Here is a 112,285-nt window from a genome sequence, read left to right on the forward strand (position 1 = left end):
GCTAAGTTCCTTGTTCAGAACATATGAAAGCTGGTGGTTCCTTTTAACTTGAGTCTTCAATATTCCTAGTTAAGAAATTTTAGGTTGTAGTTATTATAGGAATTATAGGACTATTTCTCTCTATACCATTTGTATTTCATAGACCTTTGACTATTGGATGTTCTTATAGGCACTATAGTATTGCCAGCCTAATCTCGGGAGTTGATAGGTTTGAAGTCATAAACAGCGCAATGCTTGAAGCACAGCGAAGAGCTGCTGACAAATGCAGGAAAATGCTATTTGAATGAATGCTTTCGAGCCTGCTGCTGTCTACCACCACTCAGTCAGACTGCTCTATCAAATATCAAATCATAGGCTTAATTATAATATAATAAACATACAGAAATACGAGCCTTAGGTCATCAATATGGTCAAATCCGGAAACTATAATTTCGAAAAAACTAAACATTTATTCTTTCAGTAAAATACGGAACCGTTCCGTATTTTATCTAACGGGTGACATCCCTAAGTCTAAATATTGCTATTACATTGCACAACCTTCAATGTAATGTCATAATTATGTACAATTCTGGCAAATTAATTACGGTCTTTGTTAGAAAGAAATGGTCTTCACACAGTTCGCAACGAGCCAGGCGGCCCAAACTGCTGCATATACCTTGACTGCTTGCACGGAACACAAGAGAAGTAACAATTTCCCTAGTTAAAAGAAATTCATGTTAGCAGGCAATATTAACTAAATATGCAGGTTTAAAAAATATACACTTGTGTATTGATTTTAAGAAAGGCATTGATATTTATGGTTAGGTACACATTGGTGCAACAACAGTGCTTTTTTCGCGAATGCACTTGTTAAATCATCACCCGTTTGGCGAAGTAGGCTGTGATTCGATGATAAATTAACAGGCACCGCATTGATTATATGCAACACAGGACAAGCTAGATAAACTAGTAATATCATCAACCATGTGTAGTTAACTAGTGATTGTTAAGATTGATTGTTTTTTATAAGTTAAGTTTAATGCTAGCTAGCAACTTACCTTGGCTCTTTGCTGCACTCGCGTAACAGGTGGTCAGCCTGCCACGCAGTCTCCTCAAGGAGTGCAATGTAATCGGCCATAATCGGCATCTAAAAATGCCAATTACTGATTGTTATGAAAATGTGAAAATCGGCCATGCTGATTAATCGGTCGACCTCTACTTTAAACAGCTTGGAAAATTCCAGAAAAGGTCATGGCATTAGAAGCTTCTGATAAGCTAATTGACATCATTTGAGTCAATTGGAGGTGTACCTGTGGATGTATTTCAAGGCCTACCTTCAAACTCAGTGCCTCTTTGCTTGACATCATGGGGAAATCAAAAGAAATCAGCCAAGAATTCATAAAAATAATTGTAGACCTCCACAAGTCTGGTTCATCCTTGGGAGCAATTTCCAAATGCCTGTAGGTACCAAGTTCATCTGTACAAACAATAGTACGTAAGAATAAACACCATGGGACCACACAGCCGTCATACCGCTCAGGAAGGAGACGCGTTCTGTCTCCTAGAGATGAACGTACTTTGCTGCGAAAAGGGCAAATCAATCCCAGAACAGCAAAGGACCTTGTGAAGATGCTGGAGGAAACAGGTACCAAAGTATCTATATCCACAGTAAAACGAGTCCTCTATCGACATAACCTAAAAGGCACCTCAGCAAGGAAGAAGCCACTGCTCCAAAACCGCCATAAAAAAGCCAGACTACGGTTTGCAACTACACATGGGGTCAAAGATCGTACTTTTTGGAGAAATGTCCTCTGGTCTGATGAAACAAAAATAGAACTGTTTGGCCATAATGACCATCGTTATGTTTGGAGGAAAAAGGGGGAGGCTTGGAAGCCGAAGAACACCATCCCAACCGTGAAGCACGGGGGTGGCAGCATTATGTTGTGGGGGTGCTTTGTTGCAGGAGGGATTGGTGAACTTCACAAAATAGATGGCATCATGAGGCAGGAAAATGATGTGGATATATTGAAGCAACATCTCAAGACATCAGTCAGGAAGTTAAAGCTTGGTCGCAAATGGGTCTTCCAAATGGACTATGACCCCAAGCATACTTCCAAAGTTGTGGCAAAATGGCTTAAGGACAACAAAGTCAAGGTATTGGAGTGGCCATCACAAAGCCCTGACCATAATCCTATAAAAGATTTGTGGGCAGGACTGAAAAAGTGTGTGCGAGCAAGGAGGCCTACAAACCTGACTCAGTTACACAAGCTCTGTCAGGAGGAATGGGCCAAAATTCACCCAACTTATTGTGGGAAGCTTGTGGAAGGCTACCCAAAACGTTTGACCCAAGTTAAACAATTTAAAGGCAATGCTACCAAATACTAATTGAATGTATGTAAACTTCTGACCCACTGGGAATGTGATGAAATAAATAAAAGCTTAAATAAATCATTCTCTACTATTATTCTGACATTTCACATTCTTAAAATAAAGTGGTGATCCTAACTGACCTAAGACAGGTCATTTTCACTTAGATTAAATGTCAGGAATTGTGAAAAACTGAGTTGAAATGTATTTGGCTCAGGTGTATTTAAACTTCCGACTTCAACTGTACATTTCTCCTCAAAGTAGCTATCAGCAAAGTCAAAGCTAGTAAGGGGGGGTCAAATGTGAGTGTTAGTTCACAAAAGGCTTTTTTTCATCTCAAAGGCTGACATGATCTTTGAGGAAGATATGGAATTACGTGATAATAAATGTATTACTTGATTCATTTTTACAAAATGTCTTATTCATGATGACCAAACAGAACCTGCTAACTGCCAAAAATGCTCTAGGTTTACATTAGAAAAGTGCAGCAAGGAAAAGTGCAGCAAAGTACACATTTTTGTATAAAATGCTGGACATTTTTAAACTCATGTTAAGTCTGAGATTTTAGCAAACAAACTGCATCTTGATGGATGACTTGAGCATCTAACGAAAATGCAGATAGGCCTAGATTGAAGAAGGATCAGCTAGCTTCTGTCTCTTCCTGTTAGCGTTTTGTGGCTGTGCTGCTTGTATCGATCCATTGCGAGCATTAAAACAGCATCGACTCAATGTCTCCTTTTTACTGTTGTCTCGTGGAAGGACACTTTCCATCTCATTCTTCCTGTCTGAATATGCAGCTTTATGGCACATCAACACCTGGGCGATTGCCTGGGACTTTCATTTGCATTTTCAAGATCACTAATGTTTTTGTTTATCCTTCTGTATTTATGCCTTTAAAATGCACTGGGCAGCTAAAAGAGCTGGGTGGTGACGTTTATAAACCATATAACCGTATATACCATGGTAGTAGTATTAATGGTAGTATTACCCTTTTAGCTAGCCCCTTTCCTTTCTAGATTGTGAGAAAATATTGAAATTAGATACAGATATACAGTATACCAGGGAGGGATATAAGCAAACCAGGCTGTGTTTGTTTGTCGGTAGAGACACCAGTCTCCAAAGTAGACCACTATTGCACGCCTCTCCCCCTGGGGGCTATAGGGGTTTAACTGCTAACGTGTCCATTAGCAGGCATTATTGTCGTTAACTTTTAGGGATTTACGAGAATCGCCTATTTGCTGCTGCCAAGCATTTTAAACAAAGCTAGGCCTACTGTATTCAGTAAGCAGCATTACCAGTAGAGGCCATGTCTGGAGGGTGTTGGTAGTAATGACACATTTATGGGAATCCAAGTGCCAATCCAAGTGCCAATAAAGTATGGAGTTGTGAACAATATACTTGTAGCTGGCACAGTATTTTGAAAATAGACTTTATATAATTTTAATGTTTGAAACACAGCAATTTTTACCAATATCCCTCCCTGGGATTTTCCATTCCTTTTCCCCAATAGAAAACACCACCTCTGCCTCCATCAATCTTGAATCAAGACATGACTGATTTCTACAACATTTTGAAAATAAGAAAGTAAACTATTTTTCAAGCATTTATGTTTGACTGTTTCCCTTTCACTTGGAATGTAGAAACGCATTACACTGTAGGGTTTCTATGATTAACAAATGCCAGATTTAGAGGACAAAGCAACTTGTTTTCAACTTCTCAGCTTGCAAAAACGTGACCCACAGATATTAAAGTTGTGGAGTAAATCTCTCTTGAAGAGGGTGAATCTACAACAGCCTTTCTATTCCTAGCTGTTCAGGCAGCACCACACTACCCGGCTGAATGCGATTGTCAAGAGAAATAGTTCAGAAGCATAGATCCAAAGTAGTAGTTCCTTGAGCCATTGTCACACAAGTCAGGAAAGGTTACCGGTAGTTGAATCTATGAGCTCAAGACACACAAGAGGGAAAACATGATTCAATTTACATTTATTTTTAAGAACATCGTCTGAATTTGTCCATACACGTAAGTGTAATAACTTAAACTGCAGCAATAATATATCACAATATCTCAGTAAAAGAGCAAATTCCAAAGTATTCTTTTTAATCCAATAAATAACTAATCAATTTGGTCCAAATGCATTTACAGACTTATGCATGTATGCGTACCGATTTACAGACACTCAAATTCAAGGCTTACACACATTTCAGAAGGCACTGTGAATTCCTATGAAGAGGACCAGACTGTGCTAAAGTGTTTATATTAAAAGAAAATGAGGGACAGATTCCTAGCAAATGAAACAGGGTCACAACCATTTAAATGCCCAAATGAAAAAACAACGTAAAACAGTACTCAACGATCGTCCAACCAACACCTGTGAAGAATTCCACGTTATTGACATAGTCGGCCATTAACGCCACCAGTTGACTGCTGGTGTGTAAAGTGACTTAACAAAGCACAGTAAATCCTGCTCAAATAATCCACATCACCGCAGTAATCCACCTCTCAGGAAACGTCCTAAGCAGTGAAGAGTGGACACCTGCCAGAGGAGAGGGTCATAATCCAAGAGACCAGGAGCAGGCCAGGATGGCAGAAACTCTGTTGGCCATTTTGATATCTGTAATGGCAAGAGTGACTAGCAGCCTTTCTTGAATCAATGGCCATTGATCAAGGCACGCAGTAGCCTTTTGTTCAGTCAGATCCTATAATCTTACGATATTACGTGTAATTAACGTTTGAGTATCAAAGCTATAAACACAATGTCAGGTGATGTGGCACAATTATGGCCAGAGCAAGTCAAAGTGTTTAATTAGTAGTGCACTTAAACTTGCACTTAAACAGCTTGTCTTTGGGGCAGTGTGACAGTTCAATTGGAATTAGTTAGATGTATATTTATCTAGCACCTGTGGCAGTTGATACAAATAACCTAAGCAGATTGGAAGGCAGGATTTGGAAGGTCAGACCATCATTTACAGATACAATAACACCATTTTATTGAAACTGTCTGTACAGTATAATTCATTGTGAAAGGCAACTGCTATTGGATGAAATTCTTAACTCTTAACTGGTCCCCAAAAAAGTGCCATGGAAAAGTCATGAAAAGCACACAAAACTAGGTTCAAGTTGAAACAATGCTCCAGCCAGTGACAGACTGTATGACTTGTATTCAATACCATAATTAAATGCTCACATGAACAGCTAATTCAAAGTATTTGAACATAATGAAATTCTGTATCACGTAGTGTTAGATACATCCAGTGTTGTAGAAAATGAGTCCAAAAGATAACAAATAAGAGGCCTCTGTAGTATTAACGTGACAGTTTATGAACCGATAGGGTAGGATATCCTCTGTAGTCTTCCAAGTCCACTTTAATGCCACGCTCAGACTGAGTCGGTCTCTCCAGAGGAACTAGCATAGCTTTACAGTGTTGAAGTCAATGTGAGTAGATACCCTGGGTGCTTACGGGCATACGAACCAGGTGCGCTCTCTTTAAGTTCTGTTTCCCTTAAAAGTATTTTCCACTGCGCTTCCTGTCCAGGTTCTAAAGCCAGCTCGCATTAGCTGTTAGCATTTCAGTGAATGTCCAGGCGTTAAAGCCAGCTAGCATTAGCTGCTAGCGCTTTAGTGAGTGCTAGCCTAGTGCACCACATGGTCGATGTCGTACTTTTCGCAGAACTTGCTGGTGAAGGGCAGGCAGGTAAGGTGCTCCAGCCAGTGCCAGTTGATGGGGTAGATATAGAACCAGACGACCAGCGAGGAGAGCAGGCCCAGGTAGACCAGCAGCGACAGCAGGATCAGGACACGCTTTCGGTACTTGTCGAAGTCGCCGAACGTCACGTAGGGCAGGAAGGCGAAGGAGAGCAGCAGGCCGCTGAGGAAGCCGAAGATGTGGGCGATGTTGTCGATCCAGGGCAGCAAGCCACACAGGAACAGGAAGAAGACAATGCCCACCAGCTTGAGGAAGGCCTTCCATGGCTTCTCCAGCATCTGCCAGCCCTGGATGAGCTCCACAAACAGGCAGGCAAGCAGCCCGAACTGGGAGCCAGCTGGGCCAACCTGGATGATAACCAGAGAAAGACAGAGAGAGAGGGAAAAGAGAGAGTCAACCACCTGCTCTGACCAAACAAAATGGAGGGAGGGGTTGATGTTTCACTCAATGACGATGCCACCACTGGATGAATGGGTGACAAGACCAGCACGTGCATGAATGAATGTCACTGTTGACCATAGCATGGGGCATATCAGCGGAAGATGCCGGGATAAATGCATGCATCCTGTTCACTGGCATCTGTTGAAATTCATATCAAATGAAAGTACATTAGCATGAAGGAAGTGGTGGTAGCATTCGTGCTCCTTGCTAATGGACAGGCAGATGACTGAGGCTGAGTTGGTATAGTCCCTTATAGCAGAGGACAATAAGAACCGGGCAAAATGGGAAGCAGGTTCACCAGCATTAAATGTTGATGTCTGTGTGTAATAGTGAATTTGGTCGGTAGTCTACTGATCCAAATGCATGTTTGGAGAGGCTTAGATCTGCAATTGACTTCATCTCAGCAGGGTATTTATTTTTGGTATAATGTCCCCAAATAAATGCTGCGATCAATATATAATTACACCATCTGACATTTTAACCACTGTCACTTTTATGTTTACAGTGACGGTGGATGTTCCAAAAATGGGAATGTGTCATTGTTGGAGTAGTATAACAAAAGAGTATTACACTGTGCCTCCGTTCTGTTGAGGTACAACGGAAATGTAACTACTCAATAATTAGATCTAGACTGAAACCAAGAGCAATGGTTTTTTGGTCACTGGTTCTACAGCTGGCATCCTGATTAGACTGATGTCAGGGCTGTGATAGGCGTACAGGGCTAATCTGAGATTCTAACCTCCTACAAGGACAGGAGATGAGGAGTGAGGCTTTTCACACGCCCTAGGCATGCAGCCTACACGTTCAAGACACTCTATATGGGTGCTCTGAATCCAATCATTTCCCAGCCAGCGCTAGACAGTCTAAGCTTCATTGGCCATTGAACACTTCGTTTGACAGGCTGCGTTTCAGAACGTCTGAACTCTCTCTGACTTCTGAATTTCTGCACTCGCGCGTGACTCAGAAAGTCCTTTGAAGAAGAACTAGCGAATGTTACTGTTCTGACATCCAGTTGTTTCTTTAGAGAGAGGCTGAGTTGCAGAACAGCTCAACTTCTGACATCTGAATTTCTGCACTGAAGAGTGACTCAAAGTCCTTTGAAGAAGTACCAGCGACTGTTACTTTTGTATTATTAAGCATTTCTGAAACCGCCACCAGAACTGAATAAACTACTTTTAAACTTGAAATGAGAAATCCAAGAAATCTTGCAATTTCTATGAAGATCTTGAGATAACACTATAGGCCATCCAACCCTGACCCACCAAAGACTGCTGGTCATACTGCTCGCTGAGCGGAACAATGATATGCCGAACGGTAATCTGGTTTAGAGCGCATGGGAATCATCACACATCACCAGATGCTTTAGCCAGTAATAATAGACCATGACCTTAAGTCACGCATTGGGTTGCAAAATTCCTGGATCTTTCAATAAATTCCCTGGTTTTCCAAAAATCCTGCTTATTCCCTTCTGATTCCACGGAACCTCCAACCAGGAATTCAAGGAAAACCAGGGAAGCACATATTCTCAGGCATTCCCATGGGGCTCTCGGACCGATGCCTCTTTATGTTCATCTTACTTCTTCCACCACTTACACTTCCAGCTGCACTCACTGGTAAATTAACGCAGAAGGTGATTGGTTTTCAGTAGCCCAAGTTGTGACACTTGGGCTTAGTGCACTAGTGTGATCTTTGTAGTACTCTCACTTCATAACAACAACACGAGGGAGAGGGTTGAAGAGGAGGTCTTTGGTAGTTTATTCATCAAAAGCCAAGAAAACAAAATGGTTGCTAATATTTTAAGTCCAAGGTTTCAGATGAGTTAATTAACGCAAGGTGTCTAGTTCATTCAATTTACTCCAAGTATGAATGTAATTTCAAATGTTTTTTGTTTGCGTCAGAATGTTTCATATGTTTAAAACAGTAAATGTGTTATTGGTACAAGGGTGCAATCTCAGCCCTCTCCTGTACTCCCTGTTCACCCACGACTGCGTGGCCATGCACGCCTCCAACTCAATCATGACGTTTGCAGATGACTCCACAGTGGAAGGCTTGATTACCAACAACGACGAGACGGCCTACAGGGAGGAGGTGAGGGCCCTCGGAGTGTGGTGTCAGGAAAATAACCTCTCACTCAATGTCAGCAAAACAATAGATGATCGTGGACTTCAGGAAACAGCAAAAGGAGCACCCCCCTATCCACATCGACAGAACAGCAGTGGAGAAGGTGGAAAGTTTTAAGTTCCCCGGTGTACATATCACTGACAAACTGAAATGGTCCACGCCTCTTCAACCTCAGGAGACTGAAAAAATGTCACCAAAAACCCTCACTAACTTTTACAGGTGCACAATTGAGAGCATCCTGTCGGGCTGTGTCACCGCCTGGAACATCAACTGCACCGCCAACAACCGCAAGGCTCTCCATAGGGTGGTGCGGTCTGCACAACGCATCACCGGGGGCTACCTGCCCTCCAGGACACCTACAACACCTGATGTCACAGGAAGGCAAAAAAGATCATCAAGGACAACAACCACCCGAGCCACTGCCTGTTCACTCCGCTTCCATCCATTAGGAGAGGTCAGTACAGGTACATCAGAGCTGGGACAGAGAGATAGAAGCTGTTTTTCAATCTCAAGGCCATCAGATTGTTAAACAGCCACCACTAGCACAGAGAGGCGGCTGCCTACCTACAGACTTGATATCATTGGCCACTTTAATAAATGGAACACTAGTCACTTTAATAATTACATATCTCGCATTACTCATCTCATATGTATATACTGTATCCTTCACCATCTATACTTTTCTATCTATTGCATTGTCACTCCTCATACATATATTTTATACTTTTATATTCTCATCCCATTCCTTTACTAGATTGTGTGTATTAGGTTTTGTTATGGAATTGTTAGATATTACCTGTTAGATACTGCTGCACTGTTGGATCAAGAAGCATAAGCATTTCCCTACACTCGCAACAACATCTGCTAACCATGTGTATGTGACCACTTCGAAATGAGCTGTTTTGCTAGCTAGCTTTCTAGAAGGCTGCTCACTTGCACGAGGTGACTTGGTGATCAGAGTGTGCCCGAGAGAGACGGGTTAATGGGAAACTTTCGGGAAATGTGAATGTTGTTGCAATCTAAAGCAGAAAATATGAATTACTACAAGGTTCTACATGTTTTTGTTGTTATTAGGATGAGTTTGCATACTGATAGGAATTAATACATACAGTATGTAATAAATATAGGAACAGTATATACAAGGATAATTCATGGTGATAATAAATAGTGAGATGCATTTAAAAAGGTGTGTTATTGCATTTCAGTGTCAATTTAAAAGAGAGATTATAAAGGATTCATTGAGCCATTGAAATGTATAAATGAGACCTAAAACTAATCCTAACTTGTGATGTGTTTAACCACAGTGGCTAGAGAGTGGTTCGGACACAGCTTCGGGGTCTTGTTTACTCCACCAATGGGATAATCCCCTCTTACTGAAACTGGGCTCTAAGTGGCTTGAGATGAGGAGGTGTGCGTCGCCTCACGTCTCTGGAGCTATTCCTGTTGTGTGAAAGGCTGCGTCCTGCTGGTGCAGCAGCGGTGACATTTCGGAGTGCTAGCTCACAGTAACTTCACACTAGGACAGTGACAGATGCACGTAGTGCCAAATCATGTCAAAGAAGCACAGCTGCAGCCACATACCTGCAGATTTTTGTAATAGAGATTGAAAGAATGAAAAAAATAGATTTTTCCAGAAATAGGTACTCCTCGGGAGTTATAAACTCTGATCCATAATCTGTATGTAGAAGCACTGGAAGACTAGACCCTTTATTTTTTCAACAATTGAACAGACCAGGAATCTGGATTAGCGTAGCAGTGACCTTTGTTAACCCACACCATATCATTAGGGTCATCTGGAGCGAGCAAGAGAGTGCGTTCTACAGAGGCCAATTGTGAGAGGTTGGTTTGTGTCAATTAGGTCATTCACAGCAGCTCTCTTCTCCCACTTGGCAACGCCCACGTCACAAACAATGCTTCCTGTCCGTGATACTGAGCCTTGTCCTCGAGCACAAAACTGTAGAGCATGCCCTTCCTTCCAGTAACATTTGCAGTCTTCATTTCTACAACCTATCATACTACGAGTGAATCAAATTTGTAATCAATTAAGTTTACCATTGATGGGCTATTACAGTCTGGTCATACAGAAAGGAGGCTGAACACCAGAAGAAATAGAACAAGGGGAAAACATTTCAGTAACTTGTCCACTCTTCCTATGCTAAATGGTCAGTAATATCCCTATGGTAAACCTGTGACAGGAGATTACAAAGGAACAGGGTCTCCTGTCCAAAGACGCTCTGAAATCACTTCCTGTGCCCTTCACATTTACCCTACCGCTGACTCCGCAACCTGTACTGAGCTTCCCTGCCTCTCTCGCTCTCTCCTTAACACACAGGCACAATTAAGCCAGCTGCCTCGCCTCAAGGGGATTGGACTAACTTTCCATTAGCACATCACACACTGCAGAAGAAAAGGGCTTGGTTGGATTAGATCATGTCCAGATAACACAACAAGCACCACCGTGTCCCGGTCAGGGAGAGGAACACAGAGAGCTGGACATTGCCTCTGTAGGGAGGATAGGGCTACAATGGGAATGACAGTGAATGACAAAACGTGTAAGAGTGTGTTTGTGTGTGCGACCACACTTGAGAGACTCAGACATGGTCTGAGACAGAAAGAATGGGTCAACTGACTGGGTCAACACTAATTTGTGATAAAACATGAACATGAGACCCAGTTGTGTGTGTTGGGCAAAGGAATGCAAAAATGTATTGAATGCATGGAGCTTTACAGTTTACATGGAGTGAATTGATACCCATTTTCACCACTAGGGGGACCCTGGCACACCACATCTGGTTACAGCAGCCAAGGCTCTACTTCTCAGGCTGTCAGAACATCTCATTGACTGTGCCAACCCTAGCAATTCAGCCAGTTCCCACAATTGCAATACGTTTTTGTCAATGGCATTTCTTCCAATGCTTTGAGCATACAAATGAATACAGGATCTCTATGGCTTCCTCAAGCCATGTGTAATGGTTCTGTTCCAGCTTCAGGTGATATGGAGGCAGGACAGAGGCAGTTAAGTCCTGATCGTTTACCCTCCAGACAGGGTCACGTCCAGTCCAGTAATCTCCCTATCCAAAGCTCCTCCAGTAACCGAGCTAAGCTCAGTGGCTGCCCGGGCCTAGCTGAAATGTTAACGGTCTCTCTCTCACCAGCTTTCCTGGAAAACACCTCACCAGCTTAATGGAGATCAGCAGTGGCAGTTGTGTTAGCTGAGCAGGTGTGTGTACGTGTGTGTGAGCCTGTGTGTGTGTGTGTGTGTGTACCTCAGCTCTGTAGGGGAGGAAGAGGGCGCTGGCCAGGTTGCCGGTGATGCCAGAGAGGACGTAGACGATGGAGATGCGGACCCAGCCAGCCAGCTTCTCCAGGTCTCTCAGGATAGTCATCTGGAACACTACTGACACCAGGCAGTGGAGGAGGCTTCATAGGGAAAGGGAAGAGGCCAGTCAGAGGACAACGCATGGAAATGTACACGCATACTGTAGGATTATGCTATATTAACGCACACACACACACACACACACACACACACACACACAGCTGTAATCTCCTCACTAAGTAACGATATCTGAATCATGTGGGGGAATCCTCTCTACACAGTATTTGCTGTTAAGGCCATACTTAGGGACACAATGGGACATCCCTGAGCATTCACTGACCATGTAAACTGACAAGGAACAATCAGAGCCGTGTAGTAGGCTACAACTACAGTTAAACAAAGTATTAAAGGCCCAGTGCAATCAAAAACGTGGTTTTTCTGTGTTTTATATATATTTCCACACTGAGGTTGGAATAATACTGTGAAATTGTCAATAATGCCCTATTAGTGCAAGAACTGCTTGAAATTTGAGCCTGTTTTGGCAGGATGGACTTTTGGCAAGAATTTAGCTAAGACTATCTTGTAGTGCCTTTATTGGCAGAGGGGTTTGGAACTCTTTCTTATTGGTCTGTAAACAAATTTACTGCCTGGTGATGTCAAATATACTGCCTGGTGATGTCAAATATACTGCCTGGTGATGTCAAATATACTGCCTGGTGATGTCAAATATACTGCCTGGTGATGCCAAATATACTGCCTGGTGATGCCAAATATACTGCCTGGTGATGCCAAATATACTGCCTGGTGATGCCAAATATACTGCCTGGTGATGCCAATAAAAGCACTACAAGATAGTCTTAGCTAAATTCTTGCTTAAGAAATTGCTCTTTGCTAAGAAGCGATTTTTGACAATAAATATATTTTATCACAGTAAGATACTTAATTGTTACCCAGAAATGATTTGATATTGAGATAAAACAGCTACACTGGACCTTCAACAGAGTATTACAGAGATTTTCCTGGTCAGGTCAAGTGGTTGGCAAAAACCCATCACCCATTCTAAATCTTTATTTAACTAGGCAAGTAAATTAAGAACAAATTCTTATTTACAAGGACAGCCTAGGAACAGTGGGTTAACTGCCTTCTTCAGGGGCAGAACGACCAATTTTTACCTTGTCAGCTCAGGGATTCGATCTAGCAAACTTTTGGTTACTGGCCCAGCGCTCTAACCACTAGTCTACCTGCCGGCACCAAGTATTGATGTGACTACAGTGAGCTGACCTGAGGTCTACATAGTCTTACTGTCAAGCACTTTAGGGTAAAAACAATGTCATGTATAAAAAGTACTTTAGAAATACAGTGTATGATTACCCTGCGTGTAGGAACAAGGAGAGCCACAGCCTGTAGACCTGGTCAGGGACGTCAGGGTTGAGGAAGGGCAGGAGGCCACACACATCATCCAGACAGTGGATCTGTAAACAAAGAGCGACCACCGGATCAGATGGGGCGTTGGCTGTCATTAAACAAACCCTGTAAACAACGCCCACACAGGACAGACAGAGGGACAAACACCCACCTACCTGGGAACAGAGGGTGGCCTCCTCGTGGAAGTAACCGTGCATGAAGGAGCAGTACTCTCTCGTAGTGATCTCACACCGGCCCTTAGTTCCTATGCAGCAGGGTCGTCCCTTGAGGTTACAGTCCATGTGTCTGTAGCCTGTCAGGTTCGTCTTGCGTGGGGAGGTACAGATCTGGGATCAGATGGAGGGAAGGTGAGAAGAAGCTAGTGTTGGTTTCCACTGATCCAAGACCTGAGGTTTACGATGGTTCTGTAACCTCTCAGCCACTGCTGTATTTTAATACCAGGGGCTTATACTGTACAGTGAGGTGCAACATTCTGTAGAAATGGAATGTATAATGATGTCTGTTCACGCAATACATGTTAGCAGGGCTGTCAGACGGAGCATAACTCTGAATGATCCTCCTGTCACTCACCGGCCAATGTGTGATGTCATCGGGCCAGATGTGAGGCTCTGCTGAGGCGGGCTCTTCACAGGTCCTGTTCCCAGCATGCATCAGGAAAACAGATAGCAGGAAGAAACTTTATGATACCCTTGAGTTCGTTTTACCTTGTCAGGTCAGGACAGTGTGTGTGTGTGTGTGTGTGTGTGTGTGTGTGTGTGTGTGTGTGTGTGTTTACCACTGTAATCGTTATAGTAGAACAGTATCAAAGACCGTACCTGGGGTCCTGGTGACACACAGAGCCTGATGATCTCAGAATGTCCACATTCTCACCCCTCCATTTCATGAAGGTGGCCAATGACTCCTACACACAGACCAGAATAAACACAGCCAGACACAAGTTGATCATCTTGTTTCTAGTTTACAAGCATTCATCTCTCGGTGGCAAGAGAGAGTGTGTGTGAGTGTGAGACAGACAGACAGACAGACACAGAGACAGAGACAGAGACAGAGACAGAGACAGAGACAGAGACAGAGACAGACAAAGTGGGAGTACAATAGTGGTTTGTGTGTATGTGTGTGGGTCTACTACAGTGTTTGTGAGGGCCTACAATAATACATGAGCGTACTGCCTACGTGTCTGTTTGCGTACCGAGCAGTCGTTGCTGAGGGTCTGGACACAGCCCGAGTTGTCGTTCTGTACACAGCAGCCTGACTCTCTCTCCTGGTCCTTGGCTTTCTGGATGAGACTGACTATCTGGCTGTCCTTGCGGATACACGGGGAGAACTTGGCCCCAAGGTGGATTAGGTCATCCTGTGAGGGGTAACAGAATACAGGAATACATCGTTGATCTAGCAACCAGAAACATATTTGACGTAGCTACCAAAAATAGTTAACCTAACCTGGCAACCCCAGCACAGTTAACCTAACCTGGCAACCCCAGCACAGTTAACCTAACCTGGCAACCCCAGCACAGTTAACCTAACCTGGCAACCCCAGCACAGTTAACCTAACCTGGCAACCCCAGCACAGTTAACCTAACCTGGCAACCCCAGCACAGTTAACCTAACCTGGCAACCCCAGCACAGTTAACCTAACCTGGCAACCCCAGCACAGTTAACCTTACTTGGGAATCCAATAAAGTTAACCTAACCGGGCAACTCAGAACCAGGGCCAAAGAAGAGTTAGCATACTGGCCTAGCCTTTGTTTTAGCTGTTGTTAGACCTCTTTTCTGTATTGTAAGTAGTCAAGCAATCATATTTTGATAGTCAACCATACAAAAAGGTAGTAGTGCATCACAGTACAGAACAGACAAAGCTAGTTATCCACCAAAACCCCAGCTACAGTTATTTGAGCTATAGCCACCCGCTAGGCTAGTCGTGTGGGACCCTTTACACTCTTCATACTGTGGCCTATGTGGGATGATGTGGTGGAGCCATCGTCATACTTGATCAGAAAACACCCACTTTTTCACTTGACACCCTACATAGACCCTAAACTGTAACATGGGTGACTGACCGTCAGCCCACCACATTCTCTGAAATTAACATTCTGTATCACTCTACAAGTGGATATGAACCTGACAAGTGTGAAGTTTCTCAAGGCAAACTGAAGTCAGAAAGTCCTTCGGTACAGTCAGGAGGCACACTAGCAAGTACACTATAGTAAGTGAGTAAATAACTAGTTAATAAAAACTAGTGAGTGAGTCCAGAAATTCTTTAGCGTGTCCTGTTGAAGCCTAAGTGCGTCTCCCACCAACACCGCAGACGTAGCCCATCAAAACTAAAGCCCCACATGTAAGACTAGAAAGACATTCAGTATGTATGACATGTGCGATAGAAGAGCAGTGACTCACAGAGCCAGGGCCGATCCAGAAGTTCTCCTGCTGGATGAACTTGACGCTCTCATAGATGCCTTTGTTCTTCAACACCTGTGGAGGGAGACCAAGAAAACACAGTCAGGAGAAACAGCGCAATAGATCACCAAGGTAGCCATTGTGGATCAAAAGAGGTATGCCAGAAGCCACCACAGAAAACATTGGATTACAGAAGCCATTTTGAGATCCTATTAGGGGGTCCAGTTGCCTATCCCCTGTGGGACTCCTCACCAGTTCAGATGTGGAGTGTTGGGCGAACCCCACAGGGGCAAAGCCATAGGTAGCACAGGCCAGGATGGTGATGACCACGTGGACAAAGGTGATCCAATAGGTGAAGTACGGTCTGAGGGACACGACACAGCAGGGTTGTTTTCCTTATTTGATTGGATCGTTTGAAAATGTACACAACGCTATCGCTGCAGGGCGAAAATCACATGTATGTGGTTCTCACAGACGAATGAATGCCCACTAAATGTGAAGTACTGGGTGTGGATTGTGTGTGTGAAAGTACTGTACGTATTCATCTGCGTGTTTCCTTTCCCTCCTCACCTGTGGCTGCTGAAGTCGTCCAGCTGTTTCTGCACCTGGCTGCTGATGCTGCGGCGGTAGTGACGGTTGAGCCAGTTTCCCACCACGCCCATGCCGTACTGCCGCTTGGGCTTGTCAAAGGCAAAGTGCTTGACCTGGGAAGCAATACGGCGCCCCCGCTGCTGTGACCTGGCCTTCTCAATACGCATGGTGGGGGTTTTAGACACATCCCTACTGGGGGGGGGCAGAAAGAGAGACACAGGGAGAGAGAGAGGCAGGGAGAGAGAGAGAGAGAGAGAGAGAGAGAGAGAGAGACAGAGCGAGACGCACAGAGAGCGAGAGAAACAGAGACAGAAACATGAGGCAAAGGGAAGGGTTGAAAGAGGGGAGGAGAGAAAGACAAACTTAAAGTCAAAAACTGCAGAAGCCAATGAGACTTTATCAATCTATGTCTTTTAATCACTCTCCCCATCCCTCTGATGGAGGCTACTTACAGGCCCTGGTAGGGCTCATGGTGATCTCCATAGGAAGCTGACATAGGGGGAGAGTCGAACACATCATCAGCCATGGAGTACAACTCATCATGGGCATCCACCTGAGACAGAGAGTTGACGTGGGGAGAATGTTACTGAGAGGCCCACAGAAAACAAATCTCTTCTCAATTTTCTAATGTAGAAAATTCCATCCACCATTCTGCACTAATCATTCCATCTACTATCCTCCCCTACACACCATCATCCCCCTCAACCAGTCCATATACATCACTACATACTCCATCACACGTCTACTATCCTCCCCTAGAGACAGACAGAGACATATAGAGGAGACAGACAGAGACATATAGAGGAGACAGACAGAGACATATAGAGGAGACAGACAGAGACATATAGAGGAGACATATAAAAGAGACAGAGACATATAGAAGAGACAGAGAGAGAGACAGAGACATAAGAAGAGACAGAGACATATAGAGGAGACATATAAAAGAGACAGAGACATATAGAAGAGACAGAGAGAGAGAGACAGAGACATAAGAAGAGACAGAGACATATAGAGGAGACAGACAGAGACATATAGAGGAGACATATAAAAGAGACAGAGACATATAGAAGAGAAGAGAGAGAGACAGAGACATAAGAAGAGACAGAGACATATAGAGGAGACAGACAGAGACATATAGAGGAGACATATAGAAGAGACAGACAGACATATAGAGGAGACATATAGAAAAGACAGAGACATATAGAAGAGACAGACAGAGACATATAGAGGAGACAGACAGAGACATATAGAGGAGACAGACAGAGACATATAGAGGAGACATATAGAAGAGACAGAGACATATAGAAGAGACAGAGAGGGGAAAAGATAGACATATAGAAGAGCCAGAGAACTAATACAAACAAAAACATGCAGACGGAGGCAGCGAAAGAGGAGAGGGAGAGAAAGAGAGACGACTGAGGCACACGGAGAGATAGACAAACAGAAAGAGAGACAGAGAAAGCAAGAGGAGGACACAGAGAGAAAGGTAGATAAAGTATCATTACCTTGCTGAAGAAGACAGACTCGTGAGCGTCTGCTGAGTCCACAGTATCCTCATCCAGCAAGCTGGGCCGGGCGAAGCTCTGCCGGCGGAAACTACGACTTGTCTGGGAGCCCACTAGACCTGAACGACCCTGAACCACACACACAACCGGGACAACATCAAAGACTAGCATGTGGGGAGAAACAACTCAACTCAAATATGACTAAAGTACAGTACAACATACACAGATCAACATAGCAGTCTTTTAAGCAAAAAATCTGTATTTATGTCAAGCACGTACACACAAAACCATAAAATATTCATCTGTACTTCGCTCAATAGCAACAGACATGCACACGCACTCTTGAAAGTACACTCAAAGGTAGTCTAGTTTCCTCTAACAATCCCCAGTGATGATCAGGTTGGAGATGAAACCCCATCCACACACACACTTCCCCTAACGTTCCCCAGCGCCCGCTCACCCTGAGTAGGTTGGACGCTGCTCGTATACTCATGCGGGCGACAGACTCCCTCTTGCGTCGGGGCAGGTGGGCGTATCCCCCGGAGCGCTGGGACGAGAACCCCGGGGTGACGGGTCCCGTGTGGGGGGTACGGGGAGGTCGGTCCGTCTCATCCGGGTAGCGGAACGCTCGCCCCCGCGCTAGGGGGTCCACAATCTGGGGGGCGGACAGACCGGGAAAGTTCACGCTGATTAAACAGAAACAAACTAAATAATTAACTGTCACATCATTAGCTTCATCACAAAAAAAAGCTACATTGTAAAGCTGAAATCCTCAAGAGGTGACATTTAAACTCGCTGGAGGAAACGAAATCAGGAAAACGTTGCACTCTACAAGAGTTGACACAGAATTACACTGACAGCCCTACGTGAAAGTGTTAGATGTCACAGTGACATTCACACACCTAGAATCCATCTACTAGGAGTGTGTGTGTGTGTGTGCACGTCTGTGTGTGTGCACGTCTTTGTGTGTGTGTGTGTGTGTGTGTGTGTGCACACATCTGTGTGTGTGTGTGTGTGTGTGCGCGCGTGCACATCTCTGTGTGTGTGTGCGCGCGTCTGTGTGCAGAGGTATCAGTCAGCGTGAGTGTGTCAGAGAGAATGTAGAATCTTGTTATGCAGTCTTACCCGAGTCTTCATAGGAGTCGACAGAGAGCAAAAGAGAAAGATGAACAAAAAGAGATTGGGAGAGAGAGACAGAAATAAGGGGGCAGAGAGTGACAGACAGAAGGAGAGAGAAGGAGAGAGAGTCGTGGAGACGAACTAGCACCCAGGAGCGGGTGTGTTGGAGTCAGAGGAGAAGAGCAGAATGTGTGGGGACTAACAGAAACAATACGTCTAGCTGGGGCTCAGACGTAGCCAACCTCCTGTCACCACGGTGCCCCGCTCTGCATTATTTATGGCAGGCAGAGGGTGCACTTCACTTCCCCTTGAGTGGCACTACCGCCACCCTTCCTCCACCTACTCTCTGTGATCTCTCCATTCTGAGTAGAGGTCCAAAAGTCGGAGTCTAATCTGATGTCTGACACCGAGACGAGTGATGACGGTTGTTGATGATAGCGTCTTGTTAGGTAAAGTTGATTTGATTGTGCAACAAATACAGTGTCCCCGTCTACAAACAATCCCTATCCCTCACTCCCTGGGCACTTCATGTAGATCAGAAAATATGTGGATAGTAGTATCTTTCCTTGCCACTTACTTTATTGCTACTACGGTGCATTCAGAAAGTATTCAGACCCGTTGACGTATTTGTTACAGCCTTCTTCTAAAATGGATTAAATAAAAGTTTCCCCTCAATCAATCTGCACACAATACAGCATAATGACAAAGTCAAAACAGGCTTTTAGAAATGTTTGCAAATGTATTAAAAATAAAAACAGAAATAACTTATTCACATAAGTATTCAGACCATTTGCTATGAGATTTCGATATTGAGCTCAGGTGCATCCGGTTTCCATTGATCATCCTTGAGATGCTTCTACAACCTGATTCATATCCACCCGTGGTTAATTTAATAGATCGGACATGATTTGGAGAGGCACACACCTGTCTATATAAGGTCCCACAGTTGACAATGCATGTCAGAGCAAAAACCAAGCCATGAGGTTGGAAATGTCCGTAGAGCTCCGAGACTCGAGGCACAGATCTGGGGAAGGGTACCACAACATTTCTGCAATATTGAAGGTCCCGAGGAACACAGTGGCCTCCATCATTCTTAAATGGAAGAAGTTTGGAACCACCAAGACTCTTCCTAGAGCTGGTCCGCCCGGCCAAACTGTGCAATCAGGGGAGAAGGGCCTTGGACAGGGAGGTGACCAAGAACCTGATGGTCACTCTGACAGAGCTCTAGAGTTCCTCTGTGGAGATGGGAGAACCTTCCAGAAGAACAACTATCTGTGCAGCTCTCCACCAATCAGGCCTTTATGATAGAGTGGCTAGACAGAAGCCACTCCTCAGTAAAAGGCACATGATAGCTCACTTGGAGTTTGCCTAAAGGTACCTAAAGACGATCAGACCATGAGAAACAAGATTCTATGGTCTGATGAAACCAAGATTGAACTCATTGGCCTGAATGCCAAGCGTCAACTCTGGACGAAACCTGGCACCATCCCTACGGTGAAGTTTGGTGGTGGCAGCATCATGCTGTGGGGATGTTTTTCAGCGGCAGGGGCTGGGAGATTAGTCAGTATCGAAGGAAAGATGAACGGCACAAAGTACAGAGAGATCCTTGATGAAAACCTGCTCCAGAGCGTTCAGGACCTCAGACTGGGGCGAAGGTTCACCTTCCAACAGGACAACGACCCTAAGCACACACCCTAGACAACGCAGGAGTGGCTTCGGGACAAGTCTCTGAATGTCCTTGAGTGGCCGGGCCAGAGCCCGGATTTGAACGCGATCGGACATCTCTGGAAATAGCTGTGCAGCGACACTCCCCATCCAACCTGACAGAGCTTGAGAGGATCTGCAGAGAAGAATGAAATGAATGAAACTCCCCAAATACAGGTGTGTCAAGCTTGTAGCGTCATACCCAAGACGACTCCAGGCTATAATCGCTGCCAAAGGTGCTTCAACAAAGTACTGAGTAAAGGGTCTGAATACTTATGTAAATGTGATATTTCCATTTTTTTTATGTTTAATACATTTGCAAAAATGTCTAAAAATCAATTTTTTAATAAGGCTGTAACGTAACAAAATGTGGAAAAAGTCAAGGGGTCTGATTACTTCCCGAATGCACTATACCTACCCAGTTCTGTCAGACCTAGGGGCTAGGAGACTACCTTGGGCATCTTGTTTGCGGCGGGTGAGTCCAGGCCCTGGTCCATGCTGATGGGGAGCTCTGGCTCTCTGTACTGGGCCTTGAGCTTGCCGTAGCGCTGACTGCAGTGGCGCAGGCTCTTCCTCTGCCATAGCTGCTGCTTGGTCTCACAGTCCTCACCCACCCCGAACCAACCTGCTGCTTGGGCTGTAACTTGAGCTGTACTCCTAGAGGAGGGCGAGGGAGAGACAGGGTATTAGAAGGGGGAAAGAGGAGAGAAAGGAGGGAGGGAGGGAGTGAGGGAGGGAAAGGAAAGTTGGTGGGAGGAATACAGAAGAAAGAGGGAGAGCGACAGTGAGGTGTAAAAGAGAGAAGGGGGGGAGGAGAGAATGTCCAACATTCCAAACAGTCATAAAAGGAAATCCCTCACTATATGTCCCTCTCCTCTGACCTCCAATGGGGTTTGAGGAGGAGAGAGGATGCGAGGAGTATGCAATTGAGATTCTGCCACTGTCTTTTCTCTCCCTCTCTCTCCCTTCCGTTTCTCTCTCTCTTCTGCCATCTGTTAATCTACAGCCTCTTTCCACCCCGCCCAACCCCATCACATCTTCTCATACACTACCTTCCCTTTCTTTTTGCACTCATCTTCCTCCTTTCTCACCCTCACTGCCCCTGAAATCCTCCTATAACCCCTTTCAGCTTTTACTTCTGCCCTCCATTAGTTTCTTTCTCCCTTTATTTCTTCCCTCTCTCTTCCCACTTCTCCCTCTCTCCACCCCCACTTACTTGCGTATGCTCTGAGACAGGGAGGTCTGTCTGTGGAAGGCTGCCCTCCTGTCCCCAACAGAGTGACCTCCTCCACCATCAGCACCACTGTCAGACAGAGGACTGGCCTGCTGCTGGCTCTCACTCTTCTTCAGGGACGAACGCAGGGGCTGGACAGAGGGACAGGGGAAAGAGCAGAGGGTCAGTATACCGCTAGGCTTACTGAGTATTATCCTAGCTCAGAGGGTCAGTATACAGCTAGGCTTACTGAGTATTATCCTAGCTCAGAGGGTCAGTATACCGCTAGGCTTACTGAGTATTATCCTAGCTCAGAGAGTCAGTATACCGCTAGGCTTACTGAGTATTATCCTAGCTCAGAGGGTCAGTATACCGCTAGGCTTACTGAGTATTATCCTAGCTCAGAGAGTCAGTATACCGCTAGGCTTACTGAGTATTATCCTAGCTCAGAGGGTCAGTATACCGCTAGGCTTACTGAGTATTATCCTAGCTCAGAGGGTCAGTATACCGCTAGGCTTACTGAGTATTATCCTAGCTCAGAGGGTCAGTATACCGCTAGGCTTACTGAGTATTATCCTAGCTCAGAGAGTCAGTATACCGCTAGGCTTACTGAGTATTATCCTAGCTCAGAGAGTCAGTATACAGCTAGGCTTACTGAGTATTATCCTAGCTCAGAGAGTCAGTATACCGCTAGGCTTACTGAGTATTATCCTAGCTCAGAGAGTCAGTATACCGCTAGGCTTACTGAGTATTATCCTAGCTCAGAGAGTCAGTATACAGCTGGGCTTACTGAGTATTATCCTAGCTCAGAGGGTCAGTATACCGCTAGGCTTACTGAGTATTATCCTAGCTCAGAGAGTCAGTATACCGCTAGGCTTACTGAGTATTATCCTAGCTCAGAGGGTCAGTATACCGCTAGGCTTACTGAGTATTATCCTAGCTCAGAGGGTCAGTATACCGCTAGGCTTACTGAGTATTATCCTAGCTCAGAGGGTCAGTATACCGCTAGGCTTACTGAGTATTATCCTAGCTCAGAGAGTCAGTATACAGCTAGGCTTACTGAGTATTATCCTAGCTCAGAGAGTCAGTATACAGCTAGGCTTACTGAGTATTATCCTAGCTCAGAGAGTCAGTATACAGCTGGGCTTACTGAGTATTATCCTAGCTCAGAGAGTCAGTATACAGCTGGGCTGACTGAGTATTATCCTAGCTCAGAGTCAGTATACCACAGGCCATGGAAGTAAAGGGCACTTGAAATGGATTGGCTGAATATAAATGGAATTCACGCTATCACTGGTATGATACTGGGCTAAATCTTCCCTTGTGGTGTGTGAATAATTGGAAGATCGTGTAAATTATGCGTTGTTGTCAACGGAACATTTGGACAGAAATGCATGTTAAGTGCATGATTGTTTTGTTATGATTCAGTCAACAGCGTTCCATTGACTGTAGTAATTACAACTATCTGGTTTAGCTCAGATCAATCACCTTATTCCAGAACAGATGTCTGAGACTGCAGCAAAATGCATAAATAATTTTTTACAAACATACCAGTGATACTAGGGAAACACCAGAACATCCTCAAGCCTAATATTTTTTCCATTGTAATGTTATTTCATTTTGTATTGCATGTTCTTTCAAAGCCCATTCATGTCTTTAGCGGCGACTTGGCTAACGACTTGTGGAGTCACTGCGGAGTTAATAACGGAGTATTGTGAGAGCCATGTGAGCTGCCTGTGTCAGCCAGCAGGGGGTGTGCTTAGCTAGCCAGCCTGCCACCAGAGGCTCTTTGTTAGGGTAACCCACTGTGTAGTGACAGTGCTCACACACACACACACACACACAAAATAAATGACACACACACTTGTGTTGTCACACATGCACTCTCCCTCACACTCACCCACCGACCGTCCCCCACACACACCCTCCCTCATCCCTTTCCTACACACCCTCTCTGCAGGCAGACGTCTAACACTGATGACTTTTGACAAGTAATGGTGCAGGGAGTTCTTCATGCGTGATGGAGCAGATTGTTTTGGGCAAAATAATCACTTAATCTGAAGGAGTCTCCCGGGGTGCACCAATCCAGCCAGACGGAGACAGTGAAGAGATGCGAGTTAACCAGGAAAATGGATACATGTACCCAAAAACTAACTAATGTGACTACATTAGACCAGATTAGCTTTCAAATTGCTGTTTGGATTTTGGGGGCAATTTTGTCCAGTTCAGAAAAAACCCTGGCCCTATTTATAAAGCCCAAAATGTAAAGACAGGAATGTTAACAGGGCATATCTCGGCTTTGCTATAGAGTAGCTAGTCGTGAATGACCGTGCAACACTAGGATGAGTGGACTGGGAAGGGGGACTGGTTGGGATATGGCTGGCCCAGTTGCCAGACTTCCCCCAATGAAATGACATACTGTATACGAAGGCAAGGAAGATAGCATTCTCCTCTATAGTAAAAAGGTTTTCAGTTGGGGGCTGAAACTCCGACTATACTACCAACTGTAAAAGTTTGCTTGCCAATTCTTCCCTTTCCTATTGAAATGGCCTTCATCAGGGCATCAACTGCCATTTCCAAGTACAGACCATGTTTCCATAAAGAGGGGTCAAAATGGAAAGATCAGGTCAAAGGGGTACCTGCTTGACCGTTTCAGCTCCCTCTTCAACCCTCTCCTCTTCCTCTGGGGCAGGGATGGCTATGACCAGACTGGGCGGCTTCTTGCTCTTCAACCGGCTGTCTGATTGGCTGCCGTTAGGAGGCGGCTCCCCCCCTTCCTGTGACGCCATCCTTTCTGAGTTCTGAGGGCAAACGAAAGTCAAATTGATTAATGGCATGTTTGAGATGGAATCTTCAAACTTGCATTTCTGCTTTCTTTCTTCCACCTAAAAGAGATGTGAAACCAGCTGTGACCCTTTCTTCCTCACTCATATCACCTCTATTTCTCAGTAGCCTACAACTTCCACTTTCATTCTGAACATGCTCAAATTTGGTTCCATTTACAAAGACAAGACTGATCTACTCAGACATGTCCTACTGAAAAGACAAACAACACTGACAGGCACTTTGAACCATTCAGCAACTAACTGAAGTAGCTACTTTAACACAAACATATTAGCCAAATGACAAATTCCTAGAGGAACTCCTATCTGCAACAAGGAAGGACACATTCCCCTGCTGAAATAACCTTTCACATGTGTATAGGGAAGGGAAACCACTGGATTTGAATACCACCCTTTTTGTTGAAGCTTTGTTTTCCATGTAAAAGCCTATCAGCTAAACCATAAAAAACACAAAAGTATCCCACCATAGCACACTGGAATGCAGCTCACTCTGACTCCAGCGGTCCCAACACCATAAAACCCAATGCCTGGACATCTCCATCTAATTTTCCTCAGAACTCTACAGATGTAGGCTAAACAATATATACTGAAAGTGTGCATATGGCATGCTACTGTGTCTTAAATACACACGCTATATGTAGACTGGGTCAGTGGGTCAAGCTGGAAAGAAATCCTAATAGATAACTCCGTCACAACAGAGGCACAACCCGAGTCTCATTCCCCAGGTAGCGTTCATTAGACACCAAACAAAAGGAAACGTACTGAAACAGGGAGGGACTACCAGGTTTTGGCCAATAAGAAACGCTCATTCTTGTTCTCTGTTGCAAAGCGTTTAAGCGTTTTCCTTTTCCGTGCCCTAATGAACAAGACCCAGCAATGTGCGGGAATAGGAGCCTGGCCTCGCCCCACTCTTGGGTAACAGTCACTGACCCGCACAATGTAAACAATATCCATATCACTGGGGCCCAGTAGGTCCTGAGAGAGAAACCTGCCTTTTCCGTCACATACATAACAATATCTATTGAAGGAAAACATTGACTGCCTGCCCAAGCAGATATGCATTAGAAAAACAGCAGGTGTTTTTTCCCATGTTAGTTTGATGGGATCCTGGACGAGACCCCATAAATCAGTTACATTAGCAAACCTGTGTGTTCGCAATCCTTCTATGCCATTTAGTAACGTCACACAAAACACTTGTCGGTTTACTAGTACCATCATTCTTATTTGACATGCAATTACTTAAAGGGTTCTTGTGGGATGCTACACTGAATGAGTTAACAATAGGTTTTCTGTAGGGGCTGTGACCTCGTCTGTAGGACGCCAGCCAGTCATTGAGAGAAGCATGGTGGTAGGAGCTTGAATGAATGCACGGTGTCAGGTTCAGTTGAGACTGAGGTGACTGAGACAATAGCTTGTTACTTGGCAGTGCTAATGGGGGTGTAGGCTGAAACATGTCATTCATAGAAAGCTCCCGCTGGGACACTTTTTTTTGTTGAGAAAGAGCGAGAGAAAGAGAGATATCGCTAGCATTAAAATTCTATCTATATATACTCCCCTACGTTTACATACAGTAACACCATACAACAATTATCTCTGAAAGACACCCTGAGTCCCTCATCTTTAAATGAGATGTTACTTAAGGACCACAATGGAAATAAGTCAACTTTTGTGTTTACCCTCGATGATTCTTAAATCAAATGCATCATTTTGTAGGTGGACCTTTAAATGATCAAATAAACTAAAACTTAACTAAAAAGACATTCAATATCAGTACATAGGCCTACCTTCCTTATCTGCTCAAGGCCACAACCATAATCATGCCTTCCTGTCCCCAGCTTCAAGTCTCCATTAGAAATCATCATCAGCCTCTGGACCCACTCAGAGCTCAATTAATCCTCACTCTTCAGGCTTTTTGAATTGTGTCATTGTATATTTCCATAGGCAAGTGCAGGCAAGATGGCAATATTCCTATAGCGGTCTTCTCCCTGGCCATACGTGTCCATTATAGATCTAGTCAAGGTCTTGAAGTCTTGGAGTTGCTATATATCAATAGAAAAAAGGGCTTTGGTGTCAGCGTCAGGAACGGCGGCAGCAGGGAAATCTGACACCAGTCAAGTCAATGGCAATCAAGTCTGTGGCTGTGGGAGCAGAATAGTATGGAGAGTGGTTGGGGGGGATGGGAGAACTCTTATATGTTCCTATGGGACCGGGTCAGACTTATTAAGGAGTGAGTCAGTGTGTTGTTGTTTTGATAGAGTGGAGAAAGAGAGATCAGCCTCATTGTTGACATTGTCTCATTGGGAGTCTCATTCTACATGCATGGGCCAACGGAAATTATAATCTGCTGGGCTGTAATCTGCATACTTGATTGCCTATCTTCAATGTACATCTTTGTGATGTTAATCCTATATCTTCATCCATATCTCAACAATTATAAGTCAATCAATATCAATACCATCCATAACAGATCATGTAGTGTGGAGATGACAGATGAACGGAACCAGAATAGCCAAAACTCAAAGGGCTTCGAAATTGCTCACTGAGATTACGCTGTTGATGACAATGAGGGTTTAGCTCCATCTATTAGGCAGATACCTGTGTGACTGGTAGCATGAACAGTCAATACCTATTCTAAGCCAATAATATAACAATAGCCTGGTTGTCTTGCCAACAGATCCTAGATAGGATAACAATAGGTCAATGACCTGCGATGTGGGTTGGGTTTTCTATAAAATTGTGGCATCATAGTTTTCCCCTCCACAGCCAAAATACATTTCAGATTACCGAGCAACATAGAGGTGATTTTCAGGCAATACTGGAACATTGTGCATCATCATCTTCAGTCCCCCTGGGAAACAACAGCCCCAGGATTATGATTTCCTCACAGGGGGGAACTTTTGTGTTGTTGTACATTCAGATGTTGACTGAACATGTCCCCAATCGTTAGAGAGAGAGTGAAAAACATAGTAGCTACTAGCTGGTGGAATAAGGGTATGTTTCCATGATCAATAATGAACATTTCTGATAATTATTAACTTAGTCCAGAGCCCGGAGTCTAACTCACACGGTAGTCTGGGAACAGCAGACGTGACAACACAGCCCATTTCTTCCACACTAACTCCCAGCACACGGAGCACAGTACTGTAGATTGTTAGTTCCCAGTCTCTCACTCTCTCTCTGCCACTCAAATATCCTAAGTGCGTGGGAACTCAAACACAGCGTCACAGTAGTCTTGGAAGAGAAACTGTGACAACACAGCTCATGATGATATACATCGAGTGTACAAAACATTAAGAATACCTTCATAATATTGAGTTGCACCCCCACCCCTTTAGTCCTCAGAACAGCCTCAATTCATCGGGGCATGGACACCACAAGGATGCCGACCCATGTTAACTCCAATACTTCCCACAGTTGGGTGGTGGACCATTCTTGATACACACGGAAACTGTTGATCGTGAAAAACTCAGCAGCGTTGCTGTTCTTGGCACAAACCGGTGCGCCTGGCACCTACTACCATACCCCGCTAGAAATCTTTGTATTTCCCATTCACCCTCTGAATGACACATACACAATCCATGTCTCAAAGCTTTAAAATCATTTTTGGACCTGTTTCCTCCCCTTCATCTACACTGACTAAAGTGTATTTAACAAGTGACATCAATAAAGGATCATCGCTTTCACCTCGTCAGTCGGTCATGGAAAGAGCAGGTGTTCTTAATGTTTTGTACACACTAATTCCAAGTCCCAACCCAGTCACACATCCCAGTAGTGAGTCACAAACGTGTAGTGACATACCCAGGGTGACAACCATAGTGCTCCCGTCACATGACTTATATATCACTAGCTCCCACACTCCGTCTCTCTCTCTCTCCCACCCGCTCTCTCTGTGTACTTCAAGCCATTCAAGAAATCTAAACTATCTGTCCACTTCTTTACATTGGGGCCAGTGTTGAGAGTGGGGCTCTTGAAGATGTCATGACTGCGAGCAGGGTCCTTTTCATTGGGACACATACCGGAATACATTTAGCAACTGAAAACTAAAATGACAAGCACCAGGTAGTCCCTCCCTGTTTCAGTCTGGTTTCTTTTGTTTGGCGCCTACTGAACATGACCCTGGCCTTAAGTCATTAGCGTCAATGCTTCATTTCCATACTTGGTGTTTGGTGCCACTGTGTGTTCCTGTACAAGTGTGTGCGAGTGTGTGTCCTCTGTGAAAGTGCGTTACTGTCACCATGCCCCTATAGCCCACAGAGTGCTGCTGTTGCATGTTAGCGTGACACCAAGCACAACTGCCAGCTCACACCATAGCCCTGGACACAGGCAGACAGGAATGTGCTGGTTCAGAAATGTCTAGGTTTGGTTGCCCCTGGTGATAGCTAGTTACAGTTAGAAGTGGTAATGGCCTAGAGCCCAGTTCCCAAATATAGACAAAGGCAGTCGGTGTCATGTTTCACTTTCTGTCATAGGCTTCCATGTTGAACATGTCAGCCCAAGTACAGTACAGTACAGCCTGGGTGAGTTTAGCTACAGTACCAGTCAAAAGTTGACACACCTACTCATTCCAGGGTTTTTCTTTATTTGTACTATTTTCTACATTGTTGAAAAATAGCGAAGACATCAAAACTATGAAATAACACACATGGAATCATGTAGTATCCAAAAAAAACTGTCAAAATATATTTTAGATTCTTCCAAGTAGCCACTCTTTGCCTTGAAAACAACTTTGCAAACTCTTTGCATTCTCTCAACCAGCTTCATGAGGTAGTCACCTGGAATGCATTTCAATTAACAGGTGTGCCCTGTTAAAAGTTCATTTGTGGAATTTCTGTCCTTCTTAATCAGTTTCAGCCAATCAGTTGTGTTGTGACAAGATAGGGATATCTTCTGTATACCACCTCTATTTGGTAAAATAACAAGTCCAAATTATGGCAAGAACAGGTCAAATAAGCAAAGAGAAACAACAGTCCATCATTACTTTAAGCCATGAAGGTCAGTCACTGCTGAACATTTCAAGAACTTTGGAAGTTTCTTCAAGTGCAGTTGCAAAAACCATCAAGCACTATGATGAAACAGGTCTCATGAGGACAGCCACAGGAAAGGAAGACCAAGAGTTACCCAGAGTTACCAGCCTCAGATTCCAACCCAAATAAATGCTTCACAGAGCTCAAGTAACAGACATCTCAACATCAACTGTTCAGAGGAGACTGCTGGAATCAGGCCTTCATGGTCGAATTGCTGCAAAGAAACCACTACTAAAGGACACCAATAAGAAGAAGAGATTTGCTTGGGCCAAGAAACACAAGCAATGGACATTAGACCGGTGGAAATCTGTCCTTTGCTCTGATGAGTCCAAATGTGAGATTTTTGGCTCCAACCGCCGTGTCTTTGTGAGACGCAGTGTAGGTGAACGGATGATCTCAGCATGTGTGGTTCCCACCGTGAAACATGGAGAAGGAGGTGTGGAGGTGTGATGGTGCTTTGCTGGTGACACTGTCAGTGATTTATTTAGAATTCAAGGCACACTTAACCAGCATGGCTACCACAGCATTCTGCAGCGATACACCATCTCATCTGGTTTACACTTAGTGGGACTATCATTTGTTTTTCAACAGAACAATGACCCAAAACACACCTCCAGGCTGTGTAAGGGCTATTTGACCAAGGAGGAGAGTGATGGTGCTGCATCAGATGACCTGGCCTCCACAATCACCCCACATCAACCCAATTGAGGTGGTTTGGGATGAGTTGGACTGCAGAGTGAAGGAAAAGCAGCCAACAAGTGCTCAGCAACTCCTTCAAGACTGTTGGAAAAATATTCCTCATTAAGCTGGTTGAGAGAATGCCAAGAGTGTGCAAAGCTGTCATCAAGGCAAAGGGTGGCCACTTCGAAGAATCTCAAATATAAAATATATTTTGATTTAACACTTTTTTGGTTACTACATTATTCAATATGTGTTATTTCATCGTTTTGAGGTCTTCACTATTATTCTACCATGTAGAAATTTGTAAAAAATAAAGAAAAACCCTTGAATGAGTAAGTGTGTCCAAACCTTTGACTGGCACTGTACATGGCTACATGCTTTAGTGCGTTAACTGCCAATTAACCTTCCTTTGTGTTCTACGCTAAGACTCTCTAAGACTAGATACCTATGCAGAAGTTTCACTTGTTGCTGTGAAATACATGACAACATCCACTGAAGAATATACTGTAGCTTCAATGGTATCTTGTGCAGAGCTGTACAGTACAGATGCTAAGCATTCTCAGCTGTACAACGCATCCAATATTCTACATCACTGCTTCAATGTGAACACGAACTCCTGACACACACAATGTATACATTTCAAAGTGCACAGCTGTTTCAAACAAATGACATAAATGAAACCAGTTAAATACTTTATCACCACATATTTTCTCAATTGACATAATTGTCACACATTTGGAGCTGTGGAACAGTATTCACACTGACTGCTCGACTCGCCTCCAGAAATGGGCGTTGCCTGACGATCCGTGTCTGTTATCTCCAACCACCCGCAGCAGGGTGAAAGAGTAGCCGTCCTTCAGACGACTGCCTCATCCCCACATCCTGTGACCAGCAACATCTCGACCACCCTGATTAACGCAACCTGAAAGAGCATTTCAACCACAAGTCAGAACATAAACAATAAACGTCCTCTCACTGTAAACCGCGTTTATTTTCAGCAAACTTACCATGTGTAAATATTTGTATGAACATAAGATTCAACAACTGAGACAAACTGAACAAGTTCCATAGACATGTGACTAACAGAAATTGAATAATGTGTCCCTGAACAAAGGGGGGGGGGGGTCAAAATCAAAAGTAAGATCCTGGACATTTTTGGGGGGGAATGGCCCTAGCCCTCGCCCTCCGATTCAACAGGTCCCAGACGTGCTCAATGGGATTGAGATCCGGGCTCTTTACTGGCCATGGCAGAACACTGACATTCCTGTCTTGCAGGAAATCACACACAGAACGAGCAGTATGGCTGGTGGCATTGTCATGCTGTCGGGTCATGTCAAGATGAGCCTGCAGGAAGGGTACCACATGAGGGAGGAGGGTGTCTTCCCTGTAACGCACAATGTTGAGATTGCCTGCAATGACAACAAGCTCAGTCCGATGATGCTGTGACACACAGCCCCAGACCACGACGGACCCTCCACCTCCAAATCGATCCCGCTCCAGAGTACAGGCCTCGGTGTAATGCTCATTCCTTCGACGATAAACACGAATCCGACCATCACCCCTGGTGAGACAAAACCGCGACTCGTCAGAGAAGAGCACTTTTTGCCAGTCCTGTCTGGTCCAGCGACGGTGGGTTTGTGCCCATAGGCGACGTTGTTGCCGGTGATGTCTGGTGAGGACCTGCCTTACAACAGGCCTACAAGCCCTCAGTCCAGCCTGTTACACGTGGTCTGCCACTGCGAGGATGATCAGCTGTCCGTCGTGTCTCCCTGTAGCTCTGTCTTAAGACGTCTCACAGTATGGACATTGCAATTTATTGCCCTGGCCACATCTGCAGTCCTCATGCCTCCTTGCAGCATGCCTAAGGCATGTTCGCGCAGATGAGCAGGGACCCTGGGCATCTTTCTTTTTGGTGTTTTTCAAAGTCAGTAGAAAGGCCTCTTTAGTGTCCTAAGTTTTCAGAACTGTGACCTTAATTGCCTACCGTCTGTAAGCTGTTAGTGTCTTAACGACCGTTCCACAGGTGCATGTTTATTAATTGTTTATGTTTCATTGAACAAGCATGGGAAACAGTGTTTAAACCCTTTACAATGAAGATCTGGGAAGTTATTTGTATGTTTACGAATTATCTTTGATAGACAGGGTCCTGAAAAAGGGACGTTTCTTTTTTTTTTTTGCTGAGTTTAGTAGATAAATACCCACCAAGAACTTTGAGAGACTTGCGAGAGACTCGAGATCTTGACAAATGTCAGACTTCAATAGATTTCAAAAGGACTTGTGTGAATTGTGCAATATGTCAATAGCATTCAAGATGTAACGTGCATGTGCATGGATGAACGAGCAAAAACAGTCATCTCTTCATACCAGGGGGTGAATCAATCGAATTGTAACTGCAGAATGCGTCGATACATCAGTGTAACAACTGAAATCACCCCTTACTCTTGTCTACCTAAACACAATGTGTGTGATAATGACTAGAGGTCGACTGATTAATCGGCATAGCCGATTAATTTAGGGACGATTTCATTACAAATCGGTAATCGGCCTTTTTGGACGCCGATTATGGCCGACTACATTGCAATCATCGAGGATACTGCGTGGTAGGCTGACCACCTGTTACGCGAGTGCAGCATCAAAAGGACCTTGTGGCTGCAAGGAGCCAAGGTAAGTTGCTAGCTAGCATTAAACTTATCTTATAAAAAACAATCAATCTTCACTAGTTAACTACACATGGTTGATGATATTACTAGGTTAATTAGCTTGTTCTGCGTTGCATATAATCAAAGCCTGTTAATGTATCATCGAATCACAGCCTACTTCAACTTCGCCAAACGGGTGATGATTTAACAAAAGAACATTTGCAAAAAAGCACAATCGTTGCACAAATGTAGCAAATCATAAATATCAATGCCTTTCTTAAAATCAATACACAGAAGTATATTTTTTTAAACCTGCATATTCAGTTAAAAGAAATGCATGTTAGCAGGCAATATTAACTAGAGAAATTGTGTCACTTCTCTTGGGTTCATTGCAAGCAGAGTCAGGGTATATTAAGCAGTTTGGGCCGCCTGACTCGTTGCGAATTGTGTGAAGACCATTTCTTCCTAAGAAAGACCATAACTAAGTTGCCAGAATTTTACATAATTATGACATAACATTGAAAGTTGTGCAATGTAACAGCAATATTTAGACTTAGGGATGCCATCCGTCAGATAAAATACGTAACGGTTCCATATTTCACTGAAAGAATAAACGTTTTGTTTTCGAAATTATAGTTTCCGGATTTGACCATATTAATGACCAACGGCTCGTATTTCTGTGTGTTTATTAAAATTATTTCTATGATTTGATATTTGACAGAGCAGTCTGACTGAGCGGTGGTAGGCAGCAGCACGCTCGTAAGCATTCATTCAAACAGCACTTTACTGAGTTTGCCAGCAGCTCTTAGCAATGCTTGAGGCACAGCGCTGTTTATGACTTCAAACCTATCAACTCCTGAGATTAGGCTGGCAATACTAAAATGCCTATAAGAACATCCAATAGTCAAAGGTATATGAAATACAAACGGTATAGAGAGAGAAATAGTCGACGCGTCATAATTCCTATAATAACTACAACCTAAAACTTCTTAACTGGGAGTATTGAAGTGTCATATTAAAAGGAACCACCAGCTTTCATATGTTCTGAGCAAGGAATTTAAACGTTAGCTTTTTTACATGGCACATATTTCACTTTTACTTTCTTCTCCAACACTGTGTTTTTGTATTATGTAAACCAAATTGAACATGTTTCATTATTTATTTGAGACTAAATTGATTTTATTGATGTATTATATTAAGTTAAAATAAAAATGTTCATTGTTCATTCAGTATTGTGGTAATTGTCATTATTACACACACACACACTTTTTTTTTTTTTTTTTTTAAATCACCCAATTAATCGGTATCAACTTTTGGTCATCTGAACTCAAAGCTATGAGACACTCTTTGTCAATATGAGCAATTGAAAGCTTCTCAGAGAAACTAGAGAATTCTTGTGAGCGATTCGTCACAGTATTCTTGGTTTGTGTTCTAATGTAGCTGGAGGGGAAATGTGTATTCCATAACAACCCGAATCTGCACTTCCCAGAGCATGCATGCAGGTCCAAACATGCATGGCAGAAAGCTTACCACAAGTATCACAACTCCAACACCCCTACCGAGACCCCTAGCTGCCTTCAAGGGCCGTGAATGTCTTGAATACAGACACCAAACTCAACAGGGCTACCTTTCAAACTAGATCCAACATGGACGGTGCTGATATTTTCCAGTTACACGGCATGTCATGCTTTTTGGCTTGTCGTGGGTGTAACCGCATTAGAGAGCAGTACAGCACAAGAAGGAAGTCAGCCAGCTAGACAGCCAGCCTCCAGCCTGTGGAATGAATCTATGGCTCACTCAGAGGATGAGAGCGATCTGAAGAAGACACAGCGGGATACTCTGAATCTGTGACACACATTCCACCAATATTCGCAGACATGTAAGTCAGATCCCTTCCTGGATCAGCACGCATCGATTAGAAAATGGATGAAGCTTTGAATTTCCGATGCTCTGATGTTTATGAGAATCAAAGTTAATATGTCGAAGTGACACTAACAGAGCAGCCTTGCGTCCTTTCAGGTTGAGGTTTAGGTCCTTTTCCTGTGTCGTGTCGAAGCAAAGGTTGATGTGTCAGACAGTATGGAAGCTGAATTTACATAAATTGGCATTACCATGACGTAGCAGGAAAAAAAATCCCAATGAGCCCACAGATACAACTGGAAAGAGGCGTGTCACTAGGAGAGACTCAAGGCTCTGCTTTCTGGCAGGCATGTTGTGGCACAATAGCTGAGAACTGGAGCTGAAATCAAGAAGGGGCAGGGGGATTGCAAGCATGACTCAATAGAATCCAGGGGGAGGAAAGACAGAGTGGACGACTGTAGGCCTGAATGGTCATTATCCAGTTTCCATCCAACCATTTCATGCGGATGAATTACCTGACACATGGGAAAAAAAGTCATAACCGGGGTGACGGAAACAGGAAATGGCAGGACAATTTTATAAATGTCGACAAACAATTTGTTCGTTCGACATGGTCTAGGATCTTTTTGTGTCTGTAAAATGTATTATGCTAGCAATGGCTGTGGAAACACCTTCATGATCAAATATTATATAAATTACAAGGTAGGGGTGGTATACAGAAGATAGTCCTATTTGGTAAAAGACCAAGTCCAAACAATGGCAAGAACAGCTCAAATAAGCAGAGAGAAATGACAGGCCATCATTACTTTAAGACATGAAGGTCAGTCAATCCGGAATATTTCAAGAACATTCAAAGTTTCTTCAAGTGCAGTCGCAAAAACCATCAAGCGCTATGATGAAACTGGCTCTCATGTGGACTGCCACAGGAAAGGAAGACACAGAGTTACCTCTGCTACAGAGGATAAATTCATTAGATAGTTACCGGCCTCAGAAATTGCAGCTCAAATAAATGCTTCGCAGAGCTCAAGTGACAGACACATCTCAACATCAACTGTTCAGAGGAGACTGTGTGAATCAGGCCTTCATGGATGAATTGCTGCAAAGAAACCACTACTAAAGGACACCAATAATAAGAAAGAGACTTGCTTGGGCCAAGAAACACAAGCAATGGACATTAGACCGGTGAAAATCTGTCCTTTGGTTTGATGAGTCCAAATGTGAGATTTTTAGTTCCAACCGCCATGTCTTTGTGAGACGCAAAGTAGGTGAACGGATGATCTCAGCATGTGTGGTTCCCACCGTGAAGCATGGAGGAGGAGGTGTGATGGTGCTTTGCTGGTGACACTGCCAGTGATTTATTTAGAATTCAAGGCACACTTAACCAGCATGGCTACCAGAGCATTCTGCAGCGATACGCCATCCCATCTGGTTTGCTCTTAGTGGGACTATCATATGCTTATCAACAGGACAATGACCCAAAACACATCTCCAGGCTGCGTAAGGGCTATTTGACCAAGGAGAGTGATGGAGTAGTGCATCAGAAGACTTGGCCTCCACAATCACCCGACCTCGACCAAATTGAGATGGTTTGGGATGAGTGAAGGAAAGGCAGCCAACAAGTGCTCAGCATATGTGGGAACTCCTTCAAGACTGTTGGAAAAGCATTCCTCATGAAGCTGGTTGAGAGAGGCTGCTGCCTATATACATAGACTTGAAATCACTGGCCACTCTATACCGCTCGTCCATATATTTATATATTCTTAATTACATTCTTTGATTTGTGTATATGTTGTAAAATTTGTTGATATTACTTGTTAGATATTACTGCACTGTCAGAGATAGAAATACAAGCATTTGAGAATGCCAAGAGTGTGCAAAGCTGTCATCAAGGCAAAGGGTGGCTACTTTGAAGAATATAAAATATATTTTGATTTGTTTAACACTTTTTTGGTTACCACATGATTCCATATGTGTTATTTCATAGTTTTGATGTCTTCACTATTATTCTACAATGTAGAAAATAGTCAAAATAAAGAAAAATCCTTCAATGAGTAGTATTTAGACACTTTTACCTTTTCCACATTTTGTTCCAACATTCTAAAATGGATTAAATAGTGTTTTTCCCTAATTAAGCTACACACAATACCCCATAATGATAAAGCAAAGAGAGGTTTTTAGAATTTATTAAAAAGAAGAAACTGAAAAATCACAATTACATAAGTATTCAGACCCTTTACTCAGTATTTTGTGGAAGCAACTTTGGCAGCGTATAGCCTTGAGTCTTCTTGGGTATGACCCTAACAGCTTGGCACACCTGTGTTTGGGGAGTTTCTCCCATTCTTCTCTGCAGATCCTCTCAGCTCTGTCAGTTTGGATGGGAGCGTCACTGCACTGCTACTGGTCTCTCCAGAGATGTTTGATCAGGTTCAAGTTCGGGCTCTGGCTGGGTCACGCGAGGACTTGTCCCAAAGCCACTCCTGCGCTGTCTTGGCTGTGTGCTTAGGGTCGTTGTCCTGTTGGAAGGTGAACCTTTACCCCAGTCCGAGGTCCTAAGCTCTCTGGAGCAGGTTTTCATCAAAGATCTCTCTGTTCTTTACTCTGTTCTTTGCCTCAATCCTGACTAGTCTCCCAGTCCCCGCCGCTGAAAAACATCCCCACAGCATGATACTGCCACCACCATGCTTCACCGTAGGGATGGTGCCAGGTTTCTTCCAGACGAAACGCTTGGCATTCAGGCCAAAGAGTTCAATCTTGGTTTCATCAGACCAGAGAATCTTGTTTCTCATGGTCTGAGAGGCTTTAGGTGCCTTTTGGCAAACTCAAAGTGGGCTGACATGTGCCTTTTACTGAGGAGTGATTGGCCTGATTAGTGGAGTGCTGCAGAGATGGTAGTCCTTCTGGGAGGTTCTCCCATCTTCACAGATGAACCCTGGAGCTCTGTCAGATTCACCATTGGGTTCCTGGTCACCTCCCTGTCCAAGGCCCTTCTCCCCCGCTCAGTTTGGCCGGCCAGCCAGCTCTTGGAAGAGTCTTGGTGGTTCCAAAGTTCTTCCATTTAAGAATGATGGAGGCCACTGTGTTCTTGGGGACCTTCGATGCTGCAAAAAAAATTTGGTACCCTTCCCCAGATCTGTGCCTCAACACAATCTTGTCTCGGAGCTCTACAGACAATTCATTCAACCTCATGGCTTGGTTTTTGCTCTGACATGCACTGTCAACTGTGTGACCTTATATAGACAGGTGTGTGCCTTTCCAAATCATGTCCAATCAATTGAATTTACCACAGGTGAACTCCAATCAAGTTGTAGAAACATCAAGGATGATCAATGAAACAGGATGCACCTGATCTCAATTTTGAGTCTCATAGCAAAGGGTCTGAATACTTATGTAAATAAGGTATTTATGTTTTTTTAATACATTTGCAAAAGTTTCTAAAAACCTGTTTTTGCTTTGTCATTATGGGGTATTGTGTGTAGATTGTCCTCATCAATGTTTTATTTAATCAATTTCAGAATAAGACTAACATAACAAAATGTGGAAAAAGTCAAGGGGTCTGCATACTTTCCGAATGCTCTGTATTTAAATAACCATCATATCGAAGTAAACTTGGAATTACACAATAATATGTTGTGTGGTCCTCCCACTACGACTCGGGAAAGCACGCAGTTTATTAGGCTACCGATTAAATACTGTAAATTACTGAACTTCACAGGGTGGTGAAAGTGCACGGTGATGAGCTCGATGCTCCTTTTAAATAAATATCAACGGTCTTATTTTGATGACAAGATGATCGATGCTTGGCTGCCGTTTAACAGATAAAAATGATCTTGCTCTTATCCATAATAATCTCATCATGTAGGTAGCCTACCTGCACTGTATGTGCAAGCTGTTGGCTAGAGCACACATGCCAAGACCAGAGTGGGCACATTTGCAACAGAACGCAACAGTTTGTGACAAAACCATCAGTAGAGTCAAATATGCGATGGTCTTTTTATTTCAGCACATGGGAATAAGTCCGTTTGATGGAAACATCTCTGGTGGGAAAACAAGCATATTTTTATGCAGATTTTAGAATATTTGCATTAAAATCTGTCACCAATTGGATGAAAACCTAGCTATTGTAAATGTTTGCTCATCTGGAAGACCAACCTTGTTTTTGATTCCCAGTCCAGTCAAACATGACCATTTTACTTTTTCTGTTTTCCTACTGTGTCAACCTGCAACCTTGGCATTTGCATAGGTTCCACTTCGCTCTACTAGCCTTGTTATCTTGACAGCAGGTGCACTGTGGCGTCACAGAACTTACAGTTCAAGACTACTGATGCAGCTGTTGTGGGTGTGGTTGCTTACCCACATTCTATTCTTTGTTCCCAGTGAAATGCACTGCAGTAGCATAATTCAAAGGAAGAGATCTGTAAGGTTGCATTGTTTGAAACCTGAATGAATAAAAGAGCACTAATGATACAAACATTTCAAAGAAAGCCTGCCTTACTGGGGAATGGATTGTATATTGTAGACCTATCTTGAAGTACTTATCTGCAGATTTCTACCAGTTTCTCAGCCCTTCAACAATGGTTGTTATAAACTAATAGTATACCAATCATTTCAGACTGGATCAAAATTATATTTTAGCCTTTACATAAAGATATAATACTCATATCACACATTACTTTCTCACTATTTAACCCTATAAAGAAATGTTAACTCGTGTACATTAATCTAACAGTTCAGTCAATGACTGTGGCAAACATCTATCAAACGGCATGTTTGCGTATTCATATCATAACTTCGGCAACAAGTAAATTATGTAGCAACTATTTCACAATGTTGACCTGCGTACTTACAGTGAGAGCCTGAATAATTGAGCAACTTGTTGCCAAGTCCAGCACAGAGTGGGTTTGAACAACTAGCATACACTACTAGGCTACATGTACATGAACTAAAGCTTTGTGACATTTCATGTATCCATTATTATTATTATTTTTTTTTTTTAAACAGGTCAACAAAATTCTTTCCTTTCCGAATAAACAAAAAAAAACGATAATGTATCCTGTCCTGTCCTGTCAACAAACCGAACACTCCCACATTTTCTGGGAAAATGGGAGACCAACGGGAATTCTAACGTGAGGCCAGTTAGCGGGCGTTTTAACGAAGTTGAACGAAGGTTGTGTGAAAATGGAATTGACACATTTTACTTCAGTGAATTATTTTTCCCGGGCAGCGCAACAATGGAATATGAATACGCAAGTTGTCACATTTTAACCGCGCGCGGGCCATGATGTCGTTTGCGGTCCTTTTGAGATTTCCAATGTTGAAATAGTTAAATTACTTTATAATTCATTTGAATGTGACTTCCTCACGCCTACACTTCTATTGTTCTCGCTGTCTGAAACTCCGATAAGAGGACTGGATAAACCACACATTGTGCTCACATTCGATCATAAACACATTTTGAAAAAACGATTAAATATTGCAAGAGAAAATAGGATACTCACCTTTATGGAAAAATATATACGTTACTTTCATCAGTGTTGCTCAGAATAAAATAGGAGTTATGTTCCTACATTTTATAGAATGTAGCACCAACGTGTTACTTTCCTTCTCTCCAAATATCCTGATTTCGACGAAGGTGGGCGGAGTTAATACTAGACAGGCTCGAACCAATCTGATAAATGACAGATACACATAGAAGTTAAGAATGGGTTTGTAATAATATTAATAAAGTTCAGTTATGTCCGCAGTTGATGGACTTGTAATAGTTTTGTATATTTTGGTTATGTTTGCATGATTGTTGTTTGTGAAAGGGAATATTTATAACTTGATAATATTGCTCTTTGAGTCCCGAAGCTTGACACGCCTACCACAATGTCCCTGAATGACGACGCAATGAGGGGGACATGAGACTTTCCCAGCAAAAGCAATATCTCCCCCAAAAAACTAAAGCAAACTAACATGAAAGTAATCTGTGTTGCTATAGTAATATATGGAAAGGAAAAGTGTGAGAGCACTTCATTTGACATTTCCACCCACGCAAGAGTTAACACAATTCCAGAAGAATAATCTACTCAAGAGAAACACTGTCCAAAGGTTTTAAATAGAATGCATTGATTTATTGTAAAAGTACATGTTCATTTCCTAAAAGGTAAAATTTTCTGAATCAGATGCATTGCAGTGTTATAATCTAATGTGCTCCTTATAATCTTTAATATAGTCTCTTCATAATCTTATGAATGATTACACTCAATCCTTTATCCTCCATCCATTTGTAGAATTGGTTCTCCTAAATCTATTCCACTGAAATAAAATGTAAAAATGTTATGAAAAAACATGACTCTGATTTAGGAAAAAAAGTCTGATTTCATAACACCATCTAGTGGTTGCTTCTGGCAGTCTATGAAACGATGTTGAACGAAACCATGAACATCATTTGATAGTTTTTAATATTTCCATTTTTTTTTTTTTTTACTAAGATCATTAAGCATGACAAATTATTCACTTTTAAAACAATCAGTCTGAATGGATTTCCTATACGATCACAAAAATGTGTTAAAACAAAAATTCAGTAGCTACAATGAAATAATAATCATACATCCTTCTATTGCAACGAAAATCCACAAAATAAATTGATAAAGCATATTCTAAAATATACACATGGACCATGTGTGATAATACTACCATGTCAGCTTCATTAAAGTAGAACATATTCCAATGGCACATCATTTCCCCACAAACAGTAATTACTGCTTCGGTCCATTTGAAACTGTATCAATCATGTATCAATCTGCAACATACTGTAAAAGTCAACAGCAGTAATCGAGTATAAAAATACTTATTTCATTGTACTGAAGAATGTACTTGTTCCAAATGCAACATCAGGGTTGTATTCAACAGGCACCAAATGAAAGAAAACTGACTGAAACAGATGGGGGGACTATCTGGACTTGTCCTATAAGAACCTCTTTTTTTCTAGCCATTTGCAAGACGTTTTACCACAGTGTGCCCTAATGAATACGACCTTGTTCTTCAAGCTAGTTTGATTTTCATGTCATTTCTTGGTAATTAAGCCCCACATGGTAGAAAAGATCCTCAGGCATATATACACTAGTGGTTTGTATTAAGTGCAAGAATTGAAAGGCCCGTTTTCTCAAATCACTAGTATCAGAATCACACACTGGTATAGCTTACTCATCAACTCGTTATTCACTAATCATATTCATTACCCCACAACCACAAACTCTCTCACACCGAGACAAGAAACACGCACACCTTGGTTCATTGCAAACCACAACTGACCAGTCACCCACCACTAAAGACAAACCATCCACAGTACATTAGCTAATACTGTGACATGCATGATTAGAAATGATCCCGATTAAAAATGGGATTCAACAAATCGAGAGATTTGCAATGTACATGATCCAAAGAGCTTGATTAGATCACAAGGATCAGTCATTAAAACCCCTTCATCTTTAGGCCACCTTGCATGCCAACTACAGTTTTGCTTCCTCGCCATCTTATGTTTTCTTAGACCTTTCGATTAAATCCATTAACTAGGCACAGGGTATATCAAACTCATAAACTAAAGTACTAGTTTAATACGTCCAGTGGAATGATTGATTCATTAGCAGCACATCAGTAGAGGTGGAGTAAGGAGGCTGGTCTCCAATGGTTCCCCTTTAAAAATGTTCCACCACCTGTGGTTGGTTAAACACAGAAGGGGCGGGTGGAATGAGCCCCTTCCGATTGGTGGACGGGCGGCGGCGGCCATGTTGTGGTCCCACTTTTGGATTAGTGTTGTTAGTGTGCTTCCTGTCCCTGTAGTGGAGGGGTCAGGTGAGAAGGCTCAGGGGTCATTTTACAGCTTGGCCTGCAGAGGTTTCAGGTACTTGTGGTAGGACTCGTGGACCTAGAGGAGAAGGAAGGAGGGTCAATTTGAGTACTCTGCAGGTAGTCTCTTCCACCCACCAGCTCCCCCTCTCTGTCAGTAGCAATAGCCTTGGGACAAGGTTACTCTGCAGGAGACTTACTACTACAGCAAATCATTCATTAGATTGCCATCTTTATGTAGGCAAACTACACAATGAACAGAGATAATTTGTCTCTTGATCATAATCTGAAACAAATCCTTGTAAATGGTTCTCAAATGGCATATTCTTGTTCTTAATAATGAACTATGGTAAAAAAGAAAATGCATAAAATTAACAGTAAATTCATTTTCTTCATCTCAGTTTCTCTTTTTGATGGCCCTCTCAATGAACTCTGACCTCTGTCTTGTTGAGAGGTGAGCAGCGGGCCCACTCGAACATGTGCTCATAGACGTTGCCGTCGTAGCGTCCCAGGACGGAATTGAGCATTTCGTCGCAGTAGTCGAAGGCGTCCACAAGGGCCACGGCGTTGGGCCTCAGCTGGGCCAGAAGCTCCTTCAGACGCTGGGACACCTGGGAGAGCTGGGGCACACTCAGGAGACCAGTCTGGAGTGAGGAAGGAATTGTCAGGTCGTTGTTGTTAAAGAGAATGTGTTCTCAATAAATAAGCAATAATAGGCTAAAATGTTCAAATGTCATGACAAACGAGTCTTTATATGTAGGATCAAATCAAACAAATCGGAAAGTTAGAATAAGAAAACTGATTGCAGCATTACCACAAAAATGGAAGAGAGGCAAGTGGAAAAGGGAGAAGATAGGGAACTTGTTTGCCTGCCATATATTAAAGATTTAAATTGGCTGAAAGGAATTAGCATAAATAGACAGTTTCATAAATACCAGTTTCATTTGAGGACAAAAAAGTTGACAGCTGTGCCATAAAGGTTGCAAAATAAATGGGAAGAGATTTTCGATGTACCGATTCCATGGCACATGGTTTATGAACTGGTATAAAAAAACCAAAAAACAATACTTGATTCAACAGTTTTTCAATTTAAATTATATAAAATTCTTGCCACCAACAGAATGCTATATATATGGGGCATAAAAACAATCTCAGCTCTGTAGATTTTTCTGCGAAGAGACAGAATCAATAGATCATTTATTATGGCATTGCTCCTATGTAGCTTGTTTCTGGTCACAGGTTCAGGAATGATAAAAAAAAAAATCAAGACATGAACTTAAAATGAACCTTAACAGCAGTGTTGGGCGATTTGGAAAGCCATAGTCAGTCAATAAATAATATAACACTCATAGGAAAGGTTTTCATCTTTAACTCACAATCTGTGGATACTAAACGATTAGAAAGGTTAAAAAATGATGTAAAACATCACACAGCACAATTTAAACATATATGGCACATAGAAACCAAACGAGGATGGTCTATGGTGTTGAATTCTGGGTAAACTTTGAACACTGAGCTATTAAAGACATGATAGATCAGACGCATAGTATATAAAGGAGTGAGATCTGTAGAAAGACAAGAGTGGCTGTGGAATGTGCTGGGTGTACGGGAGAGAGTCACGGGAGTGCGAAAGGTGAGACGAGAGGACATCTGTGGATTAGGTCAGGAGGTCAGATTCCCTGAAGGGAGAACTAATGGTTATATTATCCTGTTACCCTCTTCCTGTCAAACCATAAGATGTAAGGATTGGAGAGAAGGAGGGGTGTCTAAAGTGGAGTAGATATACTTGCGATGGTGAGAAATGTTTTTTTTTTGTCTGAATACAGCGGTGTCAGCCCTTTGGGAAGAATTAAACTTCGTTAAGCTTCTCTAGTGTCCGTGAGTTATTTACTCTGAAAAATTAGAACCTAACAATGGTGATAGGTGGGATGGGCTGAGAGTGGCTGAGGGGTGGGGTTAAAGAGTTTATGTTTGGTAATGTATTACTGTTATGTGACTGCTTTATATAAAAGTACCATGTATGTAAAAGGCGAATGCAAAAGCTGTTAAAAAACAACAACATTTGTCCTAAATGTCAAAACACCTCCATTAGACTCCTGCTGCTTAAAACAGATGAAACATTTCAAGACTATTTTCAGTAAGTGCAGTGTTATCCCATTTTTCCTGGTCAGGTCACAAATAAGATAATCTTCCTTTAATAAGTGATACAAGTACGAGTGTAATACCATGTCTTGCTTAAAACATCATATATTACGTTATAAAAATGAATATAGACTTTAGTACGGGACCCACTTTAGGTCACATTGAAATTCACATCTTTTTTTTTAAGTACTAGAGTATGTATGTAGTCCCTGTATTTTCCACTGGGAGATAGTCTGTGATTGCCAGTTGCCATGGTGGTGGTTACCTGGAGGAAGTCTCCGCTGTGCTGTTGGATGCCCTGGAGGGCATAGAGCAGGGCCAGGGTACTGAGGACAGAGTGAACACCCGTGTCTCCTATCTCCCCCAGCTTAGCTGCAAACAGCTTCACCACCACATAGTGACAGTGGGCCTGGAGATGGAACGGGAGGAGGAGAAGAGATGGATGAGAGTTAAATAAGGACCAGAGAGAGAGGAGGAGGAATGAGACAGGAAAAGGAAATTGAAAGAAGGAAGCAGAGGGGAAGAGATAAGAGGGATGGGGTGGGGCTCCCTCCCCAAAAACAACACATTCCATATCCCAGGTTGGTAAGGTAACTTACATCAGAGGCTCTGACCAGGTCTATAGCGCTGTTGTTCCAGGCATCCTCCTGACTGACTCTCTTCTGTAGCTCCTGCTGAATACTCTTAGCTGCCAACTCAACCAGCCTAAAGACACACAGAGAGGCATTGACATAGGAAGCCTTTAAACAAAAACTGATGCATGGCTGTCCATAGAGTACAAGTACATTTTGTTGTGTGCTGGTTTGCTGGACTGGTGGACCATTTTAGCTCAACCCATTGCATTGCCTGGCACCAAATAACACATTGCTCTGATTAAAAAAAGTATCTGCCATACAATGAACAGCCCTTTGGGACTTAACGAATATCAAATATCTAAATGTGATTTATTACCATTACATTTTGGTTAGTTTGTAGGCCCACTTACTTGGCAGCTCGCAGTTTGTAAGCCTCCACAAGGCTGGCCAGGTCATTGACGTTGACTACAGTGGGTCGGGAGGACACAGACTGGGGCTGCAGCCTACGCTCTGACTCGTTCAGGTAGGACACGATGCCACTCAGCTGGTGGCCTGCCGACGCCTGCCGGTAGCTCTTTATCAAGAACCTGGGGAGTGAGGGATGCAAACACGTGAGCAAGACAGTGGATGGGCACGAAGGTCACACACAGACAAGAACACACACAAAGTAGAGATGGGCGATGTGGCCAAAATATAGTATCACTATATGTTTCTAATTTTTGACGGTAATTGAGGGTATTTTATGTTTTGGTATAATAAAAAGGGTGGCAACAAATACATTCTAAGTGGTTTTAAATGGGGCTTTCTCTTCTGATTGATTGTATAAAACAAATAATTTCAGCCTTTTCATCAATTTCCTTCACTCATTTGTTAGAATTTCCACACTGTAAAATATTTGTATGCCTCTATTGTGACAAAGTAACTTTTCGTTTATGAAAGTACTAATTCTCCTCTGACCATGTCTTTTCAATGAATTCCAATGGCAGTTCTTACTTTCGCCACAAAGGGCATTGTGCTGATATCTATGGTGCTTTTGGAACCCCCACTGCCTCACAGGTCTTAGCCTATTCATACCACAAAATGACATGTGCGCACCTAGCGGTCTGCAGCATCATGACGGTGTTCTCTCCCTCGTAGGTGCACGTGGGCACGAAGTTAACATAGATGTCTGGGAGGGCGCTGCAGCGGGAGTAGCCGTGCCCGCCACACGCCATGCGACACACCTCGATGCCCTCGCTGGCCGTCCATGTGGTGAAGGCCTTCAGGCCCGCGGACAGGGCATGGAGCTGGGCACAGGTCAGACGATGGCACAGGGTTATACAGTTATATTGACACAGGATGGTAGAGGATGGGCACAGGGTACAGTTATATTGGCACAGAAAAGGAGCAAATTAAAAATGACGTCATTTGTTAATATGAATGAGGATCTTTAGTTTAACCCCCCCTAGAGAGTTGATTGACGCACCGGTGCGCCAATCTAAGTTACATAACAACAAAAAATCCCCATAAAAATCAGTCAGTTTAAGCTAGAGATATCGGTTTCTTGCATTGGATGTGTCTCAATCAGCCGCATACGCCAGTGTCGCACTTCTGCTTCTGCAGTGAAAGGTGGCAGAGCTAAAACGGCGTTTGTTAGACCATGAGACATCCCGAAAAATCGGTCTTCTCACGAAAACCTCTGTAGTGTCCGAACCACTCTATGGAAAGGCGAGACTCTCACGAACACGTTCTCAGTTTTGCTCTAAAACCCCCACAAGTGTCAGAAGACTCGTCTGAAGACGGTACCGTCGATATGTGAACTTCTGTTTGGTAGCGTCCGAACCGTTTGGGCTACAAACCCGTGTGAAGGTAACCGGTACCGGTTTTAAAAAAACTAATTGAAGTTTGAAGGACCTTTTCTGCCGACCCAAAAAAGGGGTTAAATATGTAAAAAAAAGACAACTCGTTTCTATGATACATTTTTTGACTGTCCTTTTTGACAATATGAATGTGTTATTCTATATGTTTCTATGGGTTTTAGTAGTAAAGGCCAAATAAAATATTTTATCAAATAATTGTTTAAAATTAAAAATCAAATAGCTAAATGGTCCATAGTATGACCATCTTAAAACAATTCCATATGTTAGCTTAGCACCCCCCCCCCCAACGTCTTAGACTAAAGAATTAACACCAACAAAGCCTGTTGTCAAAACACCTCCATTAGACTCCTGCTGCTTAAAACAGATGAAACATTTCAAGACTATTTTCAGTAAGTGCAGTGTTATCCCATTTTTCCTGGTCAGGTCACGTGGTTAGGAAAAAAACTCAGGGCCATAGCCAGCCTTCTTTCATCATGTACTATATCAAGAGGAGGTATTTACTTAATCTGGGTACCAGTCTGTTCAGCCATCATTCCACTCCTTGAATAGCATGACACGGAGTACAAGGCTTGGATGTTAGCAAAACAGGTTCTGGATTTCTGGCTAGTATTTACTACAAGTACCTCTGGTAGTTCACTGAAGTCTCCCTGGCTGATGTCTCCAGTGATGCGGTGGTAGACCTGGTTCATGTACTGACCCACAAATTTGTAGGCATATGCTGTAGCCAGCAGGGGGAACAGCTTGTACTGTTGGGTCTGGTAGTCCATGATCTGGGGCTCCGGCTCTCTGGAGGAACCACAAAATAAGAATATAGACTTAGACACAAATGTTAATGGTTCGCTATCTTTTATATGTAAGTCTTTGAAGAACATTGAGATACAAATATATTATATATGAGTAAGGCTTCCTAATATCTACCCAAAATCTATGTAACATCTATCTACATCAGCTCTCACACAATTATAAGAGTATAGATTTTGTTAAATGGTAAGGGTTCTAGTACTTTGCTTTCTATTCTTGTTCGTGTCTATGAGTGTGTTACTTGTGTATGGATGTGTGTAAGTATATGTGTGAGTATTTTTGTATTCCTTTGACTATTTATGTATGTTTCAGTAAATGTGTGTATCCAGGGTCATGTTCATTAGGCAACAAACGGATGAAAACGCACGGAAACATAACACAGGAAAGTAGTATCTGTACAATAACAATTTAGATTTCTATCTCAAAATATTTTGCTAGTGTGACCTACTGAACATGACCCTGGTGTGTCCAGAGCTACAACTGACCCTGGGCGTATCTCAGACTGGTGCCGTACGGAACTGTAGCGAATGGCGATGGTGCAGGACTTGGCGAGGGCGCGGCCCGCTTCCCCTACGATCATGGACCTGATGAACACCATGGTGCCGTAGGTCAGCTTGGCACTGGGAGGCTTCACGTACGTACCGTCTGCCTCCACCTGGTGGGGAGAATACATACTGTCTGTGGCGGCTCCTCAGAGGAGGAAGGGGCGGAGCATCCTCCTTAGTGAATTTCAGAATGTAATTTTTTTTAATGAAACTACAATAAATATCTTCACGTCACCAACTAATTGATTAAAACACACTTTTTTGCAATGTAGGTCAGTAGCCGCAACAGCACTATGTAGGGTAGCACCATGGTGTAACTAGAGGACAGATAGTTTCTGTCCTACTCTGGGAACATTGACTTCAATACAAAGCCTAGGAGGCTCATGGTTCTCACCCCCTTCCATAGACTTACACAGTAATTATGTCAACTTCAGAGCTCTTGCAGCATGAACTGACGTTGTCCACCCAATCACAGGATCAAAGAATGAATCTGGTACTGAAAGCATAACTGACAGCTAGGAAGCAGTGCATAAAATGTGGTGAGTAGTTGACTCAAAGAAAGAGAAAGAATAGTTGAACAGCTTTGAACAAATTTGTTTTTTTAAGAGAGTGAGGGAGAGATAGAGAGCTAGCTATATGTCGTTGTATTTTTTTCACTTAGCTAGCGAATGCAGTTAGCTAGTTAGCCAACTCAAACACCCGCCTCAAACAGAAACATATTCTATGTTAGCTAGCTGGCTATCCAACACTGGAACTCTTCAAAGTCCAGGTAAGCTTTTGGTTTTATTAATTTATTGCCACCGGAGCCCAATGGTGTAACTGCTAAACTGCTTTCTGACTGTACACTGTACTGCATGATTGTAGCGGGTTTACTAACACGTTAGTTCTAGTAGCTATGTAGACTAATATGCGAGAAGGAATACAATAAACAAAGTGATCATGCTTTTTGTATGTGACTGCTATAAAAGTGAACTCTGTTTACGTGTGATCAGTGGTGTATTCATTCTGCTGATTCTGTTGAAAAAAAAATCTTAAAATGAAGCAAACAAAACGGGAATAAAATACCTGAATTTGTCCAATATAAACTCTTGTTTGCCACTGTTGGACTAATGATTACATCTTAGATCATCTAGTTGCAGGCAGAGTGTGCAAGGAAATATTGAATGTCACTGTCACCTTGATTACAAAAATGTATCTCTACCTGTGTGCACTTATGTTGTAATCTTTCATTCATAGGCTAGGTTGTAGCAACCTCATGATGGGTATAGGAAAAAGTCGAGTATCGTGTAGTAGCCTAAATATATCGATATTACATTGAGCTGGTTGAATAGAATATAAATGACAGTCATCCAATATGCTGTAATAGAAATAAGGCTCATAAATCTTTCTTTTTTTAAAACGCCCTCCCTCATCTTAGACAACACCAACCGCCACTGGTCTGTGCATACAGTTCTAGGACAATCAGGTAGTAAGTAGACACTCTCTGTGAGGAATATGCATACAATATACCTTCAAATCAAAGCTTTGTGACAGCATTAGAATCAAGCAACAGAAACAAAGAACAGTGTCTCCTTGAAATGTGCTTAACTTCCCAGTCGCTCACCTTTGCATATTTCATCAGCATGTGGTCGCGAGGAATTCGTACGTTCTCCAATTTCAGGTAACCATTGTCAACCTCATCAAAGCCAAACTTGGGTCCTATGTCCCCTACCACCACACCTGAGAGAGAAAGAGAATGAGTTCACTAGACAGTAGGCTACCACCACACCTGAGCGAGAAAGAGAGAGAGTTCACTAGACAGTAGGCTACCACCAAAGCTACATACAGAGACACAGACCTACACTCACAAACACTCTCTTTTTGACACACACACACACACACACACACACGCAGTATGTACAGTACCTGGCAGTGGTATGTGTGTGTTCATACTGCGGAGAGGTACAATGAAGGCGTGCAGGCCGTGACACTTCCCCTGGGTGTGGAGCTGGGCCAGAACTATGGCGTGGTTAGATGTCTTACCCACTGGAGAGAGAGCGAGAAGAGAGAGAGACGGACAGGGAAAGCGAGAGAGTCCATTACACTCCAATGGATTCATAACATTAGTTATGTCAGTTCTCACTATTCAAATAACTTGATTGAAATAATTTGGCAGTCATTTAAGTCTCTGGTCCACACTACAATGAGAATCAGCAGTAAATGGTCTGATCTTGTTCAGCAATGTTGTGGAATGTGTTTTCTTCAGAAGCTAAGTTCACATCATTTACTGGGGATTGGTTTGATTATACTCAGACCCCTTGACCTTTTCCATATGTTGTTACATTACAGTCATTCTAAAATGGATTAAAAAATTATACTCCTCACCAAATCTACACACAATACTCCATAATGACAAAGCAAAAACAGAAATACCTTATTTACACAAGTATTCAGACCCTTTCCTATGAGGCTCGATATTGAGCTCATGTGCATCCAGTTTCCATTGATCATCCTTGAGATGTTTCTACAACTTGATTCATATCCACCTGTGGTCAATTAAATTGATTGGACATGATTTGGAAAGGCACACCTGTCTATATACGGTCCCACAGATGACAGTGCATGTCAGAGCAAAACCAAGCCATGAGGTCAAAGGAATTGCCATAGAGCTCCGAGACAGGATTGTGTTGAGGCACAGATCTGGGGAAGTGTACCAAAATATTTCTGCAGCATTGAAGGTCCCTAAGAACACAGTGGCCTCCATCATTCTTAAATGGATGAAGTTTGGAACCACCAAGACTCTTCCAAGAGCTGGCCGCCCAGCCAAACTGTGCAATCGGGGGAGAAGGGCCTTGGACAGGGAGGTGACAAAGAACCTGATGGTCACTAACAGAGCTCTAGAGTTCCTCTGTGGAGATGGGAGAACCTTCCAGAGGGACAACCATCTCTGCAGAACTCCATCAAATCAGGCCTTTATGGTACAGTGGCCAGACGGAAGCCACTCCTCAGTAAAAGGCACATGATAGCCCACTTGGAGTTCGCCAAAAGGTACCTAAAGACTCGCAGACCATGAGAAACAAGATTCTCTGGTCTGATGAAACCAAGATTGAACTCTTTGGCCTGAATGCCAAGTGTTACGTCTGGAGGAAACCTGGCACCATCCCAACAGTGAAGCATGGTGGTGGCAGCATCATGCTGTGGGGATGTTTTTCAGCGGCGGGGACTGGGAGACTAGTCAGGATCAAGGGAAAGATGAACGTAGCAGAGAGAGATCATTGATGAAAACAGAGAGATCATTGATGAAAACCTGCTCCAGAGCGCTCTGAACCTCAGACTGGGGCGAAGGTTCACCCTAAGCACACAGACAAGACAAAGTAGGAGTGTCTTCGGAACAAGTCTCTGAATGTCCTTGAGTGGCCCAGGCAGAGCCCGGACTTGAACCGGATCAAACATCTCTGGAGAGACCTGAAAATAGTTGTGCAGCAACTAGCCACCTGATACTCGATGCTGTAATCGCTGCCAAAGATGCTTCAGCAAAGTACTGAGTAAAGGGTCTGAATACTTATGTAAATGTAATAGTTTTATTTTTTAATAAATTAGCTAAAATTTCTAAACCTGTTTTTGCTTTGTCATTATGGGTATTGTGTGTAGATTGAAAGCTCTGACTAAGGCCATGAGGCCGATACGTAAGCTTATTAAATACCAGCGATACCATCAAGAGCAGTGTGCGGTTTCCTTTTTCCTTCATCTTGTTCAACTGTTGCCATGCACCTGCTAAAAGATTGCTCAGATGTGCGAGTCACTTTTGAATTGTGTAGATTGAAGGGGAAAAAACCTATTTAATCAATTTTATAATAAGGCTGTAACGTAACAAAATGTGGAAAAAGTGTATGTGTATATGCCCTGAAGCTAAAGTGTATCCGTGTACTCACGTCCCCCAGGCCACCACTTGATGGAGGTGATGGTCGGGCTGTTCAGGACAAACTCCTGGGTGGCCGGGTCATATGTTGCCGTGGTTTCAAGCCCCCTGAGGTGGGTGCCTAGGCAACGAGAAAGACACCAAGGCCCCCAAACAAACAACACGTAAAACGAGTTATCACTAAGTTATGGCAGGAGTACATTGATGTTTTCAAATATTATGCAGTGAAAATTTACACAAGACTAGCCATCAATCTCAACTAATAATGCAACTTCAAACTTTTTTTTAACCACCAGTTCCCTTATGGGGAAAAAAAGTTATTCTATAGTGGAAAAACCTTTGTAGGTTTTTGACAGATCAAAACCAAATCTATTTCTTACAATTTGCATAGGTGTACGGTTTAGGACTGTCAAAGTTAACCCGTCATTTTTTTTATGCTGTTAATTTTGCTTCTGTTTTAGTTCTCAGGTCAAAATATTTAAGAAAATGATCCCAGTTCTAGTAGCAGCTGCTTGTGACTAGTTCATGAAGAACATGGATCAGTAGCCTAGGCTAGATCTAATAGCTGTATTATATTTTACATCAACTCAGACCTGGCTGAGCTGTTGTTAGTTTTCTGTGGAACTCATAACATTGTCAGACAGGTTTAAATGCTCTTTGTATCCATAGAGCCAGTTCTTTTTTTCCCCCTATAGTCAACCCTCCAATTAGAAATTGGAATGAATGAAGCGTTAACAGTACTTGAGTCTGTACGTGGGCAACTGTTACACTTGAAGAACACTGATAAGAGGGAGTAGGCCTACTTAAACATTGAGACCGTTAATAGCCAGCTGTATGTTCCAGTGAGTTTTGTGTTATGGTGAAACATTTTGATACAGAATATTTTGTGTTTCTTTCCTTAACAATCAAAACATAGTATGCCTATAACTAAACGCCACTAACGCAATTCATTATTTTAATTGTTTGACAGCCCTATTACGTTTATACAGTGAAGTTACATGTTATGAAGGACATAGGTTGTCTTTAAACTCAATATACTTCCAAACACAGTAAGGGGGACAAAAGGGACAGAGGTGGTGGAGGGTACCTGTTTTGGAAAGGAAGTCACTGAGGATGCTTTACAAGTGGGCATGCACGTTCACCGTGGCTGGCAACAAGACTGTGTGAGAACCAGGGGCAGAGCACATTGCAAAGGGAAGCCACGCGAAGTTGTACGGCCCACAACATGCATTCTCCAAGCCAGCCAGTATTAATGGTTTTAGACAGAGTCAAGGCCAGAGTGAAATGTCCTTTAATTTTTTTAAATAGCATTTAAAAAAAGGCCCAGTGCAGTCAAAAATATGATTCCTGTGTTTTATTTATAATTCCACACTATAAGGTTGGAATAATACTGTGAAATTGTGAAAATGATAATGCCCTTTTAGTGCAAGAGTTGTTTGAAAAGACAGCCTAAAATGTCGGCTTCTTTTGGTGGAATGGAGTTTTGGAATGCCTGGTGACATCATCAGGCAGTAAATTAGTACCAAACATCTCTGCCAATAACAGCTAGTTTTGAGAATCCCCCTCCATACTCAGACCACTCCCAGAAGGTGCTAGCAAAATTCTTGTTTGATAAATTGCTCTTTGCTAAGAGGCCATTTTTGTTTCTTTTTGACCATTTTAATTGAAAACAATCACACTAAGGTAATTAATTGTTACCCAGAAACAATTTGATATTGAGATAAAAACGACTGCATTGGACCTTTAACAACACAAACGTTTTGTCGGTGGAGACGTTTTTACACAAAATTCCCTAACGAGTATGGGAGAGTTCTCTGGTGGCTCGACTCAAATGTTTAAGAGGGTGGGCATGCATCTCTTGTCCACGCCACAGAGCATGTGGGTGACGGGAGGTTGGTGACCAGGTATAGTTTGTTCAGCATTTTACCGTGGCCCATCTCTGTCTGTGCGTAGGTGCCGATGATCTCCAGGTTCCAGGCGGGTATGAAGAATGTCTCCATCTGCTCAGGACTGGCCTGGTTCAGCAAGGTGGGCAGGAACATTGCCAGGTGGAGGTCCAGCGGCTCCGACCGCCCACGGTGCACACAGCTGGGGCAGCGCCAAGGGGCAAGGAGGGTAAGGAGTAGGGGATAGGAGGGTAGTTTGAAGGGAGAGGATGGTAAAGGAAGGATAGGACATTGTGGGGGCATGCAAAATAAGGTATAGCCAAGGGAAAAACAAAATCCTTTTAGTCATAGAATAATAGACCATATAATGGGACATGACAATGGAGAGATGGTTGGAAAAGATGGGAGATTGGAAGTGTTAGTAAATAACATTTTGGGGGCAGAGAGGATGGATGAATAGATGGAGGGATGGATGAAGGGATGGGGGAGTGCAAGAACTCATAAAAAATGTAAAACAACTGTGAGCTAGTCATGCAAACTGACTGCGGAGAACTGAATAGAATCATCTGCATTTAGACCTGGCTTGAATCAAGAAAAGGTTGATTAAGTTCATTCATTCAAAATAACTTTCTCATGCATGATTGTTGCAACCTTTCATTTATTTGCCTGAAATGTTAATTTCCAATGTTCATTTCACTGAAAAAAACATTTTAAATTCCAAATTAACTGGCAAACTCTGGGCTGTGTTCATTAGGCACCCAACGGAAGAAAACTGACACAAGAAGGGACTAACTGGACTTGGTCCATTAAGAAATGGCCAATTTAGTTTTACATTGGAAAAAAAGTCATTGCATGGCCTAATGAACACAACCCTTAGGCAGTAAAATGTCAAATGTGTGACAACCAATAAATCAACATTATACTCTATGCTAATGGTACCAACTAGTGCAGTGCAACTAGCAGTTTTAAAGCAGACTCTTTAGTCCAGGGGTAGGCAACCCAGTTCCTGGAGGGCCACAGGTACTGCAGAATTTTGTTCCAAGTGTGCACCACACCTGACCAATTGCGCTAATTCAGTGATTTCCTAAATTCACACACCTGGTCTTCCAGGTTGGTTAAATCCAAAATATAAAGTGCCTGCAAAACTCCAGGATCACAGTTGCCTACCCCTGCTTTAGTTTATAAGGAAGGGTGAAGCAGTTGTTAGGGCATTTAAGGTTAAGACAATAGGCAGTTTTCCATTGACCCAAGATTATTAGACAAATGCAATGACGGCAAAAAAATCTGAGCGATATGCGTTACGGAAACGGCAGGTCGCCTAGTGGTTAAGACTGTTGGGTCAATAACCGAAAGGTCCTTGGTTCAAATCCCCAAGCAGACTAGGTGAAACAAATCTGCCCTTGAGCAAGGCACTTTTGCTCCAGGGTCGCTGTGAATAATGGCTGATCCCTGGACGTGACCCCACTCTCTGAGGGTGTCAGAGGGAGTGGGAAATCAAAAATAAACAAACTCATTTCCAATTCACACATACTTACACACTTTCACATGTGCGAAATAGGACAAATGTAAGCACCTACCTAATTATTATTAATAGATATAGGAGACATTTTCTACCGATCGGCAACATTTTTATAAGTTCGACAGGTGGACATTTCTTTTGTCGAACTTTCTTCATTGCGACAGATGATGATGGAACCAGTGTTTTTCGAATAAATGCTGATTGCCACAAATTTGAAGGTACACGGGCATGTGACGTTGTCACGCAACTATACAAATAATGTTTCTTTGCAGGAAAAGGATTATCCTGACTTTCAAGAGAGCCTGAATTATTTACACCTTGCTTTTCTAGTTGGCTGGCAAGTTTCACCATCCAATTATTTCCCATCTACAGGAGTGCAAGTTTCACCATGGTAGACAGTGGCGATACGTTGGCACATGCAAATTATTATAATATGGAAAATATGAGTACATTATTGCATTCTTTCCATGCTGGCTTTCGCGGGCTACCTGCGACATGAAACAGACAGGTGAGAGGGCATACAGGGTGTTGCCAATTTATTAATGTACAATTTTCCTAATTGGGTAATGGAAACACTTTGACCACTACATTTTTAGGATTTTGCGAAAAACAATGTGAACGTGCGAGGTCATTAAATCCAGCAGTTTTTATTGACAATTAAATAATTAAAATGGAAACGCACAACAGCAGGCAATTGTATCCATTTTCTATGCAAACTTTTTAAATGTTGGTACAAAAAAAAAATCACTTGAAAAGTTCATGGAAACCTAGCTAGTGAGTTGCTGAGAAGTGAACCAGAACAGAACTCTAAAAAAGAAGGCCTTCAGAATATTCTGAACAGCCAGTCCTGGACATTCCCTGGAGTAGTATTGTCATGGAAATGCCATGGTTACGTGATCGTGAATAATGTCCACTTCGCAGAGTCATAGAAGTGAAACATTGGCAATCTGGCATGGCCAAAACTATTTTACATCGCACAGATTTCTCTGCTTTCAGATTATTCAGGGAACTCAAACTCAACCCACACTGCATGTTCATTGGCAGGACACCGTGTGCCTTCCCTATGAGTTCAGACTTCGACAGACAAGAACAAAGGCCTATATTCATTCATCCAAGCCATTCATTCACAAACAGCCAAACAATTAGGCCTACATCCATCCACTCAAATGCACAATTCAGAATGTTAGGTCATTTGCTTAAAAAAGGTCCAAATTCTACAGTGTTAGGGTTAATCATTTGTAATGAGTAGACTAGATTCAGAGAAAATGGGGAGTAGGGGGAAAAAAATCAAGACTTAATAGCAATCAGAGTTAAATGACATAAGCTTGGAAACATCTCATTAGGCTAATAGGCCACTACTAGCAGGAGGAGAGGAAATAAAAGGGGTTTGAGGAATGGAATGAAACTAAAAACGAGACGGGAGACATTTGGGTTCTTCGGGAAAGGATTTTTTTATATTGTTTAAGCGCAATGTTAGGGATTTTTTTTGTCCTTCCAATTGTTTCTTTTGTCACCTTTTCCAAGGTATTGGGCAGGTTATGAGGACTCTAAAAACAGACTGGCAATCATGACATTTTGAATCCGGCATATTAGTTTTGGCTATTCAAGTTTAGCTAATAACTATTGAGTTATGCCTACTGTTTAGGCACATTTTGTCTACACAAACAACTACAGTGATCTGTCAAACACCTACAAATAATCACTTTCAATCAAAATGTCCACCCCATGATTTGAAAACAATATTAAAAGAAAATCCTACGTCAAAGATCGACAACAGTCCATCCCTAAGCATCCCTGTGATCCTTTCCATAATTCAAACATAACTAGCTAGCTAAATATAAAACAATTGCACAAGCACTTTGTTGTATAAATTGTGCTATTACGTTATCATTATTATAAATTCTCTGTATGGGACTGACCGTGCCCCAACTCTGTCTGGGCGTAGGTGCCCAGGGCCTTGAAGGACTCGGCCAGGGGGACCCACTTCTCGAACTGCTCCTTGTTACACTGGGTGTACAGGGTGGGAAGGAACATGGTGAAGTGGAGCCCCAGAGCCTCGTGATGGTTGCCCCGAAACACGCTGAGGGAGGGGGACAGACACAGGTTGACAGATGGACAGACTGGACCACTCAGCAGGTTTGTGGTCATTTTACTCGTTAAAAAAAAAAAAAAAGGGGGAGGTTCTACCTAAACTTGTCCAATAAGAATGTGCATTTTAGTTTTCCATTTCAAAGTGTTTCGCGCCTACTTAAAAGGACCCAGGTTTAGGGTTGACACTAGTGTCAACATGACCTCACTGTAAAAGCAATACTTTTTATTTTGTTTAAAGGGATTCTGCAAGATTCTGGTAATTAATCATGGAAGTCTATATGTATGCTAGCATAAGCTACTGTACCTATAGACTTCTAGTTTTGCGCTAACGGTAGTTAGCGTTCGCTCGCAAAACTACCTCTAATGTCCTTCATACTGCACGCAGAGACATAAAAATAGTACCCACGAGTTTCTGACTCTGGGTAAGTAGAAAACTGCTGAATTGACAGAATCTTGCAGAATCCCTTTAAAGACATGCTCTGGGTCTTAGACCACCACTGAGTATTTTTTTTAAACTCCCCTTTTGGGCTAGATGTGTCAATGTGTAGTTCATACATGCATAATCTATGAGTAGAATTATGGTCTTACCTCAATTAGCCACGAAATCCCTAGTTTGAAAGCAACTGTCTACATGAAGCTGTGCAGTGCCATTTTACCCCACATGGGCCAGCCCCCTAGCAATTAGAGTCCTAGACAATGAGCTTCAGCTCCTCACCATTTGAGTGACAGCTAGCAAGACGCGTGCCTACACACAGTAGAGTGACAGAGAGCAATGATGAGGTGCACATATGTGACATAGTACTCCATTTTTGGGGGCTAACTTTCTAACACGTTAGAAAAAATATTGACATTGGACAAACCCAATCCCTTTAGTTTCACTATAAATTATGCTCTGATTTGCCTCGTCATTGTCATATTGAGAAATAGATGTTTTAAAAGAGACTTACAAAGAGAAAATATAGGCTCCTGGCTGGGGCCTTTAATATGTAACTAACATCTGACTTTTATACTTGACTTGGGATCAGGCAAATATGCCGTTTAAACAAGTGAAAGGGTAGGACATAGCGTAGCCTGTGACCTAGTTTTCATCTTGATGTGACCTTTGCTCTGCCTAGAGAGATGGTGCTGGCCTGCAGCAGTACTCCATGACTCTCACATACTAGGGATTGGGTTTTGAAATAATTTCACTATTCGAATAGTATGATGAATTTTTTTGATATCCAGATATTCGATATACATGTATTTTTTTTATATTTTATTTTAAGCTGAGCACTGCTACGTGAGGGAGAGAGTCAGGCGCTCTACTGATGCAGTTGCGGAGGGGCCTTGTGTGTGATCAGAATGGAGGGAGCAGACGGAGGAAGATGGCTAATAAAAATATTGCCTAGTCAGACCATTATTCTGGTGATAGTCTTTATTATACAATAAAAGTCTACTACTTCTCATTTTGCTAACTTTTAATGCCGTCATTGTACTACATCTTACATTGCATTAGTGAGTTCTCTCTCTCTTCACTTGCTACAGATCGAGTCTCTTTGACGCTTTGATTGGCCAACATAAAGCAATTTACACATACATGAAGGCTACCGGAGGTCACACGTCATTAAAACTACATTGAGAAGTTTGTTTTATTAAATTAATAATTTGAAATGTTATGGTATATCCTTGTATGTAACAATGTCACATTCTAATTTCATTTAGAGAAAAAAAACTTTTCAGTGTTAAAACTTCCAGACGGGTTGACCCCAAGTGGTAAGAGTAGGCAACACCTCCGCCACGCTGACCCTCAACACAGGGCCCTCCCAGACGTGTGTGCTTACCCCTGTGTGGCCACGCACGACTCAAACTCCATCATCAAGTTTACTGACGACACGACTGTGGTCGAGGAGTTCAGAGACCTGGTAGTGTGGTGCCAGGGCAACAACCTCTCCCTCAACGTCAGCAAGACCAATGAGCTGATCTTGGACTTCAGAAAACCGGCACAGGTGCACACCCCCATCCACATTGATGGGCCGTAGTGGAGCTTGTCAAGAGCGTCAAGTTTCTCTGTATCCTATTCACTGAGGAGTTAACATGGTCCCCTAACACCAGAACAGTCGTGAGGAAGGCACAGCAACGCTTCTTGGCCCCTCAGATCTTCAGCAACTTTTACAGCTGCACTATTGAGAGCATTCTGACTGGTTGTATCGTCTGGTATGGCAACTGCACCGCTCGTGACCGGAAGGCCCTGCAGAGGGTGGTGCGGATGGCCCAGTGCAAACCTGGGGGCGAGCTCCCAGCCATCCACGATGTACATGCCAGGCGGTGTCTGAGAAAGGCCCAAAGAATTGTCAGAGACTCCAGCCACCCGAGGCATGGACTGTTCTCCATGCTCCCGTCCAATAGGCTGGACCAGTGCATCAAGGCTCAGACAAACAAACTCCTAAACAACTTCTATCCCCTAGCCATAACTGTTAAATGGCGAACAACTACTGCTCTCCCTCTCCTACAGACTATCCACACTGACTATGACCATCCACAATCTCTAACCACTCAGACAACTTACGCTGCTGCAAAAATGATTATTGATCAGATTACTCCATTACACTGCTGTCCATTGATTATGTATTGCCATTACCATGAATCTATACTGAACTAAAATATAAAGTGTTGGTCCCATGTGTCATGAGCTGAAATCAAATATCCCAAAAATGTTCCATACAAGCTTACTTCTCAAATTCTGCATAAATTTGTTTGCATCCCTGTTAGTGAGCATTTCTCCTTCGCCAAGATAATCCATCCACCTGACAGGTGTGGCATATCAAGAAGCTGATTAAACAGCATTATCATTACACAGATGCATGGATTAATTGGGGACAATAAAAATCCATTCTAAAATTTGCAGTATTGTCACACAATGCCACAGATGGTTTGAAGGAGTGTGCAATTGGCAAGCTGACTGCAGGAATGTCCACCAGAGCTGTTGCCAGAGAATTGAATGACCCTGGAACTGACCCTGTATATAGCTGCTGACCCTGGAACTGACCCTGTATATAGCTGCTGACCCTAGAAATTACCCTGTATATAGCTGCTGACCCTGGAAATGACCCTGTATATAGCTGCTGACCCTGGAACTGACCCTGTATATAGCTGCTGACCCTGGAAATGACCCTGTATATAGCTGCTGACCCTGGAAATGACCCTGTATATAGCTGCTGACCCTGGAAATGACCCTGTATATAGCTGCTGACCCTGGAAATGACCCTGTATATAGCATTTCTCTACCACAAGACGCCTCCAACGTCGTTTTAGAGAATTTGGCAGTATGTTCAACCAGCCTCACAACCGCAGACCACGTGTATAGCGTCGTGTGGACGAGGGGTTTGCCGATGTCAACGTTGTGAACAAAGTGCCCCATGGTGGGGTTATGGTATGGTCAGACATAAGCTATGGACAACGAACACAATTGCATTTTATCAACGGAAATTTTAATGCACAGAGATACCGTGACGAAATCCTGAGGCCCATTGTCGTGCCAATCAGCCGCCGTCATCACCTCATGTTGTTTCAGCATGATAATCCAAGGCCCCATGTCACAAAGATCTGTACACTATTCATACTCACCAGACATGTCACCCATTGAGCATGTTTGGGATGCTCTGGATCTGTGTGTGCGACCATATGTTCTAGTTCCTGACAATATCCAGCAACTTCGTACAGCCATTGAAGAGGAGTAGGACAACATTCCACAGGCCAATCAACAGCCTGATAAACTCAATGCGAAGGAGATGTGTCACGCTGCATGAGACAAATGGTGGTCACACCAGATACTGACTGGTTTTTTGATCCACGCCCCTACCTTTTTTAAAGGTATCTGTATTCCCAGTCATGTGAAATTCATAGATTAGGGGCTAATTATTTTATTTCAATTGACTGATTTCTTTATATGAACTATAACCTAGTAAAATGTTTGAAATTGTTGCATGTTGCGTTTATATATTTCACTTTTATTTCACCTCATGAAACATGGGACCAATACTTTACATGTTGCATTTATTTTTTGTCTATTATTGCCCTGTTGGGTAGAGCTCTGACGTTAAGATTTTCACTGTACTTGTGCATGTGACAAAACTTGAAAATAGGTGTACTCACATGTATTCTAATACTAACGTCCGGCTATTTGAATAAGCGTGCACATCCCTAACACACACACACACACACACACACACACAAACCTTTATAGCCACATGGCAGAGTGCCAGGGTCTTGCCCCATAGGCAATTATGTAACAGTGCATAAAACTACAGTACCGTAACATTCCTATTGCTTCACCATACATCTATTACAGACTTTGATCAGGAAGATACCAACAAACTCCTCAAGATGACAATGCAATTACTCTTGAGGCTAATAGCATGGGGTCTGGAGAAGACTTTAGCATATAGGTGAAAGGCTTAGAGACTGTTTGTGTAATTTCAGCAAATGCTGTGTTTTGCTTCAGTGTGTCCAAAGCAGCATCAATACAGCCATCTGCACTTCAAACCTCAAAACAAGCATGACAGAAACCTCATCGATGTTTGTCATGCCGTGTTTACCATTAGAACTTTCTGTGAAATGTTAAGAAGAAGAAAAAACATCCATGAAATGTGTTAAGGAGTGACGACTGGAGGATACTTGAAGTATGATATTTGCTTTGATCATCCCAAACCCTTACAGAATTCATAAACTCCATTGAAATCAAATCCTGCTTGTAAACAACAAAACTAGCCCAAATGATCTTAATTTCCTCACCTTTCATTACTCTCACCTGCATCGGTCATTACACCTAACAGGTTAGCTGACAGGAAGACAACTATGGACAAAACCCTATATCTATTTTCACATTTCTAGTTGTGATATGCAGGTCCATAGCATTTACACTGACGTCATTTAACAGACACTCTTATCCAGAGCGACTTACATGAGCAATTAGGGTTAAGTGCCTTGCTCAAGGGCATATCACCATATTTTGGGATTCAAACCAGCGACCTTTCGGTTACTGGCCCAACGCTCTTAACCGCTATGCTACTTGCCGCCCATAGCAGGTAGCTGGCCTGGGTCTGTGTCCCAGCCTTACCTCTTGTAGCAGTAGATTTCCTCAGGGTCTGAGATGCCATACTCTCTGAGCTTCAGGATCATCTGGGCACTCTTCTTCACCGCGGCATCATATCGCTCGCTCCTGGACAGGAAGTTGAGGTCCTCACTTTGGAAGTCTGGGTCACTGATCACCAGTGACTCTGTGGAGGATATAGAAGATTGGGGGGTTAAGACATCAGGGTAAACATAGCCTCTGAACCAGGGCTTCTCACATAAGACGGGATTTTGGAAGGGTGGCCATGCGAGACTAGGTTGAACATTATGCGCAAATTGTGTAGTTTTACCATTGGATAAATACGTGTCTAATATCATTAGCTACATTTCTATCTGCAACATAATACACCCCATATCATGTCTTATTTGTTTTGATTATGATCCATAATGAGTCCTTCATGGGGTCAACCATCACTATACAAACAGCCAGTCGGTCAAACAACGACTATACGAAGGGCTCAAGTGACCCTAACTTTCTAGCTAGCAAGGTTACTGCTAGCTGGCTATGTCATCTGGCAATACACGAATCAGAGCCTTGTTTACACAAACAGCATGCATTTCGTAAACAGCATGCACAAGTTACAATGAATGAAAAAAATTGGCCTTCATCTTGTCATTGGTTCACAACTATAAACAACTGACTGGTTATAACTACTGTTACAACAACAGATAGATAACTAACTGGCTAACCTGGCCTAGGGAGCCGATAGCGGCCGTGCAGATCTAGCGACCACTATCGGTTGCCTAAGCTATGTATAACCAACCTTCGCCAATGTAGGATTGCTAGCCAGTTATCAACTTGTTTTGTTAGCTAGCTAGCTGCTAGTTCAATGTTTTGTTTACACTTGTTTCATGACGCTTTACCTCGCGAGCAAAGACAGGCTAAACACACGAGACACAAAACATTCCAGCCTTACCAATTTCTCTTCTTCTTTTGGTCTTCTCGATGCCTCCATCCAGAATATGTGTGAGTTTCTCCACGTTAAATGTAGCGTTCTCACGCTCTCTAGTTATGTCAGGATTCATGGCGAAATAAATAATATTTTCCCTTGCAAAAGACGACGTTGCTTGTGGCAATAAAAATGTGAGTTGTGTAACCTTGGGACCACAGGAACCAAGTTCAGCACTGCATTAACTGGAGCCTGACCAATTATTGACAACTTCCTGAATAGCTAGAAGAGGGGGCGGGTAAACAAAATCATGTTATGTGACGTTGTGAAACATTACCGCCTTGGACTGACAAAACACACAACTAGCATCTTTATGGTATTTGGCCTATTTTACCCTTTGATAACTTATTGAGAAGATGCTTCCAGCACCTGCAGTCTTTCATTTCCTTTGGGAAGTCAACTCTGGTGCAGTCAAGGAGGGAGATTCAGTGAGAACATTTGGAAGGTGAGGAGTGTCTATCGCAGGAGGTTGGTGGCACCTTAATTGTGGAGAACGGGCTCGTGGTTATGACTGAAGCGAATCAGTGAAACGTTATCAAATGCATGAAACATGGTTTGCAGGTGTTCGATGCCATTCCATTTGCTCCGTTCCGGCCATTATTATGAGCCGTTCTTCCGTCAGCAGCCTCCCCTGGTACTGTCTTTAACACAATATACCTAATAATAGTCAATAATCGTTTTTTTTTTATCCCTTTTGGATTGCATGGCTAACAGACCAGTTCATTTTCTAGATTGATGAGTTACCAACCAGAGAATCGAAGGCTACACTATCTATCCAGCATGCAGCAAGACAGCACCAAGTTGTTGTTCAGACTACATTTGTGGAACCCTTTGACCCCATCATTGGAGCACAGTACATCGTTCTGGGCGAGATTGAAAAAGCAGAGGGTAAGATGAGGTTTTTATTTGGTTTATATGCTTTGCAACTCCCAAAACCCACATACCTATCTCTTCACAGGAGGTGATGGTGTGATGGTCCATGCCCACGTGCTGAACTGTGTGGATGGGGTGAACCTAGCCCTGCTACAGAGAGGTGTCAATTAACAGAGAAGCTACTTCAGAGAGAGGGGGGAGAGCAAGGGAGATGCTGCTACTGCTGCTCAGCCACTTGCTCCTCTCTGACCTGGACCCCGATAAGAATTAATCTGTCACAACGCTGCACTGATACAGTGCTACTGGTGGAAAGTTATGAACCAGGTGGAATTTAATGACATGTTGTAGTGTTTAAATGACCTCATTTATACCTCAGATGGATCGTGTCAAAAGGTCAGATTTTTTTTATGGTTGGGACATTTTCCCATATAGCCGATTACATGGGGATGTCAAGAATTATGAGACTGTGCCTCTCACTAATTTAGAATGGCAAAGGGTGGAATTGGGATATAAAAATACTTCTGAGGAAATCCTGATTGATACACAAAAGCTTCTTGTTCTGGTGCACTGTAAAGTCCTGCCATTATTTGTCATAAGATATCAGTTCTGGAAGACACCCTCTTCCTCCTGACAGAGTTAGGCAAGTTCACTGAATGTTGGGTCAGGTGTATGAAGTAGGTCAAGAAAATGCATACTTACATTCTTATTGTAGCTAATCTAAGATAAGAGAATGTTTGATGTAGCTATTTGTGAATGAAAACTGATATGTAGCTTGGAAATGTACACTGCTCAAAAAAATAAAGGGAACACTAAAATAACACATCCTAGATCTGAATGAATGAAATAATCTTATTAAATACTTTTTTTACATAGTTGAATGTGATGACAACAAAATCACACAAAAATAATCAATGGAAATCCAATTTATCAACCCATGGAGGTCTGGATTTGGAGTCACACTCAAAATTAAAGTGGAAAACCACACTACAGGCTGATCCAACTTTGATGTAATGTCCTTAAAACAAGTCAAAATTAGGCTCAGTAGTGTGTGTGGCCTCCACGTGCCTGTATGACCTCCCTACAACGCCTGGGCATGCTCCTGATGAGGTGGCGGATGGTCTCCTGAGGGATCTCCTCCCAGACCTGGACTAAAGCATCCGCCAACTCCTGGACAGTCTGTGGTGCAACGTGGCGTTGGTGGATGGAGCGAGACATGATGTCCCAGATGTGCTCAATTGGATTCAGGTCTGGGGAACGGGCGGGCCAGTCCATAGCATCAATGCCTTCCTCTTGCAGGAACTGCTGACACACTCCAGCCACATGAGGTCTAGCATTGTCTTGCATTAGGAGGAACCCAGGGCCAACCGCACCAGCATATGGTCTCACAAGGGGTCTGAGGATCTCATCTCGGTACCTAATGGTAGTCAGGCTACCTCTGGCGAGCACATGGAGGGCTGTGCGGCCCCCCAAAGAAATGCCACCCCACACCATGACTGACCCACCGCCAAACCGGTCATGCTGGAGGATGTTGCAGGCAGCAGAACGTTCTCCACGGCGTCTCCAGACTCTGTCACGTCTGTCACGTGCTCTGTGAAGAGCACAGTGCGCCAGTGGCGAATTTGCCAATCTTGGGGTTCTCTGGCAAATGCCAAACGTCCTGCACAGTGTGGACGTCGGGCCCTCATACCACCCTCATGGAGTCTGTTTCTGACCGTTTGAGCAGACACATGCACATTTGTGGCCTGCTGGAGGTCATTTTGCAGGGCTCTGGCAGTGCTCCTCCTTGCACAAAGGCGGAGGTAGCGGTCCTGCTGCTGGGTTGTTGCCCTCCTACTGCCTCCTCCACGTCTCCTGATGTACTGGCCTGTCTCCTGGTAGCGCATCCATGCTTTGGACACTACACTGACAGACACAGCAAACCTTCTTGCCAAAGCTCGCATTGATGTGCCATCCTGGATGAGCTGCACTACCTGAGCCACTTGTGTGGGTTGTAGACTCCGTCTCATGCTACCACTAGAGTGAAAGCACCGCCAGCATTCAAAAGTGACCAAAACATCAGGCAGGAAGCATAGGAACTGAGAAGTGGTCTGTGGTCACCACCTGCAGAACCACTCCTTTATTGGGGGTGTCTTGCTAATTGCCTATAATTTCCACCTGTTGTCTATTCCATTTGCACAACAGCATGTGAAATTTATTGTCAATCAGTGTTGCTTCCTAAGTGGACAGTTTGATTTCACAGAAGTGTGATTGACTTGGAGTTACATTGTGTTGTTTAAGTGTTCCCTTTATTTTTTTGAGCAGTGTATATTTGTGAGAAACAAATTCTTGATTTGATATTAGATGTATTTATGGATGAGGTGTGTGTTATCGTGTTGCTTTATTTTTTGGTAGTTAATTATTTTCTTTTGTTGGAATTGAAGAAGCAAACATGTTGACAATATAATCTTTAATGAGTAATTATTTTCTTGATACAGTATCAAGGTTGCGTTTAAAAGGATCAGTGTCAGGAAAATAATAAGAAATAGACAAGCAAAACTTAGTCAATAACATTGCACCGTGTCCCATCAGCTCTAGTAAAACAATAATATCAAGGATAAATAAAAAAACATAAAACTCCTTTGTGTCTTTCCTTTTTTTAAAGTAGATTCTGCCATCTCCAAAGAATGTTGGTAAACAAAAGCAACTCAGCAGCAACAATCATGACCTTACAGTGAGCTATGCAATATTTTCTGACAAAATTAAAATTATACATTCTGGGTAGTATTGATATTTAAGTTTATACAATATAATTTGACTTCATATAAAATCACCCTAGAGACAAGAATACCCTCCAAGCACACTGTTAACAGGTCTATTATCTAGGAGAAAACCGATGAGAATTGTATGTAGGGGTGTAGCTGCTGCCAGACACTTTGGAGGAAGCAGGGAGCATAAGTAGACCAGACTGAGGATCTGTCTTGCAGCGGGCCATCGCTTGCTTGTAGTTGATTTTATCCTTTGTTGTGGGGTCGATGATTTCCTTGGCGTAGTTGTACTCATCCTGAAGCTCTCTCATCATGGTGCTGTCAATCATCTTGGCTCCCATGGCCTCCTGTATGCCCACACGATCCGTGTTGTTGGGATTTACCAGCCCTCCCGTCAGGTGTTGCACCTCCATGTAACGCAGGGCAGTTTCTTTGGGCATCCAACCTTTCAGGACGGCCTCTCCCACCGACAGGCGTTCTCTGGTCGTGGGGTCCTCCACGCCAGTGTAGGCTTTCTGGGCATTGAGTAGACTCTGCAGTTGGCTCGACTCGATGAGGTCCCTCTCGGCTGCTTTGTGGATTGAGTATCTCTCCTTGTTGCTGATGTCAACGATGCCCCCTGTAGCAGCCTGTGCTTCCAACAGCTTTTGTGCCGTGCCGCTTTCGATCAGCTTGCGGGCCACTGCACTGCGTATGGAGAAGCATGTGTCGGTGTTTGTGTCAATTACACCAGCGATAGGATATCTTTCCTTAGGGGCAGGAACAGGGACGCTGCTTGGGGACGACTTTAGCGAGGATGCTGGCTTTGATGTGATTGAGTTGAACTTGGGCTGTTTTTCTTTTTCACCTGCGACAAGGAGTGCAAACTCTGAAATGGGCATTTTCCCATCCTTGTATTTTTGCAGATCATACTGGGTCAGTTTTCCATCTCTCAAGGCATTTTTGATAGAGTACTGCTTGCCGCTCTTGCGATCCTGCAGCACAGAGGTCTCCCCATTAGGTCCCATGGAAGTTATTTCCTCCCAATCGCACTCCAGCTCTTGCAGATGCATGTACTGGGTACGCTCGATCAGTCCCTGCAGGTAAGCTTCATATGGCGATAGTTCTTTGCCAGTATCAGGGTCCAAGATGGTGATTTTAGTGGAGACGTTGGTCTCCTTTGTCTGGGTCTCTTTATGGTCTTCCTTCTCCTTTTCCCTCTGGAGTTCCCTGATGATGTTGTCTCTCTGGTGGATCGTGTCTTTCTCGTCCAGTATCTCCCTCTCCAGACGCTGCACGTCAGACTCCATCTTGACGCTCTTTTGCCTGTTGATCTGGCTTCTCTCGCTCATCAGCTTGGTCTGCTGCTGGAATGATAAGCTGATGTCTTGCCTCTCAGACTCCAACTTCTTCAGCTCCCGGGTGAGGTTGTCTTTCTCCCTCTGCGAGGCGTCCCTGGCCAGAATGAGACTTGTCTCCTCCCGAGAAGAGCCCGACTGAGTGCCATTCAGTCGGTTGAGTTTGTCAGAGAGCTGTTTGATTTTTTCCTCCAGGTCCTGCCTGGCATGTTTCTCCTGAGACACCAGGCCCTTCAGGCGGTATCTCTCTGCTTCTACAGCCTGGTCTTTCGCCACCCGGATCACCTCTTTGTACACCGTCTTCTCTACGGCCTTTTCTCGCTGAAGGAGCTCAAGCTTGACATTGGTGTTCCTGATGTTTCTCTGAATATTCAGGACGTCATTGGTTTCCTTGTCCATGTCTGAGCGAAGACCGTTGGTCATCCTCTCCAGTCTAGGGTCTCTCTCAACTTTCAGGACCTCCTCGACAATGATACTCTCCTCGATGGGCGGTGGGGCATTCTCCAGCTCTTTGATGCGCAGTTTGATCTGTTTCAGTTCAGACTCCACTTGAATCTTCTTCTGATGTTCGTCACTCTGCTTTAGGATGTTCTCCTTCTCCTCCACTAAGGTTTTAAGTTTTTGCATCTCAAGCTCTAGCTGCCGGCGGGACTTAACCTCCTCATCAAGGCTCCTGCCAAGCTTATCATGCTCAACTATCTGCTTGGGGTCCTTCTGTAGACGCACCACCTCCTGCACCACCACTGTTTCCTCTGGCTTTTGTCTCTCCAGCAGGATGTACTTGTTTTGCAGGTCAAACACCATCTCCTCAGTGGTACGGCGGCGCTGTTGCTCTTCGCGTAACTCCTTTCTCAGCCGATCTGCCTCCTTCTCCAAGAGCGGATCATCCTCATACTTGAAGATATCTTTGGTCATCAGCTTTGTCTCCACCATGGATTTTTCGGCTTTCCACTCATCTCTCTCTTTTCTCAGGAGGTTAATCTGGTCCTCTACGTTATTGTAAGTACGGTGCAGATGGTTCACCTGATCATTGAGCCTCTGTATCTCTCTTTCGTTCTCAGGGCTCCTCTCCTCTTTCACCACATCTTGGATGACTTCCTTCAGCTCCACCTTTGGCTTCTTGGAACGTAGGGCTTCCAGATCGACCATGATTAGAGTGATCTGGTCCTGTAAGTCAGAACGCTGCTTGTTGAAGTCTTGAACATCTTTCTTCAGACGCATTATCTCCGACTCTGTTTGTGGATCTATGCGGTAGATCTCATTGACAATTTCCTTGAGTTCGACCTTGGGCTTCCACTGCCCCACCTCGCTATACCGAATTCTGAGCTGAGAGACCTCTTTGAGCAGAGTGTCTGTCTCAATTTTCTCTCCCTCTAGGCCTGATCGAAGCCTCTTGGATTCATTGATGAGCTCAGGGTCCTGTTCGACTTTCTTCACCTCCCTGGTGACCACCTTGGGCTGAATGGTGGGAATGATCCTCTCCAATGCATTGATCTGGCTCCTCGTTTGGAATATCTCGTCATTCAGAGTCTTGCTCTTGTTGCCTTCATCTGTGATTTCCTTCTCAAAAGTTTTAACAGCCTTGAGCATCTCTGGATCCTTCTCCAATCGAATCACCTCCTTTTTCATAACCTTCTCCCTGATGTTGGGTCTTGTAGCATTCAGGATGGTGACCTCTGTCTTCTGTTGAATGACTTCTCCCTCTTTTACTCGAACCTCATTCTTTATCTTGCCGATCTCATCTTTTAACTTGGAGGCTTCTACATCCAACTGAGGATCTCTCTCAAACTCAGTCACCTCTCTAGTCACCAGTTTGGGCTTGATGCACTTGAGGTCGTCCCCAAAAGTAGCGATTTTGATTTTCACACCCTCGATCTCACCCTGGGTACGGCTGCGCTTCAAGGCCTCTTTGTGGATTTGGTCCTCCAGATCTTTTAGGTCAGTTTCCAGTTTAGGGTCGCGGTAGTACTCGAGCACCTCCTTCTCCTCAACTCGATGCATCCCTTTACGGCTCTTCAGAGACAGCATCCTGGTCTTGAACGTTTCCACGTCAGTCTCAGCACGGCTGCGTCTATCGCTCTCCGCACTCAACTCTTGCTGCAGGCTCTTTATGTTCATGGTTGATTTTATGGTTGGTTCTATGGATTGTTTGTCATGTTTCTGCAAAAAGTAAAACAAAAAAAGCATAGTTTTAAAAGCAATTTCAGGGAAAATACTTCAACATTTTCATAATTCTGTATCCTAAACACATTCAATTGATCAAAATTGGCAGTGGGAAAGAAGTTATGTGTAGCTAGATTTTCCAACTCACCTGAGCGATGAGGTTCTTAGCAAAGCCCATCTGATTGAGCAGCTGGTCATTCTCAGCTGACGTTTTAGCATAGTGGTTCACCACAGCCTTTTCCTGTAATACACAAAGAAGCACAGTCATCCTTCAGCTCACAGTGCTCAAGAAAACATGCAGGAAAACATGATGCGCCCTACATTGGTCGGCATAGAAGTGGATAAACATGAATGTAATTTGTGTCTATTGACTTCCATTCTTTATGTATTACCTGGTTCTGCACACTATCAGCAAGGGTGGAGGTGTGATGTTTTTTGGAATCTTTGGCTCCCACATTATCGAGGGTGCTGCTGTATTTGTCAGTGTTGACCTCATATTCCTGCACAAGCAGTTGAAATAAAGATTTTATTATTCAATATCCAAATATCTGTTACACAAATAAAAGGTTTATCATGATGCGGTAGGATAATGTAACTTAATCGGAGTCTTACATTGAGGATATTCTGCAAATCTTGGGAAAGGTCAAGCACTCTGTCCAGGTCGTCTCCCTTCCTCTTGATGTCATCCACCACCCTCTGCAATAAAAATTACAAAATTAAACTTGATTGCATAATATGTGTCTTACAATGATATTTTAAGAATATCACCAACAATTTCAGAGCGTCTTGACACACAACACAAACAAACTGACCTTCTGGGAGGTCTGCTTGGAGTTGACCTGTGATAGGTCATCGCTGGGGCTGATCTTGTTGTCAGGCAGATTTTTCAGGAAGAAGTTCAGAGATTTGCTTGTGTTCTGGAATTCCTGGTTCTTGCCTGCAGCCTCTTGCAAGAGGCCCTCTCTGAGACAGAAAAAACACAATGAAAAACACTTTTGTGGTGACAAACTGAAAATAATTATTTTCATCTGACGTTCGAGCAAACAAATGAACTATTTTGATACCATATATTTGCAGACATGGTGTGTGTAGTCAACATTAGCTAACAGACAAAGTGGCCCTGTGCTCACCTCTCCTTCAGCTGGTTGTTGACGTTAGAGTAGCGGTTCTGTAGTTGTTTGACCTGGGTCCCCTGGCGATGGATGTCTGGGCAGTACTCCTGGTAGCCCTGCTGCAGGGAACTACACAGCTGCTCACTGGTCTCCAGGTCCTGGCCCAGCTTCTTCAGTTCATCCTGAGAGCCCACCACATCCTTACGCAGACTCTGTAGAGAACAGATATGATAAATATGTGTCCTGGTGGGGTGATTTTTAGCTAAATTAGAAGGGATGACTGATATGTGCAGTCAAATGATATAGTCCTTTATTACTTCAAGGCAACTACTAGGGTATTCTCTGGTCCAATTTGTTCAAGGATACTGTAGAATCTATTTGGTTCTCTTAAGAAAGTTGACGTGTGTCCAAAATGGCACACTAATCCAAGGCAGTGTAGGCAATGGTCCTGGTCAAAAGTATTTCACCATATAGGGAATAGGGTGCACTGGTAATGTCCTACCCACCTGGATCTCCTGGGTGCGGGCCTGAATAGCATTGGGGACATCTGGGATAGGGCCATCCTTATTCAGCTTTTCCTCAAAGCCAGAGACGATGCCATCCACTTTCTTGATCTGCTTCTCCAGGTTCAGAGATGCATTAGCCCTATAGAAGAAATGGCAAAAAAAATAAAATAATTAACAGCAAGATCTGCTGTTAGATTCTATTTTCTGATAATATCATATCGCTAAGACAGGTGATCGGTGATAATGTACGTTTGTAAAACGGTCGTACTTCTTGTTAAATAGGTCGGCCAGGGCTGCGATGCCATCTTGCTTGTCCTTGGCAGCTTGAAGTTTGGCTGCAAGGCCTTTGGAGACGTCCTTCTCCAACTTCGGCTGCTCCATAGCTGCCAGAGCTTCTGCTGCTTTCTACAAGAGATACAACCACTATATCATTAGGATCAGTACCATCCTCACCAACAATAGCATAACTATCATCATCCTCATCATCGCCATTAGACTCATCATCATTGTCATCATCATCTTTAGGAGGCACGAATCCATCAATGTCAATCAATCTATAATTATTCCGATTTAGCTAGTTTACCAGCATGAAGATATATTGTACAGTTACAATGGCTGGTAGACATGCTTTCTATCTATCAAAAGTAGTGGAATAGGGTGCCATTTCGGTTGTCCCCTTAGACTGTGCCTGAGGCTGGTCTAGTGGGTAATGCGTCCTGCAACAAATATCACCCCCCAGCATGGGTACGAATCCCGGCTCCACCTTTACTCTCTTTCTCCCTCCTTCTCTGTCTCCTTGCTCATTTCTACTTGTATCTGTCTCAATAAAGTTAAAAACAAGACTCTCTCTCTCTCTCTCACCTCTTGCTCCTTCAGCCTCTTGGCCAGGTCGGTGGTGGGGTCACTGCGGTCCAGCGGGGCCCTCAGACGGCTCAACATGCTCTGCTTGGCTTTGACCAGGTCCTCATCCAGCTTATCCAGCTGACCAGCCACGGCTTTAGCTTTGGGGTTGGACGGTGGGGCTATGTGGGGGACACAGGGCAATGATAATCTGGCCTAATTAAAAGTAGTGCACTATGTAGGGAATAGGGTGCCATTTTATCTGTTGCCTTAGTTAATTTCACACATTGTATATGTACACATGTCCCATAAATAGACTTTGGCTCGGGGTTTACATGATGTGATGAATTGAATGTGATATCACAATGTGGTTTAGGGACCATGTTGAATCAAAAGTTTGAGAAGCCATTTCTCCTTATTTACAGTTAATGATCATAGCAGTAACAGTAGCAGTACCAGAGTTATTTGGAAGGCTTTGTTTTGGGGTACTGGGATTAATAGAGCAACTTTTTCCTCACCTGTGTATACGGGTTTCTCTTCGACACAACGGATCTTGTCTTTCATTGTGCCTAAATAAACAGCCCTCCTCTTCTTGATGTCGTCAAGCACATCACCATGTCTGGCGCACACAAACACACACACACACAAAAATCATTAGAGCAGACATTTTAATTCACAAAATTGATGTGTTATTGTCCATATGCATGTCATATAATTGACATAAATGACATATTCTCCTGTTGCTTACAGGTCTACGGAGGCAATGGCCTCTGGGTCAGGGGGTGGGATCAGGAAGCAGACCCCCGGAAAGGTTTTGGTTGCCCCACTGCTGGTCAATACGTTCCAGTTCTCAACGTCTGAATTCGACTTGAGGGTGAACTTGTCCCCTCGAGTGAGTTCAGCCTAAAAGAACACAAAGAGAACTTTCCTCAGAATGGATCACATGGAAATATTCCTTTTCATCTTACAAACACAATGCCCAATACTGAGGTATCTAGGAACTTTAATGTACTTTAGTGAGTTCCATAGTTACAGTAATGTTTGGTTTTGTGATGTTTACATGAGCCTACATTACGTTGCATGCCTTGACACACCTCTCAGTGCAGTGGTAGAGCATTCTATTCTATTCTAGTAGTCACATCATTGCTTAGTAGCTTTATCAAAGATTCTACAGAGGTTTGGAACCCACTTTGACTTCATACCGTAACCTGTGGTGGAGGCTCCAGGACAGGGTCAAAGTTAAAAGGTGAGAGGTCAGAGCAGCTGGTCATACCTTCTCAGTCTTCCAGTCACAGAGGGAATCCACGGTGGTGGACCTGGTGGGCGGGCAGCGGCGCAGCTTGAGGGGGGCGATGGTGGTGCTCCTCTTCCTCAGGTCAGCCAAGAGCTGCTCGTTACGTTGCACCGTGCTCTCCTCCGCCTGAGAGAGAGAGAGAGATGGAGAAAGAAAGAGAGAGAGAGAAGGAGAGAGAGTGGTAAAGCCAAATTGCGGAATTAGGACCACCTGCATTGCATTTCGACATTAACCCTTTTTCTTCACATTATTTACATAATGTAGTAGTAATGTCATGATAACGTTTGATAATATGTGAAAAAAATGTCATGTCTTTAGAAGTGAAGTGTTAACACGCACACTACCATTTATTTCTCTATTGTGGTGCAGGGAGTTAAAGCCCAAAAATTGACATTGTAGAAAAAGAATGGTGTTGAAAATTGTTTTTTGTACATGCATTATACATTGATAATAAATGTGCAGAGGTAAAAGCATGAGTTTGATTTTTTTTGGTTCAATATGAAATGCAATGTAGCATCTTTATGATTCATGGTTGTGTTGAAAGTTTACTGCGCAAGTTAACACCGAAGATTCAGTGAGATTGAAACTGCATCCAGATGTACAATAGATATCAGTGTTCACATCCTGGCATTACCTATATTTGTATTTGTTAGTGTATTTGTGTGTGTGTGTGTGTGTGTTATCGGAGAGGCTGGGAAAAAAGCAGAAGACAAATTTCCATCTAGTATGGACTAATAAACCATGTCTTATCTTACCTCCAGTTGCAGAGTCATCGCTGAGCCACTCTTCCCAGTTGTGCCTTCCACTTTCTTCAGGCTAGAGTTGAGTTCACTCAGAGACTCCGATAGTGTCTCCACATCTAGTTGGTACTGAACAGGGACACAGACAGACAACACATCAGAACATGGTATCTTTTTCACATACAGTATCTTTGACCTATCCAGGTTACTGATCATGCTGCAGTTTGAATGTCTATGGTAATGTGCATAGGGACATTTCTGGTTCAAAAACAAACAGAAGATACCCTTTCCATTCTGACAATAAAGACGGAAATCAGAATATTATTCTAAGCGGATGTAGATACTATGAAGCCTTGTTAATGTATTCTGAGTGACATTTACCTTCTTGAAATCCTCTATGTAATCCAGATGGGTCTCTTGGCAGATGCACAGGTTGAGGAACTTCTGCCACTCATTCCGCAAAGAATCTCTCTGAGCCTGAAACAAGTATAAAGATGACGGCATCACGTAAAAGGAAAATCTCGATATCTTTCAGGAACATTTGTAAACTTGGTGGACCTAAATGTAGAAGTCTAATCTCTAGAAGAGTGATTGATTCTTGATTGAAGACAATGTAAAATGGTAATAGTCGGGAGGTGTACTTAAAGTTTGAATTGGTTTTTGGCATGTACCTGTATTGTGGTGCTGGCCGGGTGCTTCAGCTCAATGAGTCGATCTCCATCATCCTGGAGTTTGTTCACATCACTTTCATGGGACAGCAAGCTGTTGTTCTTGAAGTTCTGATTGAGATAAAATGAAATATGATGCCCCTGAACATGTCTCATTCAGTAATGGAAAATTAAATGTACATACATGCCAGAAACCTACGAAGCACCTCCTCAAGCAACATTTTCATACTTTATTGTTATATTAAGTCTTATTGACATTGAGTGACACTCTATTTGACCCCTAAGATGGACTCTCACCTCGTACTGTCTGCGGACGTCCGGAGGGTCCAACATGTGGTCGCTCCAGTCCTGTTTCAGGATTTTTGTCTGTTCGTCTCCTAGATAAGTCAGCTCCTTGTTACAGCCCTGCATGTAGTCATACAGACTGCTTAGGTAGTGGTGCCGCCATTTTGAATTGTCCTGTGGGAATAGAACAATATTCTATAACAACTGTAAAGAGTCACACCAAAAAGAGAACATATGTTACAATTACTTTTAGGTTGAAAGTGAAATCCCACCGATCCCATCAGAGGAGGCTGGTGGGGGGAGCTATAGGAGGTTGTAACGGCTGGAACGGAATAAATGGAACGGTATCAAACACATCAAACATTTGGAAACCACATGTTGGACTCTGTTCCATTTATTCCATTCCAGCCATTACAATGAGCCCGTCCTCCTATACCTCCTCCCACCAGCCTCCTCTGGATCTCATAGTACCCATATGATAACTATGACTTACCAAAAGGTTGTTGTATTGTTTCTTGATGGCAGCATACTCCTCCTGAAACACAAATGAATTGTCGTCATGTTCACTAGCTACAAGATGTTAAATTCATCGTCACGGAGATGAGAGCGTTGAAGAGGTTACCTTGGTGCTGGTGGAGCTGGGGCTGAGCTGAGAGCTGTAGGCCTCGATCTCCTTGTGCAGTATGTTGTGGGCAGCGATCTGCTTCTTCAGGTCAGCCATGGTGGGCCCATACTCTTCTGTGTTCACCTCCCTCTGAGAGACAGACACAGAACAGTATGGTCAGTCATGGACACAGTTAGACTCAGAAGAAAACTAAAGAGGCTTTATGGTAGTATGCATTCTTATGGGGCATCTTAAATGAACATGAACTGTAGGATAACGATGAACTGAACGTTTTGTACTGTTGTGTTAGTTGTTGTGTTGCGTACTGTTGTGTTAGCTAAGTCAGTCAGTATATAGTACAACTGAAGTAAATGTCAGCTTGGATTGGTCAACAGAACAGTTTGTCAAGGGGATGAGTACCATGATTTTATAAGGATGTTTACAATAGGGAGGCTTGGTCTTAAGTTAGTTGCCAAAGAAGAAGAGGACACTTGATTGTACCTGTTTCTGATTGAGCACTGAAGCCCAGTCGATTCTGGGCTTCAGCTCCACATCGTTGACAGGCTCATAGATGTCCCGATAGAAGGCACAGTCTTTCAGCCAGCGGTCATGAAGGTGACGGACACTGGAATGACCAAAAGGTTGAGGGAGGGAGGGGAAAATGCATTTAGTATGTTTAGCATGAGCAGGATAACAAAGAGAACTGGCAAGAGCAACACATTTTAGTAAATAAATCAGGCTGGACTTCACTGTATCCCCCAATGATCAAATGTCTTACAGGGAAAGATGGAGTTCTGCAAAGACTAATCTTTTTGAAGCAGCTAAAGAGCCCAAATGATATCAGTGTTCATAAGAGATATCCCACTAGGCACACACTAGTTGAATCAACGTTGTTTCCACATCATTTCAATGAAATTGTGTTGAACCAATGTGGAATAAACATTGAACTGACGTCTGTGCCCAGTGGGATGGGCCTAGAAGAGGTCACTCACTCGCTCTCTATCTCGCTGCCTTGGGGGTGTTTGTACTTCTTGGCCTTGTCCACATCCAGGAAGAGGTCATTCAGCAGGCCCTCAGCCTCAGACAGGTTGCTTGCCACCACTTTCTGGTGCTGGAGGGGCCGGTTTTTCTTCTCATTCTCTGCATCCTACATGGCAATAGGGATGAAGACAGTAGATGAGTCAAGAGAACGAACAGTGGCCAGAATTGAAGTCCATGGACACACTATTATGTAGAGAGAAAGAGAGAGAGACCGTCAGTATGTGTTCTCACCACAGCAAGTAGCTCTTCGGCCCGGAGGACATCTTTCTCCACCTGGTCGGAATTCTTTTGCATGCGTGCAATCACCAAGGCCAAGTCATTGGTTGTGGAACTGTTTAGAGGGCAGAGGTTACAGATCAGATTTAGAAAAATAGCAAAGAAGATACAAAATGCAAAGAGGCAGAGAGAGGAATGTGGAAATGGAATCTCTGTCTGAATCCTATCAATCATTTTTTAGTTTTGGACCATTTACGAGCACCTCAGTTGTTGTCCTTGACTTAAGTGACCAATGAAGGTCAAGGTCCTAAACATTTAAGATGGACGCTGAGGCCATTATCCTTATGTAAGCTATCCAGTTACAAAACCTAACACGCAAAATCATTAGATATAAAACCACAGGCTAACAAATAGATAGTGACACAGACAGAGTAGATGTGTGTGAAGATGTCCTCTACGTGAACTAACTTCCCTTAGTCCAAAATCAACACTTTGTCCAAGACTAACAAAAGTCCAAATGTATGACCAGGACCAGGAGTTCTTTGTGACTTGACCAGGAAGAACTCTGGGCCATAGTTAGAACCTATAACTAGGGCACTGAGTTCTTGATGTTCAGGAAAAACTCCTGGCCCTACATAAGACAACACTCTTGAGCTGAAACCAATGTGAGTCCCAAAAAGGCACCCTATTCCCTTCATAGTGCAGTACTTTTGACCATGTCTCTGGTCAAATGTAGTGCACTACGGAGGGAATAGTGTGCCATTTGGGACGTACACCAATGGTCTCTAGCGGTGACGACCTGGGATCAACAGGAGGGTGAATCACTTCCACTGTCCCACCTGAGAATTCCCAAAACGCTGTTTGTTTGTCTCTCTCAACTATTTGTTTGTCACTCTGTCACTCCCTCTGTGTGACTGTGACTACCTGTATTTCTCTCTATCTGCCCAACTAGTGGGTACTCTCCCAGGGCAGTGTTCAAGGTAGAGCATTGATCTCCAGAGAGGGTTGGAAGTGTCTTGAATACTTCTCCACAGCTTTGAATCCAGGCTATTCAGATTGCCTGATAAACTGGAAAATACTGTACGTAAAGGGCGTCTTACCAACTTCATCTGAGTTGGGATCAATTCATTTCACCAATTCAGGTGATATACAGCGCATGTGTAGAAAATAGTCCACTACTTTAACTGTGTAGTTGAATTTGCTGAACTGACTACATTTGACGACCCCAACATGTTTGCCCATGTTCCTTTTAACCTAAGGAGCCATTTTGAAATGAAAGTGTTGTTATCAACAGTAAAACATGTATTATGATGTAATGAGATTATGCCTGTACCAGAAGCATACGATGACAGATTCAGTAATCTGTAGATCTGTGTTCTCACGTCAACCTGTCCCTATGGACCAAACCAGCACTGAAGTGATAAGTCACTAACCTCCCCTTTAAATACAAGCACTACAGGACTCACAAACCTCCCCTTTAAACACAACTATCCCTCCAATGACAACTTCTACAGGTGATGGACCGGGTGAAATATTTAAGTGCCTTAAACACATTAAATGCAGGCCCTAGATTTTACACGAATGCCCTCCACCATAACTAAGATAGACCTACTATACCAAAGTATCTTCACTGTGATTAAATGCAGTTGTACTGTAGCACCCTTCACAGTGCTGATACAGATGTTTCAATTGTGTTTAACAGAAAGACAAGCAGTCTATCAATCAGACAAGGACAGACGTTCCCTTTAAATATCCCATTTGCACCACCGTGGCGAGAGGGTGAGCCAACACCCACAGGCCGTGGAGAAACCAGCTGAACAGCACAGACAGAGGCCTTATCTGCCCTGCCCTGATCAGCAGGGCCATCAGACACACCAGTGACCCTGAGGCAGGGTGAAACCAGTGGCACTCCTCTCACTCTGAATGGTCATTGCCTCTACCTTTCATCTCAGCCCAGGTGTCGTGCATGGATACTATAAGACAATCACCCTGTTATTATAGCGTCACAATGACCAACTAACACACCTTCCATGTATTCACGCTTCAAGCATTTTCCTTCCTATCTTTCTCATGGGAGTCTTTTCACCAGTGTTACACCCATAGACTTACAGGTTACATCTCCATTAACATCAGTCTCCATTGGCTCAACATGAACACCAACCATCCTGGTGCTAAGCTGCCTATGCCGAGGTCAGGTTTGATTTTCAGCCTTAGGGAGGCTCAAGTGATTCATATTTTTCTATAGGGCGACATTTGATTTATCGCTAATTTAGGCCTACAGGCTACGCTGTTGATGATGCATTGACACAGGAGTCATACTTGATTGATGGATGAACATAGGAACAAATATGTGTATCAATCTACCTTATATAAGTACTGTATGTCCTACTCTTTCGTGGTAATGGAGAAATCTTGATGCCATCGTATATCCCTCCACGGGGAACGTTATAATGACGTGAATAGTCACCAAATCAATGTTAATCTAATGAGCCGTACCGTTTGATAAACGCCATCAAATTTTATAATCTGTTTTACGGGACCTGAAAACACACACACACAGGTGACTGAGACCCTCTACTGCTTCTCCTGAGCAAATCTGACCTAAGGCCACATAAAAACCCCGCAAAACCTACAATAACATCAAGACAACCAAAGAGACAAACAACATTTCTCTTCATATCTTTACATAGAACAAAGTTCGTCTCTTGACTACAACAACATGCCAAAACACACAGTAAACCATCTATTTTCCAATCTCCATTATCTAGGAGTTAGGAATGAAATAAACAAAGGAGATTCCAGAGGATTCTATGAGAAAGAGGGCAACACAGCAAACACAGGAAATATGAAACAAATCCAAGTTTAGGAAAAAGGAGAGGAAAGGAGGTAGGAGGTAGGGTTAAGGAGGTTGCATGACCGAGTTTGCTATCGTTCCTTAAAGACTCACGTGGTGATCTTGCTGGACCCCTTCACGGTAGTACCCTCCTTCTTCTTGAACATCCTGGATCTTTTGGTGAGTGGAAGTTCCACTCCACGGACAGAACTCAAGTCTCTCTGGTCCCCTTACACTCTCTGTTCCTCTCTCGCTGTCACAGATAAGACACACACTCCCTGTGCGTATTTTAGTGTGTGTCCCTGTTGGTGTCAGCACTGTGATTAAGCTGACTGAAAGCGTACCTGTGCCCCTCCCTGTTAACAAGTGTGTCGACTCAACACCCAGACAATCTATTTAGTTCCACAGGACCGGGCCAACCTGTTCTACACACTCCTCCTTCTCCTCACTCACCTCTCTAGTTCAACCCTCCCCGTTCATTAGTTGACTGTCACTCATTGAGGTTTTCTAAAGTCACTGTCGTTATTTTGCTAGGGAGTTAGTCTGGAGAAACATTCAATTTCTATAAGGATCAGTGTAGAATAACACATGGGCTTGTGGGTAATTAGATACTAATAAGTAGTGGAGGTACTGTAAACCTTAAACATGGCAAGATGAAGTACAATCCTATCTTTGTGGATGCCTGTGTACTCTGTTCCTATAGTGTGTGTGTGTGTGTGTGTGTGTGTGTGTGTGGTGGTGTGGGGGGGGGGGCACCAGCTCCAAGGGGGGGAAAAGACTAAAAACACCAGCTCCAAGTGATTTTAATTTTGGAAATCTGTTCCCAAGTATTCCCACGCATAATAGAGAGACACGTGATCATCTGCAAACATAAGAAAAGTTTGAAATGATGTTTTAGTGAAATATTTCTGTTTGGGCTTCTTGTGGTCAATTTGCAGTTTATAAATTATTTGTAATTATGTTCCGGCCGCCCGACCATCCACTCAAGAAAAAATAAAATAAATAAATAAATAAATAAAAATGTCGGCCCTCGGCAGATAGATGGTTTACTGTGTGATGATCCCTGTTGTAACATAATCCATTTCCAAGTATTACATTGATTTTAAAAAGCAACAAAAATCTTTCTGAATCAAAGTTCAGAATGTTAGAATGTATCCAACAGAGAAATGATATTTTACACCATAAGAAAATTGGGTCTGTTATACACATTACCAGTACATATTCCTTACAGTGGGCTTCAACCAAGCTAAGCTTTCACAAATGTTGCTACGGATACAGGTATCCTGTGTGTGTATTTTCTTTACTTCTGCCCTATTCACAGGTGCCGCCAATCAGTCGCCAATCAGAAGACACCTGCTCCTTTTCCCTTACCCAATCACATCCCCTTCCCCTTTGTTTAAAAACCCAGTCAGTTGTTTTCTCAATAGCTCTCTGTTTCAATCTCTTGCTATCTCTCTCTCTCTCTTTGGATTGAGAGCTCTCTTTTGTTTTTGCAACTACATGTCACTTTGTCTGTTATCCTGTGAGTTTTGTTATGGTGTTTGACTGTTTGTTTGATGGTGGGAAAAGGGGGTACCAAGACAAGTCGCCCATGGGCATACATTACCCGTAGGAATACTTTGTCTAAGAACACTAGTTAGAAGTGGGCGGACCACCCACTGCATTTTATTGGTTAGTGAGTTAGCTGTTGTTGAAGCAGGTAGACTATCTTAGGGGTGTTTTTGAATACTTATTTCCTTTTCACTGAGTTATGTTACGGGTCTCGTTTCCATCCCCCCTAGACTGCAGGGCAAAAGGGGTTTGTAACAAATGTGATCTGATTTCTCTATGTGATCTTGCTTTAGTTTTTTAGAGAGACTGCTGTGCACCTTTATAAAACCAGATATCAAAGCTATTAATGCTCTATTCAATAGGTTGACCAGCAATCAACAAAGAACAGGAAAGAGGCCTAGAAAGACTTATTGGGAGTGATCTAAGACAAGGGACATCTCAACTAGTAGGCCCACCGCAAAATATTGAATCATACAAATAGTCCATACATTGATAGTGTCCTTGTTTGCCAAATGGAAGACTTGTACATTCATTCAAGATTAGGGTTTCTGCTAAGCTTATCAACAATGGGAGATGGAGAGGAATGTGGTTTGGAGACTTCAATTGCAACAGAGTAAAGTGGAGGTAGAGAGCATACATTTGTTACACGCTCGGTCACATTTTAGGGGGCTTCGCAATCAGAACTAATGTGTGATCTGTGTTTCTAATAAACCCAGAAACTCTCATGGGTTTAGTTACTCATGGGGTGAGACTAAAGGGACTTTTCTGACCAGCATCCCATTGACCACCCGACTAGACAAAATCCAAAACTAGGTTTCCATTGACGTTTTTATGTTTGACAGGGACGGATTTTTTTCTTTATTGCGACAAATAGTGATGGAAATTGTGTTTTTTGAATAAATGATAATTGCGGAATCATTTTGAAGGTACGCGGGGCACCTGAAGTAATTCTAAATGCTAGGTGGGAGGGCATACAGGCTGTCACCAATTTATTAATGCACAATTTGCCTAAATGGCTGTTTTTTATCAACACTAGACAGTTCAATGGAAACGAACATTAGCAGGCAATTGTCGCATCTATTTTCTATGCAAACTTTATAAATGTTGACACTGGAGAAGTTAATGGATACATAGCTAACTGACTCTTAACTTATTCCCAACCTTAACCAAACCCTTAATCCTGACCCTAACCTTATCCTAATTTTAACCAATTCTGAAATTAAATATCGGTTTGCACGCCTGCCACATCCCCTTAATTTTTCCTTTACTCATGCCATACCGCGAAAGGACATTCAGATTTCTTTTTTTATTGTTGATAGATTGTTTACCCCATTCCTTTTGATGGCCGTTTGATTTTTGTTAACTATTTTTTGTTTGATCTGCCTAGTTTGCCTTGATTATTTGATTTAGTTACCTATTATTTACTGAACTTTTTTTTTGATTTATTGAATGTTTTATTTTCCTTCGATTTTATCTAAATAGTTTTAAAATGTTATACTGAAAAAATATGTATATATATGCAACAATTTCAACGCTTTTGAGTTACAGTTCATATAAGGAAATCAGTCAATTAATTAGGCCCTAATCTATGGATTTCACATGACTAGGCAGAGGCGCAGCCATGGGTGGGCCTGGGAGGGCATAAGCTCACCCACTGGGGAGCCAAGCCCAGCGAATCAGAATTATTTTTTCCCCCAAAAGGGCTTTATTACAGACAGAAAGACTCCTCAGTTTCATCAGCTGTCCAGGTGGCTGGTCTCAGACAATCCGGCAGGTAAAGAAGCTGGATGTGAAGGTCCTGGGCTGGCGTGGTTACCTGTGGTCTGCGGTTGTGAGGCCGGTTGTACTTACTGCCAAATTCTCAAAAACAATGTTGGAGGCGGCTTATGGTAGAACAATTAATATTCAATTCTCTGGCAACAGCTCTAGTGGACATACCTGCAATCAGCATGCCAATTACACGCTCCCTCAAAACTTGAAACATCTGTGGCATTGTGTTGTGTGACCAAACTGCACATTTTAGAGTGGCCTTTTGTCCATAGCACAAGGTGCACCTGTGTAATGATCATGCTGTTTAATCAGCTTCTTGATATTCCACACCTGTCAGGTGGATGAATTATCTTGACAAAGGAGAAATGCACACTAACAGGGATGTTAACAAATTAGTGCCTATCATTTGAGAAAAATAAGCTTGTCGTCAGTATGGAACATTTCTGGGATATTTTATTTCAACTCATTAAACATGGACCAACACTTTACATGTTGCGTTTATATTTTTGTAAAGTATCGACTTATGTACAACCAAATAAAATGACTTTACTCATGTCATAAACAGCCACTGGGACCATTAAGGAATGATTTGCCTATAGCCTGGTTGAACTAGACTGAACATTGTGCGGTTCGGTTTAACCAGGCTATTATTTGCCCATTGATTGATAATAACCGTTACTGTTTATGCTAATTCAGGTGTTACCTGAGGTGTTTTGGTAATGCCCTCAACAAAACTCAGTTGTCACGTTGTCATACCGTGTAGGTGTTTGGGTGGAGTACAAGGAACACAAGAGATGGGTGAAACTTGGAGGAACTGCCAGCCTCAAGGTTCCTATGGTAACACTTTTGCAGTAAGAGTGCGTGGGAAAACAATAAACAGAGGTGTGTGTGATTGTGTGTATACAGGGGTGTAATACAGCAATGGTGTAATACATGTAGCCTAATACAGGGGTGTGCCACATTAACTTATTTAACGCACAGTAGGATTGTGATTAGCCATTTTATATAGATGTACATAACCCTATATAGATATGTATAGAGTAGAAGGTAAGTGATTCACCAGACAAATAGTACATCATCATCTACTCATCATACTGATGATGACTCCTGATCATGGGCTGTTATCAAACACACAAAATGACCCATACCACGAGGTTAGAATGCATTTCATGGTGTCTGAAGTGTGCATGGTGGAAGGCACATACAGGCTCGTGATGACAGAGCCCAGCTGTTGGTTACCGATTAGGGATCAAGGAAAAAAACGTTAAGTGGTGGGAGGAGGCTGATTAGCTTTGAAAGTTGTTAACATGTAGCACCTGTATGCCTGCCTGGGACAGAAACACACACACACCCAACACAGGCATCTCATGCTGCTCACACACCCACACCTGACAAGAGCCGATGATCATGAAACTACACTAAATAGGCTTCTGTGGGAGTGGCAAAAGCACTACTATAAAACTGGGTGGTTCAAGCCCTGAATGCTGATTGGCTGACAGCCGGGGTATATCAGACCGTATACAACGAGTATGACAAAACATTTACTGCTCTAATTAAGATGGTAACCAATTTATAGCAATAAGGCACCTCGGGGGGGGGGGGTTTGTGGTTTATGGCCAATATACCACGGCTTGTATCCAATTGTATCCAGGCACTCCGCGATGCGCCTAACAACCTTAAGCCGTGGTATATTGGCCATAAAACACCCCTCGTGCCGTATTACTTAATTATAAAAACAGCAGACTTATAAAGTCTGTGTGATAGAGGTTGTCAATTGAAGCTAAGCTACAGTATAAAGTCAGTATCAGTCAAACTAAAAAGTGAAAATGACAAAAAGCCAAGTTATAACATCTTGAAACGTTCAAGAGGAGTTAGGCATGAGTGAAAAAAGGACAAACTCTGGTCATGTTTGCTGCAAATGTCTCGTTTTTTTAATTAGAAGCCTGAAAACGATCCATTTCATCATCCATTTCACAATTCTCTCTTTCAATACTTCACTTGTTTTCAAATCATGTTTACAGAATTCATTTTTCAGGCATCTTGGGTGATGATGCGTGAAACCATTCCAACACGTATCATCACCCAAATCCTGTTTATTAATACATGACATTGGGAAACAAAAAAAAATTCATCGAAATAAAAAGTACAAGACTTATATAACCCCGAATTAAAGACAAAACAAAGAGTTAGATTGAAGAGAGGACAGAAGGTAAATTGACAACCTGTAGTTGAGAACACGGTTTGCAAAAAAATAAAAATATGCAAATAGGAGGTCCATTGAATAGCTAAAGGCTCTTGATTACAGAACCGGCTTTGGTACTGGAAAAGCTGAAGAGGTGTTAGTCACTCAAAAAAGGGTGCCGCTCCCTCCCATTTAAAACCTGTTGGAATAGGAGCCAACTGATACAATGAAGTAGTGTGTACCAAAACACAATATTTCTAGACATACTAGGGTTGTTTTGGACAGAAGTTCATGAACGCTGCCTCCTAGACTTTCGGAGGTGAGGCCAAAATGAATCCTAAGCACTGCCCTTTGACCTCAAAGCTCATTCTGTCTTTTGTCACACACAGAACTTACATAAAATGTTTTAAAAAGTCATATCAATAGAGAATATAAACACCTTAGAGAGTCCTTTCCTGTACTGAATATAAAGTCATTGGCCACTGAACCCCATTGTTGTATAAGGAAGTTAACAGGACCATTTCAACCCTGATGTCTAGTCTAACGTTAACTGTCAACCATGCAGAGATGTATTGGTGGCACAATGGCGTGCAGGACAAGACAGACGGACACATTATTCTCTATATTGAGAACTTGTCTCACAATCTAGATATTACAGTCATAAGAAAGTTGAGGCAATACAGAGGTGATTTCGACAGTATGACCACGATCAGAAATGAACGTGTTATGAGACATCACGGCTTGGTCGCGGATTTACCGTGTGTGCCTGCATTTATACCGTTTGTCCTGTTTGATCGTGATTGGTACAACACTTCCTCTCCCTCCCTCCTGTATACTGACATCGAGACGGAGTACATGAAGGCGCTTTTAAGAGTTGAAAATTAAAAGTCAATTGGGTTTGTTTCCCTCTGTAAAGTGTGTTGGGGGATGTTGAAGGGAACAAACACAAGGCCTGGAAACCTCTAGAACATGAAGTCTCAAACTGGTAGCTTTCGAGTTGGCGCTCTATACCCTATGCAGTGCACTACTTTTGACCAAGTTGTCTACTACATAAGGGAACAGGGTACCATTTCCAGACACAGACATTGTTTCCACAGTTCAGGTGGAGACGGAGAAAGTTTTCTAGAAACCCACTCAGCCGGTTTGTCAATATCATGGGGGCCCATGGCTGCTTCCAACCTGAAGGCCTCACCGAAGCCTGGGACTCGATTTAGCTGCCGAAGCCGAAGATGCCCTTGATGTAGCCGGTCAGGCCGCCCTTGCCCTTCTGCTCCACCTTGTCGTCGAGGGATGGGAAGGCCACGTGGTTGAGTGCCAGATCAAAGAAGAGGGGCTTACAGGGGATGGGCTGGAAGTCTGGGGGGAACTGGACCAGGTTGGGCTGCTTCCCCACCAGGGTGGGGTCCAGGTGGAAGGTTTCCAGACGCTCACACAGAGGCTGGATGGGGGGGGACAAATTAGAGGGAGAGCAAGGACTGGTAATAGTAAATGACTAGAACCTGTCATAAGGTTTGGCTAGTCTGTCAGCTAGCAGAAAACATACGCTGTGGTTCCAATGCAAAGCAGAGGTCATTTTTCATGAACCAGCACTAGGTTCAGTAGTGAACAACTAATACCTGCCATGTCGACATACACTGCTCATGATAGCAGCAGCATGACATTACTATGACAGATTAAAGAGTGAAACCTGACCCTGTGTGGGATTACACAATGACATATAGTATGTCTGGCAGAGGCCTCCTGGTATAAGTCACCCGTCACCCAAACATTGTCGTTTTTCCGTGTCAGTCTGCTAAGCAGCATTCCAGCTCTGTCCTGTATTGACTGAGGCAGTTCAGGGAGTATTGTTTCCCACAGGCTGGCCCATGTAAGGCATGATCTGTGGTAGGCACACTCCTATTCCCAAAACTACTTCCTCTCACTACTGCACAACTAACATACTACAGTCGTGTCCAAAAGTTTTGAGAATGACACAAATATTAATTTTCACAAAGTTTGCTGCTTCAGTGTCTTTAGATATTTTGGTCAAATGTTACTATGGAATACTGAAGTATAATTACAAGCATTTCATAAGTGTCAAAGGCTTTTATTGACAATTACATGAAGTTGATGCAAAGAGTCAATATATGCAGTGTTGACTCTTCTTTTTCAAGACCTCTGCAATCTGCCCTGGCATGCGGTCAATTAACTTCTGGGCCACATCCTGACTGATGGCAGCCCATTCTTGCATATCAATGCTTGGAGTTTGTCAGAATTTGTGGATTTTTGTTTGTCCACCCGCCTCTTGAGGATTGACCACAAGTTCTCAATGGGATTAAGGTCTGGGGAGTTTCCTGACCCAAAATATCGATGTTTTGTTCCCCAAGCCACTTAGTTATCACTTTTGCCTTATGGCAAGGTGCTCCATCATGCTGGAAAAGGCATTGATCGTCACAAAACGGTTTCTGGATGGTTGGGAGAAGTTGCTCTCGGAGGATGTGTTGGTACCATTCTTTATTCATGGCTGTGTTCTTAGGCAAAATTGTGAGTGAGCCCACTCCCTTGGCTGAGAAGTAACCCCACACATGAATGGTCTCAGGATGCTTTACTGTTGGCATGACACACGACTGATGGTAGCGCTCACCTTGTCTTCTCCGGACAAGCTTTTTTCCCCAGATGCCCCAAACAATCGGAAAGGGGATTCAGAGAAAATGACTTTACCCCAGTCCTCAGCAGTCCAATCCCTGTACCTTTTGCAGAATATCAGTCTGTCCCTGATGTTTTTCCTGGAGAGAAGTGGCTTCTTTGCTGCCCTTCTTGACGCCAGGCCATCCTCCAAAAGTCTTTGCCTCACTGTGCATGCAGATGCACTCACACCTGCCTGCTGCCATTCCTGAGCAAGCTCTGTACTGGTGGTGCCCCGATCCCACAACTGAATCAACTTTAGGAGACGGTCCTGGCGCTTGCTGGACTTTCTTGGGCGCCCTGAAGCCTTCTGCAGAATTGCAGTGGAAATGTTTTTTGGGGGGGATTCAGTTCATTTGCATGGCAAAGAGGGACTTTGCAATTAATTGCAATTCATCTGATCACTCTTCATAACATTCTGGAGTATATGCAAATTGCCATCATACAAACTGAGGCAGCAGACTTTGTGAAAATTAATATTTGTGTCATTCTCAAAACCTTTGGCCACGACTGTACACCTTTCATTTATTCCACCATCGTCTGAAAGTAGTCTAGAAAATGGCAAGGCTGGAACTTGGGAGGTACAGAGGAGTCAGGGTTAACACAGAACTAATTTTGTTCCTTCTTACCGTGTTGTCTTTCACCTTCTGCTGAGAGGGTGCTTCAGGAGCATCCTCTGTGTCTAAAATACAAACACACACCCTCAGCTTCAAAACACATGCAAAATAAACCATAGACCTCAGGTCTTACAAAACACACACCAGTCAGGTCACAACAATGACAAGTCAAGCAGAAAAGTCAATACAAAGAAAGTTGCTTAACCCAGGTAAGGGTATTACCCTATAGAAACAAAAATGGCCATTGCAAGTCAGGTACCCACCTAAGATGGCCGCCGCCTGAAGCGAGTATTTCTCAGCATTGACCTCTGTGATCAGCTCCTGCACATCAGGCAGATCCTTTAGGAAAGGGAGACAGATACATTAGGCAAAGACACTTTTAGACAGTCCCACAGTAGAGTATCAAGAATAACACGTATGTTTTCCGACCTGCATCCATTTCAATGACAGACCCCCCCAAAAGATATACCCAAAAGATAATAGAACACCTACTTTGTGGATATTGTCATGGTTTGAGCTTTTCTTCAACCCTTGATTTGCATATACAGGTAACTGCCAAAATAATGGAAACACTTGAATAAATGAGGGATACAAAGTATATTGAAAGCAGGTGCTTCCACACAGGTGCACCGAGTTAATTATGCTTAGGGTCATGTATAAAAATACTGGGAAGGCCATTATTTTGGCTATCATGACTATGCCCCCATAGGATGACAATGGCCCCATCCAGGTGGCACGAGTGGCCATTGAATGGTTCGATGAGCATGAAAACCATGTAAACCATGCGTCATGGCCGTCACCAGATCTCAACCCAATTGAACACTTAAGGGAGATTCTGGAGCGGCGCCTGAGACAGCGTTGTTACACCACCATCAACAAAACACCAAATTATGGAATTTCTCATGGAAGAATGGTGTCAAAACCCTCCAATAGAGATCCAGACACTTGCAGAATCGATGCCATGCATAGGTGCATTGGAGCTGTTGTGACTCGTGGTGGCCCAACGCCCTATTAAGACACTTTATGTTGGCGTTTCCTTTATTTTGGCAGTTACCAGCATGTTAAAAATGTACGTTTACATAATGGCCCCAGTCAGGGGGTCAGCGGTTATAGGTCAGTGTCTGTTACCTTGAGGCTGTTGTTGAGGCTCTTAGCCTTGGACTGGACCTCCTTGGCGTACTTCAGGACCCGCTCATACAGGACCAGAGCCTCGCTCCACTTCTTCACCAGCACGTACGACTGGGCTATGAAGAAACACCTGGGGGAGAGAGCGGGGATGTTAGTGACTGTGTGTATGTTTCTGTTCTGGCAGAGGCGGATCAGAAACACCTGCACAGCAGGGATTATGCCAGAAACTGTGTGTGTGTGTGTGTGTGTGTGTGTGTGTGTGTATATATGAGTTTGCGCCATTTCTTTACTAGCTTATACATCAAGGCTATGAAGAAACACCTGTGGGAGTGAGTGTGTGTGTGTGCACGCCGTGCGTGTCCTCCGTCGTGTGAGCTCTGACCTGTAGGCCTTGTAGACCAGCATCTTGAGGGCCACCTCCTTCTGGAACGTGTGATCTTCCTCCAGGCCCTGCAGGGTGGACAACTCAGCCAGACTCTGTAGAAACAGTCACGAGGCAACATCAACATCAAGGACAAGATGACTCACTGGTAGTGGATTAACCGTAGAAATAGAATGAATCAGAAAGAAACATACTATTTCTACAGGCTTAACATTAGGGTTGAATGGCGGGCACCCCCTCAGACGATCCCGCAGGTGAAGAAGTCGGATGTGGAAGTCCTGGGCTGGCGTGGTTACACGTGGTCTGCGGTTGTGAGGCCGGTTGGCCAGACTGACACATTTTCTAAAGTGACGTTGGAGGCGGCTTATGGTAGAGAAATGAACATTCAAATCTCTGGCAACAGTTCTGGTGGACATTCCTGCAGTCAGTATGCCAATTGTACGCTGATACATCTGTGGCATTGTGTCGTGTGACAAAACTGCTCATTTTAGAGTGGCCTTTTGTTGTCCCCAGAACAAAGTGCACCTGTGTAATGATCATGCTGTTTAATCAGCTTCTTGATCTGCACACCTGTTGGGTGAACGGATTATCTTGGCAAAGGACAAATGCTCACTAACGGGGATGTAAATAAACTTGTTCTCAAAACTTGAGAGAAATAAGCTTTTTGTGCCTGTGGAACATTTTTGGGATCTTTTATTTCAGCTCATGAAACCAACACTTTACATGTTGCGTTTATATTTCTGTTCAGTATAGTTTTTGGACATGATCCTGGGTATGCTGAGTAAATAGAGTGGTTTGGATGTTTTGTGGTTATGAAGCAGGAAAATATCAAACCATTCAGTTTCACTATCAATTACTGTAACATTATGAGACGACAAGGACACAGACATTGGGAATGTGCCAGAGATGACAATGTAATGTGACGTGGTGTTGTTGTGTTATCAGAGGTGTATTCATTAGTGTACACAACAGCAAAAAGTTAACAGAAAAATAAATTACGTTTTTATTGGACAACCTCAGGTAGTACCGCCCTGTTTTAACTCTGTTTTCTTACGTTTTGTGGCTACTGAATACGACCCAGGTGTGTTTGTACCTGGAGGATGATGTCATAGAGGCGAATGAGGTCCTGGGGGCGAGGGCCCCTTTTGTTCTCGTCCGTCTGCGGCTCCTTCAGCTTGGCCTGCAGCACGTGGGCCATGCTCTCGTTCCTCTTCACCACCGTCCACAGCTTGATGTAGGTCAGGTAGCTATGGAGGGGGGGAACACAAACACAGGTCAAAGACTGGTTCCATGTACAGATAGGCTCTTAATTCATATTTGCTTGCATTTCTCATCTAATCAAAACGCATCGGAGAAGACGGTCTGAGGGGAGGGACCTCGGACCTTCTCCTCCAATACGGTTGAGGATGAGGTGAGGAGATGGGGGTCACCATGCGTCTTGCATCCTCTGACAAATGTCAGACAGACAGAATGACCTCTCTTACCTGTGCAGGAACTGCAGGTTGGACACCTTGCCACTGGCTTCATCAGATCTCTCTCGCTGCTTCTGCAGAGTTGAATAGTCAGGGAGCATTTACCCATAAACAGATAGTGACAGAGTCTGGTACAGTCCTGGACCCTACTACTCACGTTACTGTTTATCCTATGAACTTTACTACGTCAGGTCTGTAAACCCAAGTATCAATGTGAACCCTGGTCAGTTCGTAGCCCTAACTCATGTCTAACTTCAAATGTGTCATTCTGTAACCCAAACAGTCATGTCTGTAACTCTTTCAGTGTCAGTCAGTCATACTTACAGCTTCAGTCTTCAGCTCCTCTCTCACAGCATGGATGGTGTCTCTGCACTCGGCTAGTAGGGTCTCGTACAGACGTTCCTTGGTCTCCTCATTGGCTGCCTGTGGGGGACAAATGGTGATCCTATATAAATGGTGATCCCCTGACCTTCTCCTCCAATGGGTATTGGGAAGGACATGATGATAGAGGACACGAGGCATAAGCAAGAGAGATCTTCCCTATGCCTGTGCTGTGGGCTTTCAGCACAGCCCCCCCCGGGACTGATGCTGGGATATGAGATTCGTATTTCTTTGTGCGATAATATGAAACCGTATGAAACAAAACTGAGGAAATACCTTGAAAATAGCTACGTCAGCATTTCACTCACACACGTGCTCATACTTGAAATTGTTGCCCGTAGAGCCTTGCTTAACAGTACAAATCAGAATAAAATCATGCAAATGTAAATATTAGCGTAAAAGTTAAAGTAGGTCTTGGGTAAGGCTGTGACTGGGGGAGACAAACGTACGCAGCAGGGTAGGTTGCTGTAGACATTCCTGTAAAAGGTCAATTCCTAGAGTTACTGTAACTCAGGACCGATGTGAAAGAAGCCTTGTTCTTCATGTCCCCCAAGATGTGACACAGGCTTATTGTGTACGTTACAGTAGGCTAACATGCAGGTTTGGGAGGCAGCCAAGTGTTGTGGTTTATATTGTTTATGAACAATGTCAGTCATTTCAGAAGATGAGTGAGTCAGAAATATTACAGTATCATCAATGACTCATTTGTCCTAGTTAGAACGTCCTAGCAGTGCCCATACTAAAAAAAATTACTTATAAAATATGTTTGTTAGATATTCCCCTGCGGACAAATCCATCCAATCTTAAATTATTTTGCCGCATCTTATCTTCTGACGAATCGGTGTACATGCTTGTGAGACATAGTAAATCTGAGGATTCGTCAGTGTCTTCTCTTCAGTTGACAAAAACGCTTAAGCAATCGTTAAAGCGCTAAAACATGGCGGGGAACGATTTGGGAGCGTACCACTTAAAAAAGACAACTCTGCCACTTTTTAACCTCAGACTCATCATCTCCACCACCATACCAGTGTCTACATATTTGAAAACAGCACATTTATATGATCTGTGGTTAAAAATATAACATCCTAAAGAAATGCTTATCATTAAGCACGTTTCCATCCATTTATGAGAGTAAAGTAATACTGTATAAAAACATTTATCACGACAGCTGTGATGGAAACCGATGGTTACAGTACAATTTTATAAATGCCGAAAGATAACGTTCATTCGACAAGGTGGAATCTTTGTGTGTCGGTAAAATGAATTATGCGCGAAATGGTGGTGGAAACTCCTTAAAGCACAAATAGACATTATAATCATACTGGAGTCATGAGATGATATGGTGTGTGGTCCTCCCACTACAACTCCGGGAAACAATGCAGTTTAGTAGGTTAGGCTACAGATGATAGAATTCATGATGAACTTTACAGGGTGGTGAAAGTGCACGGTGATCTTGATGCTCTTTTCCAATAAATAATCGAGGGTCTTATTCTGGTGACATGATGATCGATGCTTGGCTGCCATTTGACAATAAAGATATTCCTCACTCTTAATAGCGTCATTATGTTAAGTAGCCTACCCGCACTGTTAGGCTTGGGCGGTATACCGGTCATACAGTATACTGGGGTATTTCGAAATACCGACGGTATGATTTGAATACCGTTCAAAAGAATAATAAGCAAACCAAATGCATAGCTGGAGCCCTTAGCTGGATATAATTTAACACATCTTAGATTTCGTTAGAAACAGTGGCTTGGCACGCACCCACATTGTTTAAATGTATTCTTTTTTTTTTTATGTACGAGGGTGCATGCTACGCCACTGCTTATAATAATAACTACATATTGAATGTGTCAAATAAAATGATATCCAGGTACGGGCTCCAGCTATGCATTTGGTTTGCTAACTTGACATCTAGAAGTCAAGATCAAGCTTCTTGGTTACAGCAGAGACATTTAATCCTTTCCGTGATCAAGATCTCTGTTGATTAAATTGTTGTGTGTGCAAAAAATGTATAACTACTTAAAACTATATAATCACCCCTTGTGTGCACTTGCGTTAAGACCGTATACCCCAGTATGGTAGAGAAACAGGACTATGAAAACCTGGATAACGCCCAACCCTACGCACTGTATCTGACCAGACTAGGGATATTTGCTATTTAACACAACAGTTTGTGACAAAACTCTTGGTAGAGTTGAAAATGTGATGGAAACACATTGAAATTTAGTATTTATTTATACTTTTTTTTCCGGTACATGAACTTAAGAGAAAAAGTGCATTGTGTGCACGTCATCATGCACTGATTTTTGGAAGTCAGTTTTGTGGATTTTGGAATATCCGCATCAAAATCTGTCACCAATTGGATGGAAACCTATCTTGTGACATCACAAGTTACGATTTAAAAAGAATATATATACACATTTTAAAAACCTGCAATGAGTTTCTAGCCAGAGGGATTGCATTTTCATCCTCCCCACATCACCACAAATCTGTGTTTGAAAATCTGTGTTTTTCACTTTTGATGATGTCATTGGGTAGAATGCCTTAACATTATACATTGTTCTACAAAACGTAGAAATGCACCATTTTCACATATGTAAACAACGGTATTGTGCTGGAGATAATGAAAATGAGGAAAATTTATGAGAGTTGCCCTTTAACACAAATTCGTATTGGGCAGACTATGAAGTAACATTCACTCCTGTCCATCCAGCATGTGGGGAGGGTGTATTGTGGTGAGACATTCACTAGTGCCACCACCCTGGCAACGCCTAGCCCCTAACAGGACTGGGAGAACCAGTCTGGTGTCTTCGGTGCTCTTCACAGATGGAGGGAAAGAAGGAGGGATGGCACATCTCTCTTCAGTATGTCCCCTAGCGATTGTGCATGGCCTTAAATGGCAGTTCCGTTGGAATGGTTGAGGGATCCCTCACGAAACCCAGACAACAAAAAATACCATGATTTGGGGGATTTTTACTAAATGTAATCCACAGAAGTCCTATGGATGAAGGATTGTTGACAGACACAAATGTGAAATATAAAAGCATAAAATCTGAAATATTTAAAATTGCCATATGACATTGACCTTACCTAGGCCTCCTTTTAAGATTCCATAATGTTTCATTTGTGAGCTACAAAGCAAAAATGTACGTCAAATGAAGCTTTACTGCTTGCTCTGTAATAAGAGTAGTATTTTAATGTTCGTACATTTATGAATGTTGAAATATATATAAACATGAATATTGAAATGTAACATAATATACTCTACTGGCATATCACAGTTCCAGAGTGGGAACTCTGCTACTTTTAGAGTTCGTAAGCATTACCAACAGAGTGAATGTGAAAATGGATTAAAAATGATCACGTTCTACTGGTGGTTTGCAGGATGTGCAATGATACAAGTAAAAGGAGGGTTGTTATTGGTATAGCAGACAATGTAACCAATCGCTCTGTATAAAAATGGGCCAGAACTTGAGACAACTGAGGTAAATACAGGGGAGTGTAGAAGTAGAGGCAGCCATAGGGGGAAAGGTATTATGGTCCAACTGTTTCTGAACCCTTGTGTTCCCCACATCAAATGGTACCTTCCGTAAACGTAAAATAATCATTGACTGACAATATATCAATTAAGGACTGAAGTGCATAAAATGTTAACCCTCAACTCAAAAAGCACATTTGGATACAGCCGGTTGAGGACAGGTATGAGGGGAATTTCTGACCAGACCCAAATTCAGCCTTACTTCAAAAGTGTAAGCACAACAATTACATGTAATGCTCTGCTACATCTAACACAAATAATGGTCCCACTCCCAAACTGATAACCATTTAGCTCCGATGCTAGTCTGTCCATAGAGACTAGGGCTGATGGGTGTAGCCATGTGAGTGTGTGGGTTGCTATGCATAGAATGCAGTCTGACAGCACGAGTGGCAGCATGCCAGAGCCTAGTGCAGGTGGGTGTGACGGGTGTGGCCGCAGGGAGGGAGAGGTAGGCCAACAGGAAGCCCGATAGGGAAGGTAAGAAGATTCTGACAAAAGACACCTGTCAGAGAGCTGTAGTGGACCGAACGCCACCTACTGAGACCCAAGGTGAACTACATGTGATGATCGCCACCGTTGGACTCCTTACCTGCCTTTAGGACAACCTCTCCCTACAGACTGGTTGAGAACAGCTCGATACCACTAGAGAAATAGAGCACCGACTAGGCTGCAGCACTAAACCCCTGTTCACTGGCCCCCTAGTTCACCAACAGTTTCTCTAGTTCCATTAGTTCACAAGGTATCCTTGTTCACTAGGCTCATAAGTTAACTACTAGCCCTGCAGCTTCATCCCACTAGCCCATAACGAAGCAGAGGTGTCCAAGCAGAACAGCGAAACCCTTTTCAGGGCTTGACATTAACAGGGGTTTTTTTGCCACTTGTCCGTCGGACAAGTAGGACAGATTCTTTACTTGTCTGAAAGCTCAAGTTACTTGTCCCCCCCCCAAAAAAAAATAAAAGGCCTGTACCACCATAGGCCAAAATAGGTGACTGATATGCATGTTGTAAGAAGCAAAGAAACACTTTCAAAGAAGATAGTTGGTTTATTCAGTGTTCATACACATTCTGACAGATGCCAGAATTACATGGCCAATATTGAAAAATCGCAGCTTTCCAACAATGTCAGATTTATTTCTCAGCTCCCAATGAGGCGGCATTGCAACCGGTGTATGTAGCATTGGTGTATTAACGCACCCGTTCAACAACTACGCAGTTGATGAACGCTCACACTGCCCACACACTCACAAGGCCATTTACAGTTATTGACGAGTGTGCTGGTGAAAGGTTTAGGACATGACGCTAATACATGCTAATAGCTAAATAGTTAACTACCAAGAGAACTAGCCAGACTATACAATACGTTTTAAAACTGGCCATCTAGTTCGTCTATTGTTATTTTAAAAGGCTATCTGCTGCTGCAATGTCTCTCTCGGGCAACGGCTCACTGGCACAGATAATGCACACGTACCAAGGTACGAACCCTGTTTTCTGGAACAAACAAATATGCACAGGGTGAACTCAAAAGCGGAGCTTGCAACTGCAGGTGATTGAAAGACTGCTCATGCCTGTCAATGCAATACAATAATTATAGTCAGATGTGCTCTACAGAGATTGGGAAAACAGCACGCAAGACAGCTTAGATCAAATTCTAATCTGAGTAATTGTTTGATATTTTGGTGTGTGAATTATTTATAATTTGTCTAGTCGGGCAACTTAAATCTATATTCTGCTTGTCCGACTTTTTGTTGTTGGTTGTCCTGGACAAGCGTTAAATGTCGAGCCCTGCTTTTAACACTATGATTCTGACCTGAAGCGTACTGTGCCGGCTCTGATAGTTTCTTTTCACAGTTCTAGCAACTGTGGTGGATGTGAAACCAGGCCAGCCCAGTCAAGTTCTGCTTGGCTCAATACTGTGAAAACGTGACTAGTCCCCTGGTAGGGTCACTGACCTGGGCGATGGCAGCCTCGTTGTCTCCCAGGCCCAGCAGGAAGATGCGGGCCTTGTCGATCTTGACGGGCACCGTTCGGCCTCGCCACTCCACCTCGCTCATAGTGGCTGCCTGCTTGGCTCTCGTCTGTGTGATTAGGGCCTGGAATAATAACATAACCATTCAACAGTATGCTACATAAGACAGGCCTGTTCCAATATCCACACTAGCCTACTACTGAAAAAAATAGAATACAGACCCGATACATTGCCTAAGGTGGTATAACAGTATGGACAATGGAACAAAGTGATTTTCTCCGCACTAAAGAGTAAAATATAGATGTAGGGACAGGTTTATGGCCATACTTTCCAGTAGCAAAATAGTTGTTACTGTGTATGTGTTTTACAGTGAGAGGGACCACACATTGACCTCTAGTTTCTCAGCCATCATGCCTCCTCCTCCTCCTGCACTGAGCCTCATCTGCATCAGCTCATTCATGGCGTTCTGGTCACCTGGGGTCAGAGGGGAGTAGGGTTGTTCACTACCAGTCAACTGAACGGGAACGAGTTGTGTGTGGGTGTCTGTTCGGTGCGAGGGTGTGGGAAAGAGAGAAGCTGTAGAACGCACAGATGTGTGGGATTTTCTCGATATGAGAGGTGTGCATGTGTGAATGTGAAAAGTGCAATCCACTGTCAATGTGAGCGACGGGCTGTGTGTGTCGCCTACCGATGTTGTAAGCACAGTAGCGGATGTTGGGTGAGATCTCCTCCACACGCTGGTGATACAGCACTGCCAGCTCCTCAGTAAAGGCACTGGCCAGCTTCTCATAGATGGTCCTGAGGGAGGTTACAATACAGTTACATGGAATTTTCTATAGTTCACAAGTAGCAAGATGGTGGTCCGAGAATACAGCTATATGCTGAATGCGTTTGGATATGTTAAGCATACGCCGACACTTAGGTACCTCTCGTTAACACCAGACAACTTGACATCTGTCAACAAACAATGTAGCTTACATTGTTGAGGCCTCATTTGTCCCATGTGAAATGATGATCTTAATACTCTAGATCAAAAGCTCAGCAATCAAAAAGGGCCACACTTTAGGCATTTCGGTAGTAGAGTGGGGTCAGACTCACTTGCACTTGTTGAAGGCCTCCGTGGCAGCCTTCCACTCCTGCAGCTCAAAGCGCACCATGCCACTCAGGTAGGAGGTGTAGGCCTGCAGACAAGTTGCTTTCATTATTATTAATTCAGAGGTCATCAGCAACTATTTCGGCTAGGTTAGAAAGACAGGGCCCTGAAGCGCTCTTTCCTCCAGGACATGCCGAGCTGCCATGGGCACTCCCAGCTGCCATAGTGTTGGTTCCTCAACTGATAAATATTTGTCTTCAAATATTTGTTTCAGTTAAATTGTTACTTCACTTCAACAGCATTTGAACCCCATGTTGAAATAAATGAAGGTGAAACAATAGGGAAAGTCACTGACTCTCCAGGTCAGGGCATTAGGCTACCTGTGCTTCCAGTTTGGTCTTGGCATCCACACGAGGGCTCTCGCACAGCTTCTCCAGCCTCTCTCCATGTTTGGCGGCCTTCCGCAGGCGGGACAGCAGGTGAAAGCGCTTGCGGGGCTCTGTGTTTGCCTCCTGCTTCAGCTGCATGGCATAGCTCCACGCCCTCTCAGCCTCCATCAGTACCAGCAGTAGATACCTAAAAGGGGAATGGGATTTGTTACAGTCAAGGGACTTGGGCCAACTTGTGCTGGCCGCTATTTTGGTGCCTCTCTGGGCATTCCATGCATGATGAGTATTTTGATTGTAGTTCTAGAACAGAATGATGGTTGCATGTATCACGCATGAAGTATTTGGATTGTAAATCCAGTTGTACTTTAATACTGTTGTAAGAACGGGATCGGGTACTATTTATTACCTGTTGTCAGAGTACCGGTTGTCAGAGAGCATGTCGACAGTCATTTTCTTCCCAGTGAACTTGTGCCTGTTGCCGCACTTGAAGCCCAGGGTCTTGCGCAGACGACGCAAGCGCCGGGAGCAGTATCCCCTAGGATAGAGACATGGGTGAATTTTAGTGTGAAACTATGAGCCATAGACCATAAGGTATGATCTATGGTTCTAAAACACCCATTCGCTGCCATAGTCCAGTCCTCCATCTCACCTGTATCTTTGATAATCCCCGTGTCGCAAGCCATGTTGTTGCTGGGAATCCTTGATGATCTGGAGAACTGCAAGTATGCGTTAGGGGCCAGTCTACTAGATTCACACAGGAACCTAAAGCTAGCTACATACACAGTGATGCATTAGAAAAGCCACAGCAACTATACTTTAGCAGTGGATTTGAATTATGTGATGGATGTAGCAGGTTGACAATGTTAATTTACTTAAATACACATGATTTTAGCAATATTCTAATGACAACATCTGTAAACCGCTTTTCTAATGACAGTTAGCGCTAGCCTTCCGACATTACGTTAGCTAACTAACGTTAGTTATAGAAGCCCACCTCCACCAAAACATACTGGTGTCGCTAAATCACATATTGGTCCCGGGTCAGCTTTATAACTTTAGAAAGGATACTCTCCAGTCCTATTCCATCTTCCGTTGTATTTTCTTTATTCTCGTCCATAGGTAATATTTTTCCTTCATTTTGCTTGTCGGAGGCCATTTTTCTGCAAGTAGCACCCGAAAAAATGCACCGGAAGTAGATTCCAGCGTCAACGTTGAGGGAAGGGCTTACCTTTTAATACAATTCTTGCCATGTTTACACAAGACACGCAACAATAGCGAAATAAACAATTCAAAACAGTCCAATTACACTTAAAACATTCTACAAAAATATAAACGCAACATGTAAATGTTAGTCCCATGTTTCATGAGCTGAAATAAAAGATCCCAGAAATGTTCCATACGCACAAAAAGCTAATTTCTCTAAAATGTTTTGCATTAGTTTACATCCCTGTTAAGTGAACATTTTCTCATTTTCCAAGATAATGCGTACACCATCTTCTTCTTCTGAGTGTAACGGCGGGTGACATCTAATATGCTGCATTACCGCCTCCAACTGGACTATAATATATACATGATACTTTGTAAAACAAAAAACATCCGTCAAACTAATCCTACACTCACTGAAAACCCACTACTCCATTCCACTACCTTGACCCTATTAACTTCTGCACCATGCCAATGGCCTGGGAGGACGGAACACCACCACTCAACACACCCTGTAAAAATGTTTTAAAAATAATGAATTATTATAAAGTCAAATACTTCTCTGCAGCTGCCACCACATCTATTTTCTGTGATTGTCTATCAATTTCTGTGGTACACTTGATAACCATTGCTATGAATGCTAAGAAGCCAACCTTACTGAAGCATATGTCACTTGTTTGCCTATCCCTCTGTGCTGACAGATCTACTACTCACTGGGATCCTCTCAGGATCCCTCACCCTTGATCCACCCTCCTCTGCTTTCAACACCTTCTGCACTACTCTGACTCTGGCCATCTCAACCTGCCTCTCTCGCACCGGACACTTCTGATCCCCAGCAACACGGCAAGCGGTACCGGCACACAAAGTCGAGGTCCAAAAGGCTTCTTAATAACAGCTTCTACCCCCAAGCCATAAGACTCCTGAACAGCTAATCAAAGGGTTACCCAGACCCCTATTTTACACTGCTGCTACTCTCTGTTTATAATCTATGCATAGTCACTTTAACTCTACCTACATGTACATATTACCTCAACTAACCGGTACCCCCTGTATATAGCCTCGCTTGTTATTTTACTGCTGCTGTTTAATTATTTGTTACTTTTATTTCCTATTTTCTACTTCACACTTTTTTTTCTTAACTTCTTATAGCATTGTTGGTTAAGGGCTTGTAATTCAGCATTTCACTGTAAGGTGTACTACACCTGTTGTATTCAGCACATGTGACAAATTTGATTTGATTTGAACATGGGTACCCCTACAGTTAACACAAAATGTTATCCACCAAAACTACACAATCCTCTATCCCATGCCCTCCTGCACACTTCTCAAATCTTGGAATCTCCCTCCTTCAAACTGCTGCAACATGACCATAAACATTGCACCTGAAACAGCGCAGTGGATTCGGCACAAATGCTCTGACAGGATAACTGATATATCCTAACATGGCTTTTGTCGGGTAAAGACTGACTCAAAACTCAAAATGACTGACAGTGACTCCTCTGCTTCACCAAGCTCACCACTGGGTCTGTGTCGTACCAAACGGCGGGCAACACAAACACCAGGAATCTTAAACTTCAATTGCGCCACCTGTACACTTAACGCTTAGCCAGAAATCAATCCATTCAATGGTGCCCTGTTCCTAAGAGCAAAGTAAGAAACAGATCTTAACCTAAGTTAGGTAACACGGAGCGCCCGCTGCCTCTGGTCAGAAGAAACACAAACAAATATCACAAGTTCACCACCCAACTCTCCAAAAAGGTCACTCCTACTGGACCAAATTCTGCTTTATCATGTCCATTGATGCCAGGCTTAGGCGACAAGCTTTTCACCACACCTTCCACCTCACTTAACTCGCCTTCATTCACTTCCATTTCACCTCCAGAACTCAGTCTGGCACCTGACTGGTGTGGCTTATTAAGAAGTTGATTAAACAGCATGATCATTACACAGGCGCACCTTGTGCTGGGGACAATAAACGGCCACTGAAATGGGCAGTTTTGTCACACAACGCCACAGGTGTCTCTAGTTAAGGGGGCATGCAATTGGCATGCTGACTGCAGGAATGTCCACCAGAGTTGTTGCCTGAGAATTGAATGTTAATTTCTCTACCATAAGCTCTCTACCAAAACATTGTTTTAGAGATTTTGGAAGTACTTCCAACCGGCCTCACAACCGCAGACCACGTGTAACCATGGCAGCCCAGGACCTCCACATCAGACTTCTTCACCTGTGGGATCATCTGAGACCAGCCACCAGGACAGCTGATGAAACTGGGTTTGCACAACCAAAGAATTTCTACACAAACTGTCAGAAACGTTCTAAGGGAAGCTTATCTGCATACTCATCATCCTCACCAGGGTCTTGACCTGACTGCAGTTCAGCGTCGTAACCAACTTCAGTGGGCAAATGCTTACCTATGATGGCCACTGACATGCTGGAGAAGTGTGCTCTTTGAGGATTAATCCCAGTTTCAACTGTACCAAGCAGATGGCAGACAGCATGTAGACAGCGTCATGTAGGCGAGCAGTTTGCTGATGTGAACAGAGTGCCCCATGGTGGCGGTGGGGTTATGGTATGGGCAGGCATAAGCTAGGACAACAAACACATACCGTGACGAGATCCTGAAGCCCATTGTCGTGCCATTCATCCACTGCCAACACTTCAAGTTTCAGCATGATAAAGCACGGCCCCATGTTGCAAGGATCTCTACACAATTCTTGGAAACTGAAAATATCCCAGTTCTTCCATGGCCTGCATACTTACAAGACATGTCACCCATTGAGCACGTTTGGAATGCTCTGGATCGACGAGTGGGTGGCAGGCAGCCTAGTGGTTAGAGCGTTGGACTTATATCCGCAAGATCGAATCCCCAAGCTGACAAGGTAAAAATCTGTCGTTCTGCCCCTAAACAAGGCAGTTAACCCACTGTTACTAGGCTGTCATTGAAAATAAGAATTTGTTCTTAACTGACTTGCCTAGTTAAATACAGGTAACATTTTAAAAAAGTACAAAAGCGTGTTCCAGTTCCTGCCAATATCCAGAAACTTCGCACAGCCATTGAAGAAGAGTGGGACAACATTCCAGAGGCCACAATCAACAGCCTGATCAACTCTATGAGAAGGACTGCATGCACGCTGCATGAGGCAAATGGTGGTCACACCAGATACTAACTGGTTTTCTGATCCACGCCCCTATTTTTTTTTTTTTGTATCTGTATTCCCAGTCATGTGAAATCCATAGATTAGGGCCTAATGACTTTACTTAAATTGAATGTTCTTTATATGAACTTTACCTCAGTACAATCTTTGAAATTGTTGCGTTAATATTTTTGTTCAGTGTATATGAACATATATACAGTGCATTCGGAAAGTATTCAGACCCTTCACTTTTTCCACATTTTGTTACATTACAGCCTTATTCTTAAATAGATTAAATAGTTTTTTCCCCCACATCAACACACAATACCCAATAATGACAAAGCAAAAACCGGTTTAGACATTTTTGCAAATGTATTAAAAAAAAAAAAAAAAAAATGATATCACATTTACATAAGTATTGAGACCCTTTACTCAGTACTTTGTTGAAGCACCTTTGGCAGTGATTACAGCCTCGGGTCGTCTTGGGTATGTGTTACGGGAATTTTCGAATCCCAATGCTATTAATTACCAATCAATAAGCCATGACTAATCCCCAAGGTTTGTAAGACCCTGGGTTAATAATAATTAGTCAAGGACTCAGCTTTCTGCAAAAGATCTGTACAGTTTATTCAGAGAACTTTCTGCCGTCCATTTTACAGAACATCATTATATACCAGGCTCCTCATTTACGCACACACATTACACACTAACATCAAGAGTTAATTGTCCTCTTCCTCAGAACTCTCAACACCTTAACTCCTGATTCTGCTGACATTTTTAGTACTCTGAGATTAGGGAAACCTGGAGGGTTCAAGCTAGGTCAGGTCAACCACAGTTTAACAGTTCTTAATGTTTACTTAAACACACAGCCCCCAATTCCTCTCTCATCCTAGTCAATCTCCTGAGACTTATGCTTAACCCTTTAGTTACTCATTCTACAGGCTATATAGACCCTATCCCTAAATTCAGGGTAGAATTATTTAATCATTTACACTCAAGCAGAAATCTCCTGCAACAGTATGACGCTACAAGCTTGGCACACCTGTATTTGGGGAGTTTCTCCCATTCTTCTCTGCAGATCCTCTCAAGTTGTGTCAGATTGCATGGGGAGTGTCGCTGAACAGCTATTTTCAGGTACATTCAGAGACTTGTCCCGAAGCCACTCCTGCATTGTCTTGGCTGTGTGCTTAGGGTTGTTGTCCTGTTGGAAGGTGAACCTTTGCCCCAGTCCGAACTCTCTGAAACAGGTTTTCATCAAGGATCTCTCTTTTCTTTGCTCCGTTCATCTTTCCCTTGATGCTGACTAGTCTCCCTCGATCGTGACTAACATCCCCACACCATAATGCTCCCACTATGGGTGAAGTCATTGTAAACGTTGGTTTTTGACATTTAAGTTGAGACACTGTTACCTAACTCCCCATAAGTTAAATACAAACACTTGCGTCGGGCTGGGGGTTTAATTTCTCAGTTAAGGGTGAAAGATTGGGAAAGGCTTAAAACCGAGAAAAAAATATATACCATTGCCTAGCACTGGGATTGAACACGAAACCCTCAACGCCAGATTGCAGCTTTTACACCCATCCACCATCCCTGTCCACAACGCCCTTGCAAGCCAACAGCTTACTTTAAAGTAATTGCGCTCACTTTTCCCCCTAGTGGCCGGTTTTGAAGGCAATTCTACACGTTCTTGGGACCTGGTTGGATATCTCTACTTTGACTTCAAACTAAAGCGATCTCCCTGGTCCATGAACACACACACACACACACACACACACACACACACACACACACACACAGAAATAAATGTCAGACTACATCCACTATTGAAGCAGTGTCCTTTATGTCCCAGTGTCCTTTATGTCCCAGTGTCCTGCAGGTAGAGGAGCTGTTAGATCTATCTCAGTGTGTATTCATCACTCATCACTGTCTGTAGCCACCGGGACTGTGACCTTCGGTTGAGTCAAAGGCAGACAGCAGCACACACCCTCACACAACCGAGGACTGACTTACCTTTACAACGTACACTTTCAAGGACACAAACACACGCTCACAGTAGTTTTTCTGACAGCAGTGCTTCATACACTAAGTTGATTCACCAGATGGATTTCTCCGTCTGTGTTTCTACCTCAGAACTCCCCGTTTCCTGGAGATGGATTGTTGAAGAGAGAGATATTGAAGGTGTGCCTTTTATAGCACCCCTTTGTGTCAATGAGACCAAAAGGGAGATGAATGATCCTTGTCACACAACAGTATAGTGTCTATTGTGGCAGCTGCTTGGCAACAGTTGAAAGTCATTAAAAAAAGTACAAAGAACTCAGTTTACAGTTATAACAGAAAGCAGTCTCTTTCATTAAATGTATGTCTTTTCAGTCACTTTCATTTCATGCTGTTTTAGTAATCAACACTATGATCAAGATGGTTTGATTTTACTCTTGGCGCCAGTACCTTATGGAAGCCTGACACCTAGTGGTGCATTTCAGAGCTTCCTACTGTGCACACTAACCGGTGCCCATTGTATTTCACTGCATCAGCACTTCTTATCATCAATCAAACTCACTACAAAGATTACCTGTACATTTGAGTCAGGAATGTTTTACCATGATAGAAGTCTCAGATCAACAATGACTTGACTTAGAATACTGATGTTTGTTTACATCCCCACACACACACGTACACCATAACTAATAGGGAAAGGTTAGCATGGACCTGATGGCATCTCAAAACAATGTCTGACACTGTCGTATTCCGAAGGCTTGACGACTGTGCTTACAAACTGGGATTACTAAAAGTATCATGCTGCAGAATACTGATGTGTATTACAGTGTAAGTTACAGATGTACTTCAATCAATGCAGCGTAATACGACATATAATACAAGTCCTATCGTAATGGCATTTTAAAACAGTAATCCTTGGGGTATGAAACACACTTTTGTCTATGTGAAAAAATGACTGTATGGGATACCTAAGGCTAGTTCTATCCCAGTGGTAGTCTGGTAGACATTGTACCCAGTGGTAGTCTGGTAGACATTGTACCCAATGGTAGTCTGGTAGACATTGTACCCAGTGGTAGTCTGGTAGACATTGTATCCAGTGGTAGTCTGGTAGACATTGTATCCAGTGGTAGTCTGGTAGACATTGTATCCAGTGGTAGTCTGGTAGACATTGTATCCAGTGGTAGTCTGGTAGACATTGTATCCAGTGGTAGTCTGGTAGACATTGTACCCAGTGGTAGTCTGGTAGACATTGTACCCAGTGGTAGTCTGGTAGACATTGTATCCAGTGGTAGTCTGGTAGACATTGTACCCAGTGGTAGTCTGGTAGACATTGTATCCAGTGGTAGTCTGGTAGACATTGTACCCAGTGGTAGTCTGGTAGACATTGTACCCAGTGGTAGTCTGGTAGACATTGTACCCAGTGGTAGTCTGGTAGACATTGTACCCAGTGGTAGTCTGGTAGACATTGTACCCACCATGCTTCACCATAGGGATGGTGCAAGGTTTCCTCCAGACATGACGCTTGAAATTCAGGCCATAGAGTTCAATCTTGGTTTCATCAGACCAGAGAATCTAGTTTCTCATGGTCTGAGAGTCCTTAAGGTGCCTTTTGGCAAACTCATTGCAGGCTGTCATGTGCCTTTTACTGAGGAGTGGCTACCATCTGGCCACTCTACCATAAAGGCCTGATTGGTGGAGTGTTGCAGAGACGGTTGTCCTTCTGGAAGTTTCTCCCATCTCTACAGAGAAACTATGGAGCTCTGCCAGAGTCACCATCAGGAAGAACCTATTCATTTAAGAACGATGGAGGCCACTGTGTTCCTGGGGACCTTCAATGCTGCAGAATAGTTTTCATACCCTTCCCCAGATCTATGCCTCAGCACAATCCTGTCTTGGAGGTCTAGAGACAATTCCTTCAACCTCATGGCTTGGTTTTTGCTCTGACATGCACTGTCAACTGTGGGAACTTATATAGACAGGTGTGTGCCTTTCCAAATCATGTCCAATCAATTTAATTGACCACAGGCGGACTCCAATCAAGTTATAGAAACATCTCAAGGATGATCAATGGAAACAGGATGCACCTGAGCTCAATTTCGTGTCTTATAGCAAATGGGCCGAATATTTATGTAAATAAGGTATTTCTGTTTTTTTTATGAATTTGCAAAAAAAGTCCACAAACCTGTATTCGCTTTGTCATTATGGGGTATTGTGTGTAGATTGATGAGGAAAAAAATAAATGTAATCAATTTTAGAAAAAGGCTGTAACTTAAACAAATGTGAAAAAAGGTTAGGGGTCTGAATACTTTCCGAATGCACTGTATACAGTACCAGTCAAAAGTTTGGACACACCTACTCATTCTAGGGTTTTTCTTTATCTTTACTATTTTCTACATTGTAGAATAATGGTGAAGACATCAAAACTATGAAATAACACATATGGAATCATGTAGTAACCAAAAAAGTGTTAAAAACGAATCAAAATGTATGTTATATTTGAGATTCTTCAAAGTAGCCACCCTTTGCTTGGATGACAGCTTTGCAAGCTCTTGGCATTCTCTCAACCAGCTTCATGAGGTAGTCACCTGGAATGCATTTCAATTAATAGATGTGGAATTTCCTTTGTGGAATTTCTTTCCTTCTTAATGCGTTTGAGCCAATCAGTTGTGTTGTGACAAGGTAGGGTTGGTATACAGAAGATATCCCTATTTGGTAAAAGACCAAGTCCATATTGTGGCAAGAACAGCTCAAATAAGCAAAGAGAAATGACAGTCCATTACCTTAAGACATGAAGGTCAGTCAACGCGTAAAATTTCAAGAACTTTGAAAGTCTCTTCAAGTGCAGTCGCAAAAACCATCAAGCGCTATGATGAAACTGTCTCTCATGAGGACCGCCACAGGAAAGGAGTTACCTCAGCCTCTGCTGCCCAAATAAATGCTTCACAGAGTTCAAGTAACGGGCACGTCTCCACATCAACTGTTCAGAGGCTGCGTGAGTCAGGCCTTCATGGTCGAATTGCTGCAAAGAAACCACTACTAAAGGACACCAATAATAAGAAGAGACTTGCTTGGGCCAAGAAACACGAGCAATGGACATTAGACCGGTGGAAATCTGTTCTTTGGTTTGATGAGTCCAACTGTAAGATTTTTGGTTCCAACTGCCGTGTCTTTGTGAGACGTAGAGTAAGTGAACGGATGATCTCTGCATCAGTGCTCACACTGTCCGCTCAGGTCCCAGACATGCTCAATGGGATTGAGTTCCGGGCTCTTCGCTGGCCATGGCAGAACACTGACATTTCTGTCTTGCAGGAAATCACGCACAGAACGAGCAGTATAGCTGGTGGCATTGTCATGCTGGAGGGTCATGTCAGGATGAGCCTGCAGGAAGGGTACCACATGAGGGAGGAGGATGTCTTCCCTGTAACGCAGTGTTGAGATTTCTTGCAGTGACAACAAGCTCAGTCCGATGATGCTGTGACACACCGCCCCAGACCATGACGGACCATCTACCTCCAAATCGATCCCGCTCCAGAGTACAGGCCTCGGTGTAATGCTTATTCCTTCGACGATAAACGCGAATCTGACCGTCACCCCTGGTGAGACAAAACCACGATTCATCAGTGAAGAGCACTTTTTGCCAGTTCTGTCTGGTCCAGCGACGGTGGGTTTGTGCCCATAGGCGACATTCTTGCCAGTGATGTTTGCTGAGGACCTGCCTTACAACAGGCCTATAAGCCTCAGTCCAGCCTATTGCGGACAGTCTGAGCACTGATGGAGGGATTGTGCGTTCCTGGTGTAACTCGGGCAGTTGTTGTTGCAATCCTGTACCTGTCCCGCAGGTGTGATGTTCAGATGTACCGATCCTGTGCAGGTGTTGTTACACGTGGTCTGCCACTGTGAGGACGATCAGCTGTCTGTCCTGTCTCCCTGTAGCGTTGTCCAAGTCGTCTCGCAATATGAATTACCTTTGAAAGACAGGGTCCTGAAAAAGGGCTGTTTCTTTTTTTGCTGAGTTGATTTATATATATATATATATATATATATATATATATATATATATATGCATACATACACACACACACACAGTTGAAGTTGGAAGTTCACATACACCTTAGTCAAATACATTTAAACTCAGTTTTTCACAATTCCTGATATTTAATCCTAGTAAACCACTATTTTAAGAATGTGAAATGTCAGAATAATAGTACAGAGAATGATTTATTTCAGGTTTTATTTATTTCATCACATTCCTAGTGGGTCAGAAGTTTACATACACTCAATTAGTATTTAGTAGCTTTGCCTTTAAATTGTTTAACTTGGGTCAAACGTTTTGGGTAGTCTTCCACAAGCTTCCCACAATAAGTTGGGTGAATTTTGGCCCATTCCTCCTGACAGAGCTTGTGTAACTGAGTCAGGTTTTTAGGCCTCCTTGCTCACACACCTTTTCAGTTCTGCCCACTCCAATACCTTGACTTTGTTGTCCTTAAGCCATTTTGCCACAACTTTGGAAGTATGCTTGGGGTCATTGTCCATTTGGAAGACCCATTTGCAACCAAGCTTTAACTTCCTAATTGATGTCTTGAGATGCTGCTTCAATATATCCACATAATTTTCTTTCCTCATGATGCCATCTATTTTGTTTAGTGCACCAGTCCCTCCTGCAGCAAAGCAACCCCACAACATGCTCCTGCCACCCCCGTGCTTCACGGTTGGGATGGTGTTCTTCGGCTTGCAAGCATCCCCCTTTTTCCTCCAAACATAACGATGGTCATTATGGCCAAACAGTTCTATATTTGTTTCATCAGACCAGAGGACATTTCTCCAAAAAAGTATGATCTTTGGCCCCATGTGCAGTTGCAAATCGGAATCTGGCTTTTTTATGGCGGTTTTGTAGCAGTGGCTTCTTCCTTGCTGAGCGGCCTTTCAGGTTATGTTGATATAGGACTCGTTTTACTATGGATATAGATACTTATGTTCTGGAATTGATTTGCACTTTTCGCACCAAAGTACGTTCATCTCTAGGAGACAGAACGCGTTTCCTTCCTGAGAGGTACGATGGCTGCGTGGTCCCATGGTGTTTATACTTGCGTACGATTGTTTGTACAGATGAACGTGGTACCTACAGGCATTTGGAAATTGCTCCCAAGGATGAACCAGACTTGTGGAGGTCTACACATTTTTTTCTGAGGTCTTGGCTGATTTCTTTTCATTTTCCCACTATGTCAAGCAAAGAGGCACTGAGTTTGAAGGTAGGCCTTGAAATACATCCACAGGTACACCTCCAATTGACTCAAATGATGTCAATTAGCCTATCAGAAGCTTCTAAAGCCATGAATATCATTTTCTGGAATATTCCAAGCTGTAAAGGCACAGTAAATTTATTGAATGTAAACTTCTGACCCACTGGAATTGTGATACAGGGAA

At 43.1% G+C, this 112,285-nt stretch overlaps 4 protein-coding genes and 1 long non-coding RNA gene across 8 annotated transcripts; 1 reads left to right on the forward strand and 4 right to left on the reverse strand.

Moving 5' to 3' along the window:
* Positions 1 to 4,314: 4,314 nt before the first annotated feature.
* LOC106564910 (inactive rhomboid protein 2) lies at positions 4,315 to 27,839 on the reverse strand. 2 transcript variants are annotated; one of them, XM_014131414.2, is made up of 17 exons: positions 26,513 to 27,839; positions 24,525 to 24,686; positions 21,889 to 22,037; positions 21,125 to 21,329; positions 18,310 to 18,504; positions 17,850 to 17,978; positions 16,797 to 16,897; positions 16,324 to 16,533; positions 16,006 to 16,117; positions 15,754 to 15,828; positions 14,549 to 14,710; positions 14,175 to 14,260; positions 13,930 to 13,993; positions 13,515 to 13,685; positions 13,306 to 13,406; positions 11,882 to 12,035; positions 4,315 to 6,400 (listed from the first exon to the last, which is right to left on the reverse strand). In XM_014131414.2, the coding sequence occupies exons 1-17, from the start codon at positions 26,588 to 26,590 to the stop codon at positions 5,981 to 5,983; spliced, it is 2,574 nt and encodes an 857-aa protein (XP_013986889.2). In that variant the 5' UTR covers positions 26,591 to 27,839; the 3' UTR covers positions 4,315 to 5,980. The 2 variants fall into 2 exon arrangements, with proteins under 2 accessions (XP_013986889.2, XP_013986888.2); XM_014131413.2 differs by having other exon boundaries at positions 16,324 to 16,536; positions 26,513 to 27,834.
* A 13,181-nt stretch (positions 27,840 to 41,020) lies between these two features.
* Positions 41,021 to 64,378, reverse strand: LOC100380782 (peroxisomal acyl-coenzyme A oxidase 1). 2 transcript variants are annotated; one of them, XM_014131411.2, is made up of 14 exons: positions 64,102 to 64,378; positions 63,171 to 63,330; positions 54,507 to 54,667; positions 52,593 to 52,700; positions 50,587 to 50,706; positions 50,285 to 50,400; positions 48,622 to 48,791; positions 47,959 to 48,121; positions 46,572 to 46,762; positions 45,887 to 46,063; positions 45,501 to 45,606; positions 45,167 to 45,310; positions 43,197 to 43,403; positions 41,021 to 42,838 (listed from the first exon to the last, which is right to left on the reverse strand). In XM_014131411.2, the coding sequence occupies exons 1-14, from the start codon at positions 64,208 to 64,210 to the stop codon at positions 42,788 to 42,790; spliced, it is 1,983 nt and encodes a 660-aa protein (XP_013986886.1). In that variant the 5' UTR covers positions 64,211 to 64,378; the 3' UTR covers positions 41,021 to 42,787. The 2 variants fall into 2 exon arrangements, with proteins under 2 accessions (XP_013986886.1, XP_013986887.1); XM_014131412.2 differs by lacking the exon at positions 54,507 to 54,667 and adding an exon at positions 57,904 to 58,064.
* LOC106564909 (uncharacterized) lies at positions 64,339 to 65,824 on the forward strand. The gene is made up of 4 exons (XR_001319561.2): positions 64,339 to 64,579; positions 64,696 to 64,768; positions 64,866 to 65,022; positions 65,093 to 65,824. It is a non-coding gene; the product is annotated as an uncharacterized lncRNA (long non-coding RNA).
* Positions 65,825 to 67,438: 1,614 nt separating this feature from the next.
* LOC106564908 (envoplakin) lies at positions 67,439 to 81,784 on the reverse strand. Its single transcript, XM_014131410.2, has 22 exons — positions 81,505 to 81,784; positions 78,573 to 78,672; positions 78,293 to 78,447; positions 77,802 to 77,925; positions 77,319 to 77,450; positions 77,190 to 77,231; positions 76,709 to 76,870; positions 76,415 to 76,522; positions 76,125 to 76,220; positions 75,759 to 75,872; positions 74,983 to 75,129; positions 74,458 to 74,612; positions 74,228 to 74,328; positions 73,731 to 73,891; positions 73,138 to 73,274; positions 72,870 to 73,008; positions 72,382 to 72,575; positions 72,064 to 72,214; positions 71,864 to 71,947; positions 71,644 to 71,751; positions 71,400 to 71,492; positions 67,439 to 71,248 (listed from the first exon to the last, which is right to left on the reverse strand). Exons 1-22 carry the CDS (start codon positions 81,555 to 81,557, stop codon positions 67,862 to 67,864), a joined length of 5,943 nt encoding a protein of 1,980 aa, XP_013986885.1. The 5' UTR covers positions 81,558 to 81,784; the 3' UTR covers positions 67,439 to 67,861.
* Positions 81,785 to 86,614: 4,830 nt separating this feature from the next.
* LOC106564907 (signal recognition particle subunit SRP68) lies at positions 86,615 to 101,882 on the reverse strand. Of its 2 annotated transcripts, XM_014131408.2 has the most exons (17): positions 101,595 to 101,882; positions 101,176 to 101,242; positions 100,933 to 101,061; positions 100,518 to 100,713; positions 100,143 to 100,225; positions 99,733 to 99,842; positions 99,436 to 99,518; positions 99,028 to 99,168; positions 93,481 to 93,579; positions 93,169 to 93,230; positions 92,778 to 92,931; positions 91,685 to 91,779; positions 91,303 to 91,432; positions 90,667 to 90,726; positions 90,438 to 90,513; positions 90,187 to 90,239; positions 86,615 to 88,331 (listed from the first exon to the last, which is right to left on the reverse strand). In XM_014131408.2, the coding sequence occupies exons 1-17, from the start codon at positions 101,680 to 101,682 to the stop codon at positions 88,104 to 88,106; spliced, it is 1,854 nt and encodes a 617-aa protein (XP_013986883.1). In that variant the 5' UTR covers positions 101,683 to 101,882; the 3' UTR covers positions 86,615 to 88,103. The 2 variants fall into 2 exon arrangements, with proteins under 2 accessions (XP_013986883.1, XP_013986884.1); XM_014131409.2 differs by lacking the exon at positions 90,667 to 90,726 and having other exon boundaries at positions 101,595 to 101,877.
* Positions 101,883 to 112,285: the final 10,403 nt, after the last annotated feature.

This window comes from Salmo salar, chromosome ssa12 (assembly GCF_905237065.1).
Source record: "Salmo salar chromosome ssa12, Ssal_v3.1, whole genome shotgun sequence".
NCBI classification, from domain to species: Eukaryota; Metazoa; Chordata; class Actinopteri; order Salmoniformes; family Salmonidae; genus Salmo; species Salmo salar.

Excerpts from the sequence above, each read along its gene's own strand:
- LOC106564907 (XM_014131408.2), bottom strand. The coding sequence starts at position 101,682 with ATGGCCTCCGACAAGCAAAATGAAGGAAAAATATTACCTATGGACGAG. Across the intron at positions 100,226-100,517 it reads AGACCAAACTGGAAGCACAG|GCCTACACCTCCTACCTGAG; the intron begins GTAGCCTAATGC and ends ACTTGTCTGCAG. Across the intron at positions 91,433-91,684 it reads CTGGTCTACAAGGCCTACAG|GTGTTTCTTCATAGCCCAGT; the intron begins GTCAGAGCTCAC and ends TCTCTCCCCCAG.
- LOC106564908 (XM_014131410.2), bottom strand. The coding sequence starts at position 81,557 with ATGTTCAAGAAGAAGGAGGGTACTACCGTGAAGGGGTCCAGCAAGATC. Across the intron at positions 77,926-78,292 it reads GGCAGCGAGATAGAGAGCGA|TGTCCGTCACCTTCATGACC; the intron begins GTGAGTGACCTC and ends TGGTCATTCCAG. Across the intron at positions 73,892-74,227 it reads AGAGAAACCCGTATACACAG|CCCCACCGTCCAACCCCAAA; the intron begins GTGAGGAAAAAG and ends TCCCCCACATAG.
- LOC106564910 (XM_014131413.2), bottom strand. The coding sequence starts at position 26,590 with ATGATGATTTCTAATGGAGACTTGAAGCTGGGGACAGGAAGGCATGAT. Across the intron at positions 16,537-16,796 it reads CATGAGCCCTACCAGGGCCT|TAGGGATGTGTCTAAAACCC; the intron begins GTAAGTAGCCTC and ends GCCCCCCCCCAG. Across the intron at positions 16,118-16,323 it reads GACGACTTCAGCAGCCACAG|ACCGTACTTCACCTATTGGA; the intron begins GTGAGGAGGGAA and ends CGTGTCCCTCAG.
- LOC100380782 (XM_014131411.2), bottom strand. The coding sequence starts at position 64,210 with ATGAATCCTGACATAACTAGAGAGCGTGAGAACGCTACATTTAACGTG. Across the intron at positions 50,707-52,592 it reads CAAGTGGTGGCCTGGGGGAC|TGGGTAAGACATCTAACCAC; the intron begins GTGAGTACACGG and ends CTCTCTCTCCAG. Across the intron at positions 46,763-47,958 it reads ACTTCAGTGAACTACCAGAG|CTCCATGCCCTGTCCGCGGG; the intron begins GTACTTGTAGTA and ends ACCTGTGCCCAG.